Source organism: Meriones unguiculatus, chromosome 3, assembly GCF_030254825.1.
Source record: "Meriones unguiculatus strain TT.TT164.6M chromosome 3, Bangor_MerUng_6.1, whole genome shotgun sequence".
Classification (NCBI taxonomy): domain Eukaryota; kingdom Metazoa; phylum Chordata; class Mammalia; order Rodentia; family Muridae; genus Meriones; species Meriones unguiculatus.
The window spans coordinates 176,049,015-176,192,176 of NC_083351.1; the positions used below are offsets into that span (position 1 = coordinate 176,049,015).

At 43.8% G+C, this 143,162-nt stretch overlaps 4 protein-coding genes and 2 non-coding genes across 10 annotated transcripts in view; 5 read left to right on the top strand and 1 right to left on the bottom strand.

Moving 5' to 3' along the window:
* Positions 1-10,439: 10,439 nt before the first annotated feature.
* Pkd2 (polycystin 2, transient receptor potential cation channel) lies at positions 10,440-46,771 on the top strand. Of its 2 annotated transcripts, XM_060381064.1 has the most exons (15): positions 10,440-11,109; positions 19,003-19,116; positions 19,319-19,452; positions 20,817-21,067; positions 22,327-22,551; positions 25,102-25,330; positions 28,879-29,046; positions 31,196-31,377; positions 32,565-32,685; positions 37,463-37,561; positions 40,443-40,564; positions 40,762-40,879; positions 41,154-41,317; positions 43,897-44,044; positions 44,495-46,771. In XM_060381064.1, exons 1-15 carry the CDS (start codon positions 10,518-10,520, stop codon positions 44,729-44,731), a joined length of 2,904 nt encoding a protein of 967 aa, XP_060237047.1. In that variant the 5' UTR covers positions 10,440-10,517; the 3' UTR covers positions 44,732-46,771. The 2 variants fall into 2 exon arrangements, with proteins under 2 accessions (XP_060237047.1, XP_060237048.1); XM_060381065.1 differs by lacking the exons at positions 43,897-44,044; positions 44,495-46,771 and having other exon boundaries at positions 41,038-41,173.
* LOC132653400 (small Cajal body-specific RNA 20) lies at positions 15,767-15,895 on the bottom strand. Its single transcript, XR_009591144.1, has one exon. It is a non-coding gene; the product is annotated as a small Cajal body-specific RNA 20 (non-coding RNA).
* A 2,722-nt stretch (positions 46,772-49,493) lies between the features above and the next one.
* On the top strand, positions 49,494-87,675 carry LOC110562826 (THO complex subunit 2-like). Of its 4 annotated transcripts, XM_060381067.1 has the most exons (8): positions 49,494-49,633; positions 62,971-68,313; positions 70,728-70,766; positions 70,875-70,914; positions 73,398-73,554; positions 82,622-82,774; positions 84,459-84,575; positions 85,612-87,675. In XM_060381067.1, the coding sequence occupies exon 2, from the start codon at positions 63,207-63,209 to the stop codon at positions 67,971-67,973; it is 4,767 nt and encodes a 1,588-aa protein (XP_060237050.1). In that variant the 5' UTR covers positions 49,494-49,633; positions 62,971-63,206; the 3' UTR covers positions 67,974-68,313; positions 70,728-70,766; positions 70,875-70,914; positions 73,398-73,554; positions 82,622-82,774; positions 84,459-84,575; positions 85,612-87,675. The 4 variants fall into 4 exon arrangements, with proteins under 4 accessions (XP_060237050.1, XP_060237049.1, XP_060237051.1 ...); XM_060381066.1 differs by lacking the exon at positions 82,622-82,774; XM_060381068.1 differs by lacking the exons at positions 70,728-70,766; positions 82,622-82,774.
* Positions 87,676-98,488: 10,813 nt separating this feature from the next.
* Positions 98,489-105,662, top strand: LOC132652830 (guanylate-binding protein 4-like). The gene is made up of 5 exons (XM_060378761.1): positions 98,489-98,603; positions 100,432-100,541; positions 100,719-100,909; positions 102,979-103,037; positions 105,097-105,662. The coding sequence occupies exons 2-5, from the start codon at positions 100,504-100,506 to the stop codon at positions 105,208-105,210; spliced, it is 402 nt and encodes a 133-aa protein (XP_060234744.1). The 5' UTR covers positions 98,489-98,603; positions 100,432-100,503; the 3' UTR covers positions 105,211-105,662.
* An 11,510-nt stretch (positions 105,663-117,172) lies between these two features.
* Positions 117,173-117,278, top strand: LOC132653258 (U6 spliceosomal RNA). The gene has a single exon (XR_009591040.1). It is a non-coding gene; the product is annotated as a U6 spliceosomal RNA (small nuclear RNA).
* A 3,703-nt stretch (positions 117,279-120,981) lies between these two features.
* The window catches only part of LOC110554677 (ATP-binding cassette sub-family G member 3-like), a 37,721-nt gene continuing 15,540 nt past the window's right edge, over positions 120,982-143,162 (top strand). The window contains 11 exon segments of the mRNA XM_060378861.1: positions 120,982-121,184; positions 122,246-122,256; positions 122,259-122,273; positions 122,276-122,303; positions 123,036-123,150; positions 124,266-124,418; positions 127,956-128,092; positions 132,244-132,395; positions 133,441-133,536; positions 136,425-136,645; positions 142,747-142,829. Coding sequence (XP_060234844.1) covers positions 120,982-121,184; positions 122,246-122,256; positions 122,259-122,273; positions 122,276-122,303; positions 123,036-123,150; positions 124,266-124,418; positions 127,956-128,092; positions 132,244-132,395; positions 133,441-133,536; positions 136,425-136,645; positions 142,747-142,829 — 1,214 coding nt within the window.

The following is a 143,162-nucleotide window of genomic DNA, read 5'->3' on the forward strand; positions in this document are numbered from 1 at the left end:
TCCAGGTGTGCTCTGACGTTATGACCTGGGTATTGCTGAGGACACTCCCCATGTCCTGCACGGGAAAGATACATCCAATTCTGGACGGGTAGGGTGAAAAGGAACAGGGGCTTTGCTCTAAAACCCCGCTCAGACCCTGGGCTCTCACCACCCATCATTTTCAGACTCAGACAGAGGGCAGATGAGGTAGTGATGTCATACTAATGCAGCCAGCTCCAGAACCACACCGCCCTCTCCACAAGGGGCAAACAATGACCTGAGTCCCTGCCCCAGAGAACCAGGGCCAAAGCTGGTACAGGCAGAAGGAACAGGAAAGAGTGGGACTGAGGAAAATGAAGACTGCTGACCAACAGGACATAATAAATTCGCTCCCTGGGGCGACAGCTCAGTGGTAGTGTTTACCTCGGATACACGGGGCTCTGGGTTACAACCCAGGTCATGCCAAAAAAAAAAAAAAAAAAAAAAAAAAAAAAAAAAAAAAAAAAAAAACCAAACAAACAAACAACAAAAAAAAACAATTTAAAATGCTCTACAAGACAAGCACAGATAAAAACTGAGCAGACACATCACTACCATCAGGAAATAAACAAGGACAAGTCACAGAGGCCCTGCTGCTACTTAAAAGTACCAAGGGGAAGTCAGCATGATGAAACAAATCTGTCACCAAGAGAGATGCCTTGGAATTGAACATCTCAATGTGCAATGTCCTTGCAGATGTAACTAGTTTAGCTAAAATGAAGTCACGGAAAAGTAGAGGGGGTCCCAAACCCAGTGCAGCAGTGACCTTATTAAAAAGACAAAAAGGCGTGTGAAGATGATGGAGGCCACGACAGAGTGACATCCCAGAAGCTTAAAAGAAGCAGGATTCTCTACAGGTTTCCACAGAAAAATGCCCCCACTGACACCATGCTGGTATTAGGTTCCTGCCTTCCAGAAGGAGAGACAGAACAAAACAGCCTGGTGTACAGAGTGAGATCCTGGACAGCCGGGTACTACACAGAAAAACCCTGTTTCAAACAAACAACAAAAACAAAACAATTATGAACAGCATTGTGCTAGCATGTTTGAGAACACAGAAGGAACCAACAGCTTCCCAAAGGCTAGTAACTCTCAAAACTCAATCATGATGATAGCGGGGGTAGATACTCACTTAAGAAACCAAACTTGTCACTCAGAGTTCCTGAGGAAACGACTCCTGACCCAGATGACTGCACTGGGAAATTTTACCAACCATTCAAAAACTAGCACACATTTTCCATCAGCTCTTTCAGAAAGCAGAAGAGGGGGGAATTCCACCCAGCTGATTTTACGAGACAAGCTTTACTCTGGAACCAAATCGAGACAAAGACAACACATACCTACACAAACACTCACACACATACACACACGAAGGAATTTTAATTTAGAACATGGCTGTTCTGGCAAGAGATTTCACCCAAAGTCCTTCTAGGTCTGTGGGATCTGGGCTAGAATATAAAAACGCCTTTAATCCAGGAGACAGAGGCAAGCAGATCTGAGCCCAAGGCTAGCCTGGTGTAGAGCAAGTTTCAGGTAAAACAAACAAACAAACAAAAACAAACAACAAACAAACAACAACAAATAAAGCTTAGATCCAGGCAAGGTGGTACATGCCTTTAATCCCAATCAATGAAGATAAAGTTAGTTTGTAGAAGGAAGCACCCATGTTTGAAAGTGATGTTTAAAAGAGTAGCAGAAACAGTGATGAATTCAGAGAAGAGGCAAAAGCAAATCACAATTTCATCTTAGAGTTACTACTGGTGTGAGGAAACACCATGACCAAAAGCAACTAGTGCAGAAAAGGATTTACTTGGCTTACATATTGGGATATCACTGACCATTAAGGGAAACGAAGGCAGACACCCAAACAAGGTAGGGGCTGATGCAGAGGCCATGGAAGGTGCTACTTACATTGCTTACTCAGCCTGTTTTCCTATAGAACCCAGGATGACCAGCCCAGGGGTGGCCCCACCCACAATGGGCTGGGCCCTCCCCCATCAATCACTAATTAAGAAATTACATCAAGGTCCTGCCCACAGCTGGATCTTAGGGAGGCATTTTCTCAGCCGAGGGTCCCTCCTCTCAGATGATTTCGGCTTGTGTCAAGTTGACATAGAGGCAGCCTGTACCAGTATCTACACAAACACTGCTAGAACCAGCTTAGTAAAATCACAGCACAGAAGATCAACATGAGCATCAACTGAATTCCTATCCTGACAAGAAACACTTGGAGACAAAACTGGAAACAGAATGCTGTTTGCCGCTGCAATTGTTCTGAAGAAAATTCAGTATTTCGGTATCATCACCCTGGTGACACAGGTTCAGAACCTTAATGACCTTAATGTAGGATCTAGAGGACAAAACCAGAGAGATATGAAGATTTGGTATAATACTCAGGCCAATTCTTCCCAAGTTTTTCGGAAGATTAACACAATTCTTATCCGAGAGTCGTCCATTGAACTCTGGCTTGCTTCATACTCAACTGCATCGTTCCTCAAGCTTACCAAGCAGCTGCAACAATCAAGGCAGTGTGGCGTCAGCAGGGCCACAGAGGTGCAGGTCAGACAATGTAAGCTGTAGCATCATAAACCTCCACCAAATGAACCAGGAGAAACTGTTCAGACCTCACTGAGAGCAGTGCAACCGGAGTCAAGAGCAAAAGCACAACGCGTAAGGACAAAGAATTGCTAAGCGGGGCCTCTTCAAAATTTAAAACTGTGCCCTGCTCAAAGGATGAGGACACATTAGAGGCAGGGAGAAGGTCTGTCCACTGCACACCCTACAAAGGAATCTAGAACACAACTGGCAGACTCTCCAGCCATGCAGCAGGAGTGCTGTCAGCAACTGCTAACCCTAACCACCCCGAAGATTGCACAGGACATATATCACACAGCACACACAGAGACACACACACACACTATACCACAGCACACACATACCACACACATAACAATATACCACAGCACACACACACACAGCACAGACACACACATACCACACACACACACACACACACACACACACACACACACCCCTTAGGAGTGACACCCAAGCCAGCCACCATCTGCCTTATTCAGCTTATAAGTCCAAACCTGCTCATAGAGCTTTATATGCGCGTGCTTAGCAGACCTTTTCACTAGGTCTGCACGATCCACTTCTGTTCAAATCTATTTATCTATTATAATTTCCTTTGCGAGTGTCCCTAATCTAAGTAAGACAGTGAAAAAGCAAAGCTATAGCTTCAGTAAGTACTCAATCCGGGGCTCAAATACAGTCGAAATGCACTTCCTCCTGTTAGGAAAGTACATGAAAGCTTCTACAAGCTACCAAGACAGTCAGAGGTCCTCAGATGTAGACTCTAGAATCTGTACTTTAAAACAAAACAAGTTTCCTGACTGCAGCATGTCGTAAAGATTGGTTAAATGTTTCACTAGTGTAGCAACTTAATAACAAACTCACGGCTGGCAAAGACAGGCTTTCCCACTCAGTCACAGCTGTGACTGTGCTGGGCGGACATGAGACAGGTGCCGAGTAAAGTCTGCTAGGTCTTGGGACACTAAGACCCTGGTTCGTGTTGGGGTCAAGAGGTATTTGAAAAATGGGGAAAGTCTGGGCTGGTCAAAGTGTAGCTCGGAGTCTTTTAGCAGTCGTGCCCAAAGAGTGCTCAGGAAGAAATTAGAGGTAGTTAAGATGGGACTCTGTATACAGTTGTGCAAACAGCTGTGTTCTTAGCTCCACCTGGAATAAAGGTGTAGATGATGAATGTGTCTTGTGCTGGGTTTCAGGCCCCGGACAAGCCCTTGAAGCACCAATTCAACATGCACACCTGGCCTCCACTTTCTCAGCATCCCTCCCTACCTGTGACAGGTTGTGGCTGGCACACCCTGGCCTCCATGCTGAACTCTCCAGCCCAGGCTCCTCCTCCCCAAGCAGCTCTTCCCTCTGTATAATCCAGACATTTTGCTCTCTCTCTGTCTTCCTGTGGGCTCACACACACACACTCTCTCTGCCCCACCCTCAGCCTGCATGGAGCCCTCACTGACCCAGTCTGTGAGCTGCCTCCAACAACCTTCCTTCATACTTTAACTCAGCTGGAAATGGCTTATTTAGTTGATAGAGAAAACCTATTAACCTGCACTTGACAAAATTAGGGGATGGCACAGGAAAAAATACCTATTTTAAGGCTGGAGATGGTGCTCATTTGGGACAGTGTTGGAATTAAGGGCATGGTGGCACACACCTGCAATCCCAGTGTTCCGTAGGTGGTAGAAGGAATATCAGAAGTTCAAGGTCAAGGTCATCCTCTGCTATACAGTAAATTTGAGGCCAGTCTGTGTTATATGAAACAAGGTGTGTGTGTGCGCGTGTGCGTGTGTGTTCTATAATAATGTGGCCATCCAAATAGTAATTCAGTTTTGGTTTGCTTCTGGTCCTCACATTCTGTGTGAAGCTCCACTCCCCTAGAAAGCCAACAGTTTGGCTGCCACTCTGTCTGGACTTAGAACTCCTTAACACAAACCTAGCAGTAAGAGAGAGAGAGAGAGAGAGAGAGAGAGAGAGAGAGAGAGAGAGAGAGAGAGGTTTTCATGGTGAAAAAATAACCCACATTCTGGCTTGAATAACATTGATCAAACTTGGCTCCCGTATTTTTTTTAATACAATCACAGGGGCAAAAGGGACCAAACCCTCTGATTGGCTGAGTCTGAGTGCCCAACTCACTTCTTGCGAGCTAAAGGGTGCCAGCCACCTCTGGGTCACATGCGGACTCAGAACAGGGGAGAAGCATTTCTGCCTAGAAAGTCTGACTACCACTATCACTCGAAAAGAGACAGGCTGCTGAGCCACAGGAGAAGCCACCACCCCAGCCCCCCACCCCACCCCACCCCAGCCATGCAGAAAGATGACCTCCCAGGGTACAAATGACAAAAGTTTACATAGTAGGCCAGCAAGTAAAGGGAGACCAGGGTTGTGTCTAAGGAAGATGTCAGGAGAAGCTGATACCTGAATGTGTGAGTCTAGAAAGATCTGTAAGTTGCTAGGAAGTGTAAAGAGAGGGGATGAGAGGGAGTGGAAGACGCTTCCAGGAACTCTGTTTATGCAAGTTGCTTTCCTTGAAGGCAGAATTTATGTCTCAGTTTTGTTTCCCTGGAATCCAATGTGGCGCCCGATGTTTTGCGAATATTCACTAAAACTTCGGTGAATTTCTTACTATTCCCTCATTAGCATTCAATGTGAAGTCCACAGAGGACCTGGAAATGGATATTTAACTTCATTACTCTGAACAGGAAACTAACACAGAGAGGCTAGGTAGGTCTCTGCCAGCACAGTGCCAGCCAAGGCTGATGCCAAGATAACCCCTCCCAGGCGGGCCAATCTAAACTCAAACCAGACGTAATTATGCCACCAATCTGAACCTCGCCTTATTAGAAGTAAAACAAGAAACAATAAAATTAAAAAAAAATGCCTAGCATTTCTTTTTATGACAGTCAGATTTTCTGCTAATGATTTCAGATGTTGAGTGGTAAGAATTTATTTTACAATGTTGTAAATAAATAAGTACTTGGGGGAAAATGAGGAGAAACATGTTTGTTTGGTGTGTTGCTAAGCAACGCTGTGGGTGCCAGGGACTCTTTGGATTTCCTCTCGAAGAGGAGAGGCCAGGGCAGCGGGTGCTTCAGTTTGTGTCTGTCTCACCAGCTTTCACTGGAAATTAGTCAACAAACAGCCAAAATTAACAGTCCTGGCCCTGGGTGTATGGACACTGCTGCGTGTTAAAGTTAACCCGATTCTCCTCGAGGTTGCTCTTTACAAGTTTCTCTGATGTCTACAGCAGTACTCGGACTGAGTGTGGGATTTGTACAGTGTGTTCCCAGAAACGCCCACCACGAAGATGAAATAAACCCAAACAGCACCCATGATATACACAACGTTCCTCACACGGATTATTGAAATCCATGATACAAGAGGATCGTGGTAGCCACGTGAGGAAAACCACAATTTAGTGGATCTCACTTTATACAGGGGAGAAAATCCACGAGACGTAGGGGTTTTAAAATGACTAAAGGAAGCAGTTCTCTCCATGGGGCACAAAATGGACAGTGTCAGGCCTTGCTTGAGCAAAAGCTGTTTGCTCTACAAAGAATAAACACAAAAGAATAAAATCAGAATGGCAGACATTAGCAAACCAGAAGGAAGGAAGACACTGACACAGGAAACGTGCCCTCCGAGGGGTGTGGGTTCACGGAGCTAACACAAAGCTAAGTCAGATTCAGCATAAAAGAGCCGAGCGCTGTTTGAGTTGCAGTATATTAGAATTGCAGGTTTTCTTAAAACTATTTTTTCTCGTAAGTAAACTGAGGTAAACACAATCCTACTCTAAGTTACTGTCCAGATATATTCTCAGCCAACCAGAATTACTTTGAAGGGCAAGGATATCATCTCAGAAAGAACGTGTCACATCGTATTTTAAGTAATTGCGGCAGTAAAAAACTAACAGATTCATTACTGTCTTTAGTAACTTTGTGGTTGATTTATCAGAATCAAATCTGAGAGCTTCCATGACCCACGAAGTGGTCCTCCTGCTTTTGCTACCCACTTCAACCCAGACACTAAAGATTGACCCCTTCTGCTGTTATTTAGATGAAGGGTGACTAGCTCTCCAATGAGAACACAACTCCACGAAGGGTCTGCCTGAATAGTATTTAGCTTTGTCCATCCCATCCTAGCTAAAATCAGATTTTTATCATGCAGGTAAAACCCCAGAATTCGCCATTCGAGGCAAATATAAAGTAACGGAATGGTTTGTTCTCTCCTCCCATGGCGGAGTCCTTCTTTTCACTGACGCACACTGCTTGAGGCAGCGGACTTCACCCCTGCTGGAGAAAGGACCACACCGCAGTGACCCGAGGTCTCCCAGTTGGGAAAAGATGTCCCCGGAGGCAGGCAAACAACAAAGCCGCCCCTCCCCCCCCAGGACTCAGGAGACCCCAGCTTTAGTCCAGTGCTGGGTCTCATAAGGACTCTTCAGCTTCTGCACTTGCTGAACGCGTGCCCTCTTGCTTCGATGGCCAAGTTGATCCCAGTTCTGAGATCTTCTCCTAGAGACGTGTCTCATGTACACTGGATGCTCAGGAAGTATTTCTCCACAGTTTTGAATTCGACATGGACCCCCTGTTCTCAACAAACACACAGTCTATCTGGGAAAAGATGACTCAGGAGGAATTATAGTGGATCAAAAATAATTAATATAAGCCGGGCGTGGTAGGACAAGCCTTTAAGCCCAGCACTCAAGAGGCAGAGGCAGGCAGATATCTGAGTTGTAGGCCAGCCTGGTATACAAATCGAATCCAGGACAGCCAAGGCTATGCAGAGAAACCCTGTCTCGAAAAACAAACAAACAAACAAACAAAAAATAGTATAATTAAGACATAAGAGCTAATACAGCTTTAACAGCTTGTGGCATGGCCGTGTGCAAAAGCAGTTCCTATGCCATACTGATGCAACCTGAGTGCTGATGTTTCCTAAATTCACACACTGCCTCAGGGATAATAAAAGGAAGTGGGGATCTTTAGAGGGAGATTAGCCAAAGAGACAGATGTCTTCTCGTAAGGTCAAAGGGAGTTTGTACTGGTTAGTTTTCCATTGCTCTGACAAAATGCCCGAGATAAGTCGAAAGTGGGAAACGATTATTTTGACCCATAGTTATAGAAGGCTCTGCCCAAGGCTTCTTGCTCTGTTCACTTACACTTGTGCGTGAGAAGGTCACTGGAGGTTATGCACAAGGTGCTGAAGGAGACCGGAAGTGGGGCAGGAGCAATGGTGCTGAAGGAAACCGGAAGTGGGGCAGGAGCAATGCTACTCAAGGTAGCTGGAAGTGGGCCAGGAGAGGACAAGAGAAGATGGGAGGAAAGACCTGCATCCCGACATTCCCTTCAAGGAGTGTGTCCCTGATGACCTAACTTACCTTGGCTCCCACCGCAAAGGGCTTACCACTTTCCAACAGGATTGCAGGCTGGGACTGAACCTTTCACACACACACACCTCAGAGGTCATCTAAGATCCCAAAGTCCAAATCCTAACACAGGTTTTTTGTCCTGATGTGCCGTGTGGATAAAAAATGCCCACCATTGCTGCTGGCACCATGCTCTTGAAAGCTTGGCTTCTAGAATTGTGAGAAAGAACTATTCATAAGATACCTACCTGGTAGTGGTATTTTTGTTGTTGTTACAGTAACCTGAAGAGATGGTCTTTGACACCTGTATCCGTTTGCCTTTATCTTCACAAACCTCTGAGGCAAGCATTCAGTAATTCATTTTCACAGGCACATGTGAAGGAGCTCCCCCCAGGTCCCACAGCTGTCTGCTTCTCTGATCCTGATGATGAATTAGTGTGGTCTAAACACAGCCAAAGCCCGGAGCACCACTGACAGGTTTAGGTGTGCGATTCTGGAGGGGTGACTATGAAACGCAGGTCTACAGGACAGATTTCATATAAACACTTTCATCTGAGATTTTCTTCTCAAACTGAGGGTGCCCAGAAGCCTCCCAGAAGATTTCAGAATTCAAAGGCAAAGCTCCTAGAATTTCTGAGTCGGTAAGTTTGGTGTGTGTGTAGGAGCTTGAGGTCTCTTTTTCTAAGTATCTTAACTGATGGCTACAGTTTGTCTTTGGGTCACATTTTCAAATCAATGCGTGAAAATTGTTTCCTGACCCCAAGTCTGGGCTCTCTTCACACCTGGCTCCCCTGGCAAGGCTCCTGCTAAGATAACACAGCATGAGTGGCAAAGCTCAGAATACTGCTTCTCTAGAGGCCTCCTGCTGGACAGGCAGCCCAGCCTTTCTACTGGGAGACTTCTGCACCTTTGTTTGTTAGATCTGTCTTTTTTTGAGGCCAAGGTCCTTACTGCTTTGCTTGATTTGCCCAATTCTTAATTTCACATACAGGAAATATACGCAGGATCAACAACTAATGATAGAGAGACAGAAAGATGTGTGATAGGGAGACCATTCTAGAAAGGTATTGCAGTGCCCATTTTGACTGAATAAACTGTGTACCCCCACCCACCCAAATTCATAGGTTGAATTCCTAAGCCCTGGTATCTCAGCATCAGGCTTTCTAGAAGTAACTAAATTTAAGTCATACCATTATGGTTGACTGTAACAACTATGATGATGATGATGAAGAGGGGGGACGTCTAAGGGAAAATAATGGGGAGACATGGGCAAATGAGCCATCTGCAAGCTGAGAGAGGCCTCAGAAAAGGTCAACCAACTCTTTTTTTGAGAAAACACATTTGTGTTACTGAACATGGCGTGTCGTAGGTTGTTATAACAAGTCTAGCAAACTAATATAGGATCAGAGCATACCCATTTGCTAACCTGCAGGCATGAAAAGCTGTCACTGAAGCTAGAATTCCAGAGACTCCTGTTTGCACCAACATGGCTGATCCTATAATCTGGAAACAGTGTGGACACGGAGAACATGGGTCGTAGCACTCTTGAAGACTCACAATGCTGTCTTATCCACAAAGCTAAAATAGGGTGAGGCCAGTTTAGCACCGGGTTGGCAGAAAAGAGATGGGAATGACAGAAATGATTTGCTCCAGGGTGGAATGACATGTTGGCAGTGGGAACGCTGACTCGAAGAGGAGACACGTGGGCATATCCTAAGGGTAGCCCGAGAGCAGAGATGCACAAATCTCATCCAGGGGTATGAGAGTTAAGAGATGGGGAATCCATAGAAGACTGAGGTTGGAGTAGGCTTGGCCTGAACCAACTGCAGAGCGTTAGTTAGGTTGGACGGCCAACTGGGGCGTAAGGGAGGAAAGATCTAGCTAGACCTAAGGCCTGGGGCTGGATTCTGTTACTCAGGGCTGGCCAGGAGCGGAAATGAGATAATGGTGGAGACAGACATCAGAAATGCATCCTAGAGTCCCCAACCCTTGGAATTCTCAGGATGTCTGGAGAAGGGAGAAAGGGCAAATCACCCAATAAATGCAGAATCAGGGAGAGAAGGGCCACCACACCCAAGGTGAGGCAACCTTGGTGATTTGTCTCTGGTTTTTAAACTAGGGACAATTTATTTGCCCTCCTGGAGACTTCCGTTCAAGCTGGATCTCACCAGTTCACACTGTCCCACGAGAGGGTCTCAGTCTGCTTCCCTTTTTGCGCCTTCGTAAATCTAGGCAGAGGATGGACAAGGCCTAAGCGTGTAGATGATGCAGGCATGGACATATTCAGAAGCCCATTTCCCAAGGAGCTGGCCGGGCCAAGGACCGGCTCTTTTAGGGAGCTACCCCCTAGGAATACGGGTCCCGCTGGGGACGCTGGCCTGGCTCGAGGCGCGCCGGAGGCCAGACGAGGCGAGGCCTGGAGCCGGGGGGCGGGCCGAGGGGGCGGGCGGGGGCGGGGAGCAGGCGGCGGACCCCGGGAGGAGAAGAACATGGCTCCCGCGGCGGAGGGCAGCGCCGCTCCGGGGCGCGCTGGGCGCCAGTGAGCGCGATGGTGAACTCCAGCCGCGTGCAGCCGCAGCCGCCCGGGGACGCCAGGCGCTCGCCCGCACCGCGAGCGTCCGGCCCGGGCCGGCTGATGGCGGGGGGCGCCGGCCTGGCGGCCCCGGGCGGCCTCCGGGAGCAGCGGGGCCTGGAGATCGAGATGGAGCGCATCCGGCAGGCGGCCGCGCGGGACCCCCCGGCCGGAGCCTCGGCCTCCCCGTCTCCGCCGCTCTCGTCGTGCTCCAGGCAGGCGTGGAGCCGCGATAACCCGGGCTTCGAGGCCGAGGAGGACGACGACGAGGAGGAGGAGGTGGAGGGAGAAGAAGGAGGCATGGTGGTGGAGATGGACGTGGAGTGGCGCCCGGGCAGCCGGAGGTCCGCCTCTTCCGCGGCCGTGAGCTCGGCGGGCGCCCGCGGCCGGGGGCTGGGCGGCTACCGCGGGCCCGGTCACCCGAGCGGGAGGCGGCGCCGGCTGGAGGACCAGGGCGCGCCGTGTCCCAGCCCCGCGGGCGCCGGGGACCCGCTGCATCGCCACCTCCCGCTGGACGGGCAGCCGCCCCGGGTGGCCTGGGCCGAGAGGCTGGTTCGCGGGCTGCGAGGTAAGATCGGGCCCCGCGGCGTCCGGTGCGCGCTTGAGAACTGCCTGCCTGCGGGCCCGAACCCGTTTCTTCCCCCGCGGCCGGCTGTCCGCGGCTCCTCCTCGCATCCTCTGCGTCCCCGCCTCCTTCCCCAGCGCCCTCCCCATCTCTGCTAATTCTGCCCGATTTCCGGTACCCTGCGCCCTTGGTGAGAATTCGCTGGGCGCCTCCCTCCCTCTTTAGGATGCTAGCACACTTTGGAAAATAGGAGAAAGCCGTTTCCGGGAGTATCTGGGGCTCCTGGAGGACGGAAAGTGAATATTCCAGCACAGCTGATGATAGCTGCAGCTGTATATTTGCTAAATGTCACAAAAGGAGGAACAAGCTTGTTCCAGACCCCAAGCTTTTCATTTGGCGGCTATGTGCCGTGTCCCTTCAGCTATTCTAGGAGGCACCCACAGTGTTACCCATGTTTTGAGAGGGATGCCTTTAAAGGGGTCATTGTCTGTAGGGACTGGTTGAGAGAGTTGTTGACATGAATACCGCAATCTCTGTAGAAACGCATTTGACCATTTCTAATTCCTGACGTATTAACAGTTGCACAGAAAATATCCCCTCCCCCTATGAGTGTTTAAAGACTGGAAGTATGTTTTAAAATAATGTTCTTGGCCATTCCAACAAGATGATTGCTTCTCCAGATACCAGCTGGGTATGTGTCAGCATTCCGAGCTCACAACTCTCCACAAGGGGGGCGGAGAGGGACACAGATTTTCCAGTAGCAAATTGAATCCTGTGTTCTCAAAGTTTTGCCGCCAGAAGCATCCAAGGGAAAGAGTTTCACTAATTCTCACCCATCTACTTAGTTATCTTAATGCCCACCTTTAAGAACCTCCCCGGGTTCTGTTATTTCCCCCCTTGCCCTCTGTTTCAGTGCCCAGGACTGCCCAGACATTGAAGCAGTGTGGTTTACACGGGTCAGGCAGGCGTTCACATCCTGGTTCTGTTGCTGTTTGACCTTGAGCGTGTTATTTAACTGCTCTGACCCTTAAGTTTTCTTTTAGAAACTACCCGGTATGTAGCCCTCGGTGTGTTGAATTAAAGACAATGAAAATGGGCAGCAGATCCCTGTTGTGATGTGCTTGCTATTCCAAGTGACGAGAAGTATATTTTGACACTGCTTCTACATGTGTGCACTAGTTAATGTGCTTCAGGGCACTGTGAAAAACAGCATCCTTTGGAGTAACTTTAAAGAACAGGAAAGTGCTAGTGCTTCCTTAATGCTAGAACCGTATGAAACATTGATATTTTAAACTGTGTAAGATGTGCTTCTAAAACTGTTCACTGAAGTGAGACACAAGCTTCTTGTTACAGGTGATGCAGAATCACATGGGTATTTTGGTAACATACTTAACTTTGAACTCAATAATGGGACACAATGAAATAAAATGTAGCATTTTACATTGGGGCATATGTATATATATGTTTATTTCTTTTAGAGAAGAATCTTAGTAAACTCACAATGAGACAGACTTCATCAGTGGGAGCTCTGGAGAGGTCCGGGAGAGTGGGGCACTGCAGAAGCGTGGGAGCTGAGTCCCTTCCCAGGGTCTTGCACTCTGCATCTCTGTGTTCCCTCAGTAATATCTAATCAACTCTTGTCTGTAATAATAATAATGATGCCCATCACGGGTATAATTCACAAGAGAGCAGACTTGGGAAATTATTATAGAAAATTTTAAACATTTCATCTCTGCTATGAAGTAATGCAGTTGGCATTCTTGTGGCTTATTAAATAATCACATGTATTAAATATTTAGCACATGCTATAAAGTGGGGATACTGAAGCAGCAATAAGACAAAACAAGTTACAGTGACCTATCCCCGTTTTCCAAAGGACAGAGCCCAGAAATGTAAAATCACATCAGTGAATGAAAGATGATTTTTTTCTTCTGGCTTGTGGGATAGCAATCACGGAAACTGTGTGTGTGTATCATGTAAAACAGAAAGTGACTTTTGCTATGTTCACAGGTAGTGGGGATTCTTAAGGGGAACTCCTGAAATGTGGAGCTGTCAGGAGGTTCTCCTCATTCAGATGTCCTAGGCCTCAGGGTCTCGTTTATAAAGGGAAAGCATTGGGCTTGGTCTACAGCGCCCTTTCTACCTAACCCTAACCCTAACCCTAACCCTAACCAGTTACACAGTGAGCGGTGTTCCCTGCCCTGTGGACAGCGTATACTCACCCTCTCAGCACTGGGTGCTCAGGGTTGAAGAACTAGTTCTGGGATACACTGCATCCAACTGGGGAATTAAAATGCGTCTCTAAATATTGAGAAGCAGTTGAAGGGCTCTTAGTTGCAGCAGAGCTTGAAAGAACAGTGCTCTATAGCTTGGTGTCCTGGATCATTTCTGGACGGAGATACCGAGGCAGGGAGACGACAGGTAGGCAAACGACAGCCAGGCAAATGTGGTAGGAGGAGGCCACCAGCGAAGAGCTGCTGAAAAGCCTGGCCAGTGGAAGCAAAGGGTGAACGACTGGATGACAGTGCCACAGGCATCATCTTGGAAATGACCCTCATGGCCTTGACTCCTGCTGCCTTGGCAAGTTCTTAATTCACATAGGCAACAGTACTGTCAGGGAGGCTGAGGAGGGTAGTGTAGCCACCTCCAGCAGGGGAGAAATGGATTTTTGTCCTTACTTGGCAATCTCCATCACATATTGCTGGGGCCCAAAGGAACGAAAGGACTCCTCTTATTTTTGGCAAGTGGCCATCATTGCTGTCTCATCATATTTGACTTGCCTTTCTCCTGCCTTCCTTTTTGACATCTATCTACAGGGGGCATTCAGTTATCAGAAAGGTTACTGAGGGCCACAAAGGCTGTGCCAAATAGCATCTCACCAAAGTGATAACTATCAGACCCTCCATCCTTAGCTGCAGTGCGTGACCATCCACATGAAGGGACTGATTTGACTCTTCAGATCCATTCTTACTCCGTCACTGTCACCAGCATAGCATTATACTAAATGTGATGTTTTCAGGTGGGTGGAGGAGAACTTTTAGGTGTATGAATTGGCTTTTACAATCCCAGGAGTGGGAGGGTTGCACCTGCCATTTACCAGATAGAAGGCAAGAACTGTATTAATGTCTTACAGTTCCCCGGGGCAGCCTCTCCCCGACTGAAGGCCACAATCCCATCCAGCCTGTCAGGAGGATAGAGGCTGAGAACCCTTGCCCTAACCCGTAAGGTGACAGTGAGTTGCTCAGTGTGCTCAGCTCTCTTGAAGCCTTCTTTGTGGTCATCGTTTGTCTTATTCTCCGGTTGGCTCCTGTATTAGAAGCTGTCCTCACCACCATCTTCCCGATGAGGGAAGAGAAGCTTTTATAGCTTAAATGACTTCCATTAAGCATCGGAACTGGGATTTAAGTACAGGCTTCAGAGCCCAGAGCTGCACTTACTGTGACAAATACCTGCCATGCTCGTACCTAACTTTAGCCAGATGTTTCTACTTTAAAAATATTGATTCATCATGGCACTTAGGATTAACCATGCCAGCTACTCGGTGTATCCAAATTCTTACTCTATCTAAAGTGGCAGAGCCTGATTTTTCTTTAAAATTGTGCTGAAGTATGTGCAAGATCACACTCACGTTTTAACCACAGTTATGTGTGTATAGATACATTGACAGCTGTGCGGTTCTACGTAACTGTTCTTTTCCCAAGCTTTTTCATCATCACATACAAACCTACCCCAAGCAGGACCAGAACTTGCCCTGTTGTGTGTGGCTCGTTCACGCAGCCTGTTTTCCAGGCTCCTCCCTGAAGCCGAGTGCACCCAGCCTCTGTTCCTGCAGATGACGGTGCCATTGTGTATGTGCGGTAATTTTGTTTATCCATTTGTTAGTTGATGGGCATGGTTTTTTTTTTTAACTTAAATACAGTATTTTTATAATATGTGAGAATTTCTTACATCTGTACAGTGTATTTCGATCATACTCACACATGCACACGCACATTTTACTTATTTGAGACAGGGTCTCCCAGAACAAGGCGCCCTGGGACTTTCCATGGCCTACATACTGCATTTACTTTCCAAAATGACTGTTTGTCAGTTCGTGAGGAATCCCCTCAGCACAGGAAATGTTCCAGAGGTGGGTCCTAGGCTGGACCTTGTGGGTAGCCAGGGGCCATCATTCAGTCTGGATGCTTCAGCCAGTGCAGAGTGTGGGGTCTGTGACATCATTGTCCAGCCCCACCGTCAGCTCTCCCTCACTCCCTGCCCCTCAGCGTTCTGTGTGGAACACGGCTCAGGGACACAACTGAGCTGATGGGCAGGCTGCCCTCTCAGAGGACTAGTCTCAGGTGACCCTTTCGGGTGTTCTCTCATGCCTGTATATCAGTTTCCACTCCAGAAAGACCTTTTTGGCAACCTCCCTAAGGAGCAGAGCCATGGCTTAGCCAGAAAGAAAGAGGGGTGTGGACCCCTTCCCTCACAGGTGCCACTGTGGCTCATGTCCTCTTGGGTGTGGACATACATTTCGTCTGTGGTGGCCATGCAGGACAGGTATAACTCTCCTGAGCTTGACGGTGCCAAAGGCTAGCCATCTTCCTCCTCGATACTGGCAGTGAATTTGGTTCATTCGGCTTAGTCTGGTAGAGACCAAGGGACTCCCAGCTTCCAGTCATGACTGGGGCAGGAAACAAGGCTTCACAGCTCATTGGAGTCTTCACAAGCATGTCTGAGGGCTGGTCTTGCCCTTCATCCCTAGCTGATGAAGAGAAGGTCCCCACAACCCAGTGGGAGGAGGAGATATTCCTTTGTTTTTCTTTACTTTCTCTCTTTTCCCCCTTCACATTTGGCTACTGGAACTTTCCCTTGGGCTCAGGAGATAGCAAGATCCTAAGTTTGAGCCAAAGAGCACATATTTACAAAGCTGAGTATGGTGCTGATGTGTCCTTGCAATTCCACCACCAGGGAAGCCATGACAGAAGTGTCTAGCTCACTTGACAAGTTCAAGCCAGGGAGAGGGACTGTCTCAGAACCGAGGTGGACAGTGACTGAGGAGGCTCCTGAGGCTGTCCCCTGGCCTCTGTGTGTCTGTGCCTCCACATAGAATTTCCCGGTATCTAATTCACACCTCCTCCTATTTGCTCTTTCTCTTTCTTCTTTTCATCTGCACCAGACTTCTGAATAAACGAGTTTTCATTTTCATTGCTATCTTTGCCCGCCAGTGCTTGTCAGTCGTGATGGAGTTCCTCTGGCAGCACAGTTCATGACGTCAGTAAACGTGCTGAGCCTCCTCTCTGAGATAAGTCCCAGGAATGCATAGATGGGTAACACAATGTCCCAAATTTCAAGCTGCTCAAATTCTAATCTACCTGGTGAAACGGCTGGAAACAAGTCATTACAGTGCCGCGTCTTGGGTATGGGAGGAACTAAGGAAAAGGGTGAGCTCTCTCTACCTGAGGAGGTTACTGAAGGTCTCCATAGGGATTCAAAGTGAGCTACCTGGGGGCGGAGGACGGAGAACGTGAACAAAGGTAAGCACGCCTGAATGCTGCGTTAGGGAACTGGCACATTTTCCTGCAGGTTTTTGGAGTTATAGAGACCTCAGACAAGGCGAGCATAATCATGCGCCAGGCTGGAGAACGGAGAGATGCAGAGAGTGGGTCGAGAGAGAGCCGATGCAAAAAGGGGACCCGAACTGCAATTCGGCATCCAGGCTGTGATGCTCTGGGCCTACATAAAGGAGAAGCGTCGGAGCTACAGAATCCAGCTTCGGGCGGTGGTGCGTTCTGTGTTCCCAGCGCTCGGGAGGCAGAGGCAGGAGAAGCATTCGAAGCCCAGGGTCAGACTGAGCTACATAGTGAGATCGTGTCTCAGAACATAAAATAATCACAGGACCAACTCCATAGGGAGAGGGAGAAGAGTAGGGCTAATGTTCAGATGAGCCCCAAGTTTCTGGTTTGATACCATTTGCTCAAATAGGAAGACGTTTCTAGAGGAAAAAAAAAAGTTTTCATTTGGGACGTGTGAATCTGAGCCATATGTCTGTTGTGTACCGTAAAGTACACCTGCCTGTGAACTCATGAACAAAGGAAGTAGTGTGCAACAGGACGCTGAGGCAGGCCTCTGTATACACCCAGTGTTTAATTTAAAGATGGTGGAGATTTAGGAGGTAGGTTTCCTACTTTGGAAAAAGTAAATACATAATAGCATATAGAAACAACGAAAGGAGGGCTGTTTCTTTTCATTTCCTCCTCAGGGCTTGAATTAAGTTGCCGTAATTCACTGCAAATTTGGCTTGGGAAAAATCCGACATCGTTTTTGTCTGTTCCTATTTAAAGCTTGGAGAATAGCATTTGTATGAAACTTTTCCTCTTCCTTAGTGCCTGGCTGTCTGTGAACCGTTGGGAAGAGTAAAATCACCGACCACACAGCAGTAAAGATGCTAGAGAAAAGCAGTCTGTCTGTGCATACTGTAGCCGCCTCCAGAACTTTACCCAAACATGTGGACATACCCGGGGCTGCTCAGCCTGGTCCTCGGCAGTGGCAGCTGCTGCCTTATCCCAAGTTGTAATTTTCCATGTCATCTAAGTTTGTAGAAGTTCTTTAATGTGATAGAGTTTCAATGAACAAATGTTCCTCTTCCTGCATTTCTTCGGCATGAGTAACTCCCTGACAGCTACCAGACCTTGTCAGCAACAGTCCTGGTCGTAAACTGTGTCCAGCTTTCAGAGTGCTGAAACCTGTAATGTGTAACGCGGTGCCCTTGAGTTCAGATGCTGATTTTTTTAGAGGAAGAAAGGAAAAGGAAAAAATCCCAGTTTAATAGCGGGAGCTCCCATATTGTTAAAAGGCCTAAAAGTGCATCGGCGTGAGTGGTGAGCTCATTTCCTTGAAGTGAAGGACCGTACGCTGTTCCCTTTTCTCCCTCTGGCCTGCTTGTGGCTCAGGTTAATGCTTAGGTTAATGAAGGGGGTAAGGTCTAGAGTGACACCAGAGGTAACGTGTCGGAGCCAGGTTCCTGCCTGTTAATAGCTAACCTCCTCTAACTGGAAGGATCGGGAAGTTAGTGTTTGTGGGAAGGGATTAAGGCTCTGCCCAGGAACCAGCAGTGTGACTTGACCACACTGTTCGTTAGCTGGGGGCTTGGATCATTACCATGCTGCCTGCTGACTGAATCCTGAACTGCTAACTCTGCAGCAGGCTGACTGGGGATTACGTCATCCTTACTTCCCAGCCCCACACTTTCCATTTGCTAAAATATAGACCTGGTTGCTGGTCTGGTTGTAGCTTTTCCCAGAAGAAAGACAGAGGAGCTGAGTGAGCTGTTGCTGTTAATTTCAGAACGTCCCTACTGGCGCTTTAAAAGCCCGTTACACTTTAACAGGCTAAGTGTAGTCAGTTGTGTTTCTCCTAGGACAAGGGTGGGCACAGATCAGCCTTTCTGCTCTATGCTTGAAGCAGATGTTTCCAAGTTGAAATGACTTGGGTTTTGCACCGCGGTGACCTCAGAGGTGGCTGCCTCTGCACACCATCTGCTTACCCTGGCAGAGTCGGAGGTCCCGGGTGTATCCTTTACAAAGGACAAGTGCTGGGCACAACTGCTCCGTCCTTGTAACTCTTCTTCCTGAACCCTTAAAGATGCTGGTTGATGGTCCTGAAGTTTCGGAAAGGGCTGGGTTGCCTTGGATTTCCTACTCTTGAGGGGGATGGGCCATGGTGCGTACTAAATGAAAAGTGTCCCCACTCAATCACCTCTGAGTTACACGTGGTTTACACACGCACATATTCTTATGTGTCCATGTTTACATGTGAGAACTGGCTTTCCCATTAACGCCGTTTTCCCTTTTGCCGCCCGTGACGTTTCTGAAGAGAGGTGACCGTGCTTTGTGTGTTTTCCGTATTTTCAAGGTCTCTGGGGAACTCGGCTGATGGAGGCGAGCAGCGCTGACCGCGAGAAGTACCTGAAAAGTGTGCTTCGGGAGCTGCTCACCTACCTCTGCTTCCTCATCGTCCTGTGCGTTTGTGAGTGCACTCTTTCCAGCTCTCCTGGTAATGTCTTCAAGATGCTTGGCCTGTGGCGAGCAGAGCCGAGGAGGAGAAGTGTGTGGGCACCAGGATGCCCAGGCAGCACCTCCCTTCTCGGCTGGGGTTCAGGTTGGAGTTTGGGGTCCTCTGATGGCCCAGCTCCTTCCCTGTGTTGCTCACCTGGTCCTTTCTGTTCCAGTGACCTATGGGATGATGAGTGCCAACGTATACCATTACAGCCGAGCTCTGTCAAGGCTCTTCATAGACACCCCAGTGTCCGACACAGAGAAAACCACCTTTAGAACGCTGTCCTCCATGGAGGACTTCTGGAAGGTATGCACAGACAGAAGGAAGCACTTCCTGGCGTCTGAAACGTATTTCCTTAGTGTCATCAGCTCAACCCACGAGTATCGGCAGGAGGTGTGAGTTAAGTTATTTAGAATTACCATTTCTTTCAGTCTTTGTTGAGAACATGGAAAACACTGCACAGAACTGAATGTTTTATACCTTTATTTAATTCCTGTCATGATCTCATCAAGCATATGGGAATACCATGTGTCCAGTTTGTAAACAAGGCAAGGGAGAGGTTCTGGGTGCTTTCCTGCTTGTAGTCCCATGGCTAGAGAAGATAAGACTTGAATTTATTATTATTATTATTACTATTATTATTATTATGACTGCTGCTGCTTCATCCTGGATTATTGTTCACTCGTGGCTCAGACGAATGACTCAGAAGTCATTCACAATTCTGTAAACAATGATTGAGGATGTCCCACGACACAAATCCCAAGTACGCAATTTGGCTGTCATTCACTGCTTTACTTTTTGTGACTTGTGTCTTTGTTGACAATGGCACATGGCCCCAGCTCCTAATAAGACATGGGAGTATTATTTCGAAGGTCTGCTACTGTAGAGTTCAGCCCAGCCTCTTCTCATTTGTAAGCTCCAACTAGCAGACAATCGCACAGGGCAATGAGTAAGCCCAAGTGTTAGGTAGTCTTAGTTATTTCTAATAAAGCACTCAGAAATCCTTTAGAGGAGCTAGTTATCATGGGTACAGATCATGACGGTACGGTGCTCAGGATCTAGGAAAACTGGAGAGGAAGTATAAAAGGAAATTATCGTTTCTCGCCGGAGAAATAATATGCAACATCCTTACTAAACCCTGAGTTCAGAGCTCTTGGTTTCAGAGAAAACTAGTCCACGGCAACCTTTTCGTACGACATTAAAACCCAGAATTGCTCAGTGCTGACCTTTCCCTAGCTCAGTGTGGCAGGGCTCTTTGGATGCCCCGGTAACGTGGAGAAGTGGCTGCAATCTGTTCTCCGTAGACGAAGAGCCTTTTGTACAAACACCAAACTGACAGGCACCGTTCCATGGCAATAAAGGCCACATGGCAAAGAGCAGGGTGGGGCCCGATGGCTGTACGTGAAGCAAAATGATAGAAGAAAAAAAAAAAAAAAAGAACCTATACAAAAGACAATCGACACTCTCACCTCTTCACTCTGGAGTTGTGGTGATGTGGGAGGGGAAGCGAGGTTAACGGTGGCCATATATTTATGAGCCACACCCATGTCAGTCAGGGGTCCCAGCACAGACATCAGGCGCACGCCACAGGGAGGATGAGCTGTCCAAATGTGAGGAGAGGCAGGGGCCAGCCTCGGGGTTTGGGACCTGTTGGCCGTCTTTTCTGTCAGTTCACAGAAGGCTGCCTCCTGGACGGGCTGTACTGGAAGGCACGCACCGGCGACCACACGAGCGCCGACAACCGAAGCTTCATTTTCTACGAGAACCTGCTGCTCGGGGTGCCGCGCCTGCGTCAGCTCAGGGTCAGGAACGGCTCCTGCTCCATCCCGCAGGACCTGAGGGGCGAGATCAAAGAGTGCTACGATGTCTACTCGGTCAGCAGTGAGGACAGGGCTCCGTTTGGACCTCGGAACGGAACCGCGTGAGTGTCTGGGACGCCTGTGTGCCTGGTGTGGTGCTCATTTTTCATTCATTCGTTCTCAGGCAGCTTCACTGAAAAGGTGCGTCCAGCAGGTGTGGTCAGGTTGACCTTTGCCCCTTGTTTCCTCTGAACTTGGACCCCCCTATAGTTTCTGTTACACATTGCAAAATGACTGACTTGTTCACCGTGTAGGCCAAGACAGGCTCCAGGCCTGGAGACTGTAAGATGCTCCAGTACGGCTTTTATAGGACTAGTAACATGGCCTCTGCCTGGTTCCCGAGATCCTCACAAATAGTTTTTGCTGAGAATGTAATTGTTCAAAGCACGATTTCGGGGTGCTCAGAGGTGCTGCAGTGGCTGAGAGCACTTGCTGTCCTTGCAGAAGACACGGGTTTGGATCCCAGTAACCCATCCGGTGGTTCACAGCCACCTCTAAGTCCAGTTCCAGGGAGAACTGATTGGTGTTGGCCTCTGTGGGCACCTGTACGCATGTGACACACACGAACTCTCATACACACGTGTGTGTGCACACACACATAAGTACACACACATACATTCATACACACAACATACACATACACACACATGAATGCATGCAAACACTTATATATAAATATATTTTTTAAAGATGAATTTTTAAAGTAGGTTTCCCATTTACACTGCTGACATTCCGTTTTCTTTTTTTGTCTTTTTTAATTTACTTTTTCTCATGTCCTTCCTGCTCCCTCCAGAATGTGCTGACACACGGATTCCTGATTCCTCTTTGGAAGGTTCCTTTCTCTCACAGCACTGTTAGGAGACATTGGTACAGCTGCTCTGTGTCAGAGCCTGTTCATAAATACACGCCGTCTCCCTTACCAAACACGCCTAGGACAGGCGTGCTCTGTGTCATAGGAAACGAGACAGCGAGTGATTTAGTGGACCGGTCCTCTTGTCTAAGCTAGCCCTGGTGCTTTTGAGGAACGCAAACCTTGAATCAGTCCTCAGAAGAGGCGTGGTGGGGAGATGGTGGTGTAGGCTCTGTGAACAGACAGGTCCAGACTCTTAAGCTCAGCTTCATCGGACATAAGTCAAACTCACTAAGCCTCAGGCCCTCGTTAGCAGACTGAGGCAATAGCTGTGAGGATTCACTAAGGAAACACGTGATGTTATTCCAAGCACAGCATTTTTGTATATACTGTATCCCAGCGGCAGCAGCCATCTTCCTGGTTAGGAGAAGCTTTTTACTAATCTTACCTGTTGTTTTTGTTTTTAATTAGGTGGATCTACACGAGTGAGAAGGACTTGAATGGGAGCAGCCACGGGGGCATCATTGCAACTTACAGTGGAGCAGGCTATTACTTGGATCTGTCGAGAACGAGGGAGGAGAGCGCTGCGCAGATCACAGGCCTCAGGAGGAACTTCTGGCTGGACCGCGGGACACGGGCAACGTTCATTGACTTTTCAGTGTACAATGCGAACATCAACCTGTTCTGTGTGGTCAGGTGTGTACTCGGGCTCCGTGCCCTCCTATGTCTGGGGAGTTACCTCTACATCCATTTTGAGCAATGGACTAGAAAATCCTTCCCTGCCTCTGGCTAAAGGAGGGTACCGAGAATCGAGGTTGAGACCAAAGGTGGAAACTGCAGGCCTGGTGAGGAGGCTATTTGGAGAAGGGATAGAAGATCCTGGGATGTTTTGACTTGGGAAGGACGTTAACTCTGGTCAAGATTATCCTGGGTCTAGATCCTATCCAGTAAAAGCTCTGTAGGAGATTTTTTGCTGTTTTGCTTGTTTTTAACCATCATCTCCAGCCACTGTAGTGGTAGTCACCCTCTCTCACCACGTTCTCTGGGTATCAAACCTTGGCTCCTCTCCCTGAGTGTCCCCACTTTTGTGGGTAAGATTCCTGAAGGGCACATCAGGTTTGTCCCATGGTCTTTGATGTTGCTGCCATGGCCACGGTTGGAGACTGGGCAGAGAGGCTGTGGGCGTGACTCACTCATTCAGTTGGACATACAAGTGCCTCTTACTCTTTTAGGCTGTGTGGATATGTCAGAGAACTAATGAAAGACCGCTGCCCTCTGAAAGCTTGCACGCAGCAGTGAAAAACAAGAGCAAGAAACCGTGTAGTGTTGTAAATAGAAAGTGCTGTTTAAAATGAAAGATGAGGGAGGGTAAGCACGAGTCCGTGTTCACCCTAGATCCAACAGCACCCAAGCAGCAGTCCCCAAGACACGTGTCCTCGGCACACGTATTTCCACGGGTGGGAAGGACACATTCTCAGAGCATTAGCATTCCATACTGGTTTTCACATCAGATTCAATGCTGATTTAAAGGCAATTAGACCTTGCCAGCGTTTGTATGACGACTATTGTTGAACATCACACCACTTTAAAGCGAGTAGCTGTCGCTAGCAATGGGTGAGACTTGACTGTGATTGCTGTTCAGCTTTTCACAGTGAGCGCCATGGTGATTAGAAAAGGGTTCGGACAGGCAGGCAACTCTGGTGTTCTAGAAAATGTTCAGCTGCAGGATGTCTTCACTGTTTCTTTAATTTGTTTTCACACACATACACACACACATACACACACCCCTAGAATTCAAAGCTCCCTCTGTCAGGGCAGCCACTCCTGTCTCTCTGAGTTCCCTGGAGTGGTTATGAGCACAGAGCCTCCATGGGGTGGAGATGCTCTGACAGTTGGGAACGGGTCGTATGCACTCTGGCTGTCCTGGTGCACACAGTCGGACAGCAGATTGATGAGGAGGAATTGCCCTCTTCCAGGGCCCTGGCTTTGACTCAGCCACTGCAGAGCCTATGTGTGTGTCAGAAGCTCAGGTTCTAGGTTTGGCCACTGTCCCATAGGGAAGGACACTGAGATTCCAGACACACAACTAAGGACTTTGGAGACCAGAGTTAGGCGCGCCTTCCATGGTGTGGAGGGTGCTTTCCGTTCCTGAACGCCTGAGCTCTCTCAGCGTGACCCCTGCACGGTGAGAACTTGGAAGAAAAGTCTACGCTTCAGTTAGGCGTGCAGTGAGAACCGGGCTAAGCGTGTGAATATAAGACGTGGGCAGTCTGTCCCAGGCAGCAGGCGGCACTGGGTGCTGAGAGCTGCAGCCTGGGGAAGAGGAGGAGACCAGCGATTAGATGCTGTTAGTTACTGAGTGGGTGAGCTGGTTGTTTTTGTGTGTTCGTGACTAAATGCCCACCCTGCGTTCACTCGGATGTATATGTTTCCGTGTGTGGGTCACTGTACTTCTTAGTTTCTTCCCTCGTCTAGCAGAATGGCTTGCTTTTACAGAAGCCTAGGAAGACTGTGGATGAGCTGTTTGCTAAACAGATGCACAGACACAGACACACTCACAGAGTTAAACATTCGTTAAACTTACTCAGAGACACAGACATACACTCACATACAAACACACACACATAAACAGAGACACACAAGTACAACACAGACACACACATACATACACAGATACACAGACATACAGACACACATAAATACACAAAGATGCCCAGACACATACAAATACACACAGTACACACACACTAACACACACAGAACACACAACCCAGACACACAGACAAATACACACACAAGCACACAACAAACACAGACATATGCACAAACACATATACATAGACACACACATATAACAGATACACAAACACATTCAACACAGAGACACACACTCTAGCATAGACAAACACACGCAGCACAGACACATAAACATAGACACACAGACACACACAGAGAAACACAGACAGAAGTGCACACACAACACAGAAGCGCACACACACACACACACACACACACACAGTTTAAGCAGTCTGAAGATCAGAAGGCAGCCTGTGGGACAGGAGGCCTTGCAAGTCTGGCTCCTTCTCCAGCACACGCTCCCGTGAACTTGGACTGGTGGGTGGGATCAACATGACCTTTTCCCCAGCTTGTGGCTGTGGCTTGCACCTCTGTCAGGGGCAGAACGGACATACCCGCTTCTTGCTTTTGTCACACATTGTTGTTTTAACTGTTCTCTTTGCCGTGCAGGTTATTGGTTGAATTCCCAGCGACGGGCGGTGTGGTGCCCTCTTGGCACTTCCAGCCTGTGAAGCTGGTCCGCTACGTCACCGCATTCGATTTCTTCCTGGCTGCCTGTGAGGTTATCTTCTGTGTCTTTGTTCTGTACTATGTGGTGGAAGAAATACTGGAAATCCGGATCCACAGACTGCACTACTTCAGGAGCTTCTGGAACTGTCTGGATGTTGTGATTGTTGTGGTAGGTAGAGAAAAATGCCAGCTTCCCTGTATCTTATTCCCTTGCTCAGTGCCAACCTCCTGCCTCTCTCGTTTCCTGTCTGTCTTCCAATGTCCTGCTTCTCTCATTTCCTCTCTATTCTACCTTCCATGCTGTCTCTCTCTCTCTCTCTCTCTCTCTCATTTCCTCTCTGGATTCCAACTTCCTGCTATCTCTCATTTCCTCTCTGTATTCTACCTTTTCTCCTGCCTCTCATTTCTGGCTGTATTCTACTTTCCCAGCTGTCTCTGTCTCATTTCCTCTCTGTATTCTAACTTCCCTGCTGTCTCTCATTTCCTCTCTGTATTCTAAAAGCTTGTTAATGTGCAGTCTTCAATATCAGTGTTGGGATCTTGATATTTGCAGTAGAAAATCTGAAATTTTCTTTTATTTGCACTTTTGTGTTACACTTCTTATCTCATTTTGTGTGAGAAACCTCCCTGGCTATAATGTGGACATTTTTATTGAGCTCTGACTTGGTCACACAAATAAGTAATTAAATTTGGTTTGGGCATACCATCTGAAAATTTCAAGATGAAACTTTGAGGGGTAATTTTTTTGTAATAATACTTTTCTGCTAGTAAAAATTATTTTATTTCTTTAAGTTCAAATTATGACAGGAAGAAACAACCTGAAACTTTTTTTGTATAATACCGAAAAGCTTCTGTAGTTTGGAGCTCCTGTCGCCTAGTCCAGAGGGAACAACACTCAAGCTGTCTCCATCAGGCACATCCATTGCTTTCTTCCAGACTCCTTGCTGCAAATTGAATATTCTAAGCTTTTCCTCCTACAGTAGCATATGAACTCTTTTCTTCTGATATTTTTAGGTTCATAACACATGCCTAATTGTCATGTTTGGCATTCTTTTGGTAGAGTTGTGCCACATGTCCTGTGTCCTGTGTGTCCATGCCTCCTGCTGTCCCACATCCCAGACGTCTCTCTGAAGTCCTGAGACTGTGCCTTGCCCAGTGGCATTCCCTCCTCTCAGCCTTCTCGCAGTATTTTTTTCCTCACTCCACGTTCAAAACTGACTTGGCCTTTGTGAACCATTCATTAAATCTTCAAGTACTTTTATTGGAATTGGTTGATACAATACGGAATATGTTGTTCATTTGTGAAAAAGCAAATACCTAAGAGGTGAGGAGGAGCCAGGTGGGCAGGCGGTGTGTGGCAATGGTGGTAGGAGCAGCAGCGGTGATAACAACGGTAAAATGGCTTAGGCTGTAGAGCCCGCTGGGCGCTGGCACATTTCCAAGTACTTCTCACAGAGGAACGCTGGGCAAACGCATACACTGACTCTCATTTGCCCCGCCCCTGCCCAACTGAGCCACACACACGTGCACTTCAGAAAGTTGCTCCACTCACTTGACGTAAAAGTCCCTTCAGAGTCGGAGTAGAGTCAGAGCCCCCGCCCCGAAGCTGGTGCCCCCCCACCTTCACATTGTTCTTGTAACATCACACAGTTCATACATGTCACATGTCACGGTGACTTCTTCAGCCACTCGTCACTAGAGCATTGATACCAAGCAATGCTACTATATATATATCATGTCATGTCATGTCATGTCATGTCATGTCATGTCATGTCATGTCATGTCATATTATATATATTTAGTACTAAGCTATATCTAAAGCAAATGAGAGACAAGTATGGAAACTGTTTTCCAGAATGTTCCTGTAGTCAGTGATGGCGGACACCACATACATTAAAATTATTCCAGGAAACTAACACTGGGAACTTTAAGGTGCAAAGTTACTTTTTGACCTAGAGGTGATTATATTTACATTACTGAGAAGCAAGTGCTCTATGGCAATTAATTACAGATTTTTTTTTCAACCAAATGGTTTCCACGTTACCAAAGTTAGTCAGCACTGAACATTTTTCGTCTTGAATGCTGATGGGGGAGAAGGTTAACTGTGAGCATAATTTATTGCACGTGTCTGTCAGTGGTGATGTCTGTGCCGTAAAGACAAAGACCTGCATAGAATTAAAAAGACACAAGTCAGTAGAATTCTAGTTTTAACGTTTGAGTGTATTTCTAGGTGCCGCATAGACTGTAAGCATGTGCGCTACATGTTCCAGAAATATTTGTAAAGTCTGTCAAGAGAAGTGTGTCCTAGCGTAGTGCAAAGGTTCGTGTTCAGATCGCCTATCAGACCCATCTGCTTGTCACCCATTCGCTCCATTAGTACGCTTCCTGACCGCCCACCCGCCCGTGGACTGTTAGCTTTCTCCTCGTACACCAGTGAGCTGCATCACAAACACTTTGGAGACCCCTGGGCCATTACTCTAGAAGTCCGGGGTGGACTCCTGGCCCCACGGCCACAGCATTGTGTGAGCATCTCTTTGAAGGCCTGTGTCCTCTAGCTTTTGATCTCACTTTGACCTATCACTTTTATCAAGATTTTCCTGTGTCCCCTTTGACACTCACGCTGCTGTAAGTAGAAGGGAGGGTGTCCCTGCTGATGGGCCCTGTACCCCTGGGCCAGGAAGACCCCAAATGCCAGCACTTTTGTTTCATCCAGCTGAAGTTTAAGTCCAGCAAAAACTCAACATCTCAAAATCGCTTTGAAATTGTTGCCTGTGTTTTCCTGTTTTGTTTTCCAGCAAATACACCGAAACCTCAGCTTATATCACTCAGTTAGCTATTTGTTCCAGCCAATTGAATCTCAGAAGTACTGAAAAAATACTATAGAAGTCTAAATTCAAATGATATTGATGGCTTGGCTTCACTGGCTGAAAATGAGTCATTTGTTCAACAAGGCCATCCCATCAGGGAGCTGGCCATGCCCCAGGCCTTAGAGACAAGGGATACGCAAGACAACTAACACTCTCTCCTTCTAAAAGCCATGCTGTAGTTTGGAGAAAAATGCCTTTGTGGATAAATATGAGAATTAGAGAGAAAAAAATTAGTAATTTAATCACACACATACTCTCAAGGAAAAAATATCTCTTTTCCTTCTTTCATTCCCTATTTTGGCAGAAATCAAGGATGTGTTGATATGATATCGGGGTTTTTTTTTTGCATTAAAAACATCTTGACTGGATGGTAAATTATCTGAGATTTGGATAAAAGATTATTGATGGATTTGCCGAAACAACGAAAGGACTCCTTTTCCCCTTTCAGCTGAGTCTAAGTCTAAGACATTTTCAGAGCATTCAGGAGGGCAACAGAAATAGCAGGAGAATATGCCAGGCTCACTAGAAAGCCTTCCTGCGTGAAGAGCGGGGTAGCGAGTCTGGCTCTTGAGCTGTGATTGACAGCCTCCCAGAAGGCCTTCCCTCTTAATGTGATTGTTTTTGTATAGTCACGTTTGCACGTGTACACACCTGCACACCTGTACTCGGTTGAGTTCTGTTCCTTAGGAAATGAGGACTGTACATTGTTGGCACATTTAGAGCTGGCGACCCCTGGCTGAGGAAGATGCTCAGTCCTCTAATCCATACATCCATGGGGAACATTAGTCAGTTTAAGGCAGATTATCTCCTTCTAAAGTGACGTGACAAATATCAATCATTCATCTTACAGTTGTCCGTGGTAGCTGTGGCAATCAGCATTTGCCGAACATCAAATGTGGAGGGCCTACTGCAGTTTCTTGAGGACCAAAATACTTTCCCCAACTTTGAGCATGTGGCATACTGGCAAATACAGTTCAACAATATAGCTGCTGTCATGGTATTTTTGGTCTGGATTAAGGTAATTTATGTCCTGTTCTTCATTTTACTGTATATGTCTTATTGATATGAACCACACCGACCGTTGGAAGACATGGATCTGCTCTTTTTGTCCAAACTGAAATGGCCAGCCAAGGTTGTTGCGTAGTTTACATCCTGTAGATGGGGCTTCTGGAACCTTCCCTTGCTATGGATGAGTCTTGGCTTCCTCAGTTCTTGTCAGATCTAATCCTGTGCATTTGCTTTAAAACATGCAGTGAAGTGTTACGTTCTCCGGGGCCCCAGGCTACTAGAAGGAGGTCATCATTTCACGTGATGTGGGTTAGCATGTATGGAAAAGGAACTCAGAACAAAGTTGGGGTGCAAAAGAGAGATGCTGCCACCAGGAAGCACTTGATCAAAGGACTGGCTCTTCGCCGGAGGCAGAGAAAGCTCTGCCTAGCTGAGGCTGTATCAGACGCCCATTTGAGCACTTGCTCTCCTTCTCATTGCCTGTGTAGATCCCAGGGCCTGAATCCTGGAGATTAAGAAATTTCCAGTCTTTGACAGAATGACTACCACCATGCCACCGCTCAGGTTCTCTGACTGTGCTGTGCAGGCAATAGCTCCTGGTTGCATGTGCAGTGCACACTGAAATGAAGTGTAATATAACAAAGACTTCATTTCCTCCATCCCAACAGTCACGCGTTGTCTGTGTGTTGCTGACGGCGACTGTAAGATTTTATCTGTGTGTTGCTGACGGCAACTGTATTAGGGCCGTCACAGCAAGTTCTCAGAAGCAGCTCTCTGAGGAGGGCCCTGCCAATGGTTATATGTTTTCCTGAGTTGTTGACACTGGAAGGCCTGAGGTTAACCAAAAGCATGGGCCAACCGTTGCATTTCTCGTGTTGTTGTTCCTTTATTGCATGTTCAAGAGAGACTATCACCACCACGCCAAACTTTATCATAGACTGAGAGGAAGAACTAGAGTTGGCAGAGTTGCTCAGCAGCAGAGGCCTTGCCTGGCACGTGTGAGGCAGGGGGTTCCGTCCCAGCACTAAAGAATGAATGAGCAAATAAGAAATAGGAGCTCCGCTAATAAACAGTATTGTTTATAACAACCTATAGAAAATTTTATTGTGTTCAGAAGCACTTTATAAACGACCACTCGAGACTACTCTCTTAGTGTGTAGCTTGAGTTACTGTCTTTTATTTATTGCTTTGCCTCGCAAAGCTCGGCCGTTGAATTCTTCCGGGCAGGAAGTGTGACTTGCTCCGGGTGCTCCTTGTCCAGCCTTCTGGCCTGACTGGTACACATCCTCCTGCCATCTCTGCCCTCAGGCACAGGCTCAGTAGGCATCACCATCAGGCTCAGCCGGCTCCCTGGCCGCCTGAGTCTAGGGGTAAAGACAGCAGTATTGAAGTCACTGGAGATTGAAGCAGTTACCCAGACTTACCTGTACTCAGTTCCTGACAAAGATACACAGGAACTATTTTTTGTTCTGTTCTTCCCCCCCATTTTAATTTAATCCTTTAGGGGACATTATTACTTATTTACCAGTCACATTTAAGTGTTTTTTAGTGTATTGTAACTGATGTAAGACATGAGCACAGTGAGGCAGAGGCTTTGTCCTGCTCGCTGTTGAGGTACCCAGCAGGAAAATATGTCACACTGTTGCATTCCCAGCTCTGAGGGCGGCACCTCGCATGATCTAGATACTCAGGACATACTCTCTGAATGACAACACAGATAGTCTCAGACTTGAAAGAGGCAAGAAGTAAAAGTCAACCATTTCTCTCCTGTTTCCTTCACTGTGATGAGTACAAATTACACAGTTCCATTTTCACCATTTCACGTGCACACTTCAGGAGCACGAAGTCGTCGACAGCACAGTGTGTGTCTGTCGCTGTATATTGCCAACAACGTTGTTGTAGTTCCAACCGGAAATGCTGGATTCCGGGTCGTCACCTTTCCGTCATACCTCCTGTCCCAGTGAATCAGAGTGTCTCAGACAAATGGAATTTTTCAATATTTGAGGGTCTGCATCTGCCTTGTTTCACGTAGCGAGCTTCCAAAGTCTGTGTCATGGAAAGTAGCAAGTTCCACGCCCTCTTATGGTAGAAGAGTTCTGCTGTATATGTGGAGCACATGTGTCATCCTTTCTTCTGCTGACACTGTCCCTCTTTTACAGCTCTTCAAGTTCATCAGTTTCAATAGGACCATGAGCCAGCTCTCCACAACCATGTCCAGATGTGCCAAAGACCTCTTTGGTTTCACCATTATGTTCTTCATTATCTTCTTGGCGTATGCTCAGTTGGCATATCTGGTCTTTGGCACGCAGGTTGATGACTTCAGTACCTTCCAAGAATGTATGTAAGTATATAAGAAAGGAAAAGGGAAAGTTTTTTGTCTGTGCATTTATGGAATTGTCAAATAATGAAAATTTTAAAGTTATCTTAAAGTCAGTTTAACCAGAGATGTCACTGTGGTCTTAACAGCAAGCTAGTCTTCTTGTCAATATCTGACTAGCAAATGTTGAAAATAAAGACAGATTAAATTACTTCTTCCACAAGCATTGTCCTACCAAAGAAAAGAAGATGCTTTGAGGTGTTGACTCTTAGCCTTCAAGTAGTGAGATGGAGTGGAACAGCAGCACCCAACATCCAGCAAGGTGGGAGTTTTACATGGCCATTTTTAGAGGAAGGTATGCATCAAAGGATGCTTAGCCCTGAGTTCTAGCCCCAGGCTCTGTCCTCCCTACCCCCTCCACACACACACAAGGAGGCAATCTGCCTGCATTTCATTCCTGTTTAATATTGGTGCCTTGTATCTTAAATTTCAACTTCCAAGAGATAAAACATATTTCTAATATTGTAGAAGAAACTAAAAGCAGGTCACAAATCTTCATTCTTTTTCTAGTGTTCCTAACTATACGAATATATATATATAATATTCTGAATTACCATTCTGTGCCATTCACAAAAAAAGTGTTACTAGGTGGTAAGGGAAAGAGAAGATCACAGTAGTGGCAGTTAGTGTGGCTTTGTGAATGGTGGATCCCTCGTTAATCTCACTATTGATGAAAGCCGGGACAGGAAGTGATGTCACTGACAACGTCTAGCCACTGTGACCTCACTTGGAGTGACTGTGAGAACGCTGGATCTTTGAACCCTGCTGTTTTTGCCATCTTTCAATATGCTTTTTGTCATCATTGTTTTTAATTAAAGATGTGTTCACTTCAGACCATGTGTGACTATTATAGAGATTCTGAGTTACGAGGTTTTACCCAGATTGTATGTTCTTACTATCTAAATCATCTAATAATCAGGTTTAATATTAAGTGGAAATATATGTGCTATGAAGCCATGCTACTGTGCTAGAAGGTATCATCCGTTGACAGCACAAGGAACAAGACTTTCCCAACCGGTCAACAGTTTTTAACCTCGTGGCAGCTATCTCAGACTTTCCAAATGATCCCAACCTAGGAAACCATTTTGATACATGTACGTCCACCGCTGGACACGGTTTGGCTTGGATTGTGTTCTGTTTTGTTTTCGTAGCTTCACTCAGTTCCGCATCATTCTGGGTGATGTCAACTTCGCAGAGATTGAGGAAGCCAACCGAGTTTTGGGACCACTTTATTTCACTACATTTGTGTTCTTTATGTTCTTCATTCTTTTGGTATGTATGTTTTGTTTTTGTTTTTGTTTTTTTACAGTGAGGTGATTTAAATTATCCTCCTAAGTCACCACCTTCTCTTTTCTCTCATGCTTGATCACGCATCATTTCATGTAAACACTTGGAAAACAACAACAAAAAAATGTTGATTCTTAAAACCTTATTTTTTTCATTGACTTACAATTTTAAGACAATTTATTTTTCCCATGCACTTTCAATTATCTATATATGTGTATCTAACCACTCTCAGCTAATCATAAAAGTAGCAGTTTATCAGTTGCTGAAGTGGGGTTTTCCTCAGCCGCAGCCCATCTTCCTACCTACGCAGTGTTGTCACTTGCTGCCGTCGTGGTCACTTACGGGTGTGACTTTGCATTTCTTCCTTTTCTTTGAGAAAATGGGAACCAACAAAGCAACGTAGAACTGGGATGTCAGGAGTTACAGCTGGGTGAACTATCACATGTCAAGATTAAGATACTGTTTCAACTTTTTCATAATCCACAGGCCTATACGCTGCCTACAAAAAAAACCTGCATAGTAAACTTAAAAGTAAATCTAGCAATGATTAGGACTTGCTCCCAAAAATACATTTTAAAATACGTTTGAGTGTCTTGATGTGGAATAACATTTACCATTAGCCTTCAGTCAACTGAGATTTGTTTGAGTTGTTCTTAAAATGTCTGCGTTTTTACTTGTCCACTGAGAAAGTATAAAACGAAGTGACCTTAAGTCAGGGAGAAGGCACATTTCATCCAAAGACGATTGTCTTCTCAGATTTTCCTTTGGGAAATTTGAACAATCATGTTTCAGGAACTCGGTGTCGCTTCTGCAAAGCCTACCTGGGTGTCCCTGTTTGGGCAGACGGTACTCGCTGTGTGTTAGCCACTAATGGGAAGGGACGGCATGGCCTCAGGTGCACTCATTCAGACCCGGCTTTCCTGCCAGTACAGTGCTAACTTGCCTCATTACCTGGCCTCTTCCTGGTCCACCTGTGGGGACACCCTGTGGGCGGAAGGCTCCAGTGAGAGCACGATCATTGTGCCGCACCAGAAGACACCATCTGGAATCTAGCTCAGACAGCACCCCCTCCTTACGGCCAACGCAAGAGCAGGAAAGAAGTCTGTTTTTTTCTTTAGGATTGCCTTGAAAAAGCCTGTGTCAGCCACTCAGTGTCTACTTCTTGGGAATGTAGTATAATCTGCACTTCAGTTCATTTTCACTAAGATATATGCAGGCACCATTGAAGTGTTTGTAAATAAAGCAGAATGATGGCTATCTGGGTTGGAGACTGAAAATCAAAAACCTTATTTTAACTGCAATGATTTGTACTCAGAATGGAGCACTCACCCGAGGGTTTATGTGTAAAAGGACTTTTATTCAACTAGTTCATTTGTTGTGTTGGAGACTTACTGCCTCCTTGGGCTAACCTGGGCCTACTCCTGGAAGCTTCTAGCCTCTTTGCAAACTAACCTAGATCTAGAATGTTTTCAGCCTCTGAGACTCACTGCCTAATAAGCTCACCCTTTCTTGTTCTTACTGAGCTCTGGGCTGGCTGGTTCAACTCAGCTGTTCTGCTCCAACTCCTCTCCCAGCTGAGTGATTCAATCTGACTTTCCTGTCAGCCTCTGAATTTCTCTGCTTGGCCTCAAACTAACTCCAGCAATCTGCTCTAATCTCCTGGCTTCTTCTCATTCTCTGGCTCATTCAGTCTTCACCTGAGTTCTCTCTCTGCAACCTGACTATTACTGTCCTGGCAAAATCTTTTGTCTCTGTCTCTTATTGTTCCTTAAGTAGCTTCTCTTCCCTCTCTCCTCTAGTGAGAGTTGCGTGTATCCTCTTCTGTCCAATCCTTCTCTGATTCGTCACTATTTCTATCACTCAATTAGACATCACTTTCAAAAATGGGTGCTTCCTTCTACAAACTAACTTTCCCTTCATTTTTTGGGATTAAAGGTGTGTACCACTGCAACTGGACCTATGCTTTTCTTTACCTGAGACTTGCTCAATACCATGCTGGCCTTGAACTCAAACCTGCTTGCCTCTGTCTCCTGGATTAAAGGCATGTTTGTTTTCCAGCCGGATCACACAGACCTAGAAGGTCTTTGGATGTGATCTCTTGCCAGAGCAGCCATGTTCTGGATTAAAATTCCTCTACATTTATGTAAAGTGGAGCCCACACCCCAGGGTTTCTGTATAGTTTATGTTCTGCTTTAACATCTGGTATCCAATCTTAATCAATAGTCTCCCTTAATTGGTGGAGATTTACAGTTCTCCACTAGTAAGTCTTAATTTTCATTCATGAGTCACTGTATGAGCCACTGTAGTCTTATACTCTACTGTGGAATACATAGTGCAGGTCCTAGTGTTTATACATTCAGTGATGTGTTACATGGCTGGGGAGCCAAGGGATGGGAAATAGAGCTTGGCGTTCCTCCGATTTCATAGACGTGTGGGGAAAGCAGACATGGCTGACTACACCTGTTACACAGCTAACCACAGCTACCAGATACCAACAAACAGCAATGCAGGAGATTTATCTGAAGCTTTACTAGCTGCAGTTCTTTGGCAAAGTGTTGCAAACAGATGGAAATATTCGTCACCACTGGGGAGGGGAAATGTCGGGAGGAGTGACTTACAGCAGCTGTGCCGGTCAGCACTTAGAGCCTGTCATGGATCAGGACACCCCTGAGAGCTGCGTCGTTAGCCTGTTAACCTGTGTAGGCAGCTCTTACCGGAGGCTTGCTGCTGGAGCCTGAGGACCAAGTTCGGATTCCCAGCCTCCAAATGAATGTGGCTCATTCCTGGCAGATAGCCTAAAATCCCAGAGCTCATGAGCTGAAGAAGATGGGACCCCTGAACAGCTTGGCTAGCTAAATTAACCACTTATGGGAGGCCTAGGTTCAGGGGACGGGCCCTGTGTCCACACATAAGGTGGAGAGAGATGTGAGCCCGTATGACGTCCTTGTGGCTTCCACACATACCTGCCTGGGAGAGCACACCTGCCCCTCCCCCCCCAAAGAGGGTTAATGAATGCAAAATTTTAAAAGAAGTGGGTCAAACAATCCCAGCACTCAGGAGGCAGCTGTGGGTGTATTTTTGTGAGTTTGAAGCCAGCCAGGTTCAGGTATAGGGGAGGCACTTTTTGGGGAGGGGGGAAAAAGACACACTTATAATCTCAAAAAACAAGAGATAATTATGCTTTTAAACTGCCAAACAAGGTTTTGGGAAATGGCTGTCGGGTAAGAGTGATTGTTCTGCAAGTATGGGAACCTGGGTTTGAATCTCAGCAGTCAGGGAAGACGACAAAAATGGCTGCTCGTGCCTGTGCAGCACCCGCCACTGCCCGGGCACTGGGCAGGAGTGTTGACGAGCGGAATACTGGATCTTGCTGCTCAGCCCACCTGGCCAGTGAGCTTCAGGTGTAGTGAGAGGTCAGGTCCTAAGGCAGTAGGAGGGAGACCATAGAGAGGGCGCTCGTTCTGGCCCTCACGTGAACTTATTGGTATACACATCCACACACTCACGAGCATTCGCCACAGCACATACACACAGGTCAGACAATGAGGGCAGTGCCGGGTCCACCAGAGGGGAAGCTGGAGGGGAACGGGAGGCCGTGAGTGTTCCTGCTGCTTCTTTGCTCTGTCAGGGAAGCATTACAAGGCAAGACAAAGCAAGGGACTGCCTGGACGTTTATCACAGGGGAAATGTATCCACTTAAAGCTTAAAGAGTGGGCACAGTTTCCCAAGAGCCGAGTTAGGCTTTTCTTACTGGCTTTTGCTGTGCGTTTGCTCTTTCCAATTGATCTCTCCCCATTTCCTGGTCATCGCCATCCTCTCTTCACAGTTGCACCAAAACAAGAGCCCACGTTTGATAGACTGTGGAGTCGTTATCTTTTCCACAAAGATTGCCTGGCTCTTTATACCGATTGTTTTCTATGCCTAGACACTGAAGTCATATCAGTTCTGTAAAATCTATTCTGTGTACCTCACAGGAGTATATGAACACATTTTGGGGGGGGGTTTAATCAAGTTGATTGTAAAAACTTGGAGCACTTTTTAGAGTTCTACACAGTAACTTAGATGTTTTAAAAGCAGAAAACAATAATAATTCTACCATCTGTACATAAATATATTAACACTTTGTTGCTTTTTATTGTCTCTTTGCAAAGTATGTCATGAAATGTGTTCTGGCTGCTGTGATAAAACGTTTCAATTAAGAGCAGCGTGGGGTAGAAAGGGTTAACTAAGAGCACACCTGGAGGAAGGGGTTTATGTGCCTTACAGTTACAGTCCATCACCATAGCCAGCTCAGAGATCAAGGCCAGAACCGGAGGCAGGGAAATGGAGGCAGGAACTGAAGCAGAGAGCCTTGCGGAATGACCGCCAATGACTGACTTGTTCCCATGGCTACCCGGGCTCACTTCCTTTTACAACCCACAGTGGGCTAGCGCCTCTCACACTAACCATCAATCAAGAAAATGCCCCCACAGACTTGCCTACAGGCCAATCTGATAGAGCCAGGTTTTCAGCTGCGGTTCCCTCTTCCCAAGTGACCGTAATTCATGTTGAGCCGAGAAAACTAACCAGCACAATATGGTTTTATATGTGAAACTTCCTTTGGTATGACTTAGTGGAGAAACCATTGCTTCAAAGACTGAGAGCAAAATTTAGTGACTTCAGAATTACTCAGATTGGGTAAACAGGTAAAGAAAAAGGCATGTGTCAATGATCAGATTGCTTTCAAGATGTATTTGCTTGTCGTCCTTTGATTTACAAACAGAATATGTTTTTGGCCATCATCAATGATACTTACTCTGAAGTGAAATCGGATCTGGCTCAGCAGAAAGCAGAAATGGAACTCTCAGACCTTATCAGAAAGGTAAGGCTATACCCTAATTCCCACAGATTTTTTTTTCTATACATAAAAGATGCGATATTTCAGTTTACCAAACCAAAGTTGACCCCTGGAAATTATTTGAAGTAAAGGGTAGGTTGCTTTCTTTCAGAAATAATTTAAATGTTTTTCCTTGGTGGAAAGCTTGGAAGATGATCTAGGGCTTAAATTCTGAGGATCCTCTTATGATCTGAATTCAGTCCTAAAATACGATTCCTGGTTCTTAGTTACTCAGTGATCCAGAGTCCTGGGGTCACAACAGAGTGATGGGGGCTGGCCAACACACACATCTGTTAAGTTACCACCTCAGCTGAGACAGAAGGGGTGCAGTCGCTTTCCTTTTGCCCCTCGTCTTCTGTGACGGCTGTAGAAAACCGAAGGAAAAGATTCTGGATCGAGGCCACAGCTCAGGGGCCTGAGAATGGCTGCACCTGTGTAACTGCTATCAGGGCGGAGTAGCAGACTGCCTTGTTCTTCTCACTGTGGCTTCACTGGGTTAAGAGACTAAAACTAGCGTAAAAATGAGTAACATCAGTATGCAGGGTGTCCCACCCATTGTGGTAAGGTGGAATGGCTAGCTACTTTACTATTTTTTCTGTTCAAGCCTAAGCCCCCTTGTCTGTGAATTTTGTTTTATGGGAAAACGTCAGCTTCTTAAAGTCCCCTGGTGAACCTACATGCCTGTCATCTTGGAGTCTGCACTACAGGTGATAGCAGTTTGCTACTTTTTATTATGTCGATGAGCACTCCGAATTGCAGAGTTGTCACAAAGTTCAGCTGCTGCATTATGATGTCACACCAGCCCCTCACCCACAGGGCTGAAATTTGTTTTGTCACAGAATCTTGTGGGCCACAGCACCAAGTACAAACTCCACTGTTAGCTATTTACTCTACAGATTACCACCCAGGTAATGTGTAAGTCTTCTTCATGACCAGGTATGACCTCATTCTGCTGCTTATTGGTCACTGGACACGAATTCTTCAGTTCATACACCACAGCATTAAGTGTTGCTCTCTTGTCTTCCCTCATAAATCCATGTAATTTTTTCTTTTTTTAATGATAAGGAGAGCTGGAGAGCTGGCTCAGGGGTGAGGGACACTTGCTTTTTCCAGAGGATTTGCGTTTGTTTCCCAACATCCCCATTGAAGCTCACAACTGACTGTAACTCCAGCTCTGGGATTTTGGCACCCTCTCCTAGCCTCTGTGAGCACCCAGATGCATTTGTGCATACATATACAGTTGCATGCAAACACATAAATAAAATCACCATTTTTGTTTGTTTGTTTGTTTGTTTTTTAAAGTAAAAAGGCTGACTGAGAAAAAGAGAACAGGCCAACAAAGACAAAAACACAGCAGAGAAACAATGACATAAACTTGGTTGGTAGAAGAAATACCTTATTGGGGGAAGATGGTCACAGCCACCATTTGACAGATACAGGAAAACAGCTAAAGCAACCTAGTGAAGATCAGTCTATCACAGAACAAATAAAACACATTATAGTGAGAATATGCTGGAGAGAATGACGCTTGCAAATAAACACGTTAGAGTAGCTCTTAGGAGGGTGTCTTCATTACTTTTCTAGTGCTGTGTACAGACAGCATGACCAAGGCAACTAATCGGAAAAGCATTCAATTGTGGTGTGCTTACAGTTTCATAGAGTGAGTCCATGACCATCATTGTGCAGAGTATGGCATCACAGACAGGCAGCAGGCAGGCATGGAACTAGAGCAATAGCTGAGAATTTACATCTTATCTGAGAGCTGGAGGCAGAGAGAGAGAGACTGAGCTCTTGAAGATCTATCTACCCCCAGTGTCATACCACCAAGGCCACGCCTAATTCCTTCCAGTTTCACCGACTGTGAACCAAGCATTTAAAGTTGTGATAGAGTGGGAGCCATTCTCATTCAAACAGGGATATATTTTTTCAATAGTAAATGGGAAGAAAAGAAATGTTAGGAGCTGATCTATCTGTAGAACGGGTCTGATAAATCACTAACATACAGCTAGTGTATTCGGCTCACATTTAAGGGAGGTAAGAGCATCGTAGAAGACAAGCCCTGTTCAGAATCCTGGACACATTTGCAAAGAAGCTAAACACCTTTGTCTTCCGAGCTTTAGTGGCTTAAGTTTCTGTGTACTCAGTAAATATTGGGCTTGGTTTTCTGTCTCTGTGAGTGTATAATTCATACCAAGGGAACTTTTAATGTTTTAATAAGTAAATTTAAAAAGGTACTAAAACAATTAATTTAGTTCTTGATTATTCTATTCACTTCGCACAGTTTCAGCCTTACAGCCCCTGCTTATCACACGGAGCAAAATCGCTCTCTACTTTGCTTCTGCAGTACTGGTTATGAGGGGCAGGCAGTCTGCCACTGGCCTCCTTAGGCTGGCCTCTAACTTCTTAAAAAGCTTCAGCTTTATTTCCCTGGCTCTAAAAAATGTTTTTACCTATAATAAAATTCCTTACTACTATATGAAAAATAAACCATCCAGGGTGCTGCACATTCCTTTGTATCCTGGGGAGCAAACTGCTATGGAATTCATAGTGTTTACCTTTGACATATAAATATATGTATTCAACCTTATATCTCAAATGTCAGTTGTATTTCAGCTGTGAACATATACATATGTGTGTATGTGGCAGGAGCCCTTTAGTTCCTGATTTGTTGAAAGATACTGAGTTTTCTTTAAGCTTTATAGGAAACTGACATTACATTCCCTACTCATTGACCAACACATTTTTCTTGAATCGCCATCATACAGCAAGCGCCGGACTTTGAATAGCTCCACTGTCCCTGAAAGACAAAGCTCAAAAGGAGGACAAACTAATCTATGTCTTTTTTCTTTCCTTGGTTTTCCATCAGGGCTACCAAAAAGCACTGGTCAAACTCAAACTTAAAAGAAATACAGGAGATGACATTTCAGAGAGGCTGCGGCAAGGCGGGGGCAAGCTGAACTTTGATGAGCTTCGACAAGACCTGAAAGGGTGAGGGCCACACTTCTGGAATCCAGAGGTTCCTCTGGTGCATGCCAGTTCTTGGTCCTGAGAGGATGTCTCTGCCCCAAGTGCTGGAAGAGAGACAGAGAAGCGGGTGTTTTCCTACGTCATGATGTGTCCCCCTCCTGCATCCTGGAGTTCCAGTGTTGGGGATAAACTCACTTCTGTCCTCTCGATGCTTTCAGGAAGGGCCACACAGATGCAGAGATTGAGGCCATCTTCACTAAATACGACCAGGATGGCGACCAGGAGCTGACCGAACGTGAACACCAGCAGATGAGGGACGACTTGGAGAGGGAGAGGGTGAGTCGCTCGGGGTGACCTGATGCAGCATCCCCATATACTAATTCCTCCTCTCTCTTCTCCTCCTCTCTCCCCCACACCCTCAGCCTACACATTAGCAACCTGCTTACTCACCTTGCTTGTTCCTGCTTTAAAATGTTGTCAATTCGTGAAACTAGAAAACGGAGAATCCTGATCTGAAGCACACTCATTTTCTCCTTGCGCAAGACCTTGGTAAGATCTTTGTGAGGTCTTGGTGTGTCTGACCCTCACTGGAAGACCACATCTTCTTCAGGAGGACCTGGACTTGGAACATAGCTCCTTGCCGCGTCCCATGAGCAGCAGAAGCTTCCCTCGAAGCCTGGATGACTCCGAGGAGGAGGATGATGAAGACAGTGGGCATAGCTCCAGGAGGCGGGGGAGCTTCTCCAGCGGGGTTTCCTATGAAGAGTTCCAGGTGTAAGTACAGGGCTGCCCGGGCTTGTGCTCACCCACGGTAGGCAAGCGGAGACACATGGTGGGCACAGCTTTTCTCGATGTTGGACATTGCCTTCTCTCTGTGACTGATCTTTCTTTCTAAGAAGTTTCACAGTATTTTACTTTGTATAAAAGATCTTCACTGTAAGACACTGAGGAGGCAGAGAAAGCATTAAGATCCTTTGTGCTTTTTCCAGCCAAAGTGTCTCAACAAATTTTTGAGTCCCTCTCTCCTATGACATGTGTCAGTGTTTCTCTGTCTTGGGCCTGACCCGGGGTCTCTCACAGAGGAGCTTGTGCGTTCTGCTGCTGCTCATCATGCCAGACGCCTGCCAGTTGCCAGCTCTGTCTCTCTGTTGATTTTAGCCTGCTTACCTCTGTCTGCCTCTGAAAGTCAGGTGGTCAGACGTATATTATGAAATTATTCACTTATTGCTTGAATTCTGGAAGGTTCTGCTTTGTGTAATTTGAAGCTGTTAGGTACACACTTGTTCCTAACACTTAAGCCTCTGGTAGCTCAGGCCTCTTTTCATACGTCTTTATCTGGTCAGATGTTTTCTTTTAGATACTTTTTTGTCTGATGTAACTAACTGTAGTCTCTCGCTTCTTAACAGTTGTTAATTTATGTGATATTAACATAGCTTTGTCCTTTTACTTTCAACCTCCTTATATCTTTGATTATAAACTGTGTGTCACATAGGACCTGGTAAGATGACTCAGTTTTTAAAGGCTCCTGGTGTCATCCTGAGAACCTAAGTTTGGTTCCCAGGAACCACATGGTGGAAGGAGAGAACCAACACCCACAGATTGTCCTTTGATCTCCACACATCTTCCATGGCATGCAGAGCACACAATAAATAAGTTATTTGGGAGAGGGAGTTTGAGACAGGGTTTCTCTGTGTAGCCTTGGCTGATGTGGACTCACTTTGTAGATCAGGCTGGCCTTGACGTCACAGAGAATTTGAAAGAATATGCCATGCAGACATCATTTACTTGGCTCTTCTTTGGAAACCATTGGCTTTGGATTAGATTGTTGCCCTGTTTACAGTGTGTGAGCGACTCATTTGTACTTAATGTCTGCTTTCCAGAGTCATTTGTGCTTAATCTTGTGAGATACAGAAATATTATTCCTGAATGTTTTCCCTCTTATTTTTGTACTTTCTGTTCATGTATGTGTATATGTGTGTATATATGTGTTACAATCATCACTGTATTCAAGTGTGTTCTTTGGATTCAGATTACCATTCAATATATTTCTTGTCCCTCCATAAAACTCAGTTCTGACCCATCTCTTTCACCAAGGAGTTGTTAAATATATTGTATTGCTGCTACAGGTCCAACAATCTTATTATGTGTCAATCTTACACAATTGTTTCTTAGTCAGTGAAGGAAGGAATAAGTAGTTTATTCCCATTTTACACCCATAAAATTACCTTTACTGGCATCCTTTTTTTTAAATCAGTATTCTGCTTGATATAATTATGATTTTCGTCTGAAAGTTTTCCTTCAGTACTTCTTGTAGCATGTCTCATGTGGTAAATTCTCTCCAATTTGTTTTCCTAAACATATTTTATTTCTCATTTTATTTTGTTCTGATAAAAACATAGCTCAGTGAGATTCTTTGTACATTATAAATCACTTTTTTCTTGGTGCTTTCATTTTATTTCTATATGTTCACTGTAGGTCTAGATGTGCGTCTGAGTTTATTCTATATGCAATTTTATGAGTGTCTCAACTTTACAATGCTCACCAAACGTGGGGAATATATTATTGGAAGAAATATTGTTCAAGCACTTTTAAAATCACAAGTTCTCACTTTAATTTTGACAAATGATTCTCATCTATCATATGCTCTTAAGAAAATTTCTATACCTTTAAAAGGATAGAAGTTTTAAAAATAATTTTCAACAGCTGTCCGTGTTAATGTTCTTACACTGTCACTTGAGTTGTCGTCTCCAGGGCATACAGCCATGGACTGAACGTTGGCCCAGCCCGTGTAGTTCCCTTCAGTCACTAGGATCACAAGGAGAGGGGCCTGGGTGGGAGAATTCAAATTGCGGCCATTTGACATGTTTTAAGGCATTTATATATTTTTATTCAAAATAATGAGATGATAATGGAGCACAGGACTTTCTAACAGTTTTATTTATAATTTCTGGTGCCACCTTGGCATTCTGTTGTATAGATGAGTTAGTTTATTTAAATGATGTCCTGGTTGTTCAGTGCTGTGCCACTATAAAACAACTCTGTGTGTGTACATATGTTTGTAACAAAATTACATACCTGAAATTTCCTTCAGAATTTTTTCTGAACTGGTACTTGTGACTAAGGCTGGACACACATTTTAAAGCTTCAGACATGATTTTACTGGCAAGAAGGGTGGAGGTCATGGCTTCCACTGACAGCCACTAACAGTTTGTCGCTAAGTCTTGTGAACACTTAGAAAGTGTTCTGGATTGTCATATTGGTGAAGCCAGAATTGCGTTAGTGTTTGCGCCCGGTAGGTCCAGTGGGCTGAACAGACAGTGACTGTGCCGTTCTGCCCGCTGTGTTCCCTGCAGACTGGTGAGGCGCGTGGACCGCATGGAGCACTCTATCGGCAGCATCGTGTCCAAGATCGACGCTGTGATAGTCAAGCTTGAGATCATGGAGCGGGCGAAGCTGAAGAGACGGGAGGTGCTGGGGAGGCTGCTGGACGGAGTGGCTGAGGTAGAAACAGACACCCGTGACACTTCAGTGCGAGGTGCTGAGGGAGAGTAAAGGCTGTTTAAAGTTACACATACACGATTCGCGGTTCCTGCTTCTGCTCACTTGTTTTCAGATTTTCCCCGGAAGCAGAACAGTCTTTAGTTCTATAGAGCTTGAGGGTAGTCGCCACCTCATAACCCGATGCTTGTCTTCCTCCATATATAACCTTAGAGCAAGTAATAGTCTGAGGCGTGACTGTTGATCCCCCTGCCCAAGAGCCACCATAGTGGAGGATACAATTGAGTGAACAGTTTATTCCACTGACTCAGAATTGTCATTGCTTACTATCTCTACCGTCTTACATAACTACAGCTTATTTCACTAGATTCCCTAACTCAGTTTCTGTGTAGAATGTGTAAACATGGCATTCTAATGCCCTGGTCTCCACTACTTCTTTAATTTCCTTGTTAGGATGCGAGGCTGGGTCGTGACAATGAGATCCACAGGGAGCAGATGGAGCGCCTTGTACGGGAAGAGTTGGAACGCTGGGAATCGGATGATGCAGCCTCCCAGACGGGTCATGGTCTGGGCACACAAGTGGGACTCAGTGGCCAGCCTCACCCCAGGAGCTCCCGGCCGCCTTCCTCCCAGTCTGCAGATGGCCTGGAAGGTGGAGGTGGAAATGGAAGCACCAATGTCCATGTGTAAAAACCCACATGTGTTTGTATGTGTGTTCCTGAGACAAGGAGAGGTGGTTGTCCAGCATGGCAATGACAATGACAGTATTTATATGCCCAGCTACATTATGATGCTGGTCTTTGTGACCAATTGTTTTCATTTTCTGCACTTTAATTTATTTACATAAACTTTACCCATGGTTCAAGGACGATTGTTATACTTTTTTCTCACAGGAGAAATCTAGATGTAAATATTGAGTTCAAAAAAACGAAAACTTTGAAAGTACGCCCAGTTGTGCCCTGCCCGCGCTCTCAGGTGGTGGCGTTTAGAAGTCAGGGGGGAGCCTGGGCTCCAAGTTTGCATGGAGCCGCAGCAGCAGTCAGCAGTGGCTGTCCCGAGCCATGATTTAAGGAAAAGCCAGGCATTTCTCTCCACTGAGGTGCAACTCGGGGCTCAGTGCAAAATTTTCTTTGAGAAAGGACCTTTCAGTGATCTTTCTTGAGTGCAGGTCATGAGTGTGTAGCCTTTGTGCCAAAGTGTGTATGGATGTTTGTGACAGATGCCAAGTGTCCTTTTTGCTGTTACTTTTTCAGTTTGGGGTGGGGGGGACTAAGCGTATCATTTAATTTTTGTATTATTTAGCTTTTGTTTGAAATTTGGCAAGAAAATCCCGAAAGATAAATTATAGGATAAAATGTAGGATTGGAAGGACCTTAAACTGTCACCAAGTTTGACAAATAATTCTTCAATTATTTGTTAGCATAGAAATTTCTGCATTTTTCTTTCCCGTGTGTCTCATTTACAACTGAATTTAAAATTAAAATAACGAATGAGACAGACACTGAGTATTTTGGTATGCAATGGAAGTTTTACATCAGCAAATATGTACGTGTGAAGCAGTATTTTAAGGAAGTTTTAAAATGCATAAAAACTCTGTAAAAGTAAAGGTTTGGTTCATGTTTTATCTAGAATATAGTTTTCAAATATTCTTAATCTTATATTTCAGAATGAAATCATATTATTTCAGAATGAAATTATATAATGAAAAATCAGTTCGCTTTCATGTGAGGGGCCTTTGGTCATAAGGGTGGATCCATGATTAGAAGGGATAAGCTGAAAGTTGACCACAGCAGTGATTTTCCTTGGGAAAGGGTCTCACTATTTATGGGGGAAATTATTTCTCAATTATCTTTTTGTTTGTTTGTCAAAGATAGGGTCTCACTATGTAATCCTGGCTGCCCTGGAACTAACTGTAAACTAGGCTGGCCTCAGACTCACAGAGATCCTCCTGCTCTCTCTGCCTCTTAAGTGCTGGGAAAGGGCATGTGTAACCACACCAGGTTAAAAGAGTGTTCTTAAAAAGTGTTGAGTAGCCTGGCCTTTTGAGAGCCAAGAGGATAAGAAGAAACAAAGCCAAGCTTTGTTCTGGTAGAGAAAGTAGCAGGTAGAAGAGAATCTTGGGTTTAGTGCTGTACTTTAGGTTCACAAGAATTCATTTACTTCCTAGAATAGATCAAACCTCCAACAAAAATGCTGAGCAGACAGGCCTTTCTAGGTCAGCCTCGGAAGAACTGAAGCGTGCCGAGTTACCTTAATTCTGATGGCTCCATGTCTATTTTATTCTCTTTTGCATATGGTACAATAAATTTTTTCTCCCTAGGTATTGGATTTTGCATTCCAGGGGAAATGTGTGTATGTATTTATGTATGTGTACTGTGTTGTTACAGGTAAACAAACTTCAACTTGAAGTGCATTCATTATGTGGTATCCATATGCATTGACCATGTGCCATGTTTATTATGGTCAAGAGGACATCTTGCTATGATGCTTATTACTATACTGTTTTTCATTTAACTTGTAAAATTTTGCAGAATTCTTCCCCCCCCTTTACATATAAGTTCATATATTTTTCTACTTTAGTCCTGGGAAACTCAGTTCTAATGTCTTTTCTATTATTCTCCCCTCTGTAATAGGTATAATTAAGATATTATATACAGGGTTATTTTGACAATCAACAGTTTCCTAACTGTAATAATGTGTACATTACTTAATAAAAGAATTGGCATAGTACCAAGGTATAAAAAATGTCTATTTCCATAAAAGAAAGGTTTACCTTTTATCATAGCATAAACCCTGGAAAAGCACCTTATTTTCTGTGTCCAGTAATGAAACACATTTCTATGTTTTTACCCTTATACATTTTAGACTCCCAGTTAACCTGTCATACACAGTCTTTTTTTTTTTTTTCTTTTTTTCTTTTTCGTTATGGAAGTATAACTAAGGACAAAGACTCCAGGACAGGGGGACATTTTGGGACATGTAGGTAATAGGAATGGTAAAATGAGAAAGATAGAAAGGGAAAAACATTAGTAAAGGGTATGTTAGCACATGGTTAATAGTGTTGGCTGCTGGAACACTGTGAAATAGTGTGCAATGCACGATTATGGTTTACTCCACCCTCCAATAAAGGTAGTAATTCTCTTGTGTTAATCATAAGCAAAGAAACCCTTCTTGAGTTCAGAGTAAGGACACACCTGAAGACATGGGAACTGAAAAGCAGTAGATACACTCTTCAGGGACAGGCCACAGGGATTTACCTACATTTTGTACTAGGCATGGTCATGCATGGTTCAGTTTCACGGGCTTTTGTTCTATAAGATACAATGCAGAAAACAAGTGGACTTGTTTCCCGTGACTTTATCAACTACCTGTACAGTGAAAGAGAAAACAGAACTGTGCCAAGATAGATGCCTTGGCTCATTGTAGAAGGAATCTCTCGTGTATTGTATGGATGCGATTAAAAAACCTAAGGCCTATGGCTGAGGCAGGAAATAGGTGGGACATCCAGCAGGGCAGATGGGATTCTGGGATAGAGCCAGGTATGGGACTCAGCCCACAAGATGTGAAGAGAATGGACACATGGTGACTGAGCTCAGGTAACCAACCATATGGCTGGTTTAGAATTTAGATTAGTATCATGGGTTAAGTTATGAACTAATCAGAGAAGAGCCTAGCTATAAGGTATTTGTATAATATTTAATCGGTCTCATGAGTAGTTATTTTGGGAGCTTCAGGGCAGGAGAGAGAGAGAGAAAAAAAACCCTCCTACAACAGCCCAGGGCAATTTATAGAGAAAGGGTTTACTGGTGCTTACAGAGGGTGAGTCCATGACCATCATGGTTAAGAGTATGGCATCAGGCAGACAGACAGAGCTTACATCTGGTGAATAAACAGAGCTAGAGGGGAATGGTGTGTGCTTTTGGAACCTCCCAGATCACCCCCCAATGACACACCTTCTCCAGTAAAGTAACACTTCCTAATCCTTCCCAAATAGTTCCACCAACTGGGGACCATACACAAGAAGGCATGTGTGGCCAATATTGCTCAAGAAGCTCAAAGTAATTCTGCTGTATGACCCAGCTCCACTCCTCCACATATGCCCAAAGGAGTTGACAACCTTCTACAGATGCTTAGCAAATTCACTGCTGCTCTATGCACAATAGCTAACAAACAGGGACCACTTAAATGCCCTTCCAGTGATTGATGAGTGATGCAAACATGGTGCAGATACACAATGGAATCATACTCAGCTGTAAAGGAAAATGAATCATGACTCATGCAGGTGAGTGTAGCTCTCCCCAGGCTGTAGGTTTAATTAAGTTTTGCTGGAGGAGGGAAATAAATAACATCCCAACCATGCTCACACGTTATAATCATAGTGGGCAAAGGCAGCTACATAGAAACAATGCCTGGGAAGTGACCATGCCACTTACAACATACCTGCTGTTACGTGCTAGGCAATGTATTAGACCCTGGTGATGGCAGATTAAAAAAAAAAAAAAGTACGTCCCTATCTGCCTAGAACTTATTATTGAGACAAAATTTCATTAAGTTATGTGTTTGAGATAGATGCTCAAGAAAAAAAAATGCATATCTAATTTGATTTTATGTATTATTGTTGCTTTAGACATAATGGCTGCTGGATATACATTCACATAACAAGCAACTAACAATAGAAATGATAATTTCAGAGATAATTTCAAAATACGAGTTCAGCTCTTAATGTGTGCTTAAAACCTACTACTGCCTTGGCTTAAAAGCTGCCGCCTTGTATGTTAAGAGGAATTTTAATATTAAAAAGTGTACCTCTCACCCTTCATCACAGCTTCTTTTCATAGCAGGTGGAGGACATGTCAGGAAACCACACCTAGTCAATATCCCAGTTTACCCCGTATAATCTCCAATAACCATAAAATATTTCCACTTTGATGTTTGATGCGTGCACCATCACATAAAAAAACAAAACAAAACAACAACAAAAAACTCTTATAAAGAGCTTCAAGAGTTTGGGCGGGAACCAATCTTGACAGCAGTGTCCACAGTGAACAACTGTGTGAGTTATGCTTCCGTAGCTCGTGGCTTGTGGTTTTGAGTTTAACGCAATTGCCTAGCTACACTGACTTTGTCCATAACACACTACCAGACCTTCCATCAGTTAAACCACACCATTTTCAGGAAGATCGCTGAGTTGTTTGAATTTATCCTTCACGTTCAGATGACACCGCGAGGGTCCACACGGTCACCGCAGCGAGGTGCTGTCCCGCAAAGACGCAGTCCCCTCCCGACCGCCTTGCTCGGCACCGTTCAGTCGCTACACGCCCGAGCAGCGGCCGCGCAGGCGCAGAGGACACCAGGGGCCGCGTCGCCCGGCAGTGACGTCAGCCGAGCGCCGAGGACCCTGGTCGTTTACGTGAACGTCGCTCGGTGGGGACGGCTGCGTCCGCTCCGTGTGTCTCTGTGGAGCTGGTCCTGTGGTCGCAGAGCGGCGAAGCCCTTCCCGAGCGGTCGCCTCGGGGCGGTTCCCGGCGGCCGCGGCAGGGCGGCGCGAGCCCGACACGGCGGCGGACGGCGACGCGGGCCGGCCGCGTGGAGGTGAGTTCGAATGGCGGCCCCGGCGGGCGGGCGGCCTCCATCCAGCCCGGCCGCGGCCGGGCCTGTGGCAGACAGGCGGGGAAGAGCCACGGACCCCCGAGTCCTTTCTGGGCTTTCCCGAAGCGAACAGAGGCCCTCGGCTGTGGTGCCCCCAGGCGCCTGGGCGTTCGGTGGCTCCTGCTGGCTCCCCTGGGTACACAGGATGCCCACCTGAGCGGCAGGAGGTGGCTTCTGGACAGCGAAGGGTCGAAGAGTTAAACTGTCCCAGGTGCAGTAGCCTCGGGAACGGGAGGGAAAGCACGCCTGGGAACGGTTCCAGAGTTCCGGAGCTGTGGAAACGCTGGCCACGGCGTGGGGGTACGATTGGTGTAGATTAAGAGGAAGACGGAGTACCAGGATCTTAGTGTGTATTGCGGTCCCTGGGTTTGCCTGCTTCGCGTGCTCTCAGAAGTTTAGCACCTGTAGGAGATATTTTCAGTAATCACGTCTATAAACAAAATGAGACTATTATCAGTTGTGTTAAATCCACACTGGGCATTATTACTTTGTTGTTGTTACTTTTTGGGTGGGTGGTTGTTTTGGTTTGGTTTTTCGAGATGGCGTTTCTCTGTAATCTTAGCTGCCCTGGACACACTTTGTAGACCAGACTGGCCTTGAACTCAGAGACCACCTGCCTCTGCCTCTCTGGTGCTGGGATTACAGGCGTGCCGGGCGTTGTTGTTAATTCTTCACCCAATGCAAGAAACTTAGCCAAGGGGCTTGGACAAGAACATGGATTGTTAATAGTACTGAAACTACTATTTCATATGCTTTTAACAAACTTTAACGTATGTCTTCATGTTATACCCAAACATTTGGCAGAAGTTATTCTTTTGGATGCCTTCAAAAGACATCATAATCGTAAAGACTCATACAAGTATGAATTAGGATAGTTGTTTTTTTTTTTCATACTTATTTTGATACCAGCAAGCTCTATAGTTTGAAATTAGGGACATAGAGCAGTGTTTCTCAGTTTATGGGTCGCAACCCCTTGCGACGTCCCATCCACCCTTTCTCAGGAGTCCCCTAAGACCATCAAAAAACATATATATTTACTTTACAATTCATAAGAGTAGCAGAATTACTTATGATGTAGTGACAAAAATAATTTTATGATTGGAGTCACCACAGCATGAGGAACTGTTAAAGGTTGCAGCATTAGGAAGGTTGAGAACCACTGACAGAGGTACAATTAAGAGACAGCACATAACAAAATAGAGACCAGGATAATGAGCTGAATGAGGCATTCTGGAATTATGAAAATATACCAGGTTGGGCATGGTGGCACACCTCTTTAATCCCAGCGCCCAGGAGGCATCAGCAGGCAGATGGCTGTGAATTTGAGGCCGGCCTGGTGTACCCAATGAGTCTAGGACAGCCAGGGATATACAGAGAAACCCTATATCAAACAAACAAACAAATAAATAAATGAAAAAACAAAAAAAGAAAAAGAAATAAAACATGTTTGCTGAGTTTAATTACTACCGCTGCCGACACGAGAGGCATGGGGGAAGGGGAGCTGCATATACAGGTGTAAAATGTTAAAACATATACCAGACCAGCTGGGTGGGAATCCAGGAAAATGAAAATGTTAGTTTGACTAACAGTATAGGGGTTCCCTTCTTCATCCCTTTTCTTTCCTCTCACTCACAGTAGGTCTAAACCATAAACCAAACCACAGCAAAGAAGTTTGCACAGAACCTTGTTTTAATTTCAAACTATAGAACCTTGTTGCTATTTTGAACAGAATACTCCATTTGATACCGTAAGACATAATCATTAGGTAAACTTCTGGTCCCTTGGACAGTGAAATCATTAGAAAAGTACCAGGGTTAGGCACAAGATAACTGTTGTATACAATCTAGCTAATTGCCCTTAAGTTTTTTTCCCCCCTTTAATTTTATGTATTTGGGTGTTACCTTGTATGTATGTATGTAAATCACCACATACATGCCAAGTGCTCTTGGAGGCCAGATGAGAGTGTCAGATCTCCTGGAACTGGAGTTACAGGTGGCCATGAGTCTCCATGGAAATCAGATAAGGTCCTCTGCAAGAGCCACAAGTGCTCTTACCTATTGATCCAAGTCTCCCCTGACCCTCCCCAGTCACTGTTAGTAAAGTGACTCTCCTCTGTTGTATGGATTGGGGAGATGGATAGGGTTATGGTTAGGAAAGGTTAGCAGTGGAATTTGAGTATCTTACCAGTTACGTTTTTGCAGTAGGTACTGTCTCAAATTTGGAGTTTTCAGCTCAATACAAAGCTTGCCAGGCATAAGCACTGCCTTGTTTTTCCATCCTAACACCTTCCACCCAGATGGCTTTGAGAACAGAGTTAACATAGCAATTTCCTTTTGCTCTGACAATTTCAGTGTTTCTTCTATGTTCCCCTAGTTTGCCTGTTAGTGTGTTTTCCTGAAAACAACCTATAGCATAGTTAAATTTTAATTGCCTCTCATTGCCAGAATGAGCCTGTCCCTCTTGACCAGGCTGATCTTTTCTACCTTGGAGGAAGTGTGATTAACAGTGTCAGTGTCCAAATTCTCATAGGACTCTTGAGTCACAAAGAGGAGGTTTTGTTTTACTTGTTCTTTTTTTTTCTTTTAAGACAATAGAAAAATATTATATATTATATAATATATAATATATCTTTATATTAATATAAAATTTTTATATTTATAGTATAGTATTATACAATTACATTGTATATTATAATTACATTATGTAATATGTAATTATATATTACTTTTTTATTTTTTACAGAACAAAGTAGTAGAGAAGGAACTGTTCTCAAATGAGATTTATCTGGAGTCTGTTCTTGAGCCAATTTTATCTGTCTCTAGGGCAGTAGGTTTTCAACCTGTGGGTTGCTTTAGGAGTCCAATGACCCTTTCACAGGGCTTGCTAAGAAAACACAGGTATTTACAGTGTGGTTCATAACAGGAAAATTACAGCTATGAAGTAGCAAAAATAAAATAATTTTATGGTTAGGAATCACTACAACATAAGAAACTGTATTAAAGGGTCAGAGCATTAGGAAGGTTGAGAACCATTGCTGTAAGGAATGAATGTTACCTCAAACTGGTCGACATTATTCAGTATTATATTACTGAATGAAGGAAAAATATAAAGTGAACCAACAAGTGCCAAACAAATTTAGTCTGTATACTCAGTTTGAACAACAAAACAATTATTTTTACAGTCATATTGCTTATACAAAAAGTGTAAGAAAAATTAATTTGTAAAATAAGTTTTATTAGAAAGCTTTATTTAAACATAGTTGTTAACATTTTTGTTGTTTTCCTGTGTTTTTGTTTTCTAATGAATCTAATTGTTGGTGTTTTAGAGAAGAAACAAAACTGTATGAGAGGGCGTAGAATAGTCATGTAACAGAAAACACAACATAAAATTATTTTCTGTCACTTCTTGCAAATTTTGTTAAAACTGGCTTTAAGCATAGAGAATCAAATTCTAGTTGTATATTAATTCATCAAAATTTTGTCTCTTTAGAAAAACTTAAGTATGTTTCTAATTATAGCCAACTTAATTATACATATATTTCCTTTGGGGGGCACTTTGTTGGGACTGAAGAGATGTCCCCGTGGTTAACAGCACTGCCTACTCTGTTCTTAGGTCCTGAGTTTAATTTTCAACAACCACTTGGGAGTTCGCAGTTATCTATACTGGGATCCTCTTTTGATGTGTAGGTGTACATGCAGATAAAGCATATAAACAAATGGATCTTTAAAATTCATTTTGTGGAATCCGTTTGTCTTATGTTCAACTTGTTTTCCTTTTTCTTACCAAAAAGTATATTCTCTTTATAAGCATTTATTTTTTTCTTCCTTAGTTCTATCTTTAAATTTACATTTTAAAGCAATGCTTACACATTTGCTGAATTTAGCCACTTTGTTTATCACCAAAATAACTCATGTTACATTCTTTTCTAGATTTCTCATTAACATGCAGGTGCATTCTTTTCATAGTGTTGGCCATTAAATTGAATGTTAATTAGAATTTTAATTTAGTAAGGACCTATGAAAAAAGCTATTTAAAGTTATTTTTTTCTTACACCAACAGTTTATTAAAGCTCATTTATTAATATAAATATGTATTTTCCTTTCATAGAAACTAAGGAACCAAGAATATTTGAATATGTATTTAACCATTAATATTTTAGTATTTCAACTTAGAGCTAATTATACTTTTTATTTTTCCCTCAGATAAAGCAGTTCTTTTAGCATCATGGCTTCCCCCCTCCCCCCCCCCGCCCCCAGTCAAGGTTCCTTTGTGTAGCCTTGGCTGTACGGAGAAGCTTTGTAGACCAGGCTGGCCTCGAACTCACACAGATCCACTTCCAGCTGCCTCTGCCTCCTGAGTGCTGGGATCACAGGCGTGCACTACTTACTACTCCAGTGAGCACCATGGCTTTTAAATGTTTGTCCCTGTTTTGTCCCATTCCCATCCCTCCTCTTTTTTCTTGTTCTTAAGTTAATATTTTGATATTTACATTCCAGCTAGGTCTACCTGGAATAGCAAACTCCAGTTGACCTTAAATAACAAAATTATCTTAATATAAGAAAAGAGTCCACAGAAGCAAAGGAAAAGCCTACTAATTGTAGTTTAAGTAATATCTTAGATGTGTTCATGAGAAAACATTTAATTGACAATACTGGTCAAACAGAATACTAAATTAGATGGTGGAAACAGAAAATAAGTTACCAGGATAAAGGTATCTATTATAACAACATAAACTGAATGAGATCAAAACTTGCATGGAAAGTAGGTTGTCTTTGGGAACTGCTACAAAGCTACACTCAGGAACTCCCTGGGCAGTTTACCTTAGAAGCCTCCCCTTCCTTTTCACTTGCCAAGTTAGCATGCAAACTCCTAACACCTCTGGCTGTTCAGAGGCCCCTTCATCCGCATATGTGCAGGATAATCCTGTCTACTCATCAGCCTCTCTACTGCAAGCGTATTTGCAGCTCCCCACCCACTGACCTAAGTTGGACAAGAGAAAGGTTTTGTATGTTAGTGAGGTACATGGAGGGACTGAACAACTTCTCTAGGACCCCTGAGACGAGGTTGTATGAACACAGTGAAATGAAAGCCCCGATGGCTCATCATAAAGGTAGACAGGCTGACTAAGCTCTAGGATGTAGTTCTGCTAGGGCCTGAAGAACAGAGCAAAGGAGTTGAGTATGGAAAGCCATTCATCATCCTAGTGAAGCCAGGAAGTGGCAGGTAGGAAGTGGCAAATGGAATGTCTTGGAGGCTGGAGCAGCTGAGACAGGAAGTTTGAGGTCACTGGGTAGGACACACGTTTAGCACTGGAATTCCATAGTATGGCAGACTCCCATTGAACATGTTATGGAAATGGAAAGAACTGTATTTATTTTCACTATGAAATAACAGGTTACTACTAAGTATATTAAAGCAGCAGCAGCTACCGTTTTCCATGTTTGTGATCGAGACTTGACGTTAGTATAGTGTTCTATGTAGGTTGCCTGAGGCCAAATCACTGTCAGACCCAGTGAGTCATCCAGACCCAGTGAAGAATCTTACCTGAGCGCACTTCCAGCAGAGCCCATTTGTAGGACTCAAGTTCCCTTTGATGTTAGGACTCAAGTCCCAGGACCTGTGGTGATGGTCTACCAGCCCTGCTGCCCCCAGCTCTTCAGCTTCCAGCATTTCTTCGCAAGGGATCCCCCATCAGCTTCAAAACAGATTAAGACCTTCTGAAACATGGAATTTCTCTTACTTCTGTTTTTACCTTTATGTGATTAAATCAGGCCGACTGTTACAATCTCACCTTTGTAAAGAAAGCTGAATGATTTCAACATTAGTTGTAATATAAAATCCTTCTGATTCGTCTGTTAGGTTTGATGAAACAAGCAGAGGATGGACTATCACCTTAGAGGTTGGGGAAGAGTCCTGGTGGTGAATGCCTGTGGGCTACAAATATTTGGGAAGCTGAGGAGGGTCCTGCAAGTTCAACACCAGCCAGGGACACCAGACTCTACTTGAAAACTAACAAAACAGAGGGGCTGAAAGAGAAGCACAGCTCTAAAGTGCTGCCTACAGATGAATTGAACATATCAGAGCATAGAAAGTTGGGTTCCGAGTTGGTCCTGAAAATAAACACTGCCCAGGCTGTAGGTGTTACTCAGCGGTGAGGGCCCAGAGGTCAGGCCCTATGGTCATGCACACATGCAAGTACACTCACAGGAAACCCGGTTCAGAAAAGATCCATGTAGAGTCCTCTTATCTTCTCCCTTATTATCACTGGTCTGTGGGATTGAGCATTTCCTTTTTTTGTTATGGCCTCCAGGATACAACTGTATTCAGTGCAAACTCCCCTCAGTCCATCCATCCCATTCCCATATGTTCCCTCAAGCAGCGTTCCATTGTGAGTTGCATTTATAATCCACTCATCATAGGTAAGCTCATTTCAGATGCTTCATGGATATATAATTGTAATAAGTTAAGAGGTAGACTTTGCATATGTATATTTTTAATAGACTTCAATGCCCAAAAGAAACTGTTTCATAATTCCTTGTGTCTGGAAAAAATATGCCCAGTAAATGTTTGGAACTATAAGCCATGTGTTTGTCTAAAAGATAAGCTTTTATGTTTTTTTTTTCTACTAAGGAAAAATGGAGCAATGCTGAAAGTATATATATTTGTTAAATATATTGAATATGTAATTTTGCATATATGTAGTGTGTGAATATACACACAAATATATAACTGAATATTTGAAACAATTTTAAAATTAAGTAGTTAACAGGGCTGAGGAGATGGTTTATTGGTTAATAGCACTGGCTATTCTTCCAAAGGACTTGGGTTCATTTCCTGACACCCACATGGTAGCTCACAACCATTTGTAACTCCAGTTCCTGGGTGTTTCCTCTGCAGGCACTGTACACCATGACACACAGATATACATGCAGCCGAAACACCCATACACATAAAATACCTTTTAAAAATTAATTTCAGTTTTAAGTAGGAGAGTGACATGACTCAAAAAGTTTTAAGAGGATGATGGTTGTGGTGGCACACACAGGTAAGATTTGCTGAAGGTGGCAGAGGCAGGAGGATCAAGAGTTGGGGGCCAGCCTGGGCTACACCTTTGCTGAGCAGTGGTGGTACATACCTTTAATCTCAGCATTTGGGAAACAGAATCAGGCAGATCTCTGAAGTTGAGGCCAGGCTGGTCTTCAGAGTGAGTTCCAGAACGTTACACAGAGAAACCCTGTCTGAAGAAACCAAAACCAAAATAATAATAATAATAATAATAGGATGAATGGATGAATTGATGGAGAGGATAACTTGGAATGCCCTGTGGCTCACAACTCAAATGGGAATTCCTGTCACTGGGGTTCAGGAACCCCAGGTACTGCTTCTAAATGAATGCCGATCACTTTTTCATTGGATATCCTGTACTCGCATCACCCTCAAAATAAATTTTTAAATCTCGGCAACAGATGAGCTTTTCATTATGTGGTTTTGGATTGCCTCTTTAGGTAACTCCTTTAAATACTTCAACCTCATCAGTATCATTATGATTCTCAAAAAGACTTCCATATAAAGTGCTACCTTTCTTCCAATCAAAGTCGTCTGGTAAAGTTGTTAGACAGGATCTGTTGAAAGCACGCTAGACTTTTTCAATATCATTGCATAGGAGCACATCAGTAGGGTCTGTGTGGAGAGAGGGTGCGTGGGCTCAAGTTTAGAATGGGCAAGAGGAAATTTCTAGCTAAGAATCAGAGGTAGGGCCAGTGGATGGAGGATGCCTAAGGTAGGTCTGTCGACACTGAGTTTAAAGAATCTTTGGACAGGTCAACAGAGTAATTAGGCATCACTTGGGGAATCATGGACGATAAGGAATCTGCTCTTAATATGGTGCTGATCAGGCATCAAGAATCGGCCTGAGGGTTCTTAGTAAACTGATTTCACAGAGTGCTAAAGCTGCGTTTTAAAAGGAAGGTTAATGTGGCCTAGAAGGAAAAAGTTAACTCCCTCCTCAATCCCCCCAAAATCATTATGATTCTTCATCCTTCTAGATCAGCCCAGGAGTCAGATCAGGGAAAATCTCTGTGGGTACCCAACCAAAACAGCCCCCTTCAGTTGTGCCACTCTTCTGAGCCCACTCTTGACAGATGTCCTCAGGCTCCCTGTATCTGTCATCCTCACAGGAAGGAAAGAGAGGTGCTTGCATGCACAGAGAGCCTCACTCACTGTGGCCACCCTTGTCCGTTTCTATTCTTGCTCAGTAGTGTTTCTTATCCACTCATATCTAGATTTTGTTCCTGAAAGTTGATGACATTTTAATCTGCCCAAGCCTAGTAATTATTTGACTTACATGCACTCTGTGATCATACATGCTATATTTAGTTTGTAGAATGCCATCAAATATCTTTCCTTATTTGATCTTTACCACATTTCTGTGGAATGTGGTGCAATGCAAAGCTGCTAAAGAAATTTGGTTTTCTGTGCAGACAGCTTCATTTCACAACATAAATCTATACTCTGACATGAAAGTACATTGGAGCTACTGTTTTTTGCATTGACATTTTTATGGAATTTGAAGTTTCCTCTATGACCCTGGATTATTATGAAAACATGCTGGGTTTTTTTTGTTTTGTTTTTTTTCTGAGTGGCTTAATTTTACACACACACACACACACACACACACATATGCTTGGTTATCCTTTTGTTAATTAAATTTCATAGCATAACGGCATATGCATACTGTATTGTATTCTGTTTCTATTTGAGAAGTTTGCTTGCTCTATGTTTTGTCTTACAACAGGACTTTATTGTATCTGGCTAGATGTCCCAAATTAAGGCATCAGCAAGTCTGCTGCCTCTTAAGGCTAGAAGGGAATCTTTTTTTTTTTCTTTTTTATTTATTTATTTTTTATTTATTTATTTATTTTTATTTTTCTCATTAGTTACATTTTGTTAATTCTGTATCCCAGCTGTATCCCTCATTCCCTCCCCAATCCCACCCTCCCTCCCTCATCTCCTCCCTGCCCCTTTCCAAGTCCACTGATAGGGGAGGACCTCCTCCTCCCCTTTCATATGACTCCGTTTTGTTAGGTATTTTCAGGACTGGCTGCAAAGTGAAGGGAATCTTCTTTGGCCTCTTCCTCACATCTGGTATTGGGGCAATCCTCGGTGGCCTTGCTGTATAGCTTCATCACTCCAATCCTCTTGTCTTCCTATGGCATCTTCATGTGTCTGTTTCTTATGATTGTGCTCTTATAAGAATATCCTGATTTTCAACTATAGGAATTTGGTGTTCCCTTTGTGAGCTAACACCACCAGTTTTTGTAAATCTTAAATGAATACTTAGAGAAAGATCTTTTTTTGGTGTAGCACAGATTAAATATCTCTAGTCCATAACACTTAGAACCAGAAGTATTTGGCATTTGTGTTGTACCAGCTTTTGATATATTTTCATATGTTTGATATAGCTTACAGATTGAACCCAAGTTTGTATATGCCTTATATACAAGGTAATTTTATGCAACACTTTTTGTGTATGAAACAAGTTTGTGTTATATAAGTTTAGTTTTTGCATCTATTGATTAAGTAAAAGCAGACTTTGTGGCCAATTTCACATGTCAAATTTTGGGGATGTGTAAAAGTTTGATTTTTTTTTTTGTTTATAGATGCTGAGCCCCTTAGTATTAACAGCTTATCAAGACTGAGAGACAGTTGTTGATAGTGTGTCTTTGTTAATTTTCCTTATGACGTCTACACAAGTCAGGAACCACAGTCTATACCTAAATTCCTAGAGTTGAAAATCAACAGGGTATTCTTATAAGAGCACAGTCATAAGAAACAGCTGTTTTTAGCTTGTTTTATTGTGTCTTAATGCTTTGATCAATATATTAAGAATAGTGATAGTCAAATCACTATGATATAATAACATACAAAATAATTTTAAATATCTTACTATGTTTTATTTATATGTATCTGTGTCTCTCTGTGATGTGTGTGGAGGAGGCCAGAAGAACATGTCAGAGCCTCAAGAGCTTGATTTACATGCCATTGTGAGCCACTGAGTGTGGGTGCTGGGAACCCAACTCAGGTGACCTGCAGCAGCAATGAGCATCCTTAATTACTGAACCATCTCTCTCCAGCCCCAATGTAAAATAACTGTTCTCAAACTCATTGCTTACCATGTCATTTTCTTTATCTAACGAGTATAATATCACTTAACTTGTTCAAAAAGAATTTGTCCTTAATGTTTTTTAAAAGATTGCTTTTTTACATAAAGTATCCATTTTAAGTGATCTTACAAAAATCTTAGAGATGCCTTTTTAAATTTTTAACGAGTTACTGGAACTTGCTCATCTAATGACCATTCCAGTCCATTCACATTTCATGCTCTGTAATCAGTAATCTTTTATCTTCCGTTTTTCTTTTTTTCATTTTTCTTTGATTTTTTTATTTAAGTGATTGAAATTTATGTAGTAGATACAATTTTATATTTCCTTATCGTTAAATATTCATACATATATTCTTTGAACAATAGAAACAATAAAGATAGTCTGCACTAGCTATTTGAAGTGGTTGTGTGTTTGAAAGCAGCTTCTTAGTTCCAGTGCTGTTTGTTTTAGTGATCTGTGTTTTGGTGTATATTTGGATTTTTTTGTGAAAAAAATAAAAATGGAAATTCAAGTGTTAAAACAAGAGTGAAATAAAGAATAATGTCATATGTGATGCATGTGTCCATTACCTGAGATTTTAATATTATTCTTTTTGGTCTTCATTTGAAGTTACACACTCTCTCACTTTGTCCTTCACAGAGTATTTACTTTAGAATTCATGGGAATTTTCCATCCAGAAAGGAAGAAGTGAATGGGTACTTTCCGTTGTAATTGATAACAAGCAAATTCACATACACTGCTTTGTTTAGACTTCACAGAAGCTCTTGATGATCTTACTCTCACTTGCTAGGTAACTCAGGTTAAGCTCAGGAGTGTCAACAATTGTTCAAGATCCTAAGACTCCAACACATTGAGTCATGAGGCAGAAGCAGAAAGATATCCAACATGGAACAGAGATTATTCAGTGCCAAAACTAGGACTTGTCGATCTGTTCTCTACATTAGGCTTGTGATAGACTGTGGTTCCTGACTTGTGTAGATGTCATCCACGGACCTGGCTCAGGACAAAGTCTGGGTTCAAGTAGGATGACCACAGGTCTTTTATTTCTTATATTTTTAAATTTATTTATTTTTTATTAATTACAGTGTATTCACTTTGTATTCCAGCTGTAACTCCCTCCCTCCCTCCCAATCCTACCTTCCCTCCCTCCCTCCCAATCCTACCTTCCCTCCCTCATCTCCTTTCATGCCCCTCCCCCAGTCCACTGATAAGGGAGGTCCTCCTTCCCTTTCATCTGACCCTAGCCTATCAGGTCTCAGGACTGGCTGCATTGTCTTCCTCTGTAGCCTGGTAAGGCTGCCCCCGCCCCCTCATGGGGAGGTGATCAAAGAGCCAGCCAGTTCATGTCAGAGACAGCAACTGTTCCCCTTACTAGGAAACCCACTTGGAGACTGAACTGCCATGGGCTACATCTGTGCAGGAGTTTTGGTTATCTCCATGGTCTTTTAAATAAAGCTAGTGGTTTCTCTGCCTGTGCAGCAGAGAGTGCTAAACAACTAAGTAAGTCTGTCACTTCTTTCTGGAAGCAGTAAAAGACCCTACAGACCCTGAGAATCTCATCAACAGATGCCAGCCCAAAGGCTGAAAAGAAAATAAAACATTTTAAAATCATGGTCTAAAATGCATACATTTATGTCTTTGCATATACCTATCATATTTAGAAGTTAAAAAAAACCCTTATTTTAAAAATTATTTTTAGCAAAAAACTGACAGGACACATCAGTATGATTTGTAATAGTTCGTCCATTATAATGTCACATTAATTGAAAGTGATCTTAATCATTTAGTTGGCATTGAAGACTTGTCTTACACCTTCAAGTCTTCTTAACCCTGCTGTTGACTCTAGGGCAGTGTTCCTCAACCTTCTAATGCTGCAGCCCTTTAGTACTGATCCTCATTTTGTGACTCCCCATGTTGCTACTTTATAACTGTAACTTTGCTACTGTTATGAGTCATAATGTAAATATCTCATCTACAACCCCGAAGAGGGTCTCACCCCACAGGTTAAGAACTACTGCTCTGTATCCGAAGAGTGTATAGTGCCTGTGTTCAGTTTTTCTGTGGGAAGATGGACAAGATGCCTTGGGGGTGCTGTGAGCTCTCCTGGGGGAACAAATTAGCACTAGCTATCTTTATGTATAGTTTCTATCTCACAAGCAGGAATAGTGACTTCTGGATAAATTCTAATGATTTTTATTTCAGTATCAGAATTCTGTGGAATAGATAATTGTTCTGTCTTACAGAAGAGGAAGCTGAAGTTCACTTAGTTCCATATAAGCAGTAGGTACATGGCCATATGCCAAACCTGCATCTTCATATTATCTTCATATTATCTATCCCCCTTGGTTCACCCAGTATGAACTGAAAGTGTTTGTGGCTTGGGTTAGAGATTTCTACACATGATTTGGTTAGCAGACAGGAGGCAAATGGGTATTGTCCTCTGTGAACAAAGATGATGAACCACAGTGGAAATCAAGGCAAGTTTTAGGCAGAGACTATATAAGGTGTGGCAGAGTTGAGGGTACCTGCAGGGGAGGAAGAGGCACTTCCAGGCTTAGGGGGAACCGGAGAAGAGTGGCATGGTGCAGCTACGGGGCAAAAAGATTTTTCCAGCAGCCATGGCCCCCACTAGAACCATGGCTGAAGAATGAAATGCAGGAGGAAAGCTTAACTTCAACCTTCCTTATCAAATCAAAGGATCTCAGGTAGTAGTCAGTAAAGGGTCATTCTTAGGGAGAGAGCAGAACCAAGAAGAATGGAGACTCCACTTGGGGAAACCGAGAAGTATGCCCTAGTGTACGTAGGGAGAGCAAGCAGATCTAGCATAGATTGAGCTTGAGGAGATGCCAAGGCTTATGTGGAATTCTGAAGACAGCCGTCTCCACAGCCACAGGGTTTACTGAACAGCTTGGCAGAGTTGGCTTTTTCACATAAGCAGATATGAACACAATGGGGTTTGTTGGTTTGTAATCCAAAGATATAGTGATACCTCGAAAAAGGATGGGGAAGGAAGGTAAGCTCATCCTTCACCTGCAGCTCCTCGGTGGAGGAGTTTGGCTTAGGGACCTCATGAGCTGCTGCTGGATGGAAGTTTATTTGGCTCTTTCTTTGTTGCAGTGACCTACAGCAAACTGCAGCACTGAACATCCAGCATTCCCTGCTTCCAGTGCCTGAACCAGGAAAAAAAGAAAAAAAGCAAAAACAAAAACAAAACACCCTAAAACCATTTCTGCCGGAATACTCAGCTCCCAGCATTCGCCGTGGGCGGGGCTCTCCCTGGATGCCAGCAGGCTTGAGTGTTAGTGCGCAGGTGCGAACTGCACATCCGGGGCTCTGTTACCAGGGACGAGAAGATGGCAATGGCTTCGGCAACTGTGGTGGTTCCTGCGCAGTGGATCAAGAACTGGGAGAAATCTGGGAGAGGCGAGTTTTTGCGTTTATGCCGGATTCTCAGTGAAAGTAAAAGCCGCGACACTTTAGCTTCTAGAGAGTTCCAACAAGCTCTCTATGAGTTGTCATATCATGTCATTAAAGGAACTTTAAAGCCCGAACAGGCATCAAATGTTCTTAGTGACATCAGTGAATTTCGAGAAGATATTCCGTTTATTCTTGCTGATATATTCTGCATATTAGATATTGAAACAAATTGTTTAGAAGAAAAAAGCAAGAGAGATCATTTTACACAATTGGTATTAGCATGTTTATATTTAGTTTCCGATACAGTTCTAAAGGAACGCTTGGATCCAGAAACATTGGAATCATTAGGCCTTATCAAACAATCACAGCAGTTCAATCAAAAGTCAGTCAAAATCAAAACGAAACTCTTTTATAAACAGCAGAAGTTCAATTTGTTAAGAGAAGAAAATGAAGGTTATGCCAAGCTGATTGTTGAGTTGGGACAAGATTTATCTGGAAATATTACTAGTGATTTGATCTTAGAAATTCTTAAGTCTTTAATTGGATGCTTTAATCTGGATCCCAATAGAGTTTTGGATATCATTTTAGAAGTGTTTGAGTACAGGCCAGAACACCATGATTTCTTTATATCATTATTAGAAGCGTACATGAGTATGTGTGAACCACAAACACTGTGTCATATTCTTGGGTTCAAATTCAAGTTTTACCAGGAGCCTAATGGTGAGACTCCGCCGTCCTTGTACAGAGCTGCAGCGGTACTCCTGCAGTTCAGTCTTATTGATCTGGATGACCTCTATGTGCACCTTCTTCCGGCTGACAGCTGTATCATGAATGAATACAAACGAGACATTGTGGAAGCCAAGCAAATTGTGAAAAAGCTCACAATGGTGGTATTGCCTTCTGAAAAAAGTGATGAGCGAGAGAAAGAAAAGAAAAAAGATGATAAGGTAGAGAAGGCACCTGATAATCAAAAGCTTGGTTTGTTGGAAGCCTTGTTAGCTATTGGTGATTGGCAGCACGCGCAGAGCATCATGGATCGGATGCCTCCATACTATGCAGCATCGCATAGAGTAATAGCCCATGCTATTTGCAATCTTATACACATAACTATTGAGCCTCTTTACCGGAGAGTTGGTGTTCCTAAAGGTGCCAAGGGCTCACCTGTCAATGTTTTACGAAACAGGAAGGCACCAAAGCAAGCAGAGAGTTTTGAAGACTTAAGGAGAGATGTATTCAGTATGTTCTGTTACCTTGGTCCTCATCTTTCTCACGATCCCATCTTATTTGCAAAGGTTGTGCGTATAGGCAAGTCATTTATGAAGGAATTTCAGTCTGATGGGAAACAGGAAAATAAAGAAAAAATGGAAGTCATCCTTAGTTGTTTGCTTAGTGTTACTGACCAAGTACTGCTTCCATCTCTTTCTTTGATGGATTGCAATGCATGCATGTCAGAGGAACTATGGGGAATGTTTAAAACATTTCCTTATCAGCATAGATACCGCTTGTATGGCCAGTGGAAGAATGAGACTTATAACAGCCATCCACTTTTAGTAAAAGTTAAAGCTCATACAATTGACAGAGCCAAATACATCATGAAGCGCCTAACCAAGGAAAATGTGAAGCCTTCTGGAAGACAGATTGGAAAACTGAGCCACAGCAATCCAACCATTTTATTTGATTATATCTTGTCACAAATACAGAAGTATGATAACTTAATAACACCTGTGGTAGATTCATTGAAATACCTCACTGCATTGAATTATGATGTTTTGGCCTATTGTATCATCGAAGCACTTGCTAATCCAGAAAAAGAAAGAATGAAACATGATGATACAACCATCTCAAATTGGCTTCAGAGTCTGGCTAGTTTTTGTGGTGCGGTTTTTCGTAAATACCCGATTGATCTTGCTGGTCTTCTTCAGTATGTAGCCAATCAATTAAAGGCAGGCAAAAGTTTTGACCTGCTTATATTAAAAGAAGTGGTACAAAAAATGGCAGGAATAGAAGTTACAGAGGAAATGACAATGGAGCAGCTGGAGGCTATGACTGGTGGGGAGCAGCTGAAAGCTGAAGGTGGATATTTTGGCCAGATTAGAAACACTAAAAAGTCGTCTCAGAGACTGAAGGATGCACTGCTGGACCATGATCTTGCCCTTCCTCTTTGTTTGCTTATGGCTCAGCAGAGGAATGGGGTGATCTTTCAGGAAGGTGGAGAGAAGCATTTGAAACTTGTAGGAAAGCTATATGACCAGTGTCATGACACTTTGGTACAGTTTGGTGGGTTTTTAGCATCAAATCTCAGCACAGATGATTACATAAGGAGAGTACCTTCGATTGACGTGCTTTGTAATGAGTTCCACACACCCCACGATGCAGCATTTTTTCTGTCACGGCCAATGTATGCACATCACATTTCATCAAAGTATGATGAACTTAAGAAGTCAGAGAAGGGTAGTAAACAACAGCATAAAGTTCATAAGTACATCACGGCGTGTGAGATGGTGATGGCTCCTGTCCACGAAGCAGTGATATCCTTGCATGTTTCCAAAGTCTGGGAAGATATCAGCCCTCAGTTCTACACCACATTCTGGTCTCTGACAATGTATGACCTTGCAGTTCCACATACCAGCTATGAACGAGAAGTCAATAAACTGAAAGTCCAGATGAAAGCAATTGATGACAACCAGGAAATGCCCCTAAATAAAAAGAAAAAGGAGAAAGAGCGCTGCACTGCCCTTCAGGACAAGCTTATTGAAGAAGAAAAGAAACAGATGGAGCACGTACAACGAGTTCTACAGAGACTGAAATTGGAAAAGGACAACTGGCTCTTAGCAAAGTCTACTAAAAATGAGACCATCACAAAGTTCCTGCAGTTGTGTATATTTCCTCGATGTATTTTTTCAGCAATTGATTCTGTTTACTGTGCTCATTTTGTTGAGTTAGTCCATCAGCAGAAGACTCCAAATTTCTCCACACTTCTCTGCTATGACAGAGTTTTTTCAGACATAATTTACATGGTGGCTAGCTTTACTGAAAATGAAGCTAGTCGATATGGGAGGTTTCTTTGCTGCATGTTAGAGACTGTGACGCGGTGGCACAGTGACAGGTCCACCTATGAGAAGGAGTGTGGAAACTACCCAGGATTCCTCACGATATTACGAGCCACTGGCTTTGACGGTGGCAATAAAGCAGACCAGTTGGACTATGAGAATTTCCGGCATGTTGTACACAAATGGCATTACAAGCTAACCAAGGCATCAGTACATTGCCTTGAAACCGGTGAATATACTCACATCAGGAATATCTTGATTGTGCTAACAAAAATCCTGCCTTGGTACCCCAAAGTTTTAAATCTGGGTCAGGCTTTGGAAAGAAGGGTGCATAAAATCTGCCAAGAAGAGAAAGAGAAGAAACCAGATCTGTATGCACTAGCTATGGTCTACTCTGGGCAGCTGAAAAGTAGAAAGTCACACATGATACCTGAAAATGAATTCCATCACAAAGACCCTCCTCCGAGAAATGCTGCCACCAGTGTACAAAATGGCCCTTGTAGTGGGCTGCCTTCATCTGTGGGAAGTACATCTAAATCAGATGAGAGCATGACTGAGGAGGCTGAGAAGTCTCGGGAAAGAGCCCAGTGTGCAGTGAAAACTGTTAACAAAGCTTCCAGTGTTGCACCAAAAGGGAATCCAAGCAATGGAAACAGTGGCTCTAACACCAAAGCTGTGAAGGAAAATGACAAAGAAAAGGGCAAAGAGAAAGAAAAAGAGAAAAAAGAAAAGACCCCAGTGGTTACTCCAGAGGCTAGGGTACCTGGTAAAGACAGTAAAGAAAAACCCAAGGAAGAACAGCCGAATAAAGATGAAAAAATAAGAGAGACCAAGGAAAGAATGCCTAAATCTGACAAAGATAAGGAAAAATTAAAGAAGGAAGAAAAAGCTAAAGATGAGAAATTCAGGGTCATTGTCCCCAGTGTAGAATCAAAATCTACTCAAGAAAAGGAAAAAGAGAAAGAGCCATCAAGAGAAAGAGATTTAGGAAAGGAAATGAAGTCAAAAGAGAATGTGAAAGGAGGAGAAAAAGTACCAGTGTCTGGGTCCTTGAAGTCACCAGTTTCCCGAGCAGAGACCACAGAACCCGAAAGAGAAAAGCGTCGAAAGCTTGATTCCCATCCTTCTCCATCACATTCCTCCACAGTGAAGGACAGTCTTGTCAAACTCAAGGAGTCCTCAGCAAAGCTCTACACCAATCATGCTCCACCAGCACTGTGCAAGAGTAAAGAGAGAGAAACAGACAAGAAAGACTTGGACAAATCCAGGGAAAGATCCAGAGAAAGGGAGAAAAAGGAGGAAAAGGACCGAAAAGAGCGGAAAAGGGATTATTCCAACAATGACCGTGAAGCTCCCCTCGACTTAATCAAGAGACGGAAAGATGAAAATGGAATATTGGGGGTTTCAAAACACAAAAGTGAAAGTCCCTGCGAGTCTTCTTATCCAAATGAGAAAGAAAAGGAAAAAAATAAGTCAAAATCCTCAGGTAAAGAAAAAGGTGATTCATTTAAACCTGAAAAGATGGATAAAATATCCAGCGGGAAAAAGGATTCTGGGCACGATAAGGAAAAGATAGAGAAGAAGGAAAAGTGGGACAGCTCTGGAGATAAGGAGGAGAAGAAGCACCATAAGTCCTCAGACAAGCACAGATAATGGAGACTCAGCCAAGAGTGTGTGCAGGTCTCTGAGCTGACGGTCCCCCACAGAGGATGCCAGAGCTCTGTATCACTCGCTAAACACTGTCCCTTAACTGAGAGCTTGTGGTGCTGTCCATCTTGTGAGGATGCTAAAGTCAGAAGATAAATGCGCATTGCCGTCCTCTCGAGACATTGCGGACTCACTGGCTTGCTGAACATTACTTTCACCTCTGGGCAGCTTTCTTGCATCAAGATCCTTGTGCGTACAATTTTTTTTTTTCTTGAAATAATACCACCTAGAAACAGCATCTATGAAATTTTCACTAGTCGAGTCTTGGATCACCCTTCTTAGAAAGGTGAGTTAATCCTTTCCTGGGCTAAATGCCTTGGCTGCATTTGTGTGCAAAATATAACTGACAATACTGCCATGATTGTTAACCTGACAAGTTTGGCTTCTTGCAAAATTTTTAAAATTTTCAGTTTGTGGGAAAGATCTTCCTTACATGTTTAAACCACAACAGCAGTGTTTCTGTTAATGTGCCTTTAAAATACGACATCACAGTTTCCCTCACCAGGCCTGCAAGTCGGCTCGGTGGATTAAGGTACCTGCCATCAAGCTCAAATACCTGGAATGGAACCCCGTTCCCCCATGATGGAGGGAGAGAGCTCTGATTCCCACAGATGGTTCTCTGACTGTCACACACCCTAAATTAATAAATGTCATTAAATGTTATAATTTCCCTTGCCCAGAAACTGTCCTGATGTGACATCTTCCTCTTGGAGAACTTGTTTCTTATTCTCCTCATCACATTCATGTGGACTCCATGATCTCTAATGCAACATTACTTTCTTAATTGAAAATTGCCCTGAGTTACCCTTTTCAAGTACACAGTTGGGTGATCTTTAGCACATTCATCATACTGTGAAGTCACCACTGCTGTCAAGTCGCAGATCTTTCTCTGGTGTTCTAGCAGCTAGCCTTTCTTAGCATCTGGAAACTACTGCTGTTTTCTCTCCATGGGCTTGCTACTTTTGGATACAACATAAATGAGTTTATGAAATATTTTGTGGTTCTTGTGCATGGCTTCTTTCATACATCCATGTTTAACATGTACTAATAATTCATTGCTTTTTATTGCTGATTATTCATTTATCCATTTCATTAATGGACAGGAATAGTAACTTTAAGTTTTAAAATTGTAGCTGAAACACTAGTGTATCCACAGTTACAGTGGATGACACCATGATTATACATAGTACGAACAAAATGTTGTGTAGAAGTGGTACAGAAATCGGTTTTTGTGTGAGTTGATTTTTTTCTAAAGGCTATTTTAGCTCTGGTTTTAAGAAATATGTGTCCACTCTGGTAGAATTTACTGTGACAATGGCCACTCTCAGCTGCTCCATCGTAGTATCGAATTCTCCAGTCCAATTACCTAAAATATAGCTCGACAATTGTTTAGACAAATTTGCAGCACAGGAAAAATTCTCATGTTGTATGCTAGTGACACAAAGTCCAGCATACTTTCATTGACAGCCAGGTTGAGCGATTTGCCAGAGGGTATCAATTTGCTCCTGCAAGAGGTCAATCCTCTGATTGACCACAATCAAGCTTCCTTTTAGTTGAGCATTAATTCCTTTATGTACAACTAAGGCATGAGCTACATTGGCTAAATGATTATTCAGGGTCTGAGCAGTCTGCCCAGTATGACTCATGGCTAATGCCCTGGTGGTAGCTCCAACAGCCACAGGACTAGCCACAGGATTATCAACATGGATTGCTGTAGCCATGAATCATCTGAAGGAATGGGCGGGCATGGGAGCGTTAGCAGGCCTTCTGGTGTTGGTCTCCTTGGTTTGCCTGTGGTATATATGCAAGATTAGAGTCTCACAACAGTGTGATGCAGCCATGATCATTCAGGCCTTTACAGCCATTGAAGCAGGACATTCTCCCCAAGCATGGTTGGCTACCATAAAAAGCTAAAATGATACGCTCAGGATGCGAGGCTAAGCACTGCACTCAGGGTCAGCCGCTTTGGACCCAGAGAAGAGCATGTCTGATTGCATGCGGGTTGATGCCCCAGGTCCCGCCTCTGAGAAAAAGGTATCGGACGGGTCTGATGCTCTTTGGGTGGATGACACCTAAATGAACATCAGTACAAAGTCCCTATTTATTTCTAATATCAGAGATCAGACCTCTACTCTTGCCTGATGCGTCTAAAACAAAAAGGGGGAACTGTAGAGAGCTGCGGAATACTATGCCTTAAAGATGGAGCTGGTTTCCGCCTTCCACCTTCCCGATGGTGAGTGCTCTCTGTCACGAACAATTCCACATTTGGCTAAGGCTGAGGATCTGGCTTGCTTCCATGTATGTGGACCTATCTGCATTGCACACGTGGCACGCCTGGGTTGGCTACCCAGAGGCTATTTAAGCTGTGGGCTGGCTTTCCCCAGGGTCCGAGGATTGTTCAAGGTTCCTGAATAAACTGCATTGAAAAAAAAAAGAAATATGTGACTATAGTATCTTCATTAATAAAAGTTAACACATTAAGTATTCATTTGAAATTTAAGTGAGAGTATTAGACAAATAGAAATTGTATTCCATGTACTAATGATCATGTTTTGAATTTATGTCACCATTCATTATTTAAGAAAAACAACATGTAAAGTAACACAAGTGAGTATGATTGAGTCATCTTGTTTTAAAATAATTTTTGTAATATAGCAAATACTATTGCATTTTAATATCACTTAAAATTATATTTTGTAGGGGAAAATTCTCTTTTCTTCAACGGAGGACTTCTGGAAGGTACTTGAAAGTAATTTTGAAAGAACTAATTTCTCCATGAAAATTGTTCACTTGATGTCATATAGTCAGTGGACAAGATAAATAACATGTATCATTTCTGTGTTTAAGGCCTGCTGTTCATTTACCAGTATAGAAGAAGTAGGCTATGGTGAGTGGTTAAAGTAACTGTTCTACCTTCAAAAAGGGTTCAGTACCAGTTATAGAAAATCCTGTGGGTACCTTGCAGCAATTTGGGTCTTTCATACATTACTTATTTAATCTCCATAGCAGTGTTCCAAGGTAAGTACCAATACTTTGTATAAATGATGCAGATTAGATACAGGATGTCTTATTGTCACATAGCTAAAGAATTTGAGAAGGAATTTTGTGTGTTTTGTGGCAGCCATTCTTTATTATAGTTTATTACTTACTCTATATTATGATACAGCAGATACTGAGACTCTCCCAGGGTGTATAAGACATAAAAGGACAGATTGTCCTGTGTTGTTTCATGTAATAAGATGATGGTATGTATTCCCAGCTCCCAAAATAGTGCCTGGCAGATCTTTCAAAATCTGCTCTTGTAAATTCAACTAAATCTTTCCCTAGTCATTCCTAGTACAGCAGATTCAGTGCATTGCATTTACAAAAAAATAAAGGATACCTTTACTTGTATTTACTAACTTTTGTTTCTTCTGAATAACTCAGGCTTGAAGGCAGCTTTGTCAGATACTAGTTTAACTATTTGAGGTACTTAGAATATGGTTTTTCATCTAATAGATTAATCTGTTGAGAATGGCAGAGAACCCAGGATCCAGTCACATCCCCAAAGCTCTTATAAGATATGTGAACAAGTTTTGAGTACAGAAGGACGTCCTTCAGGGAGATATCACAACTGCAGCATTCCACCTCTGGCTCAAAATCCTCATGTCTGTCTTTTAATATAAAAATACATTCAGATATCTCAAAATATTCCCTAAATCTTGCCAGTTCTAGTATTGTTTAAAAAATTCAAAGCAGACATTTATCTCTGTAAATCTCAAAAATATGTTAATTTTCTGTGATCGAATGGCACAGAGTAAACATCCTGTTACAACAGAGCAAGACTGGAACCCAGGAAGGCAGGCATAAAGTCCTTGGCTCCATGTCTGGCACATTGGTACACTGTGGTAGTGAGACTGTAGGCCTGCAGAGGTCGTAGCATGCCCTTCTCATAGCATTGTCCTTGGAAGCCCATGTGACCTCACTTGTAGACCGACCCTGCTCATTGCCCACAGCGTTTCATAATGTGGATGAACGTATGGTTCCTTTACAATCTAGGTAAGCACTAGAAGCTTTTCCCCTCACAATCTTCTCATTCTGAAATTTCAATAAATGTGGTGGGCGATCTGAGTCATTTTATCTCTCTTGCCCAGAAAGGACTTTGTGAAGGCTGAATCTACCTCTGCCTTTCCTGAGAGTACCGAGGTAGCAGTGGGCTAGTTTATGGCACTCATCTTCCAACAGTACCGAGGTAGCAGTGGGCTAGTTTATGGCACTCATCTTCCAACAGATCTGCAATGCAGTGATTGCATGAGCTGCCTCCAAGCTTCTCCTGCCACCAGAATTGATAGACCAACTAGAAAGTTCCCTCCCACTTGGGGTGCCCTGCCTTTACACACGTGAGTGAGAGAGTTGGCTGGACAGTGCTCTAGTTTCGTCAGATTCCTCTGGGGCACTAAGTGGGTAAGGTGATCCCAACCACAGTAAATTGCACTCCCACACATCTCTCCCATATCTCCCATGGACCTGTGTCCAGTTCAAATCATAGCCAGGTTCCTGGGCCTGTGATTCTCAGTGTGGTTGCTTACTCACCCATTTGGGTGCGGAGGCTGTTGGGACTTAGGATAGAGAAATGTGGGGACTGCTGCAGAGGAAATCCCTATGTGGTTAGTTCCCCACCTTGGCTCTGGAAAGTGCAGGAACCTCTTCTTGATGTCTGCTCTCTCCACACACCACACTTGTCATAAACTTGCTGCAGTGCTCCATTCTGTGTTTGCCTCTTGCAGGGTTTTCCTTCCCTTGTTTGCTGAAGACCCCACTGTTACCAGGTGTCAAAATTGTTTTTGTTTTTTTCTTCAAATATACAGTACAGCACCTGTGCGTTCTACACTACCCTCCTGTCCCTTGTGCCATCTGCACTTGCTTCAGGCCTGCTGGGGTTGCAGGACTGTGCTCAGAAGCTCTCATCTGCCACCTTCTGTCTGTAACGTGTGTTAAGAGTCACTAACATGTGAGCTAGTGAAAGAAATTAACGCTCAGGCAGTTGCAGAGTGCCCCTCCTAGCATTCTCTTATTATCTCTGCCCTGAGCCATCACTATAGGTAGCATCGTCTTTAATAATGTGTGCAGATTCAGTGATTATCTAGATCACTTTATAGAAACTGTGTGGTCCAGAATCTACATTTGCTAAATTACACCAGAGTATACATTTTTTGTTTGTTTGTTTGATGACTGGATTTGTCACCTACCCAGTTGATCTTCTATTTAGCTTCATTTAGATAGGAATTTAGTACAATTCAGTTTAGAGAGAAAGTACTAAATTTCTAGAGCTGTTTTTTCCATGTTTGACAGTGTTGATACTTTGTAATGCAGTAATGCTCCTTTTTCTAGTGCCTAGAAAGTACAAGCACATCCTCCCTCTGTGGTGCCTCTTCCCATACACTACCTCATCTCACACCAATGACGAGAGAGATTTGTACAGCTCCTTCTGTGTATCAGGCCCTGTTCAAAGATGATAATCTCACCTCTCCCTCAGAAAGCCTCCAGGGTAAGTACTGCATCGTTTCATGTGGAAAAAAAGGCCTTTCCTTTTTCTCTTGAATTTTGGCTGGGGCATTGTGTGCTCTAGTGCAGAGTCACACCAAGGAAGCCAACCATGGGAACTTGGATCTGATGACACAGGCTCTGTGGACAGACACCTGTGGTGTGGGTTCCTGTACGTTTAGGGACTAAATTAATACCACTAGATGTTGGGACCTTCATTTCTGAAGGCCAATAACTGAGAATTTAGTAAGTAATGAAACACCATGTCATGTGTGTTTACCAGTGATATACTTTATGTCAAATACCTTATCTTACCAAGTAAACAAGTGTCCGTAATGGGCACAAGTGTTCTCATGATTTCACCTGTTCTATTGCCTTTTTTTCTTTCTGTTTGTGCTTTTGACTTAGTTGAATCTACACAAGTGAATTTGTGTAGAGTGAACAAAGCATGAGTCAGTACTGGAGAATAATTACAGTGGAGCACGCTGTTACCTGTATTTGTCAAAACCAGGGATATGAAACAGCTGCCTATGTTGCTGGCTTCAGAAAAACGTGGCTGGACCAATGAACCCAGTCAACTTTTAGTGACTTTTATTGTACAACCCCAACATCAGCCTGTTCTGTGTGGTCAGGTGTGTACTTCAGGCTTTTGGCTTTCCTGTTTCTAGCTAGTTGTCTAGACTCGTCCTATTTTGAATACGAGCAGGGAAAAAAATACCCTTCCTGACATTATATACACAAAGGGTACTAAGGATACAGCTGACAGCAAGGTAAGGGGTGAAGCTGCAGGACTGAGTAAGAGTATTTGACAAAGGATTTAGGAGTCTAGAAGAACATTATGATTTGGAAACCCTGGGTTTCAGGGTGCTGGAGAGGGAGCTCAGTTGGTAGAGTACTTGTCCAGCATGCACATGGCTCTGGACTTTGAGTCCAGGACCACTTAATGAATCCTGGTGGGCTCTGCCTGTGATACTGTCATTTGGAAAGTGAAGGCAGGAGGATCAGAAGTTCAGAGTAATTCTCAGCCCTCAGCTACAGGGCAAATTTAAGGCCAGCCCAGTTTGTATGAGACACTGTCGCAATCAAAATAAAATAAAATAAACAAAATAAAAGTCTTAAATGGAGGAGAGCTTGGAGAGGCAGTTCAGCCTGTAGCATGCTTCCTGGGTAAGCATGATGAACCAAGTTCAAGCCCCACGACCCACATAAACAGCAGGCATGGTAGCACATACTTGATATCCCAGGGCTGGGGAGGCAGAGACAGGAGGAACCTGGGGCTTCCACAGCCTAGCCTGTTTAGCAGCTCCAGAGCCTACTGAAAGACCCTGTCTCAGGCAGAAAGATGGAGAGCTCTGAGCAGTGACACCAAATCTAGACCTCTGGCTTTTTAATGCATGTGCACATACATACAGACACACAGGAACATACAGATACTCAAAAGAACCTTAATCCAGTCTTAGTACATCCCATATCTGTATGCTTTTCAGAAAAGTTTTTTTTTTTTTTTTTTTTTTCAATTTTCCTAGCATTTATCTTTAGCGGTGATAGGGGTAATGAGACTACATTCACCGTTGTTTCTCTACTTTCTCCCTGACTCCTTTCCCTCACTTGTCCAGTCATACTAGATGGCCACGCTTTTAGGACACAGTCACAGAATTAAGGGGCATGAGGTGCATTTCAAGTTACTTCCATGGGACCACCAGAGACACAACGTTCTTTCATAAACTTTGACCCTGCTCCTAGCACCCATGCTGGGAGATAGTGAGGAAGCTGGCTTCTGTGGGAAGCCTTGTTTGCTGATGCATTTATCTAGTATTTCTTAAAGTATTGATGCAGGAACCATTCTTGGCTCTTGGGACACATCAGTGGAAAACACAGACCCTTTCCCAGAGCTCAAGGAAGAATGAGATGGACAGCGGACAGTAAACAAATAGACCAGTACCCTGGATAAACGCTGCTGCTACAGGAAAACAAAACGTGCAGCCAAACCAGGATTCACAGTTCACCTGCATGTCATGTTGCAACATCCCTCACATGAATGTAGGCTGTATGCTTGGTCAGAGTTCTTCACATTAAACTCAGCTCTGCTTTGATAGCCAGCTGGAACTACTAAGATGAATCAAAGTGCCTTGTAGTTACTGTCAAGCTTTTCCTAATAGTCCCTGTAAATCTCAGGAAGGATAGGCAGGTAACGACAATTCAGAGTCAGTAGAATGTCATGAGTATATGTGTCACTTCTGAGATGCTGAGGATGAACACCATCAAGGCTGCCCCTCCATACATGACACTGCTCTCTCAGTTCCTGGATGTGCTTGACAGGGCAGAGCCACGGCACAGGGATGTCATAGGGGCATAGGTCACACACTTCTCTTCTGAGGTGACACTGAGGCTGTCACAGGTAAGGCTTTCGGTAGCTCTGTGGAAAACACTCCACACATTAGGTAGGAAAGAATGCCCAATGTGACAAAGGAGGGAGTTCTCATCTACCACATCCCTGTCTTGAAGGAACTGTTGAGAGCACACATAGATCCCAGAAGGCCAGCTTCCAGCTGAGGCCATTGCCCCTCAGTGGAGGAGATCATACTGAATACCTGACCAGATAGTTTTAGGAACTGTGAAATTATGCAGCTGGGTATTTCATTTTGATAGAAATGGTGCCATTAAGTACATCATTTCACTTTCTCACAGTGGCATGTACAAAGTGAAAAATAAAGGATCAGTGTGAATGTAAAGCAATATTTCACACAATAGGCAGTTATTGAGGACATGTGAACTATAAAGCCCTGGGAAAGGGAGGCAAAATTGTTGTAATATGATGTTACTTACTGAGTGACCTAGTCCATACTTTGTATGTTTTAAAAAGCAAAGCAAAAAGTGAGCAATGGAAGTGGGCAAAAGGATACATGAGACATGAAATTAGAAGAGACTTAGCAGGAGTGGGAATATCAAGGAAGGCTGAGGGTAGTAAGAAGCTAAGGAAGTTATGAGGTGAAGAATCTACTAAGACAAATTCAGTACAGAAAGCCACAGTGATATCACAATTCCTGGATGCTATTTCCATCCAGTCACTGTTTTAGTCCAGGGCTCCTGTTTCTCATGTTGTAGTAGAATGTCATGCAGCTCCTAGAAAGGCTCATCTGCTGGTTTTTATGCTTAAAGTTAAACAGTAATCAAGGAATAAATTAAATCATATACACATACTTTTGTTTTGGTTTGGCTTTTGAGACAGGATTTCTCTGTGTAGCCCTGGCTGTCCTAGAACTCTCTCTCTCTCTCTCTCTCTCTCTCTCTCTCTCTGTAGACCAAGCTGGCCTCGAACTAACAGAAATCCACCTGCCTTTGCTTACCCAGGGATTAAAGGTGTGCACACACATTTTTATCTGTGTTATATGTGTCTATATCTTAGGCTATATATGTATTCTCAGAAGGAAGTGTACTCTGGGGTAGGGGCCTTAGGAAGTCTTCATTCACAGCACATACTTCTCCATGGAACTAGCAATGTTGAGCAAAATTGTTTTTCACCAGGGTTGATGTAAGTGGTGATAGTAGCAGTGTTTTGTTTCAATTTTTTTTTTTTTTTTGTATATTTTTTTTGTATATTTTTTTAATCTTGTCGTGGAAGGACACAGTAAATGGACTGGCTTCCTGATTCTGTCTATGCATTGCTGTTGTGTAGTTTTCATGGATATGGTTGGTTGGATTGCCAGGCAGTGTGGTGTAAGGTGACCCACTATACCACAGCTTTTGGTTTCTTCTTGGCAGCTTGTGAGATTATCTCCTGTTTCTTGTTTCTTTAATTCTTCACTATATGGTGGAAGACATACTGTACTGTGCATTCGCAAAGTACACTATCAGGAGTTTGTGTAACACACACAGTAAGAGGCCATCTTAGTGTGCTCTTTGGGCCTGGAGCCTGAGACTAACAGTGAGGACTATCTGAGTTTCACTTCATGGAAATAAGCAAGGAAGGAAAAGAACTTAGAGAAGGAGAATGTGAAGATCGAGGAAAGGAACAGATAGATAGCGTATCTGGAGCTATAGCAGGAGAATCACTTCTTCTGGGAAGAGGCTGGAGGGAAAGGCACAGAACCCAGGTTCTGAGAAGCATTCTCCACACAAGGCAGCACTAGGCAAGCACTGCTTGAACGAGAGCATAGGTGCTGCTGGCTGAGTAAGGGGAAACAGGCCTGTGTGTCTCCTCTGCTCCTCTAGCAGATACGCATAACACACTTAGCACCGTCTGTTCTAATGGGTTCAGTGACACAAGCACACTCACAGTGTTCTTCAGCAATCACTGCTGTGCACACTTTTCTCATAATCCTGGCATGAAGTCATATATACTAGCCACAGCTTCTGTACTCACTACTGCATACACGTGTGAAATAGAGTAAATCCAAGTGGGTCTTCTAAGACCATACAACATGGCTTTTTGTGACACATGTCACTTGGCATTGTGTTTTCAAAGTTACATTCATTCCTGTCATGGTATAATAATATTCAGGTATAATAATATTCAGGTGTTTGTTTAGGCCACGTTGTATTATGTATTTATCTGCTAATATTGTCCCTCTTCAAATTACACCTCTTCATTATGAGTTTTAACAAGCCCATGAGCCAGCTCTCAGTAGTGAGATGTCATGTGCCAAAAAACCTATTTAGTTTCACCATTACCTTCTTCACTGTTTCCCTGGCATGTGCCCAGTTGCCATGGCTCATCTTTGTCATGCAGTGGGATGGCTTAAGTACCTTCCAGGAAACTTGTAAGTATTTATCAGATCGTAAAGAAGAAAATGAATGTTACTGTCTTCACAGTAATATCTATTTGTGGTTGTTATTTGGCCACCTTTTGTTTAACATGATTATTTCAAGTAAGAGTACATGATTTATTTCACAAACCCACCCAAGGAGTTAAAAATCTGAAATGCTGGTATTCAGGAAAGCAGTCTTCATGAACCAGGAGTGGTGAAGTGTGCTACTAACACCAGCTCTAGGAAGAAGAGCTAGAAGGACTAGGAGTTAAACTCTCCTCCTTCCTCTACATGGTAGGTTCAGCTCTCAGTACTGAGTGGACTGTGTGCTTCACTGTTTCTTTGGCACATGCCCAGCTGGCACAGCTCACCTTTGGCATTCAGTTGAATGACTTAAGTACCTTCCTGCAATGGAATAGCTACAGAAAACCAGCACTGTTGAAGTGGCCAACATCTTGAATACAGTGGAAACTTTCATCTTTATTATTTACATTATTTATTTATTTATCTATCTATTTATTTGTTTGTTTATTTATTTGCAAGTGCAGGAGCATAAATGTCAGGAGTCAGTTCTCTCCTCCCACCTGGGGTTCTGGTTGCAGAGCTCAAGTTGTCAGGATTGGCGTCAGGGTAACACCTTTACTCCTGGCCATCCTGCTCTGCTACAGATGGGAGCTCTGAGAAACTCAGTTGTTGGATGTTTGGCCCTGTTCTTCCTGTCAGAACAAATGACCAGTCGTTCAGGTTTTCACTCCTATTGACTACTGTTTCCATATAGTTTCAACTTCAATTAATTTAATGAGAAAATTAAAGTTATAATATTTTAAGACAGCACGGTACAGGGAAATTTTTAGTCTTCTTCCAGTGTTTCCACATATATGCAAAACACAGAGGTAATTACTAGATGTTCAATGCAGTTTGCACAGCAGTTAGCATCGTGAAAAAGTAACAAAATCCTTGATTATTACTGGTATTAGATAGAAGCTGTTAATAAAAGTAAGTTCATTTGAACCCAGTTTTGACAGCACCCAGTCACCTGGGCCTCACTTTGAGTAAATTGTAAATCTTTGAATACAATATTCTGGCCATCCTTCAGAAACCTTTGATTTCTTTTTTTAAGAAATTTTTACCTTCAAACCTAAGGAGATCTTGGGAAGACTTATTTAGTATGTTTTATCCAGATTATATATTTGAATCTTAGACCTGATCACTATAGAAGCCACCTAAATAACATTTTGTGTGTTAACTATAGGGTGAGAATAGCATACAATGTGAAAACATTGTGTTATCCAGAAGTTGCTGATTGACACAGACAGTGGGAAGTTCTCAGAGGTGTATAGTTTCTTCTGTTTTCCACTTTGAACAGTGGTAAAAATCATCCTTTAGAATTATTATCTTGTCTCTTATATGCAGTTGGCTTTTGCGCTGTTTTTGTTTGTTTTCTTTGTAGTTTCATATCTTTTGGGGAACTGAGCTTTGCCATGGTCCAGGAAGTTAATTAAGTTTTAGAACTAGTTCTTTTTCAGCTCTGTGTTTGTTTTTTGACCTGTACACTTCTGTTTACAAGGGTGTTGCTCACCCCAGTGCTCTTAGAGAAGCACTTTGTTTGCAGGTGCATGTCTTTCTAACACATGCTGTCAGGAGTCATCAGCTTCCCCTTTGCTCCTGCATGGCGATGTCTCTGCTTGCTTACATAGTAACGAGTTGATCTGTGTTGTCTTAATGATTTCTAGGAGGGATGGAAACTGTAGTCACAGTGTTACCAGAAGCCAGAAAACTGAAGGTGATTGTCAGAGATGAAGGATGCCTCAGGGAGCTTGGAGGTGAGGCTAGTGAAGAGGCCTGGCTGGACTCCATGCCCATCCTAATTGGTAGTCTTTGGCCCACTCAGCCCCTCCGGGCTCAGAGGCACCTGGCTCTGTGTGCAGTGTTCCTGCTGTCAGCGCTTCAGTTACAGTAGGGCTTTTTGTTGTTTGACTCTGTGTGAAATGACCATACCTTCTTAGTACCCTGATCATTCAAAAGGGATAAAGAACATGATAATACGCAAAAATATCAAACTGAATAGTGAAACAAAAGTAAAAACAAATTAGGATGAGGCTAAAACATACATTCTGGAAATACAAGTATAATTAATGGGCTACAATTCAGCCCACCTGGCCTTAAATTGTTTTTAACATTTACTTTTATTTATGTGTGTGTGTGTGCGCATGTATGTGTGTACATGTCTGCAAGAGCAACAGTGGTTTACCTGCTGATCCATAGCCCAAAAACTTTTAATAGTCAAGTTGAAAAAAATAACCTGGTTTGTAGTGTAATTAATAATGTCTATGAAAGTAAGCAAAACTTATTAGGAGATAGGAAGGTGTCTGGGTTATTAGTTGTTCTTTGGATTATTAACACTCCTTTCACTGATTCTTTGTGATTTTGTCGTTGCTATGATTGTTTATTACCTGTTTGGTTGATCTCAGCCCTGAGTTTATTTCCTGCTGTCCACTCTCTGTCCATGTTACTTCTTAGTGTTGCAGAGGTTTCAGGTGTGCTGCTAACTTACTAGTTTGTAACTTCTCCAGTTTTTTGCTGTAGGCACTTAGTCCTGTGAACTTTCCCCTTAGGGCCGACTCCATCGTGTCCTGTAGGGTTGTCTATGTTGTGTTCTCATTTTATCCGATTCTAAAAGGCCTTTATTTCCTGCTTGATGTCTCTTGACCCATTTTTCATTTCAGTGGTGAGGAGTTGTCCATTTTTGATGAGTCTGGCAACTCTGTTGTTTCAGGTGTTGATACCCAGCTCTAGTCTCTGGTCACGTAGGATGAAGGCTGTCCTTTCAGTTGTCTGTTGTCTGCTGAGACTCACTTTGTGTCCAAGTATGGTCAGTTTTGGAGAAAGTTCCCCGAGTGGCTAAAGAGATGTATTCTTTGCGCTTAGGTAAAACGTTCTCTAATATCTGCTAGGTTCATTTGATATATGATGTTATTTAACTCCAACATATTTTGTTAGTGAGAGTCAGATTCTGTCAGTGTGTGTGTGGGTGGGAGTGTTAATGTGGGATTTGGGCTGTTGGAGTGTTTCTTTTGTGTACTTGGGTGCATAGATGTTTAGAATTAGAACATCCTCTTGGCTTTTTCCTTTTAATGACTATGTAGTGTCCTTCCCTATCCTAATTAGGTTTGGTTTGAAGTCTATTTGGTCAGATTCTAAAATGGCTGTGCCTGCTTGCTTCTTGGGTCTATTTGCTTGGAATATCTTTACCACCCTTTTACCCTGAGATGGTGTCTATCATTGTTGTTCAAGTGCTAGATACAGCAGAAAGCCTGAAACGATTTGTAGTCTGTGTCCTCCTTGGGGGGAGTTGAGACTGTTAACACTGAGAGTTATTAATGAGCAGTGTTTATTGATTCCTTTATTTTGTTATATGGTGTATAAGTTTTTATCCTTTTGATTTACTGATATGAAATTATTTATTCTTGTTTTTTTTGGGGGGGTATGGTTAGCTTCTATCTAAAGTTTTTCTTGTGGTGCTTTCTGTAGAGGTGTATTGGTAGATAGAAATGGGTTAAATTCAATTTTATCATGGCATGTTTTTCTTTCTCTGTCTTTTGTGACTGAAATTTTGCTGGGTATGGTTGTCTGGGCTGACATGTCTGTCCAGACCCTTTTACATTTGGAGTGTCCACTGAGAAGTCAGATGTTATTCTAATGGGCCTGCCTGTTTATGTTCATTGGACTTTCCCCTACAGTTTTTAATGTCATTTCTTTGTTAGTGTTTTGATTTAGTGTTTTGATCATTATATGTTGATAGGATTTCTCTTCTGGTTCTTTTGGTTTGATGTTCTGTGCATTTTTTTTTTTTTACCTTTAAAGGCACCCTCTTTAGATTTGGGAAATTTTCTTCTGTTTGTTAAAGATATTTTCTGTGCCTCTGACCTGGCTTTTCTCTCCTTTTCTATCTTTGTTGTTCATTGGATTGTCTTTTTATCATTGCCCAGATTTCCTGGATATTTTGTGTCTGAGTGTTGTTTGGGTTTAATATTTCCTCTGACTAAGCTATCCCTTTTTTTTTTCTACCTGAGATTCTCTTTGCATGACTTAAAATTTGTTGGTGAGGCTCCGTGGATTTTGTTTGACATCCTAGATTTTTCATTTTCTCTTTTATTTCTCTTTGGTTTTTCTGTAGTGATTTCTGTCTTCAGGTCTTGAATTGTTTTCAGTATTTTACCCAACTGTGTTTTTACAGACTTCATTAAAGGCTTTATTCATCTCCTTTTTCAGGTCCTTAAATGATAATTGTTGCTATTTTGAAATCTGTATCTTGTATTTCAGCTGTATTGCACTTCTCAGGGCCCACTGCAATAAGATTCCTGGCTTCTGTTGGAGGCATATTGTCTTGGCTGTTCATGTTTGTGTTTCTGCACATCTGGAGTTATGATGTTTGAGGATTTTCTTGGTGTTGGTATCTGGTCTTATCTTTGTCAGGTGGGTGTTCCACTCTTTGGTTGCTTTTGTCCTTTCTGGATTTTAGGGGGCTTGTGGTGGTTGTGGGGTCCCTAGTACAGTGTATTTGTGCAGGTCAGTAGGTGGCAGAAAGGAGTGGAGATGGACTAGGAAGGAAGGCTGAGAGTGGCTTAAGGCAAAAGCTGAAAGACTGAGTCCCCAGGGAGTGGAGATTTGGTAGAAAGATGGGCTTCTGCAAGCAGGCTGCAGTAGGGCAAAGATGGGGATGGAAAGGCTGGGAGCTCTGAGTCCATACTAGGAAGTGGCCCAGGTGAGTGTTGTTGGGGTGGGAGGAGGGTCTCCTGAGAGCAGGCTGCTAAGGGACTGCAGGAGTTAAATCTGAGGACACTATTGTGTTGGCAGGAAGGAGAGTGAGAATCACCTGAGTGGTGGCTCCCCTAGCCCAGTGTGGCCATGGAGGGTCCCAGTGAAAGGGTTCTAGGAAAAGTCAGCTGACAAAAGGATGGAGATGGCCTAGAAGTAAGGTTAAGATTTGGCTGGAATAGAGCTAAGCTGGTCTGCCTGGTTTGGTTTGTTATGTTTTCTTTTTATTTTATTTTATTTATTTTTTTTTTATAAAAAGTGGGGCTTTTTTTTTTGTATGCCCTTAAGAAAAAAATTATGGACATTGAAATTTTCATTTTTGTAAAATTTTATAAAAATGGGTTCTTAGAAAGCACTCTGAAAGTATGCAGAGATGACTTGGTAAGTGCAGTGCTTGCTGCAAAGACAAGCCTGAGAGCCTGAGTTCAGACTCCCAGTAACAAAACCATTGCCAGGCGTGGTGGTACAGGCCGGGAACCCAGAGGAACAGAAGAAACAACAACAGGCCCCAGGGTTCACTGGCAGCCCAGTCTGCCCAGAGCACCAAGGCTCAGAGACCTCATCTCAGAACAGAAGGCAGAGAGCAGTAGAGGACAGCACACATGCATGTGCACAGGCAGCAGAGCTGACACATACTTACACACATACATGGGGGTGCCACACACACACAGAGTTTTAAAAAACAAAACAACATTTGAACAGTTGTGGTGGCTTTCATGGGATGACTACAGAACTCTCATCATCTCTTTTCAAGAGGTCTTCAGTTCACATTTTAAGGTATTTATCTAATATTTTTATACAAAGTAATGGCATAAGAGGACACAGTTTTCATACTGCTTCGTTTACTTAAACATTGTGAGCCTAATTCTGCTTCCTTAAATATTTTAATTTTTATAATTAATTTTACCAGTATAATTTCTGGTGTCATCTTAGAAACCTATTGTATATATAAGCAATATATTTAAAGTATATTTAACAATACATTCACATATTGATTTCTTAATGTCATTTAAAAATTAGCACTCCAGATGAATATATTTGTAGCCAAAAACTGCACAGATAAGAAAATTATCGTTGAATTTTTTTTTAATGGAGAGTCTGACCGTGGGGATGTGCCTATATTTGAAGATTTGAGACAGCATGCTGTGTTAGCTGGAGGGGATTTAGGTCCTTATTTTTCCATCACCTGTGCATGAGTGTTTTGTAAAACTTGAAGCTACCTAGAAAGTGTTTCAGATTTTTCTGTTAAACAGAAGGGGGAAGAAGCCACTGTTTTATTAAAAAAGACATTGTAGCAGAACATTCTAAGGAGTTTGCTCCTCTGCACTGTGCTTTCCTGCAGCTTGGTGAGAACCATGGACAGAGGCCTGGAGCACTCCAGGGCAGCACAGTGTCCCAGGCCTCAGTGTTGGTCAGAAGGCTGGAGATCATGGAGCTGGCCAAACTAAAGAGACATGAGGTATGGAAGACAGCTAGACGCCTTGGCCTTAAAAACTGCCACTGATGAACAAGGCTTTTTGTTATATGTGTATTTTCAGGTGACAGTTTGCTTTAAAAATACTGAAGAAGAGTAACTTAAGGGAAGGCCCCATGCCCAGCAGTAGTTTACAGGCCCCCAGCCTTAGCCCAACTTAAGACATAATGAAAGTACCATCCAGACCTTGGAACCCAGCACGTAGGCAGCAACACCCTCCAAAGGAGAACAAAGACCTAATTCATCAAAGTCCATAGTCTTAGGGAAATCCCCAAATGTACTTTGCTTTTTGCCTTTTGGCTAACTGAGGTTTCTCAACCCATGATGTGTTTTTGATGCTTTAAAGCTCACCCTGAGGGTGCATGGGACTCCTGAGCACCCAATGTGGTCACCAGCAATCTAATAAGGACTTTCTGAACCCATGTGCGAGTAGTCTCTGGCAGATACCTAACTACAGTAGGTAGCCAACACAAAACGAACTCAGTGGCAGTTTTAGGGGGTCTTGTCTCAGGACTTTTTTTTTCTAAACTTACGGGTTTTTTGTGTTTATATTAGGGCTTTTAATTTGGTGTTTTTCTAGGATTCCTGAGTGTATGAATGTGTGCATTTATGTGTATATATGTGTTTCTTGTGCTTTTTCTTTACAGTTATACTGTTGTTTTCATTCTTTTGATACAATTTTATGTTCTCTGCAACATAAACTTTGAATTGCATGACACATCCTGATGAACACGTTCTGTAACCCTTACTTAGAATAGCTTTTCTGTCTCTGTGACTGCTGAGCAAATGAGAATGTGGAGGCATGGCTCCTAATGACCCAGACTCTGGCCGCGATGCTGTTGCTGGAGAGGCAGCAGAGTGAGCAGTGACTACTGTGCTTCCTATGAATGTCTGTTTCTCTCGGGTCTTCCTTAGCTATAAACAGTATTTGATTTTAAGGCAAATTGTGTATAAGGGAGTGTGTGGGCCCTGGCTGGTAACACGTTCTTGCTCTCAGCTTCTCTTTTCTTGAATATGACAGGCAGAGGGCGACACAGATGCACAGGGACAGAGGGAGCAGCTGGTGCGTGAACAGTTGCAGTGCTGACACTGATGATGCAGCAATATTCCAGACGGGCTGGCCTCTCGGCGTGACGTCAGCCTTGCCCCGGATGTCCTTGTCCTTCAGGCCTGCCAGTCTACAGTGGACCTGGAAGTTGGAGGCAGCAGTGGAGATGCCAGGATGCACACTTCGTAATTCACACGTGTCACTGTGTGGTCCTGAGTACATTTACCAAAACAAGTACATTGTTTATGCTTGATTTATCATATGATGCTGGTCTTTAAATCTAATTACTAATCTTCTGCACTTGAATTTATTTTCCATAAACTTTACCTGTGGATGAAAGAAGATTTTTTTTTTTTTTTAACTTTTCCTCACATGAGAGATCTAGACTGAAATATTGAACTAAGGGGGAAAAAGCTGGAAAGTAAATTGAGAAGTACGCCCGATTGCTGCCCTGCCCAACTCTACAGGTGACAGTGAAGTAGCTTTCCACAGCGTGGAACTGTCAAAGGACTTCTGAGCACACGTCCAGCCACAAGTCAGTGTTGACATTTTAGCCAGTGTGTGGAGGGGAGGGAGGGCATTTCTCTCCACACTGAGGTGGTTGTTACTTCAGGTGCCCTCTACTGGTAAACTTTAAACCATATGAGAAACCATAGCAGGGCTATGACCCCATTGTGCTGGACTTTGTATGAATAGTTCAGATGTTAATTCTGCACTTTTTTTTTTTTTTTGCCCACTTTCTTGTAGCTAATGTGTGTATGAGTAGCTGTATTACTTGTGTTATTTGTATTGTTTTAGCTCTGTTAAATGCCCCCTAAATTTTCCAGATAGTGTCTCTAACTACTACAGAATTGTATGGTTCCTTAATTCACACTAAATTTGACTTTCTACAATTTGTTCAGTGTGAATATCTTTTTTTTCACGTTTCAGCTTCCTTGAAACTCAATATTAAAAGCTATCCAGTAGAACCAACTTATTAAATGTTACTTTAGAGTGCATTAAAATGTTGCACTAAGCAAATGTTTAAGAAAGATACTTTGCCTGTGTTGAAATTCATTACGAATCATAGAGCAAAAGTCATTTCATAGTATTTCAGAGACATAGCCTCAAATGTTCTTGGTCTAGTGTGTCAGTAGAATTGATAATACAAATAAAGTTTGCTTTAATTAAACAATTTTTTTTTCTGTAAGTCCTTTTTTTTTTATCAGAAAGCATCAGGCAGAGGTTGCCTTAGTTGTTGTTTTCATTGGAAGAGAGTTTTTCACTAATTTTGTGTGTGAACTCTATTCTCATTAAGAGGTTTTTCTTTTCCACACCTACTAGGTTGTGTGATCTTCTGCAATCTAAAGGGATAAGGAAGATGCAGTTCAGGGCTGGTGATCACCCTCAGTCATAGAACCACTGCAGGAATCCTATTTTCAGTGCTGTGTCTCATAGCCTCGTGTTCACTTAATTACTATCCTTTTAAGTCAGTCGTATCTCCAGGAGCCAATGGGTTTTTCTGGGTCAGGTAATAAATGAAACATACTGATTTTTAATAGATTTTTCATGTGATTTCATCTCCATCTTTTCTTTGAATATTCTGACCAAGTTCTTTCTTCCTAGGTGGTAAAGTTTATGTTCAGGTATATTGAGTTTATGTATTTATCATGTAAACCCTATTGTTATGTGAAACCAAGTTTCAACTTCAAGTGCAGCCATTATACGATATCTGTGTGTATTGACCATGAGCCACATACCCACTGCAGTCCCTAGCAAGAATTTATGATACATACTATACACTTATAGTATATTTATAAGAATGTACAAAATTCTTTCCTTTCACCCTGTGTTCCATCTGTTTTTTTTTGTTTTGTTTTGTTTTTTTCTTGTGTGAAAAAATAAAGTTTCATCCCTTTCCCTTTGTTTAATCCCTTTTGCTTTCCCTCTCTTGGTATAATTAGAATGCGAATTGTTCAAATCTCTGTAATTAAGAGTTTCAGAAATGTGTGATGCTGGTCACTTGACTTAATAAAGACTAAATATATAAACATAAAAGTCGTCTGTTTCCTAACTAAAAACAATGAAAAATGTCTGTATGTGGGACCCACATAATGAAATAATGCTTATCACAGCAAGTCCACATTTCAAGCACATCACTGTCATGCATAGTAGCTCACTATCCCGATTCCCCATTGAGGAAGTGATGGCAGAGCTAGTCTGAGGCGAGAGGTAGCTGCCTTTGGAGACATGATGGCATGCCCGCAGTCCCAGCACCACAGAGAGGCAGGAGACCAGCAGTTTAGGGGCAGCCTGGGCTACATGAAACTGGATTAAAAAAATAGAAACAAGCAGTAGCCAAACATGGGTAGTGTGCATCACTTGAGCAGTTGTCCCCAAAGCTGCTCCATGGCTATGTTAATCTTGTTCTCTTTCACTTACAGGCAGTTAATACTGGGAATGATGTATCAGCTGTAGGTACCTCAGTTTTCCAGTTCTAAAAGGCAAAATGACTAGTTTAAAGGGGTGATGGAAGAACCAAACAAAACAACACTTCTCACAGGGACTAGAGTGTGATAAAATGCTATAAAGGTCGACTTGCTTTTCCTGGGATCTGGTAGAGTACGTTAATGGCTTCCATCAGAATGTGTTTGTAGGAGGTGGTAGGGCCTGGCATGACATCCCTAGGGAAGAGCTAGAAGAGGATGAAGGATGTAGGCTTAGGCTGTCAGGTGAGCTCATACCTGAGGGATACCATGAGGTCCAACCAGGAAGTGTTGGAGACAGAATTGTTGCTGAGTTGTGACATTTTGTTAAAATAGAACACTGAAGAACAGAAAGATTTGCCAAGGGATGAGAGGGCTCCTTTGCCTAGGCTGATGTCTAGTGCCAGCCACTCGCTCTTCAGAAGTGACCTACAAACTGTCCTGGGAGGACACTGCACCAAGAACTGAAGGATGAGGGGAAGCCATTGGAGTGGACCACGCAATCAGGTCATGTTACTATAAAAAATGAAAATTCCAACCATTCTATTTTACCAATGAAGACTTAGGAGCCAGATGCTGGGGTGAAGACTTCCTAGCTCAGGGAGGCAGAGAAAGCAGCTGACCTTCCTACTCGGTTCAAGTTCTGATGAAAAAAGCTTTTCTTACTCAGCTCACATCCCAGATGGAAAAGCTAAAAGCCTGCCAGCTTTACCCCAGGAGGAAAAAAGCCAAAAGTCAAGGCCAATGGGCTGAAGAGCTAGAGAGCTGAAGTGCTCTTCTGTTGCTGTCTTAAATACTCTTCTCTCAAAATTTCTCTTCTCTATTAATCCCTGTCAGCTGGTTTCTTGCTCGGCCTCTTGACCTAGGCTTAACTTTATTAAATCCTGTATACAGAAGGCTCTTGGACTAAAGGTGTGTGCTAAGGGCTGAGCCACACTATAATCATCTCTTTACAATAAACATCTTGGAATAAAGGTGTGTGTTAGGGCTGAACCACATCAAGCAAGAAATAGGGTTTTATAGTTCACACTCTTTGGCTTCACAATGGGATCAAATATCCTGTAATAATGTCATGTAATGCAGGCCCGGATGGGAGCTTTTGAAGCAGAGTGAGAGCAAAGACTGTTGAGCCTGGGCTGTTGGGCTGGGCTGTGTCACTGAAGTAGTGAGGCAGCTGTAGTGGTCTGGGGCAGGGAAGCTATGGGGTACCAGGCAAAGCTGCAAGGCTCTTCAGAAGTTGAATGTTTTGTCTGCATTAGGATTATCAATGATGAAAACTTAACGGTGTGAAGGCAGACCTCTTGGGATGGGGGCTGCTTACTGCATGGTCCACTCTGTCGTTCTGTAAGTGTGGGGTCGATAATTAGAAATAGCTCTGGGGATGGTATTTAGTGGAGAGGTGGAGGCTATAATTCAGTCATATTCTTCCATGCTAGCAGTGGGACGTTTCATTTACAATCTTGTTTTTTTTTTTGTTTTTTTTTTTTTTCACGAGAGTGACCTGAAGAATATTCCATTGACTTAAATATGCCTGGTTTGAGAAATGTGACAGGAAAATAATTTAAGTTTTGCATCTTGCTGTCGCTTTAAATTGTGTTTGGTGCGATGGATGCTGCTGTAAGGGAATTAAACCCGAGGGAGCTTCACCCTAGAAGACCCCGTGGTTGTTTTAATTTAACTCAGGAATTCGTGTTTCATCTAAGTCTTCTCTTTTCCTAAAGATAGGACTCTCTCCCTCTCCTCCCTTTCCTTTCCTTGCTGTCCATAGTCATTCAGACAGGGAAGGACTGTGAATGCTTCTACCACTAACGATTCATCTCTCTCCAAACTTCATCAATGACTGGCACTTCATGTTCCTGCTGGGCCTGGCTGAGGGGTTCAAGGCTGAGGGGCGTCAGGCCATCAAAGACTCTGGAGGCTAGCTAACCATTTTACCCTTCCTTCTGCAATGCAAGTGTGCTCCTCCTCCTCCCTCCTGATGTTTGCTTGTCATCTGAATTTCTGGAATCTGTTAGACTCTTCTTGACCTCTCACTAAAAGCCCTAGGTGATCTCTGTAGACATTATCTGCAAAGCTTCATTCAGGCCTTCCGACTACACTGGAAGAACAGTGAGCCTTAGGAGAGGCTGGCCTGACCCTTTGCCAGCTGTCAGTATCTCCAGCGTGGTCCTTAACCTGTGCCTCAGGGCAGCCCCACTGTGATTTGCTTCATCCAAGTGTGTGGGAGGTTTATCTATTTATACATCCATATCTATCTATCTGTCCATCTATCATAATCCTAACAGGTGTTCCTTTGAGTGTGATTTGTGCCTTTTCTCTTGTAGTTTTCAGTGTCCTCTGTTTATTTTGTATATTCAGTGAGGTTTTTTAAATGCTTTTTATTGATTCTTTGTGAGGTTCACATCATGCATCCCAGTCCTGCTCATCTCCCCATCCCTTCATATCTGTTCTTTGCCCTTGCAACCTATCGTGTGTCACAGTGTGTCGCACAGTACACCTTTTGTCCACACATCTTTACTTGCAAATGTCCATTGCAGTGAGCCGCTGGTCTGGTTGGAGGCCTCTGGCTTCTGCTATCAATCTGTTATCAATACTGGAGCCTCGTTGGGACTCCTCTCAGATGTCCTGTGGTTGCCCTTGTGTCATGGCAATTCTGCAGATTTGGATCTGCCCGACTGACCATCCTCATGAACTTCAATTCTTCACAGATGGGGTAGATATTGGGAGGGGCTGACTCACAGCCCTGGATCCTGGCCTGGGTGGTAGCTGAGGTGGTCAGCCTAGCTCCTCTCTAACACCCATTCCACCAGGGTGATCTCTCCAGCACTGCCCTGGCTAGTTCACCCATTTCTGCAGTTGGCCAGGGGCAGGACCAGCTCACCTGTCCCTACATCATCAGAGCCAGTGAGGGGTGGGGTCAGAGAGGGGCAGGGTCACTCACACCTTCAGGGAGCAGCTCACAGGCTCCCTGCCACCAGCATCAGCTCTACTGTAGTGCCCAGGGAAGGCCCACCTGCTCTCCCAAGTGTGCAGCCGGTGAAGGCCAGGGCACGCTCTCCTGCTCTCATGACCTTGGGGTCAACTCTCCCCACAGGTGGCAAGGGCAAAAGGAAGGGGGAATCTCTCCCATGGTGGGGGGGTTTAAAGATCTCCAAACTGATTTAAAGATGTTCTGATAGTTTGGAGTGACACATCTCTTGCAGTCTAATGTTTGATATCTCACCACATGACAAACTGCATTAATAATGTAGTGTTTCGGACATGAGATAAGTATATCTGTAATTCAGAGGTCATTGGGATATAGAATCAAGAGGAAAATAAGGGTCTTAATTGGGTATTAGAAATTCAGTAAAGGTGTAGTGGTACACACCTTTAATCCCTGTACTTCGGAGACAGACAAACATCTCTGTGAGTTCAAGGCCAGCCTGGTCTACATAGTGAGTTCCAGGACTACAGGGAGACACCCTGCCCCCCCACCACCCCCAAAAAAGGAAGAAAAATGAATTAAAGCCTAAAGCCTGAGTATCACGACACTGATCATAAGAGAGCCAGTGCCTTTCCCTACTGCCCTTAATGCCACACCCTGTCATACTTCATAGTATTGCCTGTCTGTCTATCTATCATCTATCTATTGTCTATCTACCATCTATTATCTATCATCTATTATCTATTAAGTATATCTATCATCTATCTATATATCATCTATTATCTATCATCTATTATCTATCATCTATCAACTATATCATCTATTACCTATCATCTATCTATCTATCTATCTATCTATCTATCTATCTATCTGTCTATCAGCATGGTCTCTGATGTAGCCCAGGCTAGCCTCAGACTTTTGATCCTCCGGACTCCTCTTCCTGAGTGCTGGGATAACTGATGTGTACTGCTATGTTTGGCAACCACTTTACTGTTAAAATTACTGGATTTGAGGCTGGTGAGATGGCTCAGTGGGTAAAAGCTGCCAAGCTGACAATCTGAGTTGAATCCATGGGGACACAATTGGAGGAAGAGACAGACAGCTATAGAAGATGACAGATATAGAAGACAGATATAGAAGATGGAGAGAGCCAGCTTTGCCACATTGTTCTGCTTCCATGCCCATTCTGTGTGGACACAGATGCACATAAAATAATAAAATACTGGCTGGGTCTTTAGTTTGGGAGAATAAGGACACACCTAACTCTTTTTGAACGTCTTGTGTCTAGCAGACTGTGTTGAGTCCTGTGGCAGTTGAACAAATGTTTGTCAAACTAAACTAAAGACATACAGAGTTCTTGGACTCTGTGAGGGTTTAGGAGTATGGTCTTTCTGTTTCCTGGCTTGTCATCCCCCCCTTTTTTTGTTATCACTAAAATGATAAAATGTTTCTATAACTATTTAGAGAGCTGAAGACTAGTGACCATGGTTTAAGAACCACTCAGGAAACAAGGTGGCACAGTGGGCTACCCTATCACACCCAACTCTGGAAGTATTGTCTGATGGTATAGAATGACCTCGGACTGTATTGTCCCACAGTGCCCAGGGGTGACATCTGCGCTCCACTGTAGGATTTACCCCCATTGTAGCTCTTCAAAGGCCTTCCTTTAAAACATGCATATTCAAAGCAGCACACTGCTTGACACGATTCAGAGCCTGTCCTTAATCCCAGGATTTGGAAGTGGAAGCAGGAGGATTACCAGATCACTGCCAGCCTGGGCTACATAGTAGGATGCTGATCCAAAAATAACAACAACAACAAAATGTCAGGCTAAGGGGAACTCAAAAAAAATTTAAACATTATCTTCTTATGTGCATTGGTGTTTTGGTTAATGTATATCTGAACACCACATGTATGTCTGGTGCCCATGGAAGCCAGAAGAGCGTTTTGGATCCCCTGGAAGTGGAGTTACAGATGGTTGTGAACCTCCCTGTGGGCGCTGGGACTCCAACCAGTGTCTTCTAAAGAGAGCAGTGCTCTAGCCCCCACTAAGAGAGAGAACCTTTTGCTTTGCTAGCTTAGAAGGTCCTGGTGTGACAGTGACAGTGCTGGAAAAAGCCTGGAGTCTGGTTTGTTTTGGTGACAGCTTTTTGTTAAACACCCCAAGAGGAAAGTGGCCCGACCTGTTATTCCTTCATGCACCTGTAGGTATGGCCTGGCACTTCAGCACACATCTGTGACTTTAAGGAATCTGAGTGTTATTATAGACAAGTTGGTTAGCTGCCTGCCCTCCCACCGGGGAAGGCTTAGGTAGCGTTAACTACATTTTACAGTGTGGCTCAGGTGAGCAGACATGGAAGGAGAAAGCTTGCCTCTGCAGCTACCTTACACATGGCTGACAGCAGTGAGCTTGCCTGTGCATCCACGGGGAAGACAGACATCTCCATAGACGGTTCACCTTGTGCCTTTTTCAGATTGGTGGTCAAACCTCGTGGTCACAAGGTTTGCGTCACTTACCTAGTTATTACAAGTCCTTCCTCTTTGTCGACTTCTGCTAACTGTGAGCTTCCACAGCATTCCAAACGAACCCCTTTCTAGAGAAAGGCATGAATTCCAAAGGGAGCAAACATAAAGACACAAAGCCCACAATTGCCGGGTCTTGCCTATTACAGTGTGTGGCGGTGTTCGCACCTGTCTTCCTTTCACAGTGTCAAGGCGTCAGATCTTACCCCATGTCCTGGACTCATTTTGAATTGACGTTTGTGTGGAGTGAGTGGTAATAATCGGCTTCATTCTTCCATGTGTAGACAACATGTTTCCCCAGCACCATTTCAGTAAGATCCACTTTCCCCCCATGTAGGTCTTTTGGCATCTTTATTTAAAAAATCAGGGGTCCATAGGTGTGTGTGTGTTCATTTCTATTCTATTTGATCTGCTGGGTGGACATGAGTACTTTTGTGCCTGTACCATACTGCTTTGTTCTGATGACACTAGAGAGTAACTTGAAATTCAGTGTGACGCTTACACACTTCCATATGGGTTATATGTTACCTTTTTCATTTTTGTGAAGAGTGTCATGAGCTTTGGTGGGAATCGCATTTGGTCTCTGTGTAGCTTTTAGTCACAGAGAGCCATCTGCATGACTTTGATTCTGCTGCTCCGTGAACATGGAATCTCTGTCCACCTCCTAGGGCCTCCTTTCGTCTGTGCCGTAAAGTTTTCACTGTGGGGGTCTTTCACTTGCGTGATTAGGTTCATTCCTAGGTATTTTTGGAAACAGAGGGAATGGACATTTCTCCTGATGTCTTTCTCAGCATGCGTGCTCTTGTTCCATAGGCAGGCTTCTCCTGTGTGAGTGCTGCTTTGGATCGGTTGCAGCCTTTAGGGACTTTTATGTATAGAGCCATATTGTTTGCAAATAGTGACAGTTTCTTCCTTCCCTACTTGTTGCTCCCTTGTTTCCTCCATCGCATTTCTCTAGCTAAGACTTCCATCACTATTTTTAGTAGTGGTAGCCAGAGTAGGTTGTTGGTATAATGTTCTTTGGGAATGTATACATCTTACCCTTGTTCATTCATATGCTGATTTCTCTCCCCCACGATCTGATTTCAATCCAGACATTGCACTATGATGTTTATTCTAAGCATCACCTGTCTCAAGTTTGTGTAAACATGCCACAATTTGTTCTCTAAAATGTCAATTAAAACAACCAGCCATAATGTTGAGCAATGGAGAGGATAAGGTGGCACATCCTGGTTCAGAGTGGGAGGACAGGAAGGAAGAGGAGGACAGGAAGGAGTGGAAGGCAGAGGAGGAGGAGAAGTGGCAGGAGGGAAGCTGGGAGAGCAGAGGCTGGAGGAAAATTCCTGGAACTAAGTGGAGAAATGAACTGGACCTAAGATATCACCTAAAGCAAATATAATGGGTAAAATCTGAATGGTAGGGACCTAAGCGGGCTTGGAGATTTAGGATGGAGTAACTATTACTCAGCATTGTGATCTAGGTTAATTAAATAAATCCCAGTCTCTGTGTGGTGATTTGGGTATACAGCTGTTTAGGAGTAACCACAGCTTTACTAAAAGATATATCAATAGTACATATTAATGACCCAATACAACAGTAGGTGTCCTCGCTGAATGACTGATTTTATTGGAATGGGCATGTGTGTGCATGTATGTGGCAGGAAATTGTCCCTGAGCCTGGATGGAGGGCAATGTTGGTTGACCTCTGTATCTCTTAACCTTAGGTTTGAGTCTCTTTCTGAACCTAGAGTTTCCTGACTCAGCTAGACTGGATGAGCAGGCTACAGGACAGGCCACCATCCTTGGCTTCTCCATGGTTTCTAGGAATCTAACTCAGATAGTCATGCTTTCTGCAATGAATACCTTACCATCTGAACTGATGATTCAGAGACCAACCTGAAAGGATCAGACTAACTTTGTAACCTATATGTCTTCTAAAGCCTATATTTTTGAGTTTTAGGCCCAGGTTAAGCTAAAGCTTCTTAGTACCTTTCCAGAGAATGGAGGAATGTAACCCTGGTCATCTGTTAGGACAGAGATAAAAAAGCGAGCAAGCAAAGACCTTCACTCAGCGAAAAGAATGACCAGACCCTTGTCTTCGAGATAGCGTTTCTTTGCAACCAATCCAGATGGCCTCAATCCTTCTTCTGAGTAGCCCCTGACCTCTGGCCAAAAGCCTGCAGCCCCCATCTTCAAGGATGAGCTAATCACCCCCACCTTTAATTGCAGCCACATCCACACTTGGCAGGAATGGCCAAGCTTGAGCACCTAAGACTAACCAATTGTCTTACTTTATAGCTTCCTCATCCTGAACTGCCAAGACTGCAACCCCTAAAATTTCCCACACCTTGTCCTTTAAAAACCCAAGGCCTTGGTCTCCCAGTGCCACTCTTTGCTGACCAGCAGGGGTGACCCCATTGCGCAATGGTTAAAATAAACTTCTTGCAATTTTGCATCGATGAGATCCGGTTTCCTGAGTTCTCTTCTGGAAATTAGGCTCATGCTGGGCCTAACAAACCGATGGCTGAGTACCCCTGGCCATTCCACGTTGCTTTAAAAAGAAGAAAATGTGTGTTTGTGTGTGTGTGTGTGTGTGTGTGTGTGTTTAAATTTAGAATTTGGAATTATTTCAGCATAAAGTTGTGTCTGGACAGGTCATTCAGATGAGGCCACTGCTGCTGTCCAGTCGCAGCTTAGTTTACTCGGCAGGATCATGGTCAGCTTGTTCTGCCCCTCGCTGATAGTCAAGCACAGCCGTAGTCGGTGGTTCCAGCAATTTACAGTCTCTGTTGGAGTGTCTCTCTCCTTTTCTTGCCCAGGCTTTTCTCCAGATTCTGTGTGTCTGTCCATTCCCACAGTCTGTAAGTCTATGCTGTAAGTGGGGAGCATTGCAGGGGGCATTTCTCAGCCCTTGGGTAAGCTGTGACTGTAGGATGTTGGATAAGTACTCCACTGTACCTGAGAAAGAAGCAGTCTTGAGTCTGGCATGGGGGCTCAGACTTGTAACCCCAGCACTTGGGATGCTGAAGCAGGAGGGGTGTGAGGCCAGCCTGGATCACATGGTGAGTACCAGGACACTCTCTGGGCTACAGAGCAAGGCCCTGTCTCCAACAAAACAACAAACACAGAGGGAGGAAAGCTCGAAAGACAGAAGTAAATCTCCCACCTGTCTGCACTGGGACTGACTTAGAAGATCATAAAGGTCACAGATCAGGGATTCACCCTCTTGGCTTTTGCAATGTCCCCATTTTTCTGTTTCGTCCTTGTGCAGACACTGGCTCCCTGTTGTACTTCCCAAACAGTACACACATTCACATCTCCTTAGACAGAAGATCCAACTGAAAGTGTACCATGCCCATTGGAGTTGAGACCTTAGCCCCCCTCTATCATGTCAATTAACCTTTAGGGAATATTGTGGTCAACATAGCTCTTAGGAAATGTAGGAGCAATGTGACCATTGTGTACAGGTGATTTGTTTTATAATTTATTCATATCTCTATTATACAGGTCATATTTATAATGTTATGGATTGTTCGTGACAACCTATGGAGTTCTATAAATTCTGTCCTGACACTAATACTCTTTTACAGGAAAATCCAGGCATTAGTGTGGTGTGGATGGCAGTTCCTTTGGGGGACCACACGATGGCAGAAGTGCTTTCCCCGTCAGTACTGGGCTGAGGTGCACCTTGACCTCCTTGGGCTTTTCTCACTCCACCTGCCGTCTTCCCCCCCTGCACTTGACTCATCTCTACCCCACAGACATACACAGTCAGTACTTTCTCCTCTGAGAAACCAGGCCAAGCAGCTACATTTCTGTGGGAAGGACCAGAGGCTGTGTGGTGGGAAAATGCAAGAATTTAGCCCAGAGGTGTCAGCCTTCCCAATGCTGTGACACTTTAGTCCAGTTCCTCATGTCGTGGTGACCCCAACCCTAGAATTATTTTTATTGCTGTGTCAGAACTGTAATTTTGCTACTGTTATGAATTGTAATGTAGTTATCTTCATTTTCCTATGGTCCTAGGTGGTGAAAAGGTCGTTTGACCCACAGGTTGAGAATCACTGATTTAGACAAAAGCCTAACTGTGTATGTCTATTTGTTACAGCTAAGTGTTATTCATTTTAACTTTACTTTTTTCTCTGTCTCTCTGTCTCTCTCTCTGTGGTTTTTCAAGACAAGGTTTCTCTGTGAAGCCCTGGATGTTCTGGAACTTACTCTGTAGACCAGGTTGGCCTGGAACTCACAGAAATCCACCTGCCTCTGCTTCCCGAGTGCTGGGGTTAAAGGCATGCCACCACTTCCCTGCTCCATTTTCTCTTTTGAAAACTGCATTTCCTGTTGTGTGTCCACACTCCAGGACAGCCATGTGCAGCTGGAGAACTGTGGATTCTTCAGTTCTGTCCTCCACTTGTGCGTGGTTCAGGAGATGGAGCTGGGTGCCCAGGCTTGCGCAGTTGCGGCTTCTAAATCACCTCCCTCCCGGGAGCTAGCTCGCTGCCCCAACTTAGTTTTCCAATTCTTAAAAAACACTTTTTAAATTAACAGTCTTCATGTTAGAAAACATGTGTTTAAAACATTAAAGTTGCTAAAAAAGCACCCTGGAATTTCCCTCGAGAGAAGCAACAGTCCTGGATTGTGTAACTTTCTTCAGATTGGTGTCTGGGGTTTACTGGGCTGTTTCTGTGCCAGGACGCTGGAGGTGTCTGGAGAGGGTTCAGGGAAAGACAATATAAATGCTTTCCTCAGTGGAGTTAGTTCTGCAGTCCCTGGGATGTGCAGAGTAACCTGCAGGCTCTTCTGACAGCCAGCATCCTCTGCCCTTGACCTCCAGTCCTGGCTAAGTTAACAAGGCCTTACTTACATTGCTCTACTTTCAATTTTGTTTTTGCTGTGGCATGTGTCTTCTTGAAATGTGTGTTGGTGGGTGTGTGGCTGGTATGGTGTGTGAGGTCAGCTCACATAAAAGAGGAGAGAAGGAAGCCTGAGGGAGGAGAGCAGAGGCCAGCCTCAGGCAGCTGCAGCTTATATTGGGACCTGTGGTGTTGGGACCAGGTATATTTCCTTTTCTCCTTTTCTTTCTATGAGAAGCAGCTTAGTCTGGACCCGGGCTTGGTTTCCAGTTCAGAGTGACTGCAGGAGGGCAGGAGAGGAGGTTGTGTGCTTTCTGGGTCTGCAGGGGTCTTTGGCTTTAGGTCTATGAACTAAAGATACTTTCTTTTGCTATGTGGCAGCTACAAAGTGGCAGCCTGGCCCACTCCCCACTCCCCTGCTCTGGTGAAGTGCTGGGGAAAGAGCCCTGGGATAGAGCCTGACCCACTGAGACCTACAGCAGCAGCTCCCTGTGCCATACTCATCCACACATTTATATCACAGGGTTGACTGACTGATTGATTGATTTTTTTGTAATCTATATCAGAGTCCATTTCACACATATACTAAGTTTTCTTTGTCCTTTCATCTACTTGATGTTGAGCCCTGCCTCTGCTGTTGAACACTGCCGTCCCTTCCACCGTCTGCGGTCTGTGCGCCTTTGCACACGCACACTGGTGGGATTGCTGTATCCAGTTTCACATCTCAGCATCAAACTATCTGTTTTCTCTGGCTTTTGTGTGCAGTGTGCATAGGATCTAATTTTGCTTTTTGCACATAGATGCCCTATTTCCCCAGCACTATTTCTTGAAGACATTGTCTTCCTGCTTTGTGTGTTCTTCACAACCTTGGCAAAGATCAGAGACAGTTCATTCATAGGTTTCTTTTTGGGCTTCTTATTCCATCCAATTCACACAAATTCTTGTTTTTGTTATTACCATACTTTAAGAATCCTCATTAACACCTTAATTGTACCAATTAAAGGGACTCACCATGAGATTCCAGGACAGACTGCATCCACTGTCACCTCAGTATTCTCCTTCTTATATTCTCTGTTCACAGCACTTTGGAAAGGCTTTTGCATAAACCATACTGTTCTGATGATGATAACCTGATAATTTGTTCTAAATCAGGATCTATGATGCTTTCTTGATGAAGTTTAATTTTTTTAAGATGGTATTCTGTGATTTCATGTGAATTTTAGTATTTTTTGTTATAAAGACCGTCATTGGCGTATTTGTAAATGTTTAGAAGATTTGTTGAGCAGCAATCATATTTTCAAAATGGAAGTTCCATTACGACTTCGTGTCTTCTTCCCTCTCAGTACTGGGACTTGGTCTAGTTTGAGACGGTGCAGGTCTTGTGCTTGCTCTGATGATCCCTGTGAGATCTGTGTGTATTTAAGAGTACCTGCTGCCATTTGTTTTACTGCTGTTGGCCATTCTGACATAGGATGAAATTGCAAAGCAGTTTTAATTTGCGTTCCCCTGGCAGCTCACCTTTTTGATGTGTTTCTCAGCCACTGGTGTTTCATCATAGGAGAGCTCTGCTTATTTCTACACCCAACTTTTAAATTGGCCTATTTATTTTCTTGGTGTTCAGTTTGTATTCTGTGTTTAGTTCTTTATATATTCTGGATTCTAACCATCTACCATATGTACAATTGTTAAAGACTTTCCTATTCATGAGGCACCATTCATTGATCTTAGAGTCCTTGCGATCTGTGTCCTGTTCACAAAGTCTTTTCTGTGCAAATAAGGCCACACTTATTGCCCCTCTCTTGTGTGAGATTCAGGCTATCTGGTCTTACATTGGGGTCCTTGCTCCCCTTGGAGCTGTGCTCTGCACAGGGTGGTACAGGTTTGGGGAAGTGTCTCGGGCTGACCTTGAATCCTCTCTCTAAGAAGAAGAGGACCTGTGCACCTCCTGTTTTGGAAGGACAAGGCCAGCGGGGCAGCCCCCATCACTGCTGAGGTGTGCTCTCCTCAGCCTTCGGCCCTGTGTCTTCCAGGGTGACCCTAAGAACGACTCGTGGATCTTCGCCTTGGCCTTGCTTCTCAGCAGCACCTTCATCTACAACAGCATGGGCACCATCAACCACCAGGCCCTGGAGCAGCTGCGGTATCCTTCCTGAGCCGCCTTTGAGTGCTCCGGAGTGACTGCGGGCCACTGCCCTGCCTGTCACTGTTGGCTTTCTGGGGCCAGGGAGACCCGGGGCAGAAAAGGGTGGTGATTGTGGTTTATTGTGAATGAGAACCAACATGAGCATGGATTCCCCTTTCCTTAGCCACGTGCCAGTTACGTCACAGAACTCACTCAGCTGATCAGGGTAAAGTCCTCCCCAAATTGTGAGGGAATAAAGAATTCCACGGAGTTTGTGAGTTTCTTCCCAGACTTCATCTGGGCTCTTCAGGATTTTATGCTGAAGTTAAATGGAAAAGACATCACACAGGATGAGTACCTGGAGAACGCCCTGGAGCTTATACCAGGTATGGAAGGCTGGGAAGGCTGCGGAGGGGTGACCTTCTGAGTGCTCCCTTCCTCTGGGGAGTCCTTTCATATTTGCAATGGGGAGGAGGTCTGCAGATGTGCTCATAGGTCATTGTCTGATCATGTCTGGGGCGTGTTCTTGTATTTGCAGTGGGGTGGGGATCTGCTCATAGCTCATTGGCTGATCATGTCTGGGGGGGTCATTTTGTATTTGCAATGGGGTGGGGGTCTGCAGACATGCTCATGGGTCATTGGCTGATCATGTCTGGAGTGTTTAATTTCTTTTGAGAAAAGCAGGGCCACTTCAGTATCTGGAGGCAATCCATCTAAACTTCCTGAATTCTGGACATTTGTGTTGTCTGTGTCTGCCTTCCTTTAAGAAATAGTTGGCTACATAATTCTTATTCATGAATTTACTGGATGTAACTCATCTCAAAATATATTTCATGATATTACTCAGCAATGAAAAATAAGGAAATCATGAAATTTGCAGGTAAATGGTGGGATCTGGAAAGGATCATCCTGAGTGAGTTGTCCCAGAAGCAAAAAGACACACATGGTATATACTCACTCATATAGACATACAACATAGGACAAACCCACTAAAACCTGTGCATCTAAAGAAACTAAGCAAGAGAGAGGACCCTAACTAAAATGTCCAATCCCCATCTGGAAAGGCAAAGAGGATGGACATCAGAAGAAGAAGAAAACAGGAAACAACCTAGGAACCTACCACAGAGGGCCTCTGAAAGCCTCTGCCCTACAGACTATCAAAGCAGATGCTGAGCCTGATGGGCAACTGTTGGGCAGAATGAATGGAATTTTATGTAAGAACTGGGAAATAGTAAGAGCTGGAGAGGACAGGGTCTCCACAAGGAGAGCAACAGAACAAGAAAATTTGAACACAGGGAACTTCCCAGAGACTCATACTCCAACCAAGGACTATTCATAGAGATAACCCAGAACCCGTGCACAGATGTAGCCCAGGGCAGTTCAGAGTCCAATTGGATTACATAGTAATGTGAAGAGGGACTGCTTCTGACATGTACTGACTGGCCTGCTCTTTAGTCACCTCCTCCTGAAGGGGAGCAGCCTTACCAGGCCATAGTAGAGGACAATGAAGCCACTTTTGATGTGAACTGATAGACTAAGATCAGAAAGGAGAGAAGAACCTCCCCTATCAGTGGACTTGGGGAGTGGCATGCATGCAGAGGGAGGAGGGAGGGTGGGATTGGGAGGGGAGGAGGGAGGGGCTTATGGGGGGATGCAGAATGAATAAAGTGTAATTGATGAAAAATTTTTTAAAAAAGGGAAAAACATAATTTAAGAACCTTAAATGACTTTCAAAAGTGGAGGAAAACATGGAGTTAGTCAATTTACATGGAGCACGTCTCGCCCCTGGGGGCAATGGTCTCCTGAACCTACTCAGACCTCAGACACCACCACTGCTAGTTCTAGAACTGATGCAGGTTGTTCCAACGAGGGGGTTAAGGCTTCTCATAATATTTCCTATAAGCCCACACCTGTTTGTTTATATCCCCCATTTTTATTCATTATTAGCCAGATAGAGCCAAGTAATTGTGGTAATGATACTTGCTTTTTTGCCCAATGCTGGAATGCTAGTAAATTTACTAGCTGGTTACTCGCATGCCTCGCTGGGTGCCTGTGCCCGTTGATGCCCCTCATGCTATGACTCTCTTCAGACAGAAAAGGGATCTTGGAATTACAGCTGCCATTGTTACTGCCATCTCATTGGCGGCTGTTGGAGCTAACACCGTGGCATTAGCTATGAGTCATACTGTGCAGACTGCTCAGACCCTGAATAACCTTTTAGCCAATGTAGCTCATGCCTTAGATGTACAAAAAGGAATTAATGCTCAACTAAAAGGAGGCTTGATGGTGTTCAATCAGAGGATTGACCTCGTGCAGGAGCAAATTGATACCCTATGGCAAATCGCTCAACTTGGCTGTCAATGAAAGTATGCTGGACTTTGAGTCACTAGCATACAACATAAGAATTTTCCCTGTGCTGCAAATCTTTCTAAACAATTGTCTAACTATATTTTAGGTAATTGGACTGGAGAATTCGATACTACGATGGAGCAGCTGAGAGTGGCCATTTTCACGGTAAATTCTACCAGAGTGGATGCAGGACTAGCCACAGGATTATCATCATGGATTGCTGCAGCCATGAATCATCTGAAGGAATGGGCGGGCATGGGAGCGTTAGCAGGCTTTCTGGTGTTGGTCTCCTTGGTTTGCCTGTGGTATTTATGCAAGATTAGAGTCTCACAACAGCGTAATGCAGCCATGACCATTCAGGCCTTTACAGCCATTGAAGCAGGACAGTCTCCCCAAGCATGGTTGGCTACCATAAAAAGCTAAAATGTTACGCTCAGGATGCGAGGCTAAGCACTGCACTCAGGGTCAGCCGCTTTGGACCCAGAGAAGAGCATGTCTGATTGCATGCGGGTTGATGCCCCAGGTCCCGCCTCTGAGAAAAAGGTATCGGTCTGATGCTCTTTGGGTGGATGACACCTAAATGAACATCGGTACAAAGTCCCAATTTATTTCTAATATCAGAGATCAGACCTCTACTCTTGCCTGATGCATCTAAAACAAAAAGGGGGAACTGTAGAGAGCTGCATAATGCCGCCCTTTAAAGATGGAGCTGGTTTCCGCCTTCCACCTTCCCGATGGTGAGTGCTCTCTGTCATGAACAACTCCACATTTGGCTAAGGCTGAGGATCTGGCTTGCTTCCATGTATGTGGACCTATCTGCATTGCCCACGTGGCATGCTGGGGTTGGCTACCCAGAGGCTATTTAAGCTGTGGGTTGGCTTTCCCCAGGGTCAGATGATTGTTCAAGGTTCCTGAATAAACTGCATTGAAAAAAATATATATATATTTCATGGAGTCAATACTTTTCTTAAGAAATGATGTAGAGTTTTAATGCTGGATTCGTTGTGTTGTCTGTAAAACCAGCTGTGACAGATGTGTTTCAGTGTATGCTTTCTCAGTAGTTCTAATCCATCCCAACAGCCTCTTTGACAGTCACAGCTGCCGGTTGTCACTCGTGCTGCAGTGTCTGTTATATTAGTGGTCAGTTCACTATTTTCATGACCGCTGTTAGCCTGAATTGAAGCTGCTGCAGCCTTGTGAGGAATGCCAGTTCTGACTGGCTCATTGCTTTCATTCTTCTGTCTTTGTGTTCTCTAAGCACTGGACATGTAGCAGGTGGAAAAGCCGCCTGTGAAAACAACGCCGTCATTCATCTCAAAGAGATTCTCAAGCAGTCCCAGTCTTAAAAATAGGTATGATCTTCCAGTATTGTTTGATTTAAAAGCAGGTGTAGCCCTAGCTGGCCTGGTAATGGATTTGTAGACCAGATTAGGCTGGGTTGGAGCTCACAGAATTTCTCTCGACTCTTCCTCCTATGTATTGGGATTAAAGGTGTGTGCCTAGCTTTCCTTCTTTCCTTTCCTTTCCTTTCCTTTCCTTTCCTTTCCTTTCCTTTCCTTTCCTTTCCTTTCCTTTCCTTTCCTTTCCTTTCCTTTCCTTTTTCCTTTCCTTTCCTTTCCTTTCCTTTTTCCTTTCCTTTCCTTTTTCCTTTCCTTTCCTTTTTCCTTTCCTTTCCTTTCCTTTCCTTTCCTTTCCTTTCCTTTCCTTTCCTTTCCTTTCCTTTTTCCTTTCCTTTCCTTTCCTTTCCTTTCCTTTCCTTTTTCCTTTTCTTTCCTTTCCTTTTTCCTTTCCTTTCCTTTCCTTTCCTTTCCTTTCCTTTCCTTTCCTTTCCTTTCCTTTCCTTTCCTTTCCTTTCCTTTCCTTTCCTTTCCTTTCCTTTCCTTCTTCTTCTTCTTCTTTCTTTCTTTCTTTCTTTCTTTCTTTCTTTCTTTCTTTCCATCTTCGTTTCCAGGAGGGGTCAGATTCCTACCATGGCTTATGGTAAACCCATGCCCAGATCAGCAGCTTTGTGTCCTTTGTGTCCTTTTGTGGTTGCTCTCTCTGAAACCAACAGGAAGTCCTGGCATTTTTTTAGCCAGATAGGCAGGGTCTCCTCCTCTGGAAACACACTCTTCATGGTCTAGACCTGTGTGGAGTCAGGTTTCCTGTGCCACTTTCAGATCTGAATTGCTCTCTGGGATGTAGACATAATTACTTTGCTCACCACTTTCTGTCTTCCATAAAGCTTCCTGGGACAGAAGAGCGGGCCCAGAAGGAGGCGGCTGAGAAGAAACAGGAGCTGCTAAGGCAGAAGAATAAATACTGGAAGATCAAGAGAAAAGTCATAAGGAAAACCTAGAGCAATTGAGAACGAAGTTGGTGCAGGAGAGAGAGCAGCTCATCAAAGATCAGAAAATGATGCTGGAGAAGCAGCTGCAGGTGGGAGTCCTCTTGCCCCTGGCAGTCCTCCTACCCAGGCACAGGAGGAAGCTGGCAGCTAGGTCATGGGAGGAGGCACCACCTCAGTATGTCATGGCTAAGGTGTCCCCCTTTCTAGTTCTTTCTGGGTCTTGTCTTTTTCGTGTGGTCTTTGAATTTCGCTCTTTATTTAGACTCTGGAGACACCAGGCTTTCTGCTGCCCCTTTAGGGTTTTAATGACTGTAATGGTTTGACTTACTGATTGGGGGTATTTGAAGATGATCATCGAGGGCTTGCTACACACACTCCCCCACCAGACAGTTTCATGATGCCAGCAACTGGTCCGGGCTATCAAGATCAGCTCATCAGGCACCGAGTCCTACCAACCTGGAGGCTCTGTGCTGACACAGACCTGACAGGAATGTGCAGACTGAAGGCACAGGGAGTCGACCGCTTCTGCAGGTCTGCAGCTGTCTCCAGGGTGTCGGCCTGCTGGAAGCAGCACGTGTCGTTGGAGTGCGTCCCTCATGGTCCATCTGCAAGTGACATGGTAGCAGATTTCTTACCCAGTCGATAAGTGGCCACTGCCTGCATGACCTGGTTGCCACGCTTTCTCAGTGGGTTGAGCTCTGTGCTGTCAGAGCAGCGGCATTTCTATGGGCGTGAGTGTGAGAATGTCTTCACCTCTGCTGGCTCCACAGCCAGGACAGACATTGGGCCAATATCAGCAAAGGTTCAGCCATGCTCCCTCACACGTGTAGGTCTAACTCAGCGGGTGTTCTGCAGGGTAAGGGAAGTTCCAGGGGTACACCGAGGACAGCTCGCCAACCTTTTGAAGCTACAACCCCTTCAATGTTGGGATTTTACAGTACTTCTCTCTTGTGTTTTCTGTTTTAGGAGCAAAAGGCTTTGCTTGAGCAACGATTTGAGAAGAAAGCTCAGGAAATGAATAAACAAATAGAACTATTGAAATGTGGCATCGAGGAAAAGAAAAGAAGCTTTGGTTCCACTTTAGGAAATATCACAATAGAGCTGCTTCGTTATTTTTACCCCGTTTTACCATTTTAAAGAAGGTGTGAAAGGCTTTATTTCATGATTTAAATAGGATTTACTCTTCTTTTGAGGAAATGATAGACTGAGTATATACTTTGTCTTATTTGAAGCTGCTGGTTTTCGTTTCCAGTCGGCAACATTTGGACATCAAACGTGCTTATTCGAGGAGCCTGTGCTTCACCCACGTTAGCCAGAACATGTGTGTGCTTGTTTGCACAGGCAATGTCTGCTTTTAGGGAACACATCTTGAAAACCATTTCTATGGGAGTTATGAGATTAGTCACCGCAAGGGCTTACTGTCGGGCAGTTTGACCAGACACAGACTCACCTAGGAGGCAAGCTTATCTGCACACGAGGAGCATCTAAGCCAGGGCAGGTCGTGGCAGATTTTCTCAGGTTAATATTGTAGGAGAGCCGTCACGTGTGGCAGCACCATCCTGTGGACTGGGGACCACAGGAAGGGGAAGGCAAGCTGGCAGGGGCGGTCACCACTGGAGGCTCCCTGACTTCGGACGCCATGCTGCCAGCCAGATTCCCCTGCTCTCAGCACGCCCTCCCCACCATGGACAGCACCATCTCGAGGTGTCCTACCATAAACAACACCATCTGTAGGATGCTCTCCCCACTGTGGACAGCACCATCTGGAAGCATGAACCAGGACAAACCCTGTCTTACGTTGCTTTTGTCCGGGTATGTTATCACAGCAAGAGGAAATGTCATCAATGTCATTGTAATAGTGCTAATTCTGGAAGCTGTTCAGAAATTACTAAATAAGATTGTTGACAAATTTTAATATGTTTTAATCCTGGAGCATTATATAGTCAAGAAACAGATGTCAGCCAAGCTATCTGTATACTCACATAAACTGAGCTTAATGGTTTCTCATAAAATAAGGTCAAAACACCATACCACTCTGATTATTACTGAAAATGCTGCTGTCATGTGCAAACAGACGAGAGCACAAATGAAGTCCCTTGTGTGAGGCAGTCTGGTGATGGAATTTTGCCTCTTGGCCTTGGCAGTTTCTCCAGCAGGGTGCTCTGTTCCTGAGACCTAGATAACAAACTTTGTGCAACCTTGAGTGAATCCTTGGATGTTTTGCTAAAGTGAAAGCAAATGGGCTGTTGCCATGAGAAAGTGGCTCGTGGCTTTTTGCTCTAAAAAGCTGTCTGAGTGCCTAATAAATGAGTCCTGATCAGAAACCTGTCTTGACTCCATTCTTCTGCCCCTATTATTCCCATTCCCTCTTTCAGGTAGACCCTTTTGGCTTGCCCAGGGGATGGGTCACCTAGGGAAGATTAATGAAAAGCCTCATCCTTCAGCTTCCTCTAGGGAGGACAAAGCTGGGATTAAATGTTGAAGGGACACATGCATTTTACTATTTACTCATTTTTATAGTTTTATGAATAATGCTGGAAAAAAAATTTACCCATTTAAAAGTAGTGACAATAAGTTAAAGTTCATGACGGCATAATGACATTTCTACTTCTAGAAATGGCAAAAGCTACTAGAAAGCAGCTAAGACAGACTTGAGCAGCAGGAAGCATAACCTTTGCATCCTAATGCTGCTTTTTTTGTGGCCTTGGCTTTTTAAAAAGTAATTTAAATAATGCATTTTATGTAGCCCAATATATCAAAATATTATTTTCACAGGCAGTCAGGATAATTGGTGCAAGACAGCTTTACATTATATTTATTTATTTGAAAAGTAACAGGGCAACTGTATTTAAAGTGCAATGATAGTACAGAGCATAAAAGAACACATGGGCAGGGGAGGAGGACAGCTCAGAGATGGCCCAATGGTCAGGGACGCCCACTGCTCTTCCAGAGCTTAATTCAAAACATCTCACGGGGAGGCTCACAACCATCTGTAACTCCAGGATCTGACTTCTTTTCTGATTCCTGTCATATATCATATATCCCACATACACAGACTTAGAATTAAATTTTTAAAGGAATGTACTGTCAAGATGGGCAATGATGCATATAAGTGAAGATGCCCAAGGACCCTTATTAGAACATATATGAATACAATTTATTTGGATTAGATTCACATCCAGCTCCTCCAAGACTCCCTCAGATTCCCTTCCCAATTTCATGTGTTTTTCTCCTCCTCCTTCTCTGTTGCCTCTGTTTCCTTCTAATTCTCTGAATCCAGATAGTGCTGGATGGTGTCCATGGGTATAGGACATCATCTACCAAGGCATGGAGAGCTGATTATGGGCCACATCCCTGTGGAAAATACATTCACGCTCCCGGGAGCAGCTGTCAACTACCAATAGTTCCTCAGCTAGGGTTGGGGTCCCATGAGCTCATTGCCTCTCCATGCTTGAGTGTTGACTGTCTGATAGTGTGTGTATCCTGCAACCATAGCTACTGTCATAGCCCATCACATCCAGAGGATAGTATTTTGTAATAGAATAGTTTTGTTTTAAAAAATACTTGTATTTCTTTATTCAAAATTAAGGTGTGGACACTCCCATGATTTCTGAAATCTTAGAGAAACTTACTGTCTCCCTTTTAATGTCATGTAAGATGTCATGTTAGGAAAATGAGTTGGCCAGGCATGGTGGTGCATGCCTGTAATCCTAGCACTCCGAAGGCAGAGGAAGGCAGATCTTTGTGAATTTGAGGCCAGCCTGATCTACAGAGTGTGTCCCAGGATATCCAGAGCTAAAACAGAGAAACCCTGTCCTGAAAACAACAACAACAACAAAAGTATTCTGTGGAGGAAAGATTTGACGTCGGGCTATGACATCATATCTATATCATGTAGAGTTTCTTAACATAAACAGGCTGTTTCTAGAAATATGTAAAGTTTAGATGCCATTTCTTTGTTTTTGAAATCAGTGAGGGGAACCAGTACTCTTTATTTTATTTTTAAATGTTTTTTGTTCATGTGAGACAGGGTTTCTCTGTGTAGCTTTGACTGTCCTGGACTCACTCTGTAGACAACACTGGCCTCAAACTCACATAGATCGACCTGCCTCTGCCTTCCAGAGTGTGGCATTACAGACAAGGCACAGAATTCTTTATTTGTTTCTTTTATCCTTCCTTCCAAATTGCAGACACTGTTAACTTTTCAGTCACTTAGTATAAATGTTTTCCAGCTTGAAAACCAACTCCTCAGTCCATTCCAGACTGCCTGAAATGGCCCTGCCAGTCAGCAGATTCAGATCGAAACTGAAAGCAGATAGGAGCTACTTACAATAGAGACAATATCTAGGAACTCAGCTGCCTTTCCATTCTTGAAAAACATAAAAATAAAAAAGCCCAATTTAAAGACTCTATACCCAAAGTTGATGGTGGAAAAATTTCTTACAAATAAACCAACATACCTAATGTACTTTGGAAACATCAGACTACAGTCCTATCTGTCTGGAGGCATCTGAATTTCATGGACCTGAAACATTTCATAGCAAGTGGAGTGGCTGTCTGGTTTGGAACTTCACCAAGACCCTAGAACTGTCAACTGAATAGTTGAATGACAACTGCATATGCCTGGATGAAGATAACCTCTCTGCCATCTTCAGCCATAGGGTTTCAGCATAGAATTTCTGTGCGCTACTTGGAGGTCTGCTGGTTTTGGTGTTCACATCTCCCTTTAAGTGTTTTCTTCTTGTCTGGATACTGACTTTGTTTTTCCAACAATATCTGGAGGTTCATGCCGAGAACGTGTGCATCTGTCGGCAAGCCTGTGCTAGGCTGAGCATTGTTCTCCTGTTCCTGGGTGCTTCTTGCCTAGCTTTGGAATTTAGAGAAACCCTTGGGTACGTTTTGGGTTTCATAGGCAAGTTCTCTGTGCACAAGAGAGCTGGGAGAAGGGAGTTCCCAGGATTGTTTAGTATTTATCAGAAACAATCCCAGCTAGATAAGGGGACAACGAATTAGCATACTTGCCAAGTCCTCCTCAAAGCAACTTGCCTTCCCTTTTTAAAATACCGTGGTACAGTTCATTATTGCTGCAAAGTTAAATCCAGATGAGTTAAAGAATATGCATGAGGTAGAAGAGGTAATATGCCAACACCAATAGTCCAGGTCCAGATAGAGCCACTGTAGAATTCTAGCAGGTCTTCACAGAAGAATTTTGAGTAAGTTTTCTCAAGAGACCCCTTAAAATAGAAAGGGAAGGAATAGTTTCAGATTCATCTTATAGAGCTAGTGTTACCCTGATACCAAGAACAGACAAAGAAACAAGACTATAAAGATTGGTTATCAAAGACACAAACATTTTCAGTAAAATACTTGCAAACTAATTTCAAGAACCCATGAAAACAGTTGTTCATTGTGATTGAATTGTGACTGAATCTCTTCATTCTAGAAAGTCAGAGATGGCTCATTATATACAAATCAATAAATATAGTACATTACATAAATAAACTCAAGGACAAAATTACATGATCATTTCCATAGATGTAGGAAAGGACCTTGACAAAACCCAACACCCTTTCATGAAAACAACCCTGAGGAGACTGTGAATGGAGGAAATGTCTCTCAGCATGATCCAGGCTGGATGACCTGCAGCCAAGAGCATGACACCTGGAGAAGCTCAAGGCATTTCTGCTAAGATGGGGATAAGGCCAGGCAGTCTGCACTCTCTAGTCCTACTCAGTACAGTGCTTGAAGTCTTAGCTAAAGCAGTGAGACAAGAGAAAGGAAGAGACACAGACAGAAAGGGGAGAAGTAGAATCTCCTTGTTTGCAGAGAGCATGAGTCCACACATAACAGACCTGAACACTCACCAGAAATTCTCAGCGGTAATAAACCCTTATAGTACAGTGTTAGGATACAGAATTAACACACAAAAATCACTAGCTTTCCTATAGCCCACAAGTGCACTGAGAAAAAAAATCAAGGGAACAATTTTATTCCCAGGAGTCTCAAAAGTAACAAAATATTTTGGAATAAACCTAACCAAGGAAATAAATGATCTCCATGATAAAGACTCCAAAACACCAATGAAAGGAATTGAGGAAGATCCCAGAAGAAGGGAGACCACTCACACACCAAGACTGGAAAAAAATGCTATTGTGAAAAAGCTTTTTTACAAAAAAAAGGGGGGGGGGAGAAAAAAACAAAAAGAAACAATCCTACAAGTTCAATAAAATCTCTACTAAAACTCCCCAATTCTTCACAGAAATAGAAGGTGTCTTAAAATTATAAAAAAAAAAAAAAAACCTGGAAATCGCAAGCAAAACTGAACAACAATACTAATGCTAGAGATATCACCATGATTGATTCAAGCTATACAACAGAGCCATAGAATGAGTAAACAGTTCAGCGCTGGCACAGCTGGGGGTACGTAAGTCAATGGAATAGAATTAGGGAGTGAGACAGACTCACTTATGTGGTACTAGTATTGTTATCTCCCTGAGCAATTTCCATGTTGATTCCTGAGGCACCTGTACTGGCTCACACTTCCACCAACAGTGAGAAAGCTTCCACTTTCCCCCACATCCTCACCATCATTTGTTGTCATCGCTTTCTCAATGCTGCCCATTTTCACTGGAGTACAATGGACCCCAAAATAGCTTAAGTTACAAGTCCCCGATGGCTAAGGGTGTTGAGAAGTTTTTGAAGCCATTGTGCTCCCCGGTGTGTGTGCATGTGCGCATGTTCTGTTGAGAGTTCCACAGTCTGTTCTTTATCACTTGCTCTTGCTGTTCATGCCTTTCTGTGTGTATTGTAGCTCTTATTCCCCTGTCAGGTGGGTAGCTTCTAAGGAAGTTTCCTCCTCCACATAGGGACCCTGTGTTCTACTTGCACATCTGTGTTGGTTGCTGCCCTGGTCACGATAGAGAGGACGTGGAAACAGTCTAGATGTCCAGGGCTCGGGTGGCACTGGTGATGACTGTAGTGGAAATGTGGAACTGTAATAAATCCATGCCAGGAAGACACGGACCACCATGCTAATTTAGCCACGTAAGCGTTCAAAAGTCCTTGGATTTTGGCCATTGACCAAGAGTGGACTCAGGCCCCAAAGACTCTTGGTGCTGAAGGTCAGAGGTACAGCCTTGTTTAAAGGCAAAACCTACAACTTCATTGATGCTGGGTGAAGGGCAGACTAACCTGCGTCATTTGCTTTGGTTTGACAAGACACAGTGGTTATCTGCAAATGACAATTAATTTTGACTTCCACCTTCCTAGGTTAAGTAGTTTAAGATCATGTGTCAGTAGGATAATCCAGTCATGGGGAGACAAACTTTCTCTCTCAAATGTGGATCCTACCTTAAATTTTTAGATGTGTGTGTTTGGCTTGGATGCCTGTGGAAGCCAGGAAGCATGAAAAGGGCCATTGCTGGGGAGGGACAGTAAAATACAGACTATAGGAAAATAGAGAGGGACAGTGGCATTTAAGGGTTACATGGGGGAAGGGGAGGGAAAAGGAGAAGAGGGGGTAGAGGAAAGATCACCTGAAACTAAATCTGTAAGAAAAAAAAAAACCTGCTTGGAAATCTACAATTTTTTAAGCCAATTTAACAAAAATAATTTAAAAAGCAAGTTTGACAGGGTATTCCTTGTGTGACCAGAATTAATACTGCTCCCAGAGGCAGAGATTCTTAAACAAATATCCTGACAGAGACTTGGGCTACCTCCTTATGAGCTGTTGGTACAAGAGGCTCCAAGTGACAGAGAAGGGTAAGACAGGCCTCGTGGACCCACTGAGGTTTAGAGTCAGGAAAGGTTAGGATTAGGGGTAAAGACAATCTGCTAGAAAGTTCATCACATAGCTATCAGACTCCTTGGATTTGGGGGTGTAACTCAATGATGTATTTTGGAAATCCTTGAACCCCTAGTTAGGTGTCCAGCACTCTGACATAGAATTAAAAAAACAAAATAGAAGCATATGAAAGCAAGTGCGTGCAGTAAGAACATGGTAACCTTTAGGAAGGATGGAGCTGGAAGGACACTGTGGTCCTCTGCCTTTTCCTTTGTGTTGCTCCCCTTTCTCCTTCCCTTCTCTCCTCCATCCCTGTCCTTCTGCATCTTTCTTTTCTCTCTTCTCATTCCCCCTGCCCCACCCCAGGTAGAGCTCAGAACCATTCTCACTTTGTAGCCCAGGCTGGCCAGTAACCCCCTGTGTGGCTCAGGCTGTCCTTCACATTGGAAACCTTGGTCCTTAGGCTATAGTGAGTCCTGAGATTGTATGTGTGTACTGCACCAGCCTTTGAGGTACTCTAAATATTCTGTAAAGAACCAAATAAGCAACAAAACAAAACAAAACAATAAAAACACCTGGGCTTGAGGAATCCAAACACTGTAAACATACATCAATCTGTCTAGTTAGATCTACACATTTTGTGTGTGTGCAGTGGAGGCAGACACTGGTGTTAGTTACTCTCTCACTGAACCTGAGGAAGGAACAGAGTGTAGGACCAAAGGAAAAGAACACCCTGACCCTGACCTGACCCCAAGCCCAAGAAACAGTACCCCACCAATCCCGAGTTTGGCACAGAAACCCACCAGTGGCTGAGCATGAAAACCTATCAATCCCCAAGCTTAGCTCAGGGACTGAAATCCCAATAATGCTCACCCTGAAACCTCTACCCTGCCCCCGCCCCCAAGAAATCCTACAGAAACTGTGCTTTCTGCTCAGCTCCCTGCTGTCTCTCCCTTAAGCAGAGGCCGCCACTCTCCTGGGTTTTCCCTCTGGGTGAATCTCCTGTGTGAGGTCTGTTGTGCCCTGTGATCTTGTGATACCCGTTGGCTCTAGACTGCAGGATAAGGACACATCTCTGAGCAGGGCCAGGAGACCTGCTGGAGCAGAGCTTTGGTCCAGGAAGCCATCCCTTGCTGGACAGAGCTGGAGCACTTCTGTAGGAGAAGCCTTTGTCTTCAGAGAGGCAGAACTTGGGCACTTTCAACTAGAATGGCTGCTCCAGGACCCTCCTGAATCCCCCTTGGATTATTGAACTTTTGGGTGCTGGAGATCTGAACTTGGGTCCTCATGGTAAGATAGCCAGGCCACTGGCCCAGCTTGTACTGTCTTTGTAGGTATCTTGTACTCCAATAGACATTAACTTCAACAAAAACATGTAACATTTTTATTCTTTGAGAAATAAGAGAATTTCAGACATGATGGACTTTAATTATGTCCACTGTCAGGCGCCCTCCACTCCACCTTCTGATAAATTCTCCTCAGTTCCCCTCCCAACTGCAACTTCTCCCTCTTGGTGTTTCCCCTCCTTCTCTCCCTCCCTCCCTCCCTCCCCACCTCCCTGGACATTCCTCTCCTTCCCCTTCTTCTATAGCCCACTGGGTCTAGCCAGTGCTGCCCATCATGTATTCACGGGTGAAAACACCCCCTGCACAGTCAGCACACCAAGGACCACCCTGCTGAAGGAAACTGACCTTCCCTGCCTGGCATCCTCAGTTCTCTCCACCTCCTCAGCTAGGTGTGTGTGGTGGTTGGGGAGCAGGAGAGAGGACTGTGTGCCCCTACCTAGCCTACCCTAGAATGCTGACAGCTTTTTGAGTAGTGAAGCTCACTCTTCAGCCTTTAACTTCCAGGACTGTGATGCCTCCTGGGCTCTGTGCACCATCTGAGGCAGGTTAACAGGGGAGGCTGGATCACCCCACCTTCTTCTTGTTCTCTTAGAGGCAGAGCCCCTGGGACTCAGACCTGTCTCAGAGGCTCTGCAATAGGGATTACCATCATGAACAATGAATTAATTCTTAGCTGGTCTCTTCTGATATAAAAAGAAGCTTTCAGTAATTTGAATTAATAACCTAGGTGCTTAGCAACACACATCATCTGCCATGTTCATTCCTTTCTGTGTTAAGCAAACATTCACCACCTGTTTATCTTTCCCCATCTGGGGTGGGGGGAAACACCACCACAGAAACCGTTACTTTAGTTTATATCTCTTCCCAGATGCTGGCTTCTCCGGTCCAGCACTGATATGGCCCTGACCTAGGATGCAGTGCCTTCTGCCCAGCTCTCTGAAAGCTTATCAGTCTCCACCAGGTGCCCTCTGCCCCAGGGTGTGGCCCCTGCCTCTGCTCCTTCCACTTTTTACTTCCAGGTCTGGTGGACAGGGGGAGGGCTGCAGAGGCTTCAGGAATGGGCCAGGCAGAAGCCAGAGCCTCAGGTGCCTTTGGGAGGCCAGAGCAGCAACTCTAGTCCTAGTCCCCTGCATCTGACAGAGGTGAGTGTAGGGAGCAGGAGCTGGGGGTGGGGTGGGGGGACAGGAAATCTCAGGCAGCTTCATTTGCAAGTGTGAAATGCAAACTGACTGGTCAAGGCATGCAGGCCTTGGAGGGTCCCCTGTTCAGGGCTGTTTGAAGATGTACAACTTCTGATCTCCAAATGTGTGAATCAACACAGCCGATGTTGGACTGGTTAAAGTTTATCGAGCAGGAACTACCATGAGCACAGAAGAACTCTGTTAACAGTGGGACTTAAGGGAGCTGAACAACTTGTTATTTTTCTTTATCCCATGATATAAAACTTGCCCAGCAACCTCTAGTTCCATGTACAGATACACACCAACTTCTTACAATTGTTACTCAGATGGTGCTTCCAGAAAAGGTTTGAACAGACAGAAAAATTAAAGGGCAAAATAACCAGATTGTAAACCTTTTAGTGGATTGTGTGTCTGTAATGCCAGCTTCTTGTGTAATACTAGACCTGTAATCGCTGTGCACACTTCTGGGCATATTCAGAGGTGTGCAAGCATATTTCCATCACCTACTCTGCTTACTTAAACCCAGAGATGCTTTCCCACAGCTTCTCTTGGACTTTTCTGTGTGGGGGAGGGACAGAATGGCCCACTGGGTGTGGAAGGAGAGCTTAGGGTAACCTTTAAAGTCGGTTCTTTTCTTCCAATGTGGTGGGGCAGTCTCTCCCATAGTTTCTGCCATGCTGGGTACTAGCTGCCCCACCAGCTTCCTGCTGAGTCCTGTGTTAGTATTGCAAAGGCTTGCCTCAGTGTTCCCCTTTCTGTGCATTTCTTGGGCTAGAACTCAGATCATCAGTCATGTGCAGCCAGCACTGTTACCTGCAGAGACATCCTTGCAGGACCCTGGATAGATTTCAGAGCCTTTTTTTAGGTGTGTGGTTCAGAGGATCAAATCCAGAGCCTGGCAAATGTTAGGCAAGTGCTCTGCCGGCCCTGTGGGATTATAATGTGGAAGCATTTCCTCTACAAATAGGGTAATTTGACTTCCTCCTTTCCTGTTTATAGCTTTTTTTATTTTTCCTGTCTCTTGTCTTATTTCTCTGAGGACTCAAGCCCTGCATTAAATACCAGGTGAGAGAATGGCCACTCTCAGCTCAGTCCTGCTGTTAGAGGGACTAATTTTCCTTATTTCCCTTTTAGCACAATGCTGCTGATAGGATTATCACAGGAGCCTGTATAATGTGCAGGTGTGAGCTCTCTGTTTCTGGTTTGTTCACGGATTTAATCAAGAACGGGTTAGTTTGTCAAAGGCTTCCTCCATCTATCGAGGTTTATACTGTCATTCTATCATGTGATGTGCTGAACTTCTTTTACTAATTTGCACACGTTGTAGCATAACTTATTGTTCAATCGCCATGTGTGTCTGTAGTTTCTCTTGCTGTTGGCTTTTAAACTTCAATTCCATTATGCTCTGATAGGATGCAAGAAATTACCTTTTTGATTTGTTAAAACATGCTTTACATTTTAAGATGTGATCTGTTTTGTCAAAGACCTGCTAGCACCTGAGGAGAATGTGACTTCTACATTTCTACACTTACTGTATAGAGTATTCAGTAGGCGTCTTTTGAGCCCATGTGGTCTATGGCACAGTAAACTTACCTCTGTAGTTTCCTGATGGGGAGGCCTGGGTGGTCTGTTGATGTGAGCAGGTACCGAAGTCAACCACTGTGCCAGTTTGTCACCACATAAACTAAAACCGGAACAATCCAAAGAAGATTAGCGTGGCCCCTGTGTAAGGATGACACACAAATTCGTGAAGTGTTCTGTATTTTGTAACACAGTTGATGTGATGGGGGAAGGGTGTGCCTTAGGAAAGCAGGAGGGAAGTAAATACAGGAGTTGAGAAGTGGGCAAAATAGCAATACGGATGGATGAAAGCCACAAGGAAGCATACTATTAACTATTCCCCTAAATTAATAGAATCTATAGAGCACACAGAGGCAGATGCACATACACAGTTTTAATGAACCTTTCTCATGTAGGCTGATGGAGCTCCCTCCAAGATCCAAAGACCACCTAAGAAACACAAAACAAGCTGCAGATACGAGAAGCCCTGGTTTGAGTTGTAGGCCAGGGCTGTCTAAGAAATTCCTAGAACATGCAGCCTGCTGCTTCTGTGCTTGGTTATCCACCAAGCTAAGACACCAGGCATTTCAGAAACAGGACACAGAGGCTCCTGAGCTGGAACTGACTTTAACACCCACTCCCTGAAGATTAGCTTTTCTGGTACTAGGAGGCACCACACAACACTCCAAAGAAGAGAGGCAACCAACAGTCCCACCAAGCTATGGCACTCATGAACCATATCAATGAGTGATGATAACCTGTAGGATAGTTTTGTGCATGCAGTAATGGCAAACAAACCTTGGCAGCAACCAACAGCTCTCTAAAAGGGCGTTAGTCCTGCTCAACAATGGGCATAGCATCGCTGGTCCTGGAAACCTAGATAACTAACCAGTGCTAGGGAAGTCATGGTTATTGGAGTAGACTCTATGATTACTAATTTACCACAGAAGCATGATCTTTAACACCACCTTATAAACATTTGTCCTTAAACCATAGAGAAGTGTAATTATCACCCCTCATCAAGAAAAATTGGTTTTGCAGCAGATAAAGACTTCTACAGAAAACCACAACTAAAATGCAGTTTTGGAGCCCAGTTCCAATGGATGACTCCATAGTCACTTGCCTAAGGCTCAGGGAACACTATGGAAGATGGAGCAGTGGAGTCTCAGAGCCAGGGGAGGAGGGATGTGCTGTGAGACTGTGACTCCAGAGACATCAGAATCTACACACATTAAGTCTCATCAATGTGGCTGCCTACATGAGAGCTGAAGAAGCAGGACAGCAACGGGCATGCCAAGACGCATGGAGAAAGGTCAAGGAGACCTCATCCTACAGAAAGAACTGCAGGCCTCTGAGTAAAGCTGGGAGTGGAGAAATGGTCTCTTCCAGAAAGAGCACACCAGCTGCTTGAGCAGTGCCAAATGGGCAGCCGTGAAAACACACATACAAGTGACATTATAGGGACTGAACATAAATATATCTATGTATCTATATATATGGCTACAATAACAGTTTAGAAAAAAAAGAGGCCACTAATTTGAAGGAAATTAGGGAGGGCTACATGGGAGGATTTGGAATTAGGGAAAAAGCATTGTTGTAATTAAAATAAAATCTCAAAAATAATCAACAACATAACAAAATAAGTCAGCAAAGGAATACTTGGTAAAGTTGAAAGACTGACATTACCCAGGAGCACATTTGTTAATAAAATGCTGAGACATCAAATCTTAAAGCATGGAGAAATATCAAAACAGCTATCACTGGACCTGGAGTATGTTCCTTTTAACTATGAGAATCTGAACATTATAGAAGATTTTAAAGCAAAACTTTTGGGGATGGGTGCTACCAAGGCACAGACAAGAAACAGGAACCAGTAAACCTGAACCACAACCATTTCCTTCCAGGAAGCACCAAGTCACAGCTGCTTCATGGGTCCCCAGGGTCAGAGACCTTGGCTTGATGGCTTTTGTCTGCCTGATCAGGTTACAAGCCTGCAAGTTTAGGAAGTCAGCTTTGTTCATTTTTGCTCTCTCTAAGACAAGTAACAGAGTCCAGGGAACGCACAGTCCCCTGAGTATCCACTGGACAGGAGCTCACTCGCTGAGTGTCATCCATGCTGAACACTCAGGAAGGATAGTTCACACATCTCATGATCCTATATCTTATGGTAGATTGTTCTAATTATTAATATGTTCTAATATTAATAGTTATCTTTATTTTTCCTAACTTCCCAACTTTCCTAACTTGATGTACTGGGATCAGCTGATGCAGTGGTGATGGGGAGGGAGCTTTCCTTTTTTGAGAAGAGCAGGGGGAAGGAAGAATAGGTGAGGAGGGGGGACCTGAATGAGAGGAGGGGGGGGATGCAATTGTGATGTACAGTGAATAAACAAATAAATATATTTAACGAAAAAAGAAAAGACAAGACAGGGATATTTAAGACATTAAAACATTTAAAATATTAAAATAATGTAATATATTAAAATAACTCATAAGGTTTTTAATGTCTGGAAGACAGAATGGGAAGCGCCTCACTCTTGACGCTCTCACAGTATTTGCCAGGTCTGGGGGGTCAGGGTCACAGGTGGGGTGCACCCTTGCACAGGTTGGTGATGGATGCTGCACAAGAGCACGGTGAGAACAGAGCATCACTCACAGGGCAGACTTCCTCCTTTCTATAAGTCTCTGCTGCTGCCAGCCCCACAAGGATTTGTAGCCTGAAGTCTGGGAAGGCACTTCCGGTTGTGGAGTTCCTCTAAACAAACCAGTGTCTCTGAGGTGCTTTGGGGGAAGAGGGAAGGCTAACAGAGCATGGAGTCCTGTACTGGAGAAGGGGAGTCCTGGGACCCGGGCTGTCTGCCTGCCTAAGCATCTTCAGATCCCATCTGGCAACACTGTGCCATGCGATGTGGAGGAAGCTGTGGAAACTGAGTGACCCTGGTAACGTGGGGTCAGAGTTCTCAGCCGCTGTCTGCTGCACACACCACACAGTGGGAGTCAGTGTCAGAAACCGAGGATGTGCAGGCCATATGCCCAGACCCCTCGGGCACAGCAGTCATCCGCACGAGCCATGCCGTTCCCGGTGACAGGAGAACCGCTGTCTGTCCTGCTTCCTCCACAGCCTGAGCTGTCTCCCACTTCTGCTGCTGTCCCTCTGGCTGCCTGCCAGCCGGGACATCCCCGGAAACCGCGGATTCTGCTTGGTGATTATGGACCCCAGCACAGTCAGACTCAGAAAACAGAAGCTCCTGGTTCCAGCACCATGAGATGTAGAGTGTTTGAAAATCAGGCCGTGGTGGTCTCCGTGTTCCTTTGTAACATCCAGGACAGCATTTTCAGTGTGTCTTGCCAGGCGTGACTCCATTTGTAGAGCATCGAGTCCTGCACTGTGCTTTGAACCAATCTGCACTGTGGACTTGTCTGTACCTTGAACTCACACTGTGCCTTGAAACAAATGTGTATTTTGCCTGCCCTGTTACAGAATAGTTGTGTTGTTTTTCCCTGACACAAGTCCACACTTCTGGAAACACACACACACACACACACACACGGAGAGGCAGTGGTGATCATTTATTCTGCCTCTGAACTCACATTGTGTCATAATATGGTTTTGAAGTAAGACACATCTGCCCTCCCATTTGTCTCTCTATGAATAACATTTATCCTCCACTCGATGGGCCCAGTTGTTTCTTCGGAGTGTGGGACCTCAGGGCAGTCTATGTGCTCAGTCTGTCTGCTTCTCATTTGGGTCATTAGGAAATCCCAGCAGTCTGTCTTGTTCATCAGGAAGGAACCTGCCTATGATAGCACAGCTCAAAGAGGTCTGTGTGTGGTTGTGTTATAATTTTGCTCGTTTGGACCATCAATTTCCTATTGCTTTTCCTTCTACAGGAAGAAAGACCCTCTCAAGATGTCTTCCAATGATGGCCCCATAGTAATCCCAATGACAGAGAGAGATCCCAGTGACCTACCTGGAATGAGTGCCAGTGGCCAGAAAATATCGGCTGAAGAAGCTGTGTTGAGTTTTCATAACATCAGCTATTATGAAACAGTGCAGAACGGCTTTCCTTTTCGTAAAAAGACAGATGTGATAGAAAGACTGTCAAATATCAGGTATGTTCAAGAAATAAAGACAACGGAGACAACACTGTATTGAATAGCTTTTTCAAGAAACACACTTTCCCTGTTTCCAATAAGCTGTGTGTATGTGTGTATACTCCTTCTCCCAGCCCAGCCAAGGTCACTGGTGTTGGGCACTGGTCCTCTCTGCTCCTCTACCCTGAGCTCCTGCCATTTGCTCACTAAGAAGGGGGAGGCAGGAGAAAGTATTGACACATTATCTGAACATGAAATGACAAATGGGAGGCAGCTATGTTTTATACAAGAATATGCCCTTTCCAGCCTGAATATTCACTAATTGAACATTCATTCACTGTTTGAGGGCTGATTTGTGTGTGTGCTGTAACTGTAAGTCAGTAAACAATGTCCTCCAGTTGAGGGATTTGTCCCATTTCTAAGCAGAGCATAATCTGATTTATTTATCAGGGAGGGAAACCATCATTTTCCTGGGTGTGTATTTTGGTATTCTATTTTCTTTCAGTTGTTTTTCCTTAGTGGTAATCCTAGAAGCAGTTGCCTATCCTCTGAGTGCTTCTTTCTAGTCACTGGATTTCTACTTAAGATGTACTGTTTGTAGTTTGATTCTGTTTTACCAGCAGTGACACAGCTACCTGTATCCAATGAATCACTGCTTTCCTGTGCAGAGGTTCAGTGGGTAGCAACCAGGGCGATGTGAAGACACTGAACAACCCTCAACAAGAAGCTGTTCCAACTTGACACATGCAGGCTGTGTGTGCACTGGGGTCTCCATGAGAACCTGCTGCTTGTGTCAAGGAACACTGAACTTAGGAGCCCTGCTTGTCAAAAACTCAAGTGGTTTAAGGAATAAACAAAAGGGCTCTATGATATTGGAGGATTTTTCTGTCGAGTCCCCACTAACAGTCAACAGCTTTTGTCAATAACAGACCTCTATTAACATTTAAGAATTCCCTATGGGTGTGTGCTGAATTCTGTCTACAATGTCATCCAACTTCACTGAGCATGCCCCGTGTAGACACTAAGCTGCATAACACCTTTACATTGAAACGTAAACCAGTGTGATTTTGTGTTTATAGTGGGATCATGAAACTGGCCTCAACGCCATCATGGACCTCCAGATGGGAGCAAATCTCTGTGAGTATAACAGGAAGCACACTCAAGACCCTCAAATCCAGTTCCTGTGCTTTAAAACAATCACTTTTGTATGACTTGTCAGGTTTTGTGTGAGTGTGTCTAGTCTGGTCCTATGTGCTGTGGAGAAAGTGCAGGAGGCAGGCCTTCTGAAATGATAGAAGTGATTGACATATGGTGTTGGGTCCTGCTGTTACTTAATGGGGCTGGAAATAGATTGTGTTAAAACTAGGAGGGTGAAGCAGAAGTTGACTGCAGGTGAAAAAGCATCATCACCAGGCCAAAATTCTCAAAGCGCAGCAGCATGTGACCTGGGTTCTGTCTTCAAGGCTGGGTAGCAGGGAGGGCAGCCACGAGGACCATGTCTGGCATTCATAATTCTGGGCTGTATTATAGCACAGAATGAACAGAAGGAAGTGTGTGTGTGTGTGTGTGTGTGTGTGTGTGTGTGAGAGAGAGAGACAGTGAGAGAGTGTGTGTATATGTGAGTGAATGTGACTGTGTGTGAGAGAGTGTGCATATGTGTGAGTGTGTTTGAGAGTGTATATGTGAGGGAATGTGAGTGTGTGTGAGAGAGAGTGTGTATGTGTGAGTGTGTGTATATGTGTGATTTTTGGCTCATTCTCTACTTATTTTTCAGTTTTACTTCATATGCAGAACTTCCATTATGAGCAGGATGATGTAGCTTTTGTTGAAGGGAGAAAATAAATGACACATGGATATAACCCTTTGTAGGTTAGTGAATGTCTTGGCAGCAAGGAGAGACCCACGTGGATTATCAGGAAAGATTCTGATAAACGGAAAACCCCGGCCTGCCAACTTCACATGTACTTCTGGTTACGTACCACAAGTAAGTGCTGGTTGGTTTGTAAGTTTAGATTTCCTCTGCTTGTATGAGCAGGTGCTCAGCTTATAGACCCGTGTCCTTCCAGTTAATGGTATGACAGGCTTCTGGGCCCAGCTTTCTTTACGCCAACTTTTCATAGTGAAGCATTGGCCTGACTATGGCATCTGTGGCACAGTGCTCCTCAATGCTGCTGGGGCTTAATTCTATGAAGGGCTGCTGCTGTCCACTTTTGCCCTCCTCCAGCTTTCCCCACCGCTTAGACCAGGTGGTCTGCCCACGGTCACAGGCAGCAGTCCACAAAGTCGCTGTGCTCTGCCTGGAAGGCCAGTGGGAGGGGAAGGAAATGATCAAGTCAGGCCCTGTGGAGTGGAAGCTTTTGCTTTTCAGTTGTATCATGTGAATGTGGGTGTTTTTTTGTTTGTTTGTTTGTTTGTTTGTTTGTTTGTTTTGGTCCCAAGTGTGGGATGTGGAAATGTTTTCAGTTCATCCTCAGATGATAAAAGCTCCTGTGAAAAGGTGTGTGATGTTTTTCAGATGGAAACTGCCTCCAGTGAGAGGAGCATGGTTTCTGCCAGCTGGAAAACATCCCAGTGTGGACTCAGAGAAAGGATAAATAGGAGCTCAGAGACAGAGAGAATAAACACTGGGCTTGGCTCCTCATCCCTTCACTAGGCTTCACATTGCTTTGCTAAACTTAGCATCACTTCGCTGTACTTCAGAGATTTCTGTGTGCCATTGCTGGTGATTCATGTTGCTCTTTGACTTTGGCTGCTGGTATCCTGAAGACTGAGATTGGGATTTTCACCAAAGAACCCAACAACCCTAACGAGTAGGAAGCAGCTAAAGAGCTCTATAGCCCCTTTTCCTGCTGAACTGCATTTTCCTACCAAGGGTCAGGGGTGGGGGCAGGGGTGGAGTGGAAAGGAGACAGAGGCATTTAAGAACTCTAAATAAAGTAGGCTTTACAAAATCCTATGGCTCAATTCTAGGAATTATTAAACTTGAGAACTTGTTTTTATATAGATCATTACACTGGTATGTTTTATATATGGACTAGGTTATATCTTTTAGAGAGATGGCCTCGGTGATAACTACCACTAATTCTGTTTACCCTTAAGAATGACGTGGTGATGGACACAGTGACTGTGAGAGACAATTTAGAGTTCTCAGCAGCCCTTCGTCTTCCAATGACTACAACAAGAGATGAAAAGAGAAGGCGCATCAATGAGGTCCTTGAACTTCTGCATTTGGATAAAGTGGCAGATGTCGAGGTGAGGTAAAGAAGTATCATGAAAGACTCAGGGCAGGAAAAAAATCCCGGTGTGGCTAACAGGACACTCCACCAGCTGTTACCTATAATGTGTGTGGTCAAAGGGGGCTGCTGTCTGACTGTTTACAGGATGCAAAGGTGGAAATTGAGCTGGGAAGCCATCTTAACAATGGCTTAGGCTGGGAGTGGCATGTGATCCAGCAGGGGAAATGGTTCCTCCCATGGCCATTTCCAAGTGTTCTTCACATGAGCCCCTTAGCATTAAACTCATGACTCATTTGGGAATTTGAAAAGTGCTTCTGTTTATGGTCTCTTCCTGCAGAGCAGTGGTTCTCAACCTTCCTAATGCAGCAGCTCTTTAATACTGTTCCTGAAGCTGTGCTGACCCCCAGCCATAAAATTTTGGTTTCTACTCCATAACTGTAATTTTTCTACTATTGTGAATCGTAATGTAAATATCTGATATGTGACCCAATGAGGGGTCACGGCCCAGGGGTTGAAAAGCACTGCTCTAGAGGTCTGTGTCCCATGTATGATAGGAGATCGCACACTCGGGCTTGGTGTTTCACCCTATGCTAACTTTTCTTCACTACTGTCTTGGTCTCTGTGGAGTTCAATTCTCACGTGTTTACTGCTTGTTATTCTCTGTAGCCTTTTGTCTGTGTGTTGTCTCTTATCCTGTCTGAGGTGGCTGCTTTTGACTGTCAACCTGAAACAGTCTAGAATCACCTGGAATCATCTAGAATGTAGAGTCTAGGAGGAGGAATCTCTCTGTAGGCGATTGTCTTGATAAGTTCACGGATGTGGAGAGATCCAGCTCACTGCAGGCAGCACCATTCTTGGGGCTTAGGTCCTGGTGGGATAAGAACGGAGAAAGTGAGCTGAGCACTGACACACATGCCTGCATTCTCTCTGTGCTCTTGACTGGATGCAACCAGCTGCTTCAGGTTCCTGAGCTGGCTTCCTGAAGTGACTGACTGTGCTTTAAAACTGTGTTCAGATGAAGGTTTTGCTCCCCGTTTACTTTTCACCAGAACACTGTATCTTAGCACCTGGACAGAAAACTAAGGTGTTCTTCTGCCCACACTCCCTGATTGCTCACCTTCTGTCTAAGTTCTCTTCCAACTCTCAGGTTAGGTTTAGAGGTACAGCCCGGGGCAAGAGCAACAAGAGAAGGACAGAGTGACTCCTATGGAGGTTCATGCAGGCTCAGGAAGGGCAGGAGATGAATGGTGCGCTTCTCCCGAATATGGAACAGCTAACTAGTTTCTAACTGAGATACTAAGAAGATTATGATGTAATACTTCATCTCTGCACACTTAAGTATTCTTCATGCTTTAAAAAAGGACATTTGCTCACCTTCACAAAGCCATTATTAACTATCAAAATGAATAAAATCTTCATACCCACAGCTCTGCCAGGTCAGTACCCATTCCCATTCCCCAAATGCCCTTTATCATTACATTGTTAATAGAACCTGAGCAGTTTAACTTACTATGTGGGTAGGGTTTCTAAATATCAGGCTGTTTCCCTCTTCTTGTGTCCCCAAAGCCTTCCTGCCTCTCACACAGAAGCTGACTCCTCGAGAGATTGTACATACAGGGGTGGTGAATAGACCTTTGGAGCTGTGGATGGAGATGGGCTCCCTAGAGTGTAATTCCCATGCTTTACTCCTGTGGTGGCCCTTGCTTAGAACAAGGAGGAGGAGTACGGTCCTGGCTGTTGATTCCCGTGACACTTCTCCAAAGTCTGTTATGAGACGCTTGTCTTGGTGGGAAGAATAACAAAACCCTGTAGTTTACCACACTTTCTCTTTTCCTGAGCAAGGGAATTGTGTTTGCTTTGGCTCTGTTTATAACTCGGTTTTACATTTACCGTAAGGTACGTTGTTTTGCTATGTTTTAAACAATCATGAGTCATTTTCCTAAGCTGCTTACTTGGCTTTTTAGGTACAAGACATAGGTACAGAGCTTAAGCCCAGGAATTGTTCCCTGTCTCTTTCCCTCTCAACCTTCCTAGTCCCTCTTACATTACACAGTGACACTGACTTATAAAAATACTGTGGCAGTTTCACCTTTTGCATTTGTCCACAAGTGTGAGTCATGAATTCTGTGATTCTGTACAGTGCAAATAATGTCAATATGAAAAGTCTTAAGGAAGTTGAAAATTAATTAACTTCTGGAAAGTCATGAAATATGACAGATTGAAAGAATTTTCATAATAAAATTTTTTAAGGATAACCTTCAAAAAGTATGAGTGTATGTGTGTGTGTATGTGTGAGTGCATGTGTGTATTTGTATGTGTGAGTATATGTGTATGTATGTATGAGTGTGCACGCTTGTGTGTGTCTATCAGAGAGTCACAGCACACATGGAAGTAATAGAACTCCTTTCTCAAAGGTCTTTCTCTCCTCCCACCTTGTTTTTGGGCAGGTCCTGTCTTCTGCTGGTGCCTGACATGCATGGCCGATCCCCCTGTCCCATCTTTACGTCTGGGTGGCATTTGCATACATGCCAGGGCACGTAGCTTTTAGATGTGACTTCTCAGGGTTGAACCAGGCTTCAGGCTTATGCTTTTCCTTGCTCAGCCTTCTCTGCAACTCCTAATAAGGTTGTGAGAGAGGAAATGCAGAGGGAGTATGTGCTTACTGAAAGAATGGGATATTTCTACAGTCAGTACAGTAGTGCCCTTCCTAACAGCATCCTCCTGGGTTTTTGACTCGTTACTATTTTATCACATACTGAGGAAAGCTATTTCCCACTGGCACATTTTAAGAAAACACTAGGTAATGTCTTACTCCTGAGACTTAGATAATTCATAAAAATAAGGACCTATGGTTCCCTACAAAACCTAAGCTTTCCAGGTGAGTAATCCTTCATATCTTCAGCCATGTCAAGTCCACATCATCCGCATTCCCCAAACATCCCTGTGTGCCATCATTAGGGCTAGATCATGGTTCTGCTTATTATGTGTACAGAGTTTAACCCTCAGAATCGTTCCTTGTGTCTCTTTCCCTTCAGCCTCCCTAGTCCCTCTCACATTACACTCATAAACAGACTGTGGCAGTTTGACCTTTTGCATTTGTCCACGAGTGTGAGTCAGGAATTCTGTGATTCTGTACAGTGCAAATAATGTGTATTCGAAAATCTTAAGGAAGTTGAAAATGTCCTAAGAAGGCAATGTGAACTTTTCACTTTGGAATTTTTGGTGAAAGCAGTGTGTGTGAGTGTGTGTGTGTGTGTCTCTGTGTGTGTGTGTGTGTGTATCAGTCTGTGAGTGTGATAACTCAGGAGCCTAGAATATGTACCTTCTATGGAACAAACCTTATCTGTTCTCAACACGGGCATCATGACAAGTCTGACCCGAGCCTCTTTCTCCTTTCTTGGTAAGAGAAGCCTCCTTATTCTCCACAGTACCCACTTTTTTGTCCTTCAGGAGAATGACATAAGAAAACCTTTTCTTACTGGAACAGGCTTGTTCACCCAACGACAGCAACTATGTTTGTTCTTGGTGGTAACAATGGTCAATGGTGCTTCAGCCTAGATCTAAAGAGCTCAGGAAGAGAACCAGCATCGCAGTGGAGCTGGTCACTGACCATCCCATTTTGTTCCTGGATGAACCCACCATCGGCTTTGACTTGAGTATGGAGAATGATGTCATCTCAGTCCTGAGAAGGTAAGAGCTAAAGGGACGTCATGTTTTTATTTACTTAATACCTGGTCACTTATGTGTGTGTGTGTGTGTGTGTGTGTGTGTGTGTATGTGTGTGTGTGGTTCAGGAGACTCAGAAGTAAGCTACAGAATTCATCCTTATTTATCAGTGGGGAACTATAGTTAACAAAGAAGAGGTGTCAAGAATAGTGAGACGGGTAGTGAAGGTGGAATACTGCTAAGTAGCATGTCCCTGACACCCTCAAGCATGTGACAAGTGACCTGTGGCTGAGACAGAGAGATCCAGACAGAGAAGTGGCCACAGGGAAAGTGCTTTTGCTCTGAAGCATGTTTGCTGTATTTGGAACATTATAGGACAGTGTGGACTAGAGCCTGGTGGCCTGAGGAGAAGGAAGGTGTCAGGAGCCCTGCTGCAGACACCAGAGCCTGGGTGACTTTACAGAACTTTGACAGAACTTACGTTTCTTACAGTTCTGGATCCTGGAAGGCAGATATTATGGTGTCCAGAGGCTGTGTCTGTCAAGGCCCATCCACTGAGCTTGGGTGGTGCCTCCTCCCTCTGCATGTGTCTGTGCCTAGATCTCTTAAATGACACCACTTAGCTTAGGACACACTTGTGGTATGATTTAAGTCTGATTACCTTTTAAAGACTCTGTCTCCAGTCCTAGCTGCATTCTCAGTTCTTCGATTGAGGTCTTCCAAGCCCTCCATGTTCAAAACTGAAGTGTGTGTATGGGGTTGGATGGAGAGTCCTGGGTCCCTCAGGCCACTGTGAGTAAGAAGGATTCCTGAGCCCGGGCATGCAGGAGGTTAGCTGTAGAGGAGAGCAGTCGTGATGTAGGTGCTCAGGGCACCCTGGGGATGAGAAGATGTGGGCAGCAGGCTGAGATGAGGGGGTGCCTCAGCTGGGAGATGGCAGGATGCGCATGGACTTCCTAGACAATAAACAGCATTAGCTCAGGGATTAGCCCAGATGCTGTGCTGAGGGAATGGTTTCTGAGGTGTGGCTCCTGAGCCCCGAGAAGAATGAAGGAAGGGAAGCGGCATCTCCTTCCCTTAAGAAAGAAATCTGCCGCTGAATTATTTGTAGAGAAAAGGTGTAATCATCGGGTTTTATACATTTTAAAAATTATTAAGAGTCTCAGACTGACTAAATAACCCCAAGAACCGCGTAAGCCTAGGCTCCTGCTGTTGGCCTTTGCTGAGCTGTCTTTCTTCCAGCCCCATGTTCTCTGTTCTGACATCATGGTCCATCACCCTAAATAGTCCTGCCTGTAGCTGCAGGAACCAAGAGGCTCCCAGGGGACCTTCCCAGTGTGGAGGTCAGCAAGCAGGGCCTGTCACCTCCCTGTCAGGGGTCACCACTTCCTGTCTGTCCCCTTCCTGTCTGCTTCAGGATACTCTAAAATGGAGTTCTGTCAGTTTCCAGTGTGGAGTGCTTCTCTCTGCCCTGCTTCTTGTGCCATTGCTAGTCTTAGTGCATGGGGTCATGCTATGTGTGATCTACCCCAATGTTCTGGGAGCAGACTCAGGCCCTGACATGCTGTGTTACCCTTGGTCTCCAACACAGCTGGCAGTGTATAGGAATATTTTTAAAAATTCATGGTAGGAAATTTTTTAAAAGTTTTCACATTGGTTGAGTGATTATTTGTGTGTGTGCGCGCACGTGTGTTTGTATGTATGTGTATAGCATGCTTTTACAGGTCAGAGGACAGCTTAGGGAGTTGGTTTCTCCTTCCACCAGTTGAGTTCTGGGGACTGAACTCTGGTCTTCACAGTTGGCAGCAAGCGTCTTTACCCACTGAGCCATCCCGCTTGCTTATATGAATCTTGGCCATGCTGGTGGTTGCTGGATTCTATGATATAAAATTATAATTTCTTATTTTGCTTTTCATTGATCGTCTGTCAGGGAGAACAGTCGTCTATTAAGCCCTTATTCTGCTCCTCATCTTGTCTCTACCATCTAGCTTCCATGGGAGCTGGTAACTTCTGCTCTTGTTTATTTACTTCCCAAGCAGACATGGCATTCTGTGTGGTTTCTTCCTCAGCTCCCATTTTGCACAATGGGCTGTGACATGCAATTCCTCATTTTTCTAAGTAGTAAATCAATCCTGGAGCTAATAAACACCATTCACGGTGAGGGTTTTTTATGTTTTTACCTGTTTTTTAAGAATTTCACACAATATATTTCAGTCCTATTCATTCCTTCAAAAAGGATTAGTGTTTTTAAAATAACACCTTTTAAACAAAATCTTTGACTAGGGCTGGAGAGATGGGTGAGCAGTTCAGAGCACTGTCTGCTCTTCCAGAGGACTCAGGTTCAATTCCCAGCACCCGCATGGAGGCTCACAGCATCTGTTCCACAGTTCCAGGGAATATAATTCATACATGTAACCTCCAAGTGCACAGGAACACATGTGGTGCTCAGACATACATTCAGGCAAAACACCCAAACACATAAAGTACAGTAAATAAGTATAGTTTAAAATACATTTTTAAGATAAAATTTTACTTTCCTTTAAAAAAAAATCACCTCCTTTTTCTCTATTGTGAGGACTGCCAGGGTTGCAAAGTGCAGCTGTGAGAGGAGGTCCTGATGCCACTCAGGGCCAGTCCTGGGCCTTGCTTTGAGGAAGGCTCTAATCCCCTCTGCTCTGCCTCCATCTGCCTAATGTTCTGGCTTTCCCTGCTCCACTTTGCCCTTCTAGTGGTCTCTTTGATCAACTAAATTGCTCACCAGCTGTTTATCTTTCTCCTCGTACTTCTCTTTTTTATTACTTCCATCTCCCAGTCTCCTCTTCACCCTGCTTCCTCCCTTTCTCAAGCACATACATGTGTGCTCCATCACCTGGAGCAGTGAGCTCCAGTAGCTTCTGGAGGGACATTTGTACTTCATGCTGTGTTCTCTTTCTTCTTAGATGGTTGGGCTCACATTCCTATGGGATGCGAGTCTCTTTTGCTTACAGGGAACCCTGGTCTAATTCTGACCCACCCTGGGTTGCTGTTCTTTTGTGGCCTGGTTGTATCTGAGGCAGTCTTCCTCTAGACAGACAGCTACTTCATAGCATCTGCTTAGGAAAGGCTTTTCTTCAAGTTTCGTGGATTTATTATTTTGTTGTGGAGATCAAGCTGAGCTCATTTTTTTCTTAGTGCTGGAATTCAAGGTGCACACTGCCAATCACAGATCTTCTAGTCTCTTTTTTCTTCTTCCTCCTTTCCTCCTTCCCTCTCTTCTTCCTTCCTTCCTTTGAGGAGGAAGCTCCCTTTCTGTCCTTCTTGCTTTTTTTTCCTTCCTTCTTTTTTCCTTCCTTCCTTCATTTTTACTTTCCCTCTCTTTTTGAAATAGAGTCTTATGTGATCTACATGATCTTTCTGGTTGCTGGGAGTATATGGATATGCCACCATACTCAGCTTTTGTGAAAATGTTTAATAGCATCTTTAAACACTATTTTGGCTATTGGTTCTCCTACCAGAATATATGACTCTCTGAAATCTTGCTTCAGTTTTCCCTGTCATGCAATTAAACCAGTGATCAAATCCCAGCTTTACCCCTCACTATCTGTGACCCCTTAGCCTGTTGCTTGGCCTTTTGAATCTCATCCTCAGAAAGGGGAAATTATATTACAATTGACTATGCTGATCTCATTAAAGCTGACATGAGGTTATAGCTGATGCATTCAGCAGGGAGATCAAGTGTTTAGTCATATGACTCACATTATCAGAACAATGAAAACCAATTCCTCAAGATGGAGAAACTGCCTGTGATCAGAGGAAATTGAGTCACAGTTGAGTCACAATTTTTGCTCTGTCATTGGTTCTCAGGCTTGGGTGAGCCTGCAGATCACCTGGGCTGCCTGTTAGTGATCCAGTTCACAGTCTGAGATCCATACTGCCCAGGGATCTATGCTGTCAATCAAGCTCGTGTGGACTCTGGACCACTAACAGCTCACACTTTAAGAATCCTCGACTTTTAAATAGAAGCTTGGAGCTTGGTTTCTCTCTCAGGTGCACAAAACAAGTGAGGTGAGATGTTTATTAGGGAAATTCAAGCAGGAATGCGAACAAAGAAGATAGCTTCAGGAATAAAATATTTTGTTGAGAATTTCAAGATCCCAATGTCCAGTGACTTAAGATGTTTCCCTCTTTGAACTTAGGATGTCGAAGAGGGGACGGACAATCATCTTCTCCACCAAGCACCCTGTGTACTCCATCTTCAGACAGTTTGACAGCCTCACATTAGTGGCCTCAGGAAAAGTCGTGTTTCACATGCCAGTGAAGAGTGCTATGGAGTACTTCGAATCCCAAGGTCCGGTTGGCTCTGCTCTGAGAGCTCCTTCATCCACAGGGTCTGTGTAGAGACCAGGGGTCATCACGGCTGCTGTCTGACCCAGTGCACACTCACTGTGTGGGGGTTTCTCCACTATAGATACCTTTGGTTGACTTGGGTGACAGGCCTTTGGTCAGTTTTACAGTCTTGGATTGTTGTAAGGTCTCCTATCTTTCTCCTGTCCTGCATCCATGCCTGTGTTTGAGCATTTTTACTGAACCCTACGTTCTACTTTCCTGTTGTGGTGACCCTCTTAGCTGACATGCTGGCCTAGGGGCAGTTATCCATCATTGGAGCAGCTTTGGGAAGGTCCAGCATCATGTCATTCTTGCTCATGTAGATGGTGGTTTTCAGTTTTCCCCTAGAGTGTAATCTGAAGCTGAGAAGTGGGAGATCACTTAATTAATGGTATCTTGACATTTCATGATCTAGCTGTGCATGGGGCTAGAGAGACTTATGTCTGGCTGCATATTTTTTATCTCCCTGTTTTCTTTAGAGTCAGATTGGATGATGAAACATTTTTCAATGTTCATGCAGTCAGCTTCATCTCTTAGCAATATGAATACAGTTATGAAGGATTTTCTTTGTCTCCAAATATAGGTTTAAATATATGTTGTCCAATACTCTTTATTTGTTTTTGGTTAATCTTTGTCATTTAAAAATGTCCAAACATTTGTGAGTTTATAGAGTCCTATAAAAATTTAGGTCAAGTTCAAATGATTGTTTCACAGGAAGAGATCACATAGGTATATATATATCATACACATAGCATATGTATGCATTCACATATGTATATATACATGTAGTTATGCATATTACATACATATATGTAATTATGTATATATACATATATATGTCAGGAAACAGAGATTGCTGAACCATTGTGAATGTATAAAATATCAAAGGATCAATTATTGATGGGCAGAGCAGGAAGAGGAAGAAGTTACATTCTGTCTTCCTTCCCCTCCCCCACTCTCTGAAAGAGGGTCCTCAGGTGTGTGCTCTTGGGCTGCCTCCTTTGTAGGTTACACATATGACTCCCACCACATCCCTGTAGACTTCTTCCTGGACATCATTATTGGAGGTGCCATAATCAACACAAAGGAGGATGGCCATGAAGGTATGTGGGTCTTCTAGAGTCACAGACTTTTGCCTAACTCCTTTCATTAAAATGCAACAATGTGGTTCACTAGAATATAGTCATTTTATGTTCATTCAATGTCCTAAAATTAGCTAATAGACTTTGCCTGGTGTTTGTGCTGGGTGGTTTTTATTTAATTCATGAAAGAATATTCATATGATATTGTCAAAATGGAAATTTCTGTTAGAAAGTAAATGCACTCATTGTTTTTCATATTGTTCTTTCTATTTTTTTTAGATAGGATTTGCTTATGTAGCCAGCCTGACCTTGAATGTATGCTCTTTCTACCTCAGCTCACAAGGACAGGCATTGCAGAGGATGATGGCTAGTTTTATGTCAACTTGACACAGCTAAAGTCATCTGAGAGGAGGGAAACTCAGTTAAGAAAATGGATCTTATAATAATAAAAAAAAAAAAGGAAAGAAAAAAAAGAAAATGGATCTATAAGATGGGGTTACAGAGAAGCTTGTAGGGCATTTTCCTGGTTAGGGATTGGTGGGGGAGGGCCTGGCCCTGAGAGCTGACCCTGGTGGTGGGGGAGCAGGTGAGCCTGCCAAGGCCAGGAGGGCAGGAGAGCTGACCCTGGTTCTTGCTGGCTGTAGCATTGGGGAGCTAGCCAGGGTGGTACTGGAGAGCTCCCCCTGGTAGTGTGCCTATGGAGGAGCTGGCAGACTGACCAGCTCAGCTACCACCTAGGGCCAGATCCAGGGTTTGAGTTGGCCCACCCCAACGTGTACCCATATGTGAACTGCTGGAGTGTGTGAAGGAGCCTGCCCTGCAGATCCAGAACTGCAGGATCTCCATGACATAGGACAACTGGACATCCCAGAGGCTTCCTGTGAGGCTCCAGTATTGATAGTGTAGCAGGATCTAGAGGCCTCAAAACAGACCAGAGACTCATTGCCATGAACATTTGCAAGTAAAGATGTGTGGACCAAAGGCCAAACACTGTGACACACTAACACTCTACAGCTTTAAAAAAAGAAAGTAACTTGGCACTTTGTACCTTTGCATATACATTTACATGTGTCAGAAAGCAGGCACCAGACCTTTATATTAAGAAGTATAGATCCATATGGGAACAAAGCCAATGTTAAGAATTAGGATCCAGAAGGGAAAAGACCTTTCAGTTTGCTGTATCCCTGGGATAAAGACAGTAGCCAGGTGAGTTAAGGATGCTTTTCTTATATGCGAAGGAATTATACAGTAGCAACATTTTTACTCTCAAAACTTGTTGATCTGAGGCCTTAGCTCAGCTGGAGAATGTTTGCCTAGTGAGCACAAAGCCTTGAGTTTGGTCTCTGGCACTGCATACCTGGGTGTGAAGGTGTCTGCCTGCAATCAAAGCACTTGCCACATAGAAACAGGAGGCCAGGGGAAGTTCAAGGCCACCCTTTGTCAAAGTCCAGGTTTGATGAGTCAGGGGAGGGGGAGGGGAGCACTGAGGCAGGTGGAAGCAGCATTGGCCATTTGGGGGTCAGTCACACCTGTGAATGTTGCCTTTTTCCCTTTTTGGGGTCAGTCTGTGACTGACATCTCTATCTCATACTCTATATCTAGATTCCAAAGCCTCTTTTTTGGAGACTGCAGGAGGCAGCCAGTAAGGACAGAAGAGGGAGGGAGATAAAGTTTCCTCTCTGCTGCTCAGGACAGGCAGGTCTGCTACTGACAGGAAAGCCTAAGCTGACCACTTTATTCCTGCAGTCAGGGCTGCAAAAATCTAGTAAGAGTAGGAGAGTAAGCAGTAAGCAGCTTCTAGCCAGCAATTGCAGGGAATTGTTAAAGGCCATCTTTGATCTGTAGATAGGCCTCTTGGGTAAAGTATGCCTGCTGATGACAGAGCCCTGAGCCTGTTAACTTATCTGTGAGTCTACAGGGCAATAAGCAATAAGAGAAATTAGACCATATACACATTCAATGGATGAGGCAACAAACTTTATTGGCCTGGTTACACCTCCTATACCCTAAGCAAAAGCTGTGTACCTCAAAGAGAGAGAATTACCTCATAGTCAAAAGCGTTTATTACAGAGACAGTCAAAACTGATATGGCAGGAGGGCTTTTAGTGGTTGCTTGTTTTGGTACTAAGGTAAACATTTCTTCATCTAGTTTTACATCTCAAGATACAAAGTAAATTTAGAATGACAGTGTTTTAAGCCATAAGGTATAAGGAATTACAAGGAAATAGTTTGTAACTTTGACACTAAGGTTTCTACATTATTTAGACATTTCTTGGTAGTCCTATTACATTCTGGGTTCATGAGAAGTTCACACCAACTTGCCTGTATTTATAGTGCAGACCAGGATTCCTGCCATCTCTAGAATGAACGCTTATCTGAAGCCACAAGCCTGTGTCCTAGTGAGGCATCTAGAGGTCCACAAAAGTATTTACTGCAGCTGCAAAGTTTCTATTGACTATTTAACTTCTTAAATACTGAAGTTGTTTCAGTTCAAATCAGGAATTCCATAATCAAGAATTAGTTCATCTGAACAGCGGTAAAGATGCCAAGTAGTTTAGTTCAGTCAGAGTAGGCAAATACCCTGAAAGTGAGGGTTCACACCATGGCAGAGTTTTGCGAAATAGAGCAGCACAGAAAGAAAGAAGGGGTGTAAGCAGCTGGAAACAATTGTGGGGGTACATCACAGTACAGCAGAACACTGGACTACTTTCCAGAAAGCCCCACGCTTACTGAACTTCCTGGAGATGATGGCTCTTGGCAAGCCTTTGCTACATAGAACTTTGTGGTCAGTCTGGGTTACATTGGAATTTGTCTCAAAGAATATCAATAGATAATTTATGGGTTATTTCTGAAAAGTTAAATTATTGTCTGCTAATGATTTCTTATCTTTATCTGCTTTTCCCCCAAAGCAGATCATCAAGTCATACAAAAATTAGCCAGAATGTATATCCAGTCCTCCTTCTACAGTGAGACAATTATGGAACTGGATCGAGTCCTGTGGGAGCAGCAGGTGGAGACGAGCTCAGCCTTGGAGGTCTCACGTGTCACCCCCTTTTGGCATCAGCTCATGTGGATTATACATCGTTCTCTCAAAAATGGCAAGGGTTTTCTAAGGGTCACTTTTACTAAGGTAATCTGATGGATTATTCTAATTCTATTGTGAAAACTCACATAGAAGCAATTTGTTTCTGAGTCTGTCTACTTCTGTTAGGCCCGGCAGGAGCCTGATGGACTCAGCAGAAGCCTAATTACTGCAGGGGCAACTGAAGCAAACTCTGAATTGATGCAAATGCAAGAGGTTTATTCAAGCCATTGCCTGATGGGGCTAGCTCTGAAATGAAGCCAGCGTCAGCACCAAGTCAGGAATGCCTTTGGTTTTTAAAGGAAAATCGCAGGGAGAGGGGGGTTACAGCTCTGACAGCATGGGAGCAGATACAGGGTCTATTTGTGGCACCTGGTCTGGTCAGTTTTGTCTCAGACATCTGGGGGATATCTGATCTTTCCTGATAGGTGCAGATGCAGCTGCTGTTAAAGGTGGGAACGTGATTAGTACATCCTGTGGTCTGATTGGACCATTGTTAAAGGTGGGAAAAGCGATTTGCTCATCTGGTGCTGTCTCTGAGAAGAGGGGCTTCATGCCTTTAGTCAAAAGGTCAGGGGCTATTGGGAGGGGAATTAGGACCATCTGGATCCCCTGCTAGACAATGTTATTTTCTTCGGCAACCAGGTGGAAGTCTTTGCTCGTTTATTTCCTTATCTCCTTCCATGCAGATGGCTAAGGTCAGGAGAGACTGTTACATTCTCCTGTTTTCTGGAAAAGAACTGAGAGACTTTAGTTTGACAGGGGACTATAATTAAAAGTATAGGTTTCATGACAATTAAAAAAAATAGAGGTTATAGGGTAACTCTGATTCTTTCACTTCAGAGTCACACTTACCTTCTGCTACCTTCCATGCATTTGTGCCATTCTATGTGCCACTCTGCTTGGCACATAGAAATAAATATTCAGGAAAGCAAGGAGGACATGATTAACTTCTTACTTACAGAATGGGTTGTTAATAATTTTTATTTGGAGGAACTGTTATAACTAATCCAAGCAGGACTTTTTATCCAGGGATTGCAGAAAGTAACTGGGCACACCTGGAAGTTCCTCAGCCTTCACTACTTTCATTCACCAATTCTCCCTCCAAGTTCAAAGTACAGGGCTGAGCAAAGTGAATAAAAAGGCTATTTTCCTGATGTAAATGTGTGTTTATGTAGATACATAGTAACTGAGTAAATAGATAAAATTTGCAGCATGTCAGGTGAAAAACGCACTTTGGAGAAAGTTTAAGTAGAGAAGGGGCAGGGATGATAGAAGAGGGAAGGGAGGTCAGGGGGCTGATCTGTAGCTGAAATCAGGGGCAGGAGACAGTGTCATTGAGCACCTCTTTGGGAGCCTCTGCGTCTGCTGCCTGAGGGGTGAGCCTGCTGAGGAGTGCAGTTCCCTGAGGCTGGTGTTGAGAGCTGTAGCTACACAAAGAATGCAGGTGGACTTAACCAGGCTCTTCCCTGTCAGCTGCTGGGAACCAGGGAGGAGACTGTCTCCACTTCTCCTTAAACTGGATCTGTACCAGTAATCAACATGCCTTAGAATTTTCTGTTGTTCTAAAAAGGTATCATACAGGAATGCAGTTCTTCTGGCTCGTTGAGCCTTCACTTGTTTACTTTATATTCATGATGGTGATGATGATTCTGATTTATTGACTGAGCCCAGGGTCTTAGCCATTAGAGGGCAAGTACTCTCCATTCCCATTTCTGTCAAACCTTTAGTGCAGTTGTTTGGGGTCCTGATATTATTATCAGGTGGTTAGTTGTAGGCATCTTTTTGACTACTTTATTGCATTCTTTTATTTACCACCATTCTCCACGCCAATCCTTCCAACCTTTCAGCACTAGGTAGGTGAGAAAGAGGGTTAGAGAGGAGAGGGGGCAGAGACTTCTTTAGACTACTTCCTGATGGTCAGGGTTGTCCAGTTCCTTGGTGCAAGACTGACCTTTGACTTCAGGATATTCCATTTCTTCTTCTAGTCTCTTTGTGCACAATTACTTGATAAACTTCAACAAATAGCAACAAATTGCAACCAGCAGCAACAGAGACAGCAGCAGGAGCAGCAGCTGCTCTCTTAGGGCTCAGGCACTTATGTATCCTCTGAAAAGTTCCCAGAGTTCCACAAACTGGCAGAAAAATATCTGCAGCTGGCAGAACCATGCTCCTGCTGGAGCACAAGGCAAATCATAGTCACCTGCTGTGAAGATGCCTTCTACCCCCACACCTGGGATTAGAACAACAACATTTACATAACATAACTGTTTGGGGGGGGTTCTTTTACTTGCTTTTTGTTTGTTTGTGTTGTTTGTTTGTTTTGTGTTTGATCTACCTGTCTCTGCCTCCATGAGTGCTGCGATTAACGGTGTGCACCACCAGGCCCAGCTCATAACTGGGTTTTTTTAACACAACAAAATCCTCACTACATTTAACTTCTGTTAATACTGAAAAATGGCATGTTGTTGGCTGTAATGAAACACTGCTTACTTCTAAGCATGAGTAGAGCCATTTTCATATTGAAATGTTGCTGCCTTCCTTCTCTGATTGTGAATATTGTTACCATTTGAGTTATGCTGTCAGTTGCTCCAAACACTTTGGCCTTTGTACTTGGGCATTTATGTCATAAAACAGGCACTTCTATGTCTCAGTTAGTTGGGGGAAAAGATTTGATATGACTTGAAAACAAATAAATAGTGACATTTATGAAATTGGGTTAATCATTGTTGAATAGTGAGGCAAAGTCATGAGGTGTGTGTGTCTCTGTGTGTGCATGTCTGTGTTAGATGCTGTGAATTGAGACTAGATTTAAAATTTTTGTACTTATTTTTTATATCTGAGTGCTTTGCCTGCATGTGTAGCTGCATCACATTCAGGCCCACGGAGGGCAGAAGAAGGCATCATATCTTCTGCAATTGGATTCCAGGTAGCAGTGAGGGACCATGTGTGTGCTGGGCACTGAATCTCCATCCTCTGCAAGAGCAACAAGTGTTCATAACTGCTGAGCCATCTCTCCAAGCCCCGGGATTTTGGTTTTTAAGTTAGTAGGGAACATAATAAGATGTTTTCTCCTGGATTATAATTTCCTATTTTTAAAAAGTTACCAGATGACTAATAGAATAAATACCTCAATTAAGTTACACCATCAAGTAACCTCACTCTGTTGCTGAGAGGAATACTCTTTCAATGCCATTTTGTCCCCAAACCAAAGCTGGGCAGCCTCCTTGTGAGCTGTCTGCACAGTGTAGATGGGGATCTGAGGGCTGGAGGAGCTGGGTGAAGCTTCTTGAGCGCAGGCCCCATGGGCTGAGGTTGAAGGGCAGTGGTGACAGAGCTGATGGGTGACTGGGCACTGTGGAGTCAGCTGTGTAGATTCCTTGGTGGCAGCACTAGCTCTCTGTACTGCACAGGCTCAGACTTCCCCAAGGCTGCACGGGTGGGGACAAGCTCACCCCTTCTGAGCACACAATCTACTGTTAGGAGCTGTGTTGTGAGGGGTTTTAATGTCATTATTTGTTTGCATGTGAGGATCAGTACTGGGGCCTCGTGTTTGCTGTGCAGGGCTCTGCACTGACTTTGCCCCTGGCCTGGGCTGTTTGTAACACTGAGAGTAAAGAAAGCGTGAGATCTTGTGAAGCATGTGAAGTAGGAAACTGGGCGTGTTCACTGGCACCAGAGCTGAGGTCTCATGGAGTTGAGGTGAACACTTTTTGGCACTTAAGTTTGCTCCCTGCTATGCCCAGTTTGTGACACCCCCAAAGACCACCAGGATTCAACTCCTCTACAAATACATGAGGATCTTTTATTACAAGCTCAAGCCCAGGTTGAAGCATCAAAAATCCTTCTCATTTTCTTCTCTCTCTCTCTCTCTCTGTCTTTTTTTAAATAAGTCTTTCCCTGGGTTTTTACCATTCTTACATGATATACTGTAAAAGCTTCATTTTTCTCAATTGGCTCAAACAGTATGGCCAACTGGTAAAATTTAGTAAAATTAATAAAATAAATAAAATAAATACCAAAGTCTTTTGTCCTCCCCCAAATGGTTGAGAAACTGTTCCAAGTTCCCTGTTAGACTGCCCAAAGTCATTATTTTCAAATGCCTCATAAACTTTAAAATGTTTCAAAGCATTAAACATTCTTCAAAACCTGTTTTTGCAACATTAAAACAAACACATTTTAGAAGAAACTATTTTTTCAATAAAGTACCTTTTTTTAGGAGTGAAGTCAGAAAGCATAACCATAATTTTAAAAGTAAAAACCACATTTCATCAGTGTGTCACAATTCAGTGCCTCTAAAGTCAGTACCAAGCATATTGTTTTGATGTCATGAATGTTGGCTGCCAGCAAGAAAAGTTCTTGTATACAAACACATGGAGGTGCTGCTTTAATATCTTATATAACTAGAGTTTCAAACTTTATTTTTATAAACCTGGTTTTTAAGATAGGACAGGAATTATGCAAAATATTAACACACTCACTAACCAATAATCTAACCAAGACAGACAAAACATAGGAACTTATATATTCAAAACAGACAAAACTACAAAACTTAGTTGTACTTCTTTTAGCTGTCATTTCAAGGAAGGAACATCTTGCTACCTGTTGAATCTAATTCTTATGACCATAGAGGCTTGCAGCTTTCTTACCTGAGAAGCTGCTGTTGCCCCTTTAAGAGCTGCTTGCCTACAGAGAAGCCTCTCCCTGGGTGGGCTGCATTCCCAAGCAACCTGACTCCCTTCCCCACCAGAGACTGGAGGAGTGGCAGAGACCAAGGCATTGACAGAGACCTGCCAGACCAGGTTCCCCAAAATGGGCAAGAGTTAAGTCTAGGGAGTTAGAAGCACTCTGTCTAATAACTTTTATCACAGTCCCACAGTCTGACAAAGACACACAGACACAAGGAACAAAATAGAAAGGCAGAAGTGAACAAAGTAGCTGTTCCTCAACTGTAAACAGAAATAGATCCAAAAGCTTGGACTCTCAGATTCCTGCCAGTGAATCTGAAAGACACCCAGAGAGCAGAGTAACTGACAGTGGGATTCCTGGTCCACCCCAGGGCCAGGTATGTCTTCCTTGAATCTCCCACGACAGTGCATCTGCTCCTAGCCACATCTTGCCCCTTGTACAGACACCTCCAGGCTTTTCAGGACTGAGAGAAAACACAAACACAGACACTGCACAGAGACACTTAGACACTTTCTGCCTGTCTAGGACCCTCCTTGAGTCCTAGGGTCCTAGAGTCTTGGGGATCCCAGACCAGCCCCCAGATATTATGCCCAGTTCGTGACACCCACAAAGACCATCAGGAATTGACTGCATGGCAAAAACATGAGGATCTTTTATTACAAGCTCAAGCCCAGGTAGCAGCATTCTCCCTAGTTGAAGAGGAGGACTAGGGCCCAGCAGTCTAGGGGAACAAAGTTTTTAAAGGGAAAAAACACAAGTGGGGATGTCTAACCTTTGGCATTACAGGATGGGTAAGAGAGTCTTTAGGGACGTTGACCTTTAAAATAATAGATCTGTTTTAGGCACCAAGGCTGCAGTGGTCAAGCCATCTGGGGAATATCTGATCATGAGCAGTGCCTGGAGTGTCCTGTTACATGCTGATTAGGCAGGACTATCTGGGTGGGGGACTGCTGGCCATCTGGTCTGGTTGCCAAGGAGAGATATCTTTCAAGGCCCTAAGGCTGGGCAGGCGGGTCTGTCTTAACTTGTCCACTTCTTCATCTAAACTTGTACCCAGGACCACAGTCATGTTGCCCCAGGAATTAATTTTCAAATTTGAACCTCCCATCCCCAACCTTGAAGGTGCCTGCATTCTCTCCCACCCTGTGTCATCCTTGTTTTCATATCTGAAATGGGCCCTACACTGGCCGGTCCTGCTGGGGCACTGAGAGAAATCTTAGCTTCTCCAGGGTCTGTGCTGTTAGAGCCGCAGACTGCAGGACCTTAACTCTCAGTTTAAATACAAGAGGTCTGTTAACATGTGTGTTTTCTGTTCTCCCAGGGACTCTTACCTAAACTTAGTATTTATGTAAGTGTGGAGCTCTCATTGGGAAACCATCTATCTTAAAATTATGACAATATGTTGAGTACCTTTCAGTGTTAACAAAGATTTTTTGTTTCCCCTGTTTCCTTTTTGATAGGTCCTCATCACTGTCTTCCTGGCAGCAGCTATAGGAATCACTTTCTGGATGTTAAAAAATGTTTGTGTTGAAGTTGAGACTAGGTAAGCAAGCCCAGATCCTGATTTCAAGAAAATGGTGTCATTTTGCTCAAACTTTTATAAATCCTTAAGACCTGGAATTTGTGGCAAGCACAGTAAGCACTTATTCTGTGGTAGACTGTGCTGTACACTGAAAGCACACTCAAGGGATCATTTTTCATATGTGTGTGCATGGATAGTATGAAACTGTACACACATTTCACATTTCTTTAATTCTTTTTATTTTCTTTCAAATATTATGTCTCTACTGTATTTCTTGTTTGTTTGTTTTTTTTTTCATTCCCCCCCTCAGATATGCCCCAACCACCTCTCCTAAGAAAAGAGCAGGCCTTCTGG

What these genes read in the sequence shown, in the direction of transcription:
- Pkd2 (XM_060381064.1), top strand. Translation starts at nt 10,518, where the DNA reads ATGGTGAACTCCAGCCGCGTGCAGCCGCAGCCGCCCGGGGACGCCAGG. An exon ending in CCATGGAGGACTTCTGGAAG is followed by an intron (nt 19,453 to 20,816) that starts GTATGCACAGAC and finishes CTTTTCTGTCAG; the next exon opens with TTCACAGAAGGCTGCCTCCT. An exon ending in TATTTTTGGTCTGGATTAAG is followed by an intron (nt 29,047 to 31,195) that starts GTAATTTATGTC and finishes CCTCTTTTACAG; the next exon opens with CTCTTCAAGTTCATCAGTTT.
- LOC110562826 (XM_060381067.1), top strand. Translation starts at nt 63,207, where the DNA reads ATGGCAATGGCTTCGGCAACTGTGGTGGTTCCTGCGCAGTGGATCAAG.
- LOC132652830 (XM_060378761.1), top strand. Translation starts at nt 100,504, where the DNA reads ATGGGCACCATCAACCACCAGGCCCTGGAGCAGCTGCG. An exon ending in CAGGCCCTGGAGCAGCTGCG is followed by an intron (nt 100,542 to 100,718) that starts GTATCCTTCCTG and finishes GCCACGTGCCAG; the next exon opens with TTACGTCACAGAACTCACTC. An exon ending in CGCCCTGGAGCTTATACCAG is followed by an intron (nt 100,910 to 102,978) that starts GTATGGAAGGCT and finishes ACTATATTTTAG; the next exon opens with GTAATTGGACTGGAGAATTC.